At 45.3% G+C, this 117,986-nt stretch overlaps 1 protein-coding gene and 1 long non-coding RNA gene across 2 annotated transcripts; one reads left to right on the top strand and one right to left on the bottom strand.

The window, feature by feature from the left end:
* Positions 1-6,327: 6,327 nt before the first annotated feature.
* Positions 6,328-91,209, bottom strand: WIPF1 (WAS/WASL interacting protein family member 1). The gene is made up of 8 exons (XM_048485654.1): positions 91,028-91,209; positions 28,218-28,305; positions 21,775-21,904; positions 20,132-20,296; positions 15,393-16,172; positions 14,513-14,731; positions 13,359-13,472; positions 6,328-11,931 (listed from the first exon to the last, which is right to left on the bottom strand). Exons 2-8 carry the CDS (start codon positions 28,266-28,268, stop codon positions 11,876-11,878), a joined length of 1,515 nt encoding a protein of 504 aa, XP_048341611.1. The 5' UTR covers positions 28,269-28,305; positions 91,028-91,209; the 3' UTR covers positions 6,328-11,875.
* LOC125426850 lies at positions 14,527-20,406 on the top strand. Its single transcript, XR_007243583.1, has 3 exons — positions 14,527-14,653; positions 17,974-18,096; positions 20,153-20,406. It is a non-coding gene; the product is annotated as an uncharacterized LOC125426850 (long non-coding RNA).
* Positions 91,210-117,986: the final 26,777 nt, after the last annotated feature.

The raw sequence follows: 117,986 nt of genomic DNA, 5'->3' as shown, positions 1-117,986 counted from the left end.
CCATCAGCCCCTTCCAGCATGACCAATTGGCCATGCTGGCAGGGGCTGATGGGAATTGTAGTCCATAACATCTGGAGTGCCAAAGGTTCACCACCACTGCCTTAGGTAAAGGCCAAAATACGGACGAGTTCCCCGGTGTATGCCCATTTTGTTAGTCCGCTTCATCAGCAACGTGATTATGGCTGGGATCACCATCTTCCTATAATATCACATTCAAAAATACTACATTCAATTTTACAAATGTGTCCCTTCAATGTCAGGTTAAGTAACACAGCACTCATCTGCATTTTGGACTCTCTGGATGTTTTCCGTGCTGCTTATGATTGCATGAGACTAGTAGAACCTTATGGAGGATTTTTTCTTTTTTCACTATTGCTGATGACTGCACGCTTTGGTATTAAATTTGCACATTGTTAGCATTATATCTTCTGACGTTAACGGTGGGTGTTGTAGCCCGGGTATAGTGTCTCTTTGGTGACAGATTGGTCTAGGAAATGTTGGAAAAGTACAACTAAAGGTTCAGTACTGCAGAATGTACTTTAAAGAATGTCTGTGTGGTTAACAGGTGTATTTTTTTATTTGTTTTTCCCACTCCTTGTGGGTCCAGGAATACCGGTTGACTCAAAAACCTTTAGTAACTCAATATTGTTTAAAGAGAGTAATGATAAGGTATTGAATATTCTACTCTGATTTTTTAAGTTTAATCCTATTAGCTCCTGTCCCAATTTGAGCTGCCAGGCAGAGGCATCAGGTTACAGCAGGGGGCTGAGTCCAGTCCAGTCCGAGGGTCAGATTTCAGTGTCAGAAATCCAGTCCAAGCGTGAGAATGCATAGAATCCACAAAGCATAGGAAGCGTTGCAGCAGTCACCGGCTTTGTTGCATCCAGGCCGGTATACTCTGTGAACCTGCTTGATATAGGGCAGTGATGGCAAACCTTTTTGAGACCGAGTGCCCAAATTGCAACCCAAAACCCACTTATTTATCGCAAAGTGCCAACATGGCAATTTAACCTGAATACTGAAGTTTTAGTTTAGAAAAAACGGTTGGCTCCAAGGCGTGCGTTACTCGGGAGTAAGCTTGGTGGTAGTCAGTGGCTTTGCTTTGAAGCAGCTGTGCAACTCTTCCAACGGGTGAATCACGACCCTAGGAGGGTTTACTCAGAAGCGAGCCCCATTGCCAGCAACCAAGCTTTCTCCCAGGTAAAGGATCGTGCTTTAGTTCTTCGCATGAAAATCAGTGGGGTTTAACAGCGCTTGACAGGGTTAGCTACACTGCTTCCCCAAAACTAGGTCTTAGGTTTAATGCTAATAATCGAGCCCAGCGGCCCAGGCCAGCCTAGATGTGGGGGGGGGGGGACTCTGCGTGTGCCCACAGAGAGGGCTCTGAGTGCTACCTCTGGCACCCGTGCCATAGGTTCGCCACCACTGATATAGGGTCTTCCAGCATATTAGCCTTCATCCTATGAAGACTCTGCTTCCCCCTGCTGCAGAAGGTGCCTTCTCTGAGCTAGCAGGTGTGCATGTCTGTTTAACTTGCAACAAGTCCCTCCATCTCTGGCTTGTGGGCTCAGGTGAGCTAGGTTCTCGAGTCTCTGAAGCTGGAGCAGGGCTGAATGCACTTCTGGCTCTGAGTCTTGTCCTGCCTTTTGTTCACCCTATAAAGACTGCAGGGGCTCTGGCTACTCCAAGCCCAGCCCTTGTTGGTTCCCAGCCTGGCCTGGGCTTACTGGGCTCTGCTCATCCCCTGAGGACTCATCACACTCCAGGGGATGGCCCACAACAGCTCCTATGTTGTTTTAGCTGGAGCATGACAAACATACTAGCTGTGAAATTCTCTCTTCCACTGGCCAGTTTTGTGGTTCAGGACATTTCAGACAGCAGCAGCAGCAAGTGAGGCTCACCTGTTCAGTCTGCTGCATTGAAAGCATGCAGAGCAGGGGTTCCTAATTTTTTCAAGTCTCTGGGCACCTTTGCAATTCTAACACAGGGTATACTCTGTCTCAGAAAAAGATGTTACTATGGTCAGTTGAAGTGCAGCGGTTGAGAAAATTGTATGCTTCTGCATTAGAATATAGGCCCGAACAGATATGAGAATTATCATTCAATTTTATGTGCTGTCTTTGTCAAAATCATTATTTTATCGGTTACTGAACATGGTACAAGAGCATTTTTACTGAATGAGGGGGAGCAGGGCTTGATAGGCACTATGACCCAGGCGGAGCATTCTACAACAAAGAAGGTCTGACATGTTGAGTTCTATGGTCCTACTAACAGTCCTACTAACATCTTTTTCTAAGACAGGCTATAGTGGGACAGTGACAAATAGCTACCATGGGAGGCAGATCCAACCAGTTGCAGAAGCAACTGAAGTGCAGGGGATCAGAAGAGTAAATATTAAAGATACATTGGGAAAGAAGAATCAGAGGTAAAATAAAACCACTGCTGTAGAGACAGCTGACTGCACAGCCAATTCAATCTCCAGTGGGCAGTCAAAAGCCCTACTGGGTAAAGCCCTCCTGGCCCTGCATTTTCTGAAATTACTTAGTGGGCACCTGGAAAGGTGTTGGTGGGCACCAAAGTGCTCTTAGGCACCATGCTGGGGATCTCTGGTGTAGAGACATTTATTTACAAACAACTTTCTTGTCTGCACAGATGGGATTGTATCAAAAGAAGTTTGCTAGAGCACAGGTTTTATGCAGAAGTCTTCATTCCCACCACATTGGGGGGTGGAGATGGGGGGTGGTATAAAGTGGCTAGTTCTTTTGCATCCATTGTTTGGTATAAAGTGGCCAGTTCTTTTGCACGTAGTTTAATTCTCCAAAGGTGAGCTATTTGTGGAGAAAGCTACAATGAAGAAAAAAAATATATAGAAGAAGAAGAAGAGTTTGGGTTTAAGGAGATTCAAGGCAGTTTATAAACTCCTTTCCCTTCCTCTCCCCACGACCGAAACCTTGTTAAAGTCGGTGGGGCTGAGAAAGTTCTGAGAGAACTGACTAGCCCAAGATCACCCAGCAGGCTTTATGTATAGGAGCAGGGAAACAAGTCCAGTTCACCAGATAAGACTGTCATTCAGGTGGAGGAGTGGGGAATCAAACCTAGTTCTCCAGTTTAGAGTCCACCTGCTCTTAACCACTATACCATGCTGGCTCTCAGTACTGCCTCTCTAAAGATACTTTGCCTTCCACAAAGTAACCTTGAGAGGAAAGCCATGTAGGACAATAAGACCATTCAGCAGGCCTCCCACTAAAAGCAGAGCCTATTTATTTATTTACTTCATTTATTTCCTATTATATGCTACAGGAAGGAGCCCCATGGCCAGAGTGGTAAGTCACATTATTGCAGTCAAAGCTCTGCTCACGACCTGAGTTTGAGCCCAACGGAAGTCAATTTCAGGTAGCCGGCTCAAGGTTGATTCAGCCTTCCATCCTTCCGATGTCGGTAAAATGAGTACCCAGCTTGCTGGGAGTAAAGTGTAGATGACTGGGGAAGGCAATGGCAAACCACCCCATAAACATAGTCTTCCATACTCTTTCCCACCAAAAGATCTCAGTATAGTCATAGTTGTTTGGCTGAAGTGAAAGTGTGCTTCTGCAGGTGAAAATAGTCAAGCCGTGGTGCGACCGCACTTGGAGTCCTGTGTTCAGTTCTGGTCGCCACATCTCAAAAAGGATATCGAAGAGATAGAAAAAGTGCAGAGAAGGGCAACAAGGATGATTGAGGGACTGGAGCACCTTCCCTATGAGGAGAGGCTGCAGCATTTGGGACTCTTTAGTTTGGAGAGGAGACGTCTGAGGGGGGATATGATTGAAGTCTATAAAATTATGCATGGGGTAGAAAATGTTGACAGAGAGAAATTGTTCTCTCTTTCTCACAATACTAGAACCAGGGGGCATTCATTGAAAATGCTGGGGGGAAGAATTAGGACTAATCAAAGGAAACACTTCTTCACACAACATGTGATTGGTGTTTGGAATATGCTGCCACAGGAGGTGGTGATGGCCACTAACCTGGATAGCTTTAAAAAGGGCTTGGACAGATTTATGGAGGAGAAGTCGATCTATGGCTACCAATCTTGATCTGCCTTGATCTCAGATTGCAAATGCCTTAGCAGACCAGGTGCTCAGGAGCAGCAGCAGCAGCAGGCCATTGCTTTCACATCCTGCACGTGAGCTCCCAAAGGCACCTGGTGGGCCACTGCAAGTAGCAGAGAGCTGGACTAGATGGACTCTGGTCTGATCCAGCAGGCTAGTTCTTATATTCTTATGATCCTCCCGGGTGCAATCTGGCTGGGCTGGGGAAGCAAGGAGGGAGGGGGGCATCCTACATGTCGACCTCACCTTGACATACAAGATCGTGCCGCCTCCTAGAACAAGGCAGGCACTAGAAACCCTGAGGAGCACTGAACTAAACATAAGGTCCTGGAAGAAGTGGTGAATTATTTCACAAATCTCCTGAGATCTTTTGGTGGGAAAGAGTAGAGTAAAAGTTGTGATGTGACATCACCCCGTCTCCATCTTGATGCTATTCTGCTTATGAGTGACCAGAAAGAGAGACAGTATAGTGGTTTGAAATGCTGGGCTAGGACTGGAGAGATCCACATTGAGATCTTTCTTCACAACGAAATTCATGGAATGATCTTGGGCTACTTGACCTCTCTCTCAGCCTACATTACAAGGTTGTTATGTGTGTTGCCCTAAGCATCGTGGAAGAACAGTGGAATAAAAAAACGTAACAACGGAAGCAAAACGTAGTGATCCTTCTATTAGCATATATACATTAGGTCAGTCCCCAACCTTTTTAAGGTTGTGGACACTAAGACTGCCACAAAATAGTGCAGGAGCAGGGCCAGCCACAGCTTAACTTCAGTAATACAGTACACATTTTTGTGCTGTGGTGGCAGCTGCTGCCTAGGCAATATTTTTAAAAATCTGCACAGCTATTCAAATCATCAGTAGCCATGGTGGGTAAAAACCCCTATCTTGTCCCACTGACCTTAAAAAAATACTTGGCAGGCACCAGAAATGTTATCAGCTGGTCCCGTGGTGCTCATAGTCACTATGTCGAAAACCCCTGCATTAGGTGTTCAAAGGAGCCTGTATACTGGAGTAGTGGCATGCCAGTGGAGTGACTTTCCCATTGGCAGAAAATATGGGATATTTTTGAAAATCTTTCCCTTCTGTTGCAGACCCCCCCACACATGCACACTTTAATCACTGTATTGCTTGTGAAGATTCCATGATGGGCAGAATTTTGGGAGCTCATTGGACTCGCTGGAGGCAGGAAAGTCATATCCCATAAAGTCTGCTTTGCTCACAGCACTCTGGATCCTACTTCTTTATGGTATTGGTTGCAACATGTTCGAAATGTCATAATTAACTGAGACTTCTAGTGCTGTTGCTATCATGAGGCAGAGTGAGATGCCATTCTCAGGAGACAAATATTAGAGTTGCAGTGAAGGACAGCAAATTGTCAGCCATTAATTACATTTTTATCACTGATGAGCGTTCCTCTGGATTTGACACCTTCTTGGGTACCACAATGTCTCTAGGAGAATTTCAGTCAAGCAAGCTGGACGTTCTATTCTTAGGTTTAAGTAAAAAGCACCACCTAGTGGTGAACTGGAAAACTGCAACCATAATTCGCAATGACTGTTCAGCCAAATGTAGTATTCCTCACGATTAGGATACAGGGAGTTTTGATTCTTGAAAGCTTATGCCCCCAAAACCTCCTGGTCTCTTAAGATGCTACTGGGCTCTAATCTAGCTGTTCTCTTTGGCCCCTTCTGCACATGCAGAATAATGCATTTTCAATGCACTTTGCAGTAGAGGCATAGTTGGACCAAACTGCGCCTGGGGCAGACTGTGATTTCTGCCACTCCTTCATGGGGGCCGCCATGCGCCCCCCTCCCATTTACCTTAGTTCTGCCTGAAAAAGTTCAGGTTGAAAAGCGGCCTGTTCAGTTCAGAATGAAAAAGTGCCATGGTGGGAGCTACACTACACAATATTTGCATCCTTCTAAGACCATTGACTTCCATAGACTCCATAAACTTAGGAGTGCACTAAATTTATACAGAAAGAACTTGGACCACATTTTAAATTAAAACCAGTTTCTGAAATACAGAAAGAACAAACACTGGGTTTGATTGTATATCGTAAATTCCCGGTATATCTGTGGTCCCAGTTCAGCAGTTTGGCCCATAATAACTGACATTTGAGCTTGGGAAACGTGACAATCTGGAAGCAGATTTCCATGTGCGGATCATTCTGGCTGGATCAGGGTCAGTGATTCTAGCTCTTGTAGCTAAGACAGAAAAGTCATTCCCTTGCTGTAGGTGCTTCATGCATTCATTTTATTTTAAAAAATTCAAATACAGCTGATCTCTGACAAACATTTGTTCAAATTTTATTGTAAATTGTTGCTTTGGACAAATATTATTTTCATCTGTCATCTCTTTTGTCTCACAGGTGAGTCACAGTGATAAACACAGAGGCCCCTTCCGCACTTGCAGAATAATGCACTTTCAATCCATTTTCACAATTGTTTGCAAGTGGATTTTGCTATTCCACAGTAAAATCCAGCTGCAAAGTGCATTGAAAGTGGATTTAAAGTGCATTACTCTGCTTGTGCGGAAGGGGCCAGAGATTCTCTAAAATGGGCATATTCATAACCCAATGCAAAGTTAATAGACACCATCTTATTTACAGTGAGGGCATTCTGGACTAATATGTGTGTGCAATTTCACAAAAAAAGAGGTTTTATGCATTTCTCATTGGAAATGATTGCTTTCTAAACTCACAATCCATTTCATTCATACATATATATTTAAAAACATCTCATGGGTAGGGTTTAAACATTTTTTTTGCTTGGTTAAAGACCTTGAGTCTAAACCAGTGGTTCCCAACCTGGAGTATGTGTACCCCTAGGGGTATGCGCCAGAGCATTTGGGGGTACATGAAAAAATTACATTATGGGCTTGCTAATATGAGGTACAGTTTTCGGGAAATGGGATACCAGGGGGTATGTGAGTGAAAAAAGGTTGGGGACCTTTGATCTAAACTCAGTCATTTGGAAGTTCCATTGATCGAACCCAAACTTTCTTTGATATGACATGACCTAAGTTACAATCTGATATTCCTCCTGAAATCCATAACACTTCCATATAACAGTGTTTATACAGCAAAGGAATAGAAAGTGTTGTAACTGTGCCTCAAACACATACACATCATACAGTATTATCAGATTTCTGATATTGTCAAGGATGGCTGTGGAGAACGCATGTACAAGAACCATTTTTTAAAAAATAGCCATTTAGACATTTTAAAAGTGGGATTTAAAAAGTAGCAAGGCACCACTGGGAAGAAACCAGTTTGCTTTCTGCTGCTTGCAAGTTGTGCATAATGAATAAATACTTTAATCTAGATAGCAGTAATAAAATGATATTACTAACATAAAATGCTTTTTAAAAATGTATCTGGTGGAAAGAAAGAGAGAGATGCTTTACACTGCCCAACATAAACAGGTCCTATTTTCTTTTTCTCCTCTGAAATATTCTTTGACAATGTTTAACACGTACTTTGAGGAAGATTCCTATAGGAGAGAAAGTGCTCAAATGTCATCCTCTGAGGAAGAGAGAAGTGCTTGTCGCTTCATTCTCTGAAGGCCGCATGACATTCTAAAAACTAAGGCTTTGGTTAGAAATTCCGATAATATTGCACTGCAATTAAAGTCCCCAAACATACAGCCAGCTGACGGTGGAAAATAAAACCAAATTTGATTTTCAAAATGCTACAGGAATGGATGTCCCACCAGTAGGGTTCACCGGGCATCTTCTTTTTGTTCTACTTTTTCTCTGCCCTTCATGTTTGCCTTGTCTTCTCTATATCAAAGGTTCCGGCCTCCTGACTGAAGAACACAGCTTCATAACTTGATTTGCCCAAGAGATGATTCAGTGGCAGCAACAACAAAGACATAAACAGGGATAGGAATGGGCCCTTGACTGACATTTCCACTCGAGAATGCCCACCGTTTCTCAAAAGGTTCTCACGCATAATAGATGCCCCAACTGAAACAAGCTCTATACATGTTGGTCATATTCCAATATGGTGGAAGAGGCTGTACACACGTCAGATTGTAGGGGGGAAAGGAGGCATTTTAAATGCTTCCCCTTGTTTTGTTTTTTTTAAAAAACCTCCCAGCAATTAAAAAGAGACAAGAGAAAATGTGGCCCAGCTCTTCCCATGTGACAAAAAGTTTTCCGCTTACAGAGAATGAAGAATCTAGACCAGTGGTTCTCAACCTTCCTAATGTCGCAACCCTTTAATACAGTTCCTCATGTTGTGGTGACCCCCAACCAGAACATTTATCCGTTTTACAGATGGAGAACATTGATGCAGAGAGTCTTAGGTGACCCCTGTGAAAGGGTCGCTCGACCCCCAAAAGGGTCACAACCCACAGGTTGAGAACTACTGTTCTAGAACGTGGAAACATGCAGGGAGCAGTCTTAAGGTCTTCTCAAAAGTCAGTTCCATTTTATTCAGTGGGGCTTACTCCCAAGAAACTGTTCTTAGGATTGCCATCACAGCTTATCTGCAGTCTCCAACAGCAAAATAGTTCAATTTACCATTTACATTTCCAGTTTTTCTCCATTCTACTGTGCTTGAAGACTGGCCCTTAGAGGTCAGTTGAAGCATTACCCCCAGCAGTGAAAGGGACTCTGGATTCATTTGTATCGTCCTCACTGATGCATTCAAAAAGACATTTTTTCCCTTAAGCAACTTACAGAAAATGTACAACTGCTGGGGCATATTTTGAAATAAACATCTGCCCTCTAAATACTTGAGTTTTATTTGCTCTTCAGAAAACTTTTAAGTGCTCCTGTCTCAACAGACATTTAAGTAGTAATTTGTTGCTTTTTAAAAACGTCGTGTGCGTGTGTGTGTTTGTTTAAAACACAAATCTACCCACAAGGGTGACTGGACCAAAATATGGAAATATTAATACTGGATAAGTCATGCTTGTAAATGCACTGGGGAACAGCTGTAGTCTGCCCCCCCAAAATACAGGATTGTTATAAACTATGAAAGAATCCTGAATGCTGTCTCTGTTCGGACATTTGTGTAAGAACTGAAATAAACATAGATCAAATCTACAGTTGCTAGAAAATCTGAATGGGTAGAATCTTTGGATCCCTGGAAGTCATCTTTTATAAGGATTCCAACCTAGGAAAGAGACCATGGAACACAGTTCCACATTCAATTCTATAAATGGCTAACAGCAATGATACTTTTTTGTCAAAAAGATCACAAAAAGGTGTATGCGTGCATTTGTGTACCCATATACTGAACATGCTAAGCTACTCGTCTTTTCTACATACCAAGCTCCCAACTACTTTGTATTTATCAATGGGAACACACAAGGTCTAAAAGACAAGTCTCTGAGGTGTTGGCAATAACCTTGTGGCTCAGCCTATTCCCAGTATGTTTGGCCAAGTGCAACCCTCGTCTCTCTCCTTGCCAGCCTCAGACACTCCTAGTTTTTCTGGCACACCAACAACCTCCCAAGTAGACATCATGTTTTCTGTCATCGCTTGAGCCAATAAAGGCTGCATATCTCTGGCCTAAAGCAAAGCCATCAGTCATTCATACAAAACACCGCTGTGGTTATTTCTGAATTCTTTTCCTCCAAGATACACACATTTTTATGTGCCTCTCTAAATTTGCCAACTGTTCTTTCACAACTTAACTGTAACAATATATTTCACATCTGGATTCTTTTCTCTTTCAAGTTCCTTTTCTTCAGCAGAGAGGGCATCCTGTGGTCTCCAATATGCATGCTAAGAAGGAAGCAATACTGGAGAGATGTTCCTCAGGAATCTGTCTTGAGAACTTTGCGGTGGTGATGGTGGTGGAATATGCCAGCAAGTTGCAGCCAACTTATGGTGACCCCATGGAGTTTTCAAGGCAAGATATGTTTAGAGATGGTTTGCCACTGCCCCCCTCTGTGTCATGACCTTGGACTTCCTTGGTGGTCCCCATCCAAGTACTAACTGGGGCCAACCCTACTTAGCTTCCAAGATCTGGCAAGATTGAGATAGCCTGGGCTATCCAGGCCAGGGCATTACCTAAATAGCAATTTTGTTGGTCAGGAATATTCCCAACAACAACCCTAGGGATCCTCTTTCTCTTGCCGAATAAGCTGTATCAGTTGGACCTGAACTGAACACTGGTTGGAACATTTAACACACATGTTCTACCTGTCACAAATGCCAGGAATGTGTACCCAAGAAATACTTCCCTATAGCTTTTCAGGAGAGGAGAAAAAAACCAGTTATTTGATAGCAACTGAATGTTGCAGAAAAGCCAGTGCTCAAGACTAGCCAACTATTTTGCACTCTAAAAGAATCAAGTGGGACTTTGTACTAGTCAATGGAATGCATCAGGCCTTCAGACATGTCCTGCTTGTATGGGGAGGCTTGATGCTGTACAAAGACCAGAACAAACACAAACCCCCTCAAACTTCCATAGTTAAAATAGTTTCAACTTTATCAAGAGAGAGATAACAGGCAGAGAGACATGTAAGTAAAGAAAGATACCGATATGCATTAGCTGATTTAGAGGGGGAATCTTTTCTCTAGGGCTCCTCCAAGTAGACAACATTGCAATAATGCACTATATGCAAAACACGCAGAGCTGTGGGTAAGACGCACCCCAGAGAGAAAAGATAATTTAACTGCATTCCCATTAGCAAAACGAGGAATCAGCCTCCAAGAAATCACATTAGAACTATTCTAGCACCCAATCCGATGGAGGACATATAAAGCTATCTGGACTGTGTGAGAAAAGCTCTTGGTTGGAATCTAAAATCTCAGTTGTGCATTGGGAAAATAACAAATCCTGAGCAGCCAACTGTCCAGTTTTTAGTTTACCTTTTTTTTAAAAAAGCACTCCACGTGCAACCAAGGCCGCTGGATCAAACAGGATGGATTGTTCATCATTCTTCATCCAGGTGCTCAGAAACCTTGTTTCTTTTTCTCATAGCGCTTCAATCTGGAACAGGGCATTGGAATTTTCGGTGCGTTCACGAAAGCTGCTGCCAGAGTTCCTAGCAACCCTTTCCTTTGGTCTCTGAAAAGCTGGAATTCATTCCAGGTTTGGTAGGTCGTTGAGAGAATAAGGCAATTGAATTGTTCCCTTTTCTTTCCCTGAGATGGAATGCATCAACTTCCATGCCACCTGGTTTTACCATCATCAAACTGATGTGATCCAACTGATCAGCAAACTAACCCAGGATGCGTTGTGGGAGCACATGGGGAGCCACATTTAGCGTGCCTAAGAGAACCGAAGGTCTCAGTCTCTGGACAGCACACCCATTTCTGGCTGGATACAATACAGATTCAGATTCATGGTTACTGACCTTTGTGCTAAATAAAACTGTCTTGCTCTCATGGATGCTGCAAAGACTGTGAAAAAAGATTGGACTCTTTGAGTGCATAGTTGCAAATGCACCCCATTATGCCTTTGGGGACTTGGCAAGGGGAGTATAATCTATACCACCCTGATCATAAGTACCCTATTAGAGACAGATCCCATTGATTTGGATATAAAACTTCCAAGAAAATGGGGTTAAGGATCATAACCTGCGAATCTATAGTCAATAAACTAACGTGGAAATCCAAAGCAAGCACTTTTAGTCTCATTTAAATTGAGCAGGAATTTAAAAAGGAATAAGCTTGGACATGGATTCTGCCATTTTAAAATGTTAGGGACTTCTCTCCGAAGGGAAGGAAAATGCTGTTGGAGAGGCAGTCTTCTGACAAAACACTGAATGAAGGAGGTTCACCAGGTGTTGAAGATCAGTCAACTTGGAGGTCCCATTTCACCTTGGAATAGGTGGAAGTGGAGGAGCACCTCTTTCTCGGCGGCTCGATCCACCTAAAAGAAAAAGAGAAGAAAAACCACATTAATGTTATTGTTCTGCTGATGTCACGCCTCTTTGCTCTCTGAGGCATATGTCCAAGCTAGTCATTTACAGTGTCAGGAAAAACAGCTAATTTTAAAATGCTTCTACTATTCATTTTGGTGTTTATACTTTGCTTTTCATCCTCAATAAGACCCCCAAGTGGCGCAGTGGTTAAGAGCAGGTGCATTCTAATCTGGAGGAACCGGGTTTGATTCCCCGATCTGCCACTTAAGCTGTGGAGGCTTATCTGGGGAATTCTGTACATTCCAACACACTTATCTGTCCACTCCAACACATGCCAGCTGGGTGACCTTGGGCTAGTCACAGTTCTTCTGAGCTCTCTCAGCCCCACCCACCTCACAAGGTGTTTGTTGTGAGGGGGGAAGGAAAAGGAGATTGTCAGCCCCTTTGAGTCTCCTACAGGAGAGAAAGGGGGAATATAAACCCAAACTCTTCTTCTTCTTCCACCATTTTATCCATTCAATAACTACTATGTGAAGTTAGACTGAGAGAGTGTGAAGTTAGACTGAAAGACTCTGAGAGATCACCCAGTGACAGCCCATGGCAGAGTGGAAATTATGTGTTAGTTACAAGGAGCTGCGATATGTTTAATTAATTGCATGCTTAGGATATTTTTAGCACTGGTTAAAGGTAGTGTAATCCTAAAAAGAGTTATACCCTTCTATTGAAGTCAGTTGGTTATAACTTAAAGGTTTGCAAGCACCGGGTCATCACTGGCCCATGGGATGATGTCACAATCATGACATTTGCTAGGCAGTCTTCGATTAAAGGGTGGTTTGCCATTGCTTTCCCCAATCATCTACACCAGGGGTGTCCAACTCTGGCACTTCAGATGCTCATGGACTACAATTCCCATCAGCCCCCAATTGGCCATGCCAGCAGTGGCTGATGGGGTATTGTAGTCCATGAACATCTGAAGCGCCAGAGTTGGACACCTCTGATCTACACTTTACCCCCAGGCTGAGTATTCATTTTCCCGTCCTCAGAAGGATGGAAGGCTGAGTCAACCTTGAGCCAACTACCTCAAACTGACTTCCATCAAGATCAAACTCAGGTCGTGAACAGAGCTTTGCAGTACTGCCCCTTACCAATCTGTGCCACGTGGCTCTTGTTGGCTTTGGGTCTCTTGCCACTGGTGACTACCCCACAGCAGGGCCCAGGACTCCCCCCTTCCACAGTCTATGTCCATGGTGGCGAACCTTTGGCACTCCAGATGTTATGGACTACAATTCCCATCAGCCCCTGCCAGCACTGGTCTATGTTATCATTTTGGTTTCTGCATCACTTAACCATACAAAGCATTTATCCAGCCTTTCTTTGATGTGTTCTATCTCTTCAGTGACCCCAGACATTGCTATTGAATGTCTTCTTGACTTACTTCTGTTGTCATTTCTTGCCAGTTTACTGGGGTAGCTCTTTTTCATGGGCACATACGGTTCTGGAGGTGGTAAATCAGCCAAGGGATGGAAGGAAAACCGGTTCTCCCACTCATCTGGATAGAAACAAGAAGCTGTTTAAAAAGTTCTCTGTGACTTCCCATTGCAGATGTTTATTTATTTATTTCTATTTGTATGCCGCCCTTTCCGGAAGGGCTCAGAGCAGCTTACAATAATAAAACATAACATAATAATTAACTTGATTTAATAAACAATTATTGCCAATGGGAAAGTCTCATCCATGTTAATAAGCCCTGGGTTGCTTTTATCCTGCCAGAATAAGTATTAACTAGCAAACTCAGTGGTTAGTGTCTGTTACCATAACACATTTTAGGAACTTGTTCAATGTTGTAAAAAAAAAAAAATTCTAAAGAGTTCGTGAAGAAGGATTATGAAACACAATTTAGAGATCGTTGTAATCGCTGCGGTAATAGTACATAATAAAACCTCACAACATTCATTTCAAGGTTACAATTCATTTGCAGTCTCCAAGGGCAGTCTTGTTGGTCTACAACAGAACAACTCGATTCGAGTACAGTAGCACTTTAGAGACCAGCAAGAGTTTCAGGGTATTAGATTTCCAGAGTCAAAGCCCCCTTTGTGGCGTAGGAGGTTCAGAGCTCAGCAGTGGCGTAGGAGGTTAAGAGCTCATGTATCTAATCTGGAGGAACCGGGTTTGATTCCCAGCTCTGCCGCCTGAGCTGTGGAGGCTTATCTGGGGAATTCAGATTAGCCTGTACACTCCCACACACGCCAGCTGGGTGACCTTGGGCTAGTCACAGCTTCTCGGAGCTCTCTCAGCCCCACCTACCTCACAGGGTGTTTGTTGTGAGGGGGAAAGGGCAAGGAGATTGTCAGCCCCTTTGAGTCTCCTACAGGAGAGAAAGGGGGGATATAAATCCAAACTCTTCTTCTTCTTCTTCTTTATCAGATACCATATCTGATGAAGGGAGTTTTGTTTCTCAAATGTTTATCTTTTGAATATCTTGTTGGTCTCTAAGGTGCTACTGTGCAGTCTATTTTCTGGAAGCGGCTCTCCCCGGAAAGTTGATTATCAAAATTTGTTCTTCTGTTTTTCAGAGTAGCCATCGCTCACCATCACATGAAGAATCTTGGAACCCGTTTCGGAGAGCTGACGATGGAGGGGGAGGCGGAGGGGGAGCTCCACACCCAGGCCTGTCAGGAGGGGGTGGCGGCACCAGCCCGCTTCGAACTTTATCAAATGTCCCTCGGGAAGGTAGCTGTGGAGTAGCTGGCAATGCTCGTGAAGTGCTACCATTTCTGCTGATTGGTGGTGGAGGAGGAAGAAAGGGTCCTGAAACGTAAAGATGACAGAACAACAGCAAATCACGTTTTAGCACAGCACACCATTCTTATTTCCATCTTCTTATAACCCAGTGGGTTCTCAATCTGGGGGTCGCGACCCCTTTGGGGGGTCGAACGACCCTTTCACGGGGGTCGCCTAAGACCATCAGAAAACGGTCTTTTTATATTTTATATATACCAATTTTATGGTTGGGGGTCCCCACAATGTGAGGAAATGTATTAAAGGGTCGCGGCATTAGGAAGGTTGAGAACCACTGTTATAACCTGTCACATCCAGATTTCATTTTTGGATAAACCCCCTGACCATTATATAAATGTAACTTACGAGAGATATTTGACATCAAGCCCCACTTCATAGACTTTAAAATCCAACATGGAAAGTGACCCTCTCACTGAGGTTTCCTTTGTTTACATGTCAGGTATTTGCAGGCATGTACATAAAACCGCACAGGCAAGACTTACAAGACACGAGACACCAGTATAGATACTCCATCTTATATGTTCCTTCCCCTAAACAGCAATAATGTCATCTTACAAGGGACTTTTAAAAGTATGAGGCAAGGTCAAGTCTCCAAACCCTGACGCTATACCACCATATCAGTTCACTTAAATGGTTTTTTTACTGAATGATCGAATGCATGAAGCCTTACCTGATCTACTGGGTGGGTCCCTTACAGGAGGAGGTGGCCTCTCGTTTGGTGGAGGTGGAAGGGGTCCGGAACGAACAGAACTAGGCAAGCTTGGTGGCGAAGGAGATGATAGAGAGAGATTTCTTTGAGGAAGTCGTGGCATTTCGTCATTCCCACCGGCTGTCAGTGGAATCAGAGGTGGGCCTGGCCTACTTGGAGGTGGGGGAGGCGGAGCCTGTGAGGAGAAAGATGGCCGCGGTGTGGAAGGTACAGGAGGCCTGCTGTTTTGAGGTGGGGGAGGTGGCAGGGAAGGCTCTCTATTGAGAGGCGGCCTGTTTGCTGCTGGAGGTGGGGGTGGAGGTGGCTTGTCTTCAGCGGCTCTGCATGGTGCAGGAGGAAGAGGAGGTCGGTTGGAAAAGGGAGAAGAACTACCTGGTTGTGACTGGCGAAAATTTCCTCCAAATCCTACATTTCTGTTTCCTGGGAAAGGTGGTGGCGTAAGCCCTAAGCTGTTTTGTCTGGATGCTGATGGAACAGGAGGTGGTCCTCTATTGTACATATTTGAAAGAGTTGACTGGATAGGTCTTGGTGTATTTGGCACAGGAGGGGCACCTGTGTCATGCTTAAAATTGGCATCAGGTCTTGGGGGTGGCATTCGGCTTCTCTGTGGCTCTGGCATTGCAGTTCTTTGCCCAAAAGAAGGCCCTGGAAATCTCCCTACGCCACCTGAAGGTGAAAAGGGCTTGGCTGACGTGGCTCTTCCTCCCGGTGGAAAAACTGGAGCTCGGCCTCCTGGAGAGTCTAAAAGTGCGAAAAAGAGGGTTCATAATACAAAGAAAAAAATTAGCACTAAAAGGGATATTTGCAGTGAACTGGAACTATTGTAGATAGTTACCAAACAGTACAAATGTACATGTCACTCTGCATCTAAAGAAGGACTGTCATCTAGAGATCACTTTAGAAAACCCACAAAAAGGTGACAGGCTAGGAGTTTGTATTTGTACTTCAATTTATACCCCGCCCTATCCCCTCAGGGCTCAGGGCGGCTAACAACATCGCAAAACAAGATACATTATAACAAAATAATACTAATAAAATACATAAATCTAATAATAAAGATCATATTACAGGTGACGACTTAAAACATGCCAAACCTAACAATTTGCTTAACCAATAACAGCAGCACTAACAATGCACATGAAACTGTATCCATACTAAATCCATACAATAGCAATAAATCAACAATACATTAACAAAGCATTAACGTATCAAAATATCAATACATGGGCAATACCAACACATTAACAATAAATCAATATCAGTACATTTACAACAACACGTTAACAATGTATCAATACATAACACTATATCAGTGTACAACATTAAACTAAAACATCTCCAACCTAACTATACCTGCTGCAAGAAAACCTAGCAATATTATCTAATCACTCTAACAAGGGAACTGGCTACACTTGACCAACCTACTCACTCTAACAGTATACAGGAAAAAACTAACTGCATACCTTAACAGTATGCAAGAAAAAGCTAACTAACAGTACAGAAAACTACTACACCTACCAGCCCGCATTCCTAATAGTTAAATAAGAAGGGTATGCATACAATGCATGCTCCATTTTCTTCTATGCTAGTTGCTTTGCTAATTTTTTGTCATCACACAACTTTATACACTCTTATATACTCGCTAACCTGCGGCAAAAACAGGTAAGATTTACTCAGCAGGGAGGATATGGTGTCTATCACTAGCCTTTTTACAGAGAGACTTTCAGAGAAGCTCTAGCATGTTAAATGCTATGAGATTAAGAGGGGACCCACAAATAGCCTGTGACACAACAGATAATACCAGCTCCTAAAAACCTTTGTTGCATCAACACAGGCTGAAAGATCACCTTGCGTGTTTTAATCCCACCACTAAGTTCAAGTTCTTATAGTGGGAATCACCAGTCAGGAAGGCCCTGATCTTCTGTGAATGACAGGCCGATTACGCATAAGGCATCTGTTGTGCGATGGGGGCAAGTGTGTGTTGCAGCGAGATTTCTTGTACAGACGTATTTCCTCAAGCCCCACTTTCATTTTCTAGTCTCCCCGCAGCAAGCACGAATTTAATTTTGCTTTGCTGCCAAAGCAGGGAGATTTTCCAGTGAGCATAGACCTCTTCCCTCCATCCACAGACAGCCTGCTTAGCTCCAGGCTTCATGCTCTTCGCACTGCTGTCCATGCCTTCCCCCTTGCCCCCTCTTCCATGTTGTTGGCTCCTTCCTTCATCTCTAAATGCTCATATTGATATATCAGTGTGTCAATATAAGAGCTGGCTTTTGCAAGGAACAGCACAAGCAGGGTCTGTTTCTGGCTCCAGCCTATTTCCCCTGCTCTGCTTCTGCCTTCTCTGATGATTGGGAGGGCTTTTAAAAACTTTTTGAAAATACAGTCTCTTTTTAAAAACAAGCTTCTCTCCCGCAGCAGCAGGAAGAGAGAGACTAGGGGAGAGAGAGAGACAGTGTGAGTGTCTGTGGAAGGGAGGGGGAGAAAATATCAGCTCTATAGTATTGGGACTACTGAGTGTTATGAAATTTGTGCCTTTAAGAGAACCAGGAAACAGAGGCCTGTTGAGACTAGCTGCAGCAAGGACTCGTCTGCCTCCTCGCATATAAACAGAGAAACATGAGGAAACCACGCTTGAGCCCCACCGTGCAACTAAAAGGCCCGAGTAAGTGTTCCACAATTAATGGGCCACAGAGAAATCTTAAGCGGAATTACACCTCTCTTGATGTCAATGAGTTTAGAGTGGTATAGCTCTGTTTAGGATTGCACTGTTGGACTGTTTGGTCTAACACAGTGGTTCTCAACCTGGGGGTCGGGACCCCTTTGGGGGTCGAACGACCCTTTCACAGGGGTCGCCTAAGACTCTCTGCATCAGTGTTCTCCATCTGTAAAATGGATAAATGTTAGGGTTGGGGGTCACTACAACATGAGGAACTGTATTAAAGGGTCGCGGCATTAGGAAGGTTGAGAACCACTAGTCTAACACATGCTGGTTGCATGTTATAGCTCAGTAGGTACATCAGTACTTCGGATGAACATACTTGACAAAAAAAATGTTGCATGTAAAGAACATTTGTTACTGCTAACATCTCACAGTATTCACTGTGGGAATTCACACACATTTTCTGACCCTAAAAAACCAATGTGTATTAGAGTAGCAATTCATGAGTAGTCCATGAACATCTGGAGAGCTCAGGTTGCAAACCCCTGTATGCTATGAAAAGTAGGCGACAACTATGGTGCGATACTATGGAAAGCAAAAGGAGAACTGGTGGAGGGAAGGGGGATAGAACACAGCATTAAAACAAGATACAACTTGAAATGGCGACCTGCCAACTATGTTTTGATCCTGCTCCTCCTCCTAGGGTTTCAGGGTGATCCTCAACCCCTTTCCCCTCCAAGGAAGGGAAAGAGAGATTAAAGAAGAGAACACCTTCAAAGAAAAACAAAGCTCAGGTTTGAGATTTCTGAATCCCGCATAGGAAGGGCATAAACCAGTGTTGGCGAACCTTTTCGAATAAGTGCCCAAACTGCAACCCAAAACCCACTTATTTATCACAAAGTGCCAACACGGTAATTTAACCTGAATACTGAGGTTTTAGTTTAGAAAAACCGGTTGGCTCCAAGGCGTTACTCAGGAGTAAGCTTGGGGAAGCAACCGTGCAACACTTCAAATGGGTGAATCACGATCCTAGGAGGGTTTACTCAGAAGCAAGCCCCATTGCCAGCAATCGAGCTTACTCCCAGGTAAAGGATCATGCCCAGGCCAGCCTAGATGTGTGTGTGTGGGGGGGGGGGGGTGATTTTCCACCACTCTCCCACATGATGAACTCTGTGCACGAGTGCCCACCGAGAGGGCTCTGAGTGCCACCTCTGGCACCCGTGCCATAGGTTCACCACCACTGGCATAAACATTGAATTGCTGGTTATTTGTCTGTTGCGCGCACATGAGGAAACTTCCACAAATTTTACAGGCTCTGTAAAGCAGAGCTTTTTCCAATGAGTCTGAACGGAAACTGTGTTTTGCTTCCTGCTATTAGTATTCATATTGATTAGAGTTAGATTTTTTAAAAAATTTGATGTAAGCTAGTTCGAGTCCAGCTTACCAGGGAAAAGAAGGATATAAATATTTTCAGTAAGTTGCTTCCTAATGCTACCAAGACGCTTTCCTCCAAATAAACGTGGAAGTCAGAAGACTGTAAGGTACTAATGGCTAGATATGAGTCCTGTAGCATCGTAGGGGCCAACAAGATTTTGGGGGTATAAACTTTTGACAGTCAAAGTTAATTTGTGAAAGCTTACACCTGTGGCTTACACCCTGAAAATCTTCTTGGTCTCCCATGTGCTACTGGTCTTAAATCTAGCTGTTCTATTGCAGTCCAACACAGCTATCATCTGAAACTGGGGTACTAATGATGGTGAACAGAGAAACAGGCCTGGGGTTTCACCGCTAGTGGGCTTAGAGTGGGACCCACTTGGTGGGAGATAAAAGACTCATGAGCAAGATTGGCAGGACAGAGAGAAGCATAATGGAGCACATCTCCAGGCATGTTCACAGAATCAAGTAGTAATTATAACTCTACCACTAGTAAACAAAGACTATTTGCATGAGAGGCGGCATATTTTCCTATCTTAGTTTGTTGGTTACTGTATAATGTTCTTTTATGTCACGGAATATATTTTGAACACCATTTCCTTACCATTGTCCCTGCTTGACGTAGACCTGAGCTTTGGCATCCCTGATTGGAACAGGCCTCCTAAACCCGGTGGTCCACCTCCGCTGTAGCTGCTGCCACTACTGATGCTGCCGCCACTGCTGCTAAAGCCACTGCTGCCACCGCCACCGCCGCCTCCTCCTTTAGGCTCTGCAGCGATAGAAGAGAGGGAGGAGGAAGTGAATGTCAACCAACAACAAAATACAACTTGTCGGTTGCTCTTACACACTTTTAATTAGGTTATGACCATCTCTGTCCAAAAGAGCTGTCTGATTTACAATAAACAAGCAGTGTTGCACTCTTTTGCATGTGTGGATTCAGAACACTACAGACAACACTCCCAGCATCAAAGCTTCCCCGTTAGCAATGTAGGGATTGAGTATTGTGGGTTTTTCTGGGCTGTGAGGCCACTGTTGGGTAGTTTTTGCTCCTAACGTTTTGCCCGCATCTATGGCCGGCATCTTCAGAGGTGTGTCATGGTAAGATGTGTGGTCAGAAACACACCTTGCCATGACATGCCCCTGAAGATGCCAATCGCAGATGTAGATGAATCATTAACAGTCACACAGCTTGGAAAACCCACAACAGAGTCAAGCCCCGGATCTGTAACTCAAATCAGACTCTGCAACTTGAAGGTTTAGAAGTCTATATTGGCAGACATCAGTGGCTGGAGAGAAAAAAGCTAGTTCTGCTAGAACAATCAAGCTACCCCAATATATCAATCCCTGTTCACCTCCCTCCTCTTGTTTCCTTATTACTATCCTACACTACAGAAGGCATGAAAGACAGGAATGCAGGATGGCAGAGGCATACAAGGAGAAAATGGCGCCCGGAGACATCCATTCTATGGGCGCCCTCTGGCCCCACCCCCTCCTGGCTGCTGGCTCTCAGCCGGCAGCCCCTTCTGCCCTCCCCTCTGGAAGGCTCAGTGCTGAGGCCTTTCCTTTTATAAACTTGGGGGTGAGGCCACGCCCCTGAGGGGCAGGGCCACACCCCTCAAGTTTATAAAAGCAAAGGCCCAAGCACAGAGCCTTCTAGTTGCTTCTGTCCTCCCCAGAGGGGAGGGCAGAAGGGGCTGCTGGCTGCCGGCTCTGAGCCGGCAGCTGGGAGGGGGGCGGGGCTTGAGGGAGAGCCAGCAGCCAGGAGGAGGGCGAGGCTTGGGGGATCCTCTGGCTTCCTTGGTCCCGCCCATGTTGATGACAACATGGGCGGGGCTGAGGGCACCAGAAGACGACAAGGCAGCAAGACTTCCTGCTGCCTTGCCATCTTCCTGATCATGTGGGGGGGGGGATTTTGCACCACCCATGCGACCAGATCGGTGGTGCTCAGGGTCAGAGGGTACTCCCTGTCCCTTGGCAAATACGCCACTGCAGGATGGACTCAAGGTCAGAAGACTGAGATAAAGCCACCTGGCCCTGGGTGCTTTTATTGATTGCCTATGGAAAAGGAAAGCGCTTTACTATCAGTTTACTCATCCCCCATCCCCCCTGGTGCTTCTCTGCTAGATGCCGGGCTCCCACCTGACAAACATCCAGTTGATTCCAGCCGTGAAAACCTTTGACAAACCAATGCAGGGATTCTTCTGTGTTTCTAATTTAGCCCATTAAGCAATATTCAAGTATACTTACTCTCAATAACTGGGGCACTTCTGTCATTGGTAACAGCCTTTTTGAGCCTTTTTCCTCTGTTAATATCTTGCAGAAGAGCATTTCTCCCTGCTTGCTCTGACCGGTTTAAAGTAGGCTTCTCTGTGTTGGCCTGCAAAATAACCAAACCAAAAGATTATGTACAACCGGAATGGGACACTTAAATCTCAAAATATCTCTAAAATAATGACATAGGAATCAGTCTCTCTGTTATCTATTAGCAACAAGGTTAGCTACAATTCCCCCTTTCCCCTCCCCCCCACAATGGAGTGCTGAGAACTTTAATAAACACTCTGTGTGAATTTCCACATGAATGTACTTTTCTATTACAACTTGCCACCATGCCTGTTGTTTTAGGGGCTCTCCCTTGCATTTTGGAGGGAGTTTAGTTACTACCAAACTCACAAAAATCATTATAACATTATGCATCCAAAGTAATTCTAGCCTTAACAAGAGTATATCACAATTTTAGGGAGCACGAGATACTTGGTAGCTCTTTTACACAATTGCTGACATTTTATTTATTTGACATTCATCACTCATCTTAAACTGCAGTCCATTGAACAAGATGAATTTGTACCATGCACCCAGAGAAACCTCTGATATATTTTTTTCCTGAGCTACCTTCCATCTTGCATGCAAATTGATTTCCAAACATGATCCCTCCTTACGGCTGACATGGGCACAATCCCTGCAGGTTAAGCAAACCCTTGTTTCATATGCCTGAAGGAACTTCCTCAATTGTAGCCTTAAGACCCATTCCAAAATTCAATCACGTAATGTGCAATTATTGTTAACTGCTTGTGGACAGAGGCAGAGCTACCAGGGGGCTGGGGGTGCACGTGTTGCATCGGGCAAAAAATCACCCCCACCCCGCAGCGCTCCTCCCCCTTCTTCCCCGCCCCCCACACTTATCTTCGTCAAATAGCGCAGGCTGGGGAAGCGACTTGTTTCCTTCTGGCTGAAAACAGCCTGGTGGGAACTACACTTCCCAGGAGACCTTGTGAGCCCCAGGGTCTCATGGGAAGTGTAGTTCCCACAAGGTTGTTTTTCAGCTTCTCCAGCCTGCACTAAGGTAAGGGGTGGGGGCAGGGCACCACGGGGGTGGGGGAGCGGGCGGCAGGGGGCAGAAAACACAGAGTGTGCGCCGGGCGCACTCTGGCCCAGCTATGCCTCTGCTTGTGGAGAAACCAGATCTTTCTTTTCTACACATTTCCAAATGCCCTCACCAGGCATTACAGATTCTAATAGCTGTTTGTCATCGATACAACCAGAAATACAGGGGAACAATTGTTGAGCTTGACCAAAAAAGATTGTGGAAGATGTTCCAGTATGCCAGAAACAGCTGGCCTGGCCTCTCAGCTGAACATGCCAAAAAGGGAGTTGATAGACCCAAAATAGAACAACCTTCAAGAGGGTCAAGTAACAAAGGAGTAGCACAATATCATGGCCTTTTGTAGATTAGAAACCACTTAATCCCATATCCGTGGATACTTCAAGTTCAAAGCTGGGGTGAATTCGTTGAGGGGCATCAGATATTCACATGTATGAGAAACTTGTAATCACTATTTTCAAGTAGACTTTACTATGATAAAAAGTAGCAAAAAATGAACTAAGAATTCTTATATATTTTAAGAAGATGAATTCAAGTATGAATAACTTTGTATGATGCTTGAAGTTATAATAATTATCTATATAGAAATAATGGGTGCATAATTTTCTTTTGAACTAGAAGTGTTAAAGATTTATTTAGTTATATGGCAATAAAAGATAAAATGGAAGCAAAGGTTCTCTAATGGCAGTACTTGTATGCTATATTCATAATGAAAGAAAACATTTAAAAGGACTGATTTCTGTTAACAAGGAAGGAGGATAATTTTGGATTCATATACCACCTTTCTCTCCTGTAAGGAGAGCCAAAGTGGCTTACAAGCTCCTTTCCCCTCCTCTCCCCACAACACACACCTTGTGAGGTAGGTGGGGCTGAGAGAGTTCCAAAGAACTGTGACTAGCCCAGGGGTCTGCAACCTGCGGTTCTTCAGATGTTCATGGACTACAATTTGTAGTCCATGAACATCTAGAGAGCTGCAGGTTGCAGACCCCTGGGCTAGCCCATGGTCACCCAGAAGGAATATAGGAGTGTGGAAACACATCTGCCACTCAGGTGGAGGAGTGGGGAATCAAACCTGGTTCTCCAGATTAGAATACATCTGCTCTTAACCACTACACCACGCTGGATCTATATAACTTTCCCTCTTTCTTGGTTCCATCCATGATAGACATGCGCTGTGAACAGAAACTGTGTTCCTGTAGCTACCATTGTAACTATACTGCAGTTGGCCATAGTGACATTTAAAATGTGGAACAAAACAGACTTGAAGTGACTTCAGGTAGCAAATTCTGAGGGTAGCAACCTCATATCCCACTTGCCACTAGCAAGCTAGCTGCTCCCTTGCCTGAGAGTCAGAGAAAATAATCCTCCTTAATTCCTCACTCCCCTAAACCACACCAAGACAAGTCACATGTTAAGCTCCTAATGTTTCTGCCGCCATTTCTGGACAGGGAACTGAAAATATTGGCCAAACTCCCAGAAGGGGACTTAACCTTGTGAAAATTCAGGAAGCCCTGTAGGAGATGCTCAGGAGGATTATCTCCTCCTAGGATTGCCAACATAAAACTGGCAATTCCCAATAGATGGGTCAAAGCAGAATCATGCGAACAGTATCATGCCAATGCTGCAAAATCACTTCCAGCTTGTTCTTGGATGTGGTGTCAACAGATAAGCACAATACTCTAGGATTCATTCAAAACTGTATGGTAAAATCAGAGTTTTGAGTGAATCCTAGAGCATCATTCCACTGGAAATGGTGTCACAGTCTCAGTGCTAATTGTCTGTAGTGTCATTGCACTGGAAATTATGTCACAGTCTCAGTGCTAATTGTCTGTAGTGTCATTGCACTGGAAATGATGTCACAGTCTCAGTGCTAATTCCTATTATCTCCCCCAGAAAAATCTGCCTCCTGAATGGGATCAGCTGGGGTAAGCCTGTCTCCTCTATCATTTTGAGTAACAGCAACAGCAGCAGACAATCATGGGGGGGGGGGGGGGGTTGCAGCAATGGCAATTAGGGTTGCCACTTCAGGTGACAAAATGATTTGAGCTGCCACTGATGGGCAAGGTAGACAAACAGGACAGACAAGAACTCCCAAACAATTGCTTCTGAATTGCCTACTATTTTAGAAAATTTACAGAGTTTGCTTACATAGAGACTCTTTTTCTTGTATTTCTACTATCCAAAAACACAATTTCCAAGATATATTTGAAAGGGGATAAAATAGTTGATGAAATGTGGTTTTTGGTTTGCCTCTTCAAACAATACAGAGCCGTTCCAATTTCACACTGTCCTGCAGCCCACATTTAAAGTATATCATAGATTGCTTTTTAAAAAAAGTTTATAGTTCAATGATACTCTTAACAGAAAAAAAATAAAAGCAAACATGAAGCAGCTTAAAGTTTCCCAGATGTTCAAAATCTGACTCATGCTTGTTCAAGATTCCACTTAGTAAGCATATTTTTCCCCTCTTGAGCACAATCATTTAGGAGATTTCCGTTCTGGATTTTTTGTACTACTTTTCCATTAAAAATATTTATATATCACCCTCCATCCAAACAGCTCAGGGCAGCACACACAGTTTCCCTTCCCACATTTTATCTTCACAGCCACTGTTTGAGGTAGGTCAGACAGAGACGGATCAATTGTCCAAAGGTCAAAGCAAGCTTTGTTGAGTGTGGACTGGAATCGCAATCTCTCCAGTTCTGCTCCAGCACTGCAAGAATATACCACAATCATCACAACACTGACATGTTGAGGTGGAGAAACACGTGATGGTAGAAGTAGGGTGATCTGGGAGGGCAGACCAGGAAATGCCATGTCTATTAGGGGTGAACAATACCGAAAAGATTCGGCAAAATTTGGATTCGGCTTTATTCGGGTGTAAAATTATCTGTATACCTGAATAGGCAGAATTTCAGAGGGCAGCATTGTTGGCCTACATCTGAACAGCGACATTTGAATCCAGTAGTACCTTAGAGACTAACAGGATTTTGGGCAGCCAGAGCTCCTGGAAGGAATCTTGTTGTTCTCAGAGTTTCTATTGGACTATAGCAGTGATGGCGAACCTTTTCGAGACCGAGTGCCCAAATTGCAATCCAAAACTCACATTTATTGCAAAGTGCCAACATAGCAATTTAACCTGGATACTGTGGTTTTAGTTTAGAAAAAAACAGTTGGCTCCGCACGCGTTACTCGGGAGTAAGCTTGGTGAAGCAACCATGCAATGCTTCGAATGGGTGAATCACGACCCTAGGAGGGTTTACTTAGAAGCAAGCCCCATTGCCAGCAATCGAGCTTACTCCCAGGTAAAGGATCATGCCCAGGCCAGCCTAGATGTGTGTGTGTGGGGGGGTGATTTTCCAACCCCCCCATGATGAACTCTGTGCGTGCGTGCCCACAGAGAGGGCTCTGAGTGCCACCTCTGGCACCCGTGCCATAGGTTCGCCACCACTGGACTATAGCCTACCTTGTATCAGTCTCATTTGGAGGCATGCAGTTAGAAAGTTTCCTCCTAACAGCTCCATTTAGATTTTTGTAATGTGCTATCCTAGATCTGTTATTCAGAATCCTCTAGGACACAAGTGCCAAACTCGCGGCCCTCCAGATGTTATGGGCTACAATTCCCATCATCCCCTGCCAGCATGGTGCTGGCAGGGGCTGATGGGAACTGTAGTCCATAACATCTGGAGTGCCGCGGAAGTTTTAATAATTTATGTTTCAGGATAGGGTTCAGGTCCTGTGGCTTTCAGGATGTTCATAATTGCTACCTCCATCAGCCCTTGTCAGCATGGCCATGCTGGCAGGGGATGATGGGAATTGTAGTCCATGAACATCTGGAGAGCCGCAGGTTGCAGATCCCTGCTCTAGGAAGACTGCAGATCTCGACTGATTAAATACAACCTGCGGACTGATTGAATGAACCTGCGGATGTTATGTTACCTCTGGCTGGAAGGTCTTCCATGAATCCTCCCCTCACCATGGTAGTGCAGTCAGTCAGAAAAATATACAATTAAAGAACCAAACTTCACCAAAATTGAGGGCAAGAGACAACAAACAGCTAGTATTTAAAAAAGCGTATTTGCATAAGTATGCAACTTAACAGTACTGTTTAAATGACATAAAGTTTCCTTTACCCAAACGCTGGTTGCTGATTATGTGTGTGGTGTGTATTTTAGGAAAGTGGCACACACAAGGTCTCAAATGAGGAAAAAATATACCAGAGCACCTTGGATGGTTGTTTTAACATATTGGCACAACTCTGCACATGGTTGTCATCTGGCAACTATTAACTTCTGTTATTTCCTTAAATGCAAAGTGTCTCTAAGAAGCCCCTTAGTCCTATAAAACATATTTGCCTGCCATTTCCTTCACATACTTGTTCTTCTAACATCATCCCTTTAATACAACTTGACCAAAAGATTTCACTTTCTTTTTTGAACAGCCATATTTGGTTCTGGACAGAGGGTTTTTTTGGGGGGTAGATTTTTATACTTTACTTTTATCTACCTTAAGGAGTCTCAGAGCAGCTTACAACCACAATCCTTTTCTCCCCCTACAACAGGCATTTTGTGAGGCAGGTGGGGCTGAGACCTCTGCAAGAACTTTGACAAGAACTGTGTCATTGGGTTCCAGAGGCGTAGCTGAGCCAAACTGCGCCCGATGCGAGTGTGTGTTTTTTCCACTTCTACATGGCTCCTCATTTCTCGCCCCTTTACTTCCACTCACATTAATTTCCTACGTTCCTTTTCTATTTCTAGTACTTTTTGAGGCTGAAAAAAAGCAGCCTCTTCACAGTTTAGGGAAAAAACTGCCTGACGAACTATACTTCCCAGGTGACCTTGTGAGCCCCAAGGTCTCCTGGGAACTATAGTTCCTCAGGCAGTTTTTAGCCTGAACTGTAAATAGGCTGCTGTTTTCATCCTCAAAAAGTACTAAAAAAAGAAAAGGGACATAGGTAAGTGTGGGAAGGGAGGCGGTGTGTGTGTGTGCCGCACGGGGGAGACCCGGGGGCTGCGGGGAGTGCAGGGGAAAGGGGGAGGGCCCGGGGGCGATTTTTTTGCCCCCAGGAGTGTGCCCGGTGCACAATGCACTTCCCCCCCGTCCCTTTGGCGCTCCGCCACTGTTGGGTTCCAAGAATGTACTCATACTTTGGAAGAAGAAAAAGGTCATCATCTGCTCTACCCAACTGCAAATGCCTGTGTACCAGGCAACCACCTAAAATGTCTTTTATTTTCATGGGACAAACCAAACCCATCAACTATTTCATGCAGTTTTTCAGTGGAAAAATCTAAAATTAAAAGCTGGAACTTACCACAGCCAGTGTTGGAGGAGGCGGAGGAGCGGGAGGAGGAGGAACAGGCATGGTCTAAGTCTCAAACTCTCTTCCGCAGCAGAGAAACCTGTTGAGAAACATCACCACATATGCAAATCTCCAAAAATTCAAACCACAGGCAGCACTGAGAAGCGGGGCATACTCACAACTGTTCTGCAATGAAACATTAGTATTATGACAAGACAAAATGAAATCATGATCCATGCACTAACAAGGAGGGCTGGGCAATTCTTGGCAAAAAAGCAGGAGAATTTCAGTCAAAACACAACCATTTTCAGTCAAAACACAAGAAATTCTTCCCCCAAATCCTTCATAAGGCTGCTTTAAAATTTTTCATGTACCTTTGGAACTGAGTCGTTGTGGTATATTGGCTGTTCCTAATAAAGAGGTGTAGTATTACTCTTGAGATCCCGACCCCACCCAAAATAAGACATGGTAGTAAATCCAGGTTTATTCTTTGTACAGTGACAATATTTAATCAGTGCACTTCCATTCTGTACTAACTACATTTTCCAAAGGCAGAACGGAACTTTCCTCCGGTTCCCCGCCCTGTCTGACTACAGTTCATTGATCTCCACCAAACGCTATTCCTTGAGGGACAGAGAATTCTGAGGAATGACATGGTGTGCGGAGTCTGCAATAAGAAGAGGGAATAAGTGCCAATTTAATCTAGATTCAATCCTAAATCTTGATGCACTATTGCTAGAGAAGATTTGTTATTAAGATTATCTATAAACAGAATTTAGCTTTGTCTGCAGAGAGATGAGAATTACTTGCATTAAAATGGCCAGCACTTGCATTAAAATGGGAAAATACGATTTTAGGTTTCTGCAACAGTCTCTTCCGCCCCCCGCCCCCCACTGCCACACTAAAATTTGAAAGATCAACAACAATACAGCAAGTATTATTTAATAAAATATTACCTCTTGACCTATGAAACACTCTACAGTTGAATGTTTCTGATATTTACCAGATATACATAACCAGTCACCATTCTACCCTAAAGGAGTAGAATCTATAATATATTTAGTAGAATTTGTTCAACTTCCTGTTAAAAATGGTCAACAGGAAAAATTACTTCTCACAGAAAAACCACAACCATCCTGTTCAACAGGGCTTTTTTCCCCCGCAGCTGCAATGGTCTGTCGAGTTACTCTGTCGCACAGCAAATAAGTAGCCCTTCCTCACAGAAATCCTTAATAGGATCAGTGTGTTTAATTAAAGTGTCAGAAGGCCTAGTCTCTATTAAGTCAGTGTGCAAGGTATGATTTTAGTTTCTGTAAGGTTCCTTCTTTTAAAAAAGCAAGAATTATTTTAGCAGCAGCTTTTTGAGGCTATATGAGAACATCACCAGGATGATTATGGGTCGAATCTCCACTACCATCTTAGCCAGGTTTCAGAACACAAACTAACCAGGTTTGAGGTCGTTTGTGTTCTGAAACCTGGCTAAGACGGTAGTGGGGATTCGACCATGGTTAGGATCTTGACAAGAACATGAAATTTTGGAACAAGGTTTCAGTTCAGTAATGCCTTAAAGACGAACAAGATTTCCCACACGTAGGATTTTGAGAGTCAACGTTCCCTTTGTCAGAGAGCTTTGACTCTCGAAAGTTTTTAAACCCTGGAAATCTTGTTAGTCTTTAAGGTGTCACAAGACTCAGATCTTGTCTTCTACTGCAGACCAACATGGCAACCCACCTGAAACTATCTGGATAGAGAACAGGGATTGATAGCCCAATCCTGAGTGGACTGGCAGGCTGGGACAGTACAGCTCCAGCACCATCCTGCTGGAAGCCCAGAAAAAACAAAAGGAAAAAAACTGTGAAAATCCCCTACAGGGCATAATAGAGAAATGCCACAAAAAAAGAATCCCACACATGGGAAATCCTGCTCCACCAGCACACAGGGACCAGCTGAGCAGTGTATTTATTTATTTATTTATTGTTTCGATTTATAAACCGCCCCATCCCCTGGGGGCTCTGGGCGGTGAACAACATTCACATATACAATTAATTAAATCGATAACAACAATATAATACTAAAAACCATTAAAAACTACTTAAAAACAGCGGTTAGCATCATAATAGGTGCCCTATTATGGCCAATTCAATTTAGATCACCCCAGTAAAAGAAAAGGGAGGGGTCAGGTTCCTCTCTGGGAGGATAATAGGTGGTAAAGTGCAACAGATGGTATGTGCAAGAAGATGCAGGGGGGGAAGGAGAGGGGGAGGGGGAAGGGGGCGCCACTCAGCGACTGGACACTCCAAAGGCCCGGTGGAACAACTTGGTCTTACAGGCCCTGCGGAACTCATCAAGGTCCCGCAGGGCCCGGACAGCTGGAGGAAGAGTGTTCCACCAGGCTGGGGCCAGGGCCGTAAAGGTCCTGGCCCGTGTGGAGGCCAGCCGCATCATCGAGGGGCCAGGAACCGCCAGCAAATTGGCCTCTGCTGATCGCAGAGGCCGAGTAGGGGCATATGGGGTAATGCGGTCTCTCAGATACGAGGGTCCCAGGCCGCGTAAGGCCTTAAAGGTTAAAACCCACACCTTGAATGACTGACTAAGGTTGGCTCCACCCCCTGGCCCACCTCTGGCCATGTCAGTGTAGCATTTTGTGCCAGCGGGCCTAGGAGATGGTGGCAGTTTCTGGGTCAGACATCACGGAACCGTGCCATGCCCAGTCACCAGGGTTAGTACCCGCCCCCCCGCCAGCACATTTACCCTTGCGCTGTCAGGGTGGGTACCCACACCGGTGCTGGACTGCACCGGCTCCAGAGGAGGATTCACCACCACCTTCGGACTGAGTGCTAAGTTTATTCATGAGTGTTTGCCATTGGTCCTCCAAGGTTTGGTTCAGGGAGTCCAAAGTTATGGACTCCCAAGAGGGGTGCCCCCATCCCCCATTGTTTCCAATGGGAGCTAATAGGAGATGGGGGCTACACCTTTGAGGGTCCATAACTTTGGATCCCCTGAACCAAACTTCACCAAACCTGGGTGGTATCATCAGGAGAGTCTCCTAAAGATACCCTGAAATGTTGGTGCTGCTAGCTTAACAATTGCACCCCTGATAGCAGGCACACTCCAAATTTCCCCAGATTCTCCTTTTAAATCCACCCGCTTTGGCATGGACTTAAAGGGAGAATGTGAGGTCCACAGTTTAAACATTGAAAGTTATGCTGTTTCAGGGTGGGGGAGAATCCACCCCAAAACAGCATCATTTCCAATGTTGTTTTAACTGGGGAGCCCAGATTCTCCCTTTAAGGTGGATTTAAAAGAAGAATCTGGACTCCCTAGTTTAAACACCATTGAAAGTTGGTTCTGGTGGGTTTTCTGGGCTGTGTGGCCATGGTCTGGTAGATCTTGTTCCTAACATTTCGCTTGCATCTGTGACTGGCATCTTCAGAGTTGTATCACAGAGGGAAGTCTGTGTGTAACAGACTTCTCTCTGTGATACACCTCCGAAGATGCCAGCCACAGATGTAGAAGATCCACGGCCACAGAGCCCGGAAAACACACCAGAAGCAGTTGAATCCGGCCGTGAAAGCCTTCGACAATACCATTGAATGCGATGCTGTTTGGGGGTAGATTCCACTGGAGGTATTTTGGGAGAGATGATGCTGACATTTGTTTGGTAAATGTTTTGCTGGGGGTGATTTGTGAGAGATTTACATGCTTAATACCCATCTGTACTGGCTTGGAGCTGTTTCTCAGGCTAACAACCTACCTCATAGGGTTGGTGTGAGGACAAAATTAGGAAAGAGAGTTGGTGGGGAGAGAGCCATGTATGTTTTGCTGGGGGTGGGAGATGTTTTGTGAGCTGGTGCAAAAATCATTGTTTGGTCGTGGTGCGGGAGGGTGGCCGCCCACACCGGGGTGGGTGGGCGGGCGGGTGCCAAGCTCAGGTTTTGTCCCCGGTCTCCAGTTTGCCTAGATATGCCTCTGATGCTTCCTACAGACCCAACCCTCCCCGCCTCCCCAAAATTTGCAAGGACTCATCCCCTCCAGTCAAAACCTGCCCTTGGTCACCCACTAACCAGGCATTTAAAAATTTATGAGTTCTCAGTTCTCAAGGGCAGGTTCGGACTTTGTACTAAAACTGATCTAAGTATCACAACCCCAATCTTTGCTTAATAGCAGCAATGTGATTTTCTGGCCCCGAGAGACAGAACTGGAACAACGTGAGGCAACATGTAATGAAGCCATTGTTTAGTTATTTTTTATACAAGATTCACAGAAGCACCTCTGAGCCTCTTGTTCACTATTTGTGCCACATATGCAAACTGGTATTATTTAGTTTATTTTCAAGTTGCCCTTCCACATATTCAAGAGCCCAGGGCAATATGCAGATGTCTACAATGCATCAAGGTTAAAATATATTTCAGTTGTGCAAATATCAAAGGAATAAAATTGTGCCGTTAAAACACCAGAAACCTCGACAATGTTAATGACTACGATGATCAGACCCATCGAAGCGGCTGGCAATTTGGGACTCAGCCCTTCCACATTTTTTAAAAGATCAAATCAGAAGTGTGTCTGTGGAAATCAGGTTAATTAAGCAGTCCTGGGGACTTAAAATCATCTCTGCTGAAACTACTTGCTCCATCAAGCAAATCCCAGACATGTTTCCCCCTTCCTTAAGGCAAACAACAGTTTTGAAAGAAATAATTAAACACAATAAAATGGTGTCTTGGGGGCGGGAGGGTGGGATTAAATGGTACCTCTCGCATTGACAGCTACAAGACCTGGTTCACTTACCCATCTGGCATGCGGACTTTAAAAAATGCAAGAGACCTCAGACATGGTCTTCCTACAGTTTTGTCTCTCTCCATCTCAAGATATATCAAAAAGATAAAGGTCTGAGTTTTTTAAATAATTTAGGATGTCAGCCATTTCAAAATAAGAGCAGCCTCCATACTAAATTATTAAGGAACTCATAAATTTCTTTGTGTCAGTCCTCTACAACGCTGCCAGACTACAGACCAAACAGGCAATGTGCCCCTAATCAGCCATTTTAAAACAGCCGTTCTAGAGACAATTGGCAATAGACGGAACATGGAAGTCAGAAGCAGAAAGCTCACTGTGGTTACTCATTTCCTGCATGATTAATTTCCAAGCAAAGAAAGAGGAAGGCCAAAACAACACAGGGTAAGATTAACACACACGCCCCACTTGAAACTAATAGAACTTAGCAGGGGAACATATTAAGTCAACTGTACAAGGGATGCATTTTTCCTGGCCACCATTTTCGATCTCTAGCGTGAAAGTAGTTGAATACAACTTAGCGGGGACAAGTTAGAAGTGCAAGTTAGCCTACACGAATATAAGGCAAACAATATATTTAACTTTATCAAGTTCAGCACTTTTAGGTACAAAAGAGAAGTAGCAAAGAATTCCAAATGGAGAAGAAAGTTTAGCAAGTTGATTTTTTTTTCAAGTGGGCAACTTGGCAAAGTTCATACACAGCTCAGCGAGAGGCTCCTCAGGGGAGAATAGAAAGATGCATTGTACGTCTCAACTGATGTAGCACAAGCATAGCCCCCAGAAAGAAATGCACGCAGGAACACAGCCATGACCTCCGTTACCAACCCCACAAAAGTGCACATATTTGCTTCTCAGCAAGGCATGTTTCTTCATCTATATCCAGCAGGAGACAGAATATAGGATTATTTTCATTTGCCAAAAGACTCGTCGTACGATTACAAGAAAAGGAAAGCATATGTCTGGGACGCACTTTGCAGGATTCATATGGCTAGACCCTTCGGCACAAAGCGTATTGCACACCACACATGCACGCTCTAAATTATTCTTGTATCCATAAGAATGAAGTTAGATCTTGGCATGCTGGTGTGGTCTCCATATGTTAGAAAAGTAATGCCCAATACTGAGAAGATCAAGAGAATATATCAGTTAATATCACATCCTCCTTTCCTCTCCTTTGCCTCTGGAATATCTTCAGTGGTCCAAATAGTGAACCGAGATGTCAACCATGAAATTCAAAGGTCTTGTCCATCTAATATATCACTTTCTGTAGGCAAGAACCACCGAACACATGAAGAAAACCATTAGCCAGGTAATAAACCTGCCCATAATCATAGGCCTGCAGGATACCAGGATTGGACCAGAAAATACTTTTTTACATATCCCACAGAACACAAGTAAGTGAAAAATATTCTGGGAGAAAAGAGCCCCTTTTCTTTTAGGAGATGCTTACATTTGGTAGAGGAATAGCAAAGGCTGACGTGTCCTACACACTTGGCTGTTTATTGATTAGGAGAGCTAGAATATCATCTCCAGATATTCTAGGGACAAAGGAGAGCTAGCATGGGTGATTTATGCATGTACCACTTACCCAGCAGCTGTTTGATTCAAAGTGGGTTTTCCCTATGGGCTTTTGTTTACACAGAGATTTTCCCCCTGCAAAATGTCCCCAGCTCAACTGATCCACCATTTTGTCCACCTGATTTTTTCTGCTGTTCTTGATATGGTCTAGCAAACAAATGCTAGACCAATTTCTTGTCAATTTCAGGATGAAAATTTTTTAAAAGCTCTTCTGATCCTGCTGAAATGGTGGCCAGAAGAAAGGTAGAAACTGCTGTGGTATGGGCGGGGGAAGGTGGGAATAGTAAGAAAACCCAAAGGAAGCTAAACACATGCTGATCTCCTTTGCTTTCCCTGCAAAAGAAGAGGAAAAGTGGCATGTTCAGAGCTTTCAGAAACCATGAGGATTCTCCTATCTGAAGGCAGGATAACTGTGGTCATACTGAGAGTGTAACCCAGAATAAAATCTGAAGGGAATGTGCACTCAATGTGAAAACAACCAGGTGCATAAATGGCCATAGTGTAGTGGTAAAGAATGGTGGACTCTAATCTGGAAAATTGGGCTTGTTTTCCCTACTCCTTCAAAGAAGCCTGGTAGGTAACTTTGGGCTAGTCACAATTCTCTCAGAACTCTGGTGTCTGTTGTGGGAAGGGGAAGAGAAGGCAATTGTAAGATGCTTTGAGACTCCTTAAAGGTAGAGAAAAGCGGAGCAATAAAAACAAATCTCCTTCCTCTCATCTATGATGCCCATAATCGCAGCCATCCCAGTGTATCCTAAAGGCCAAGCTTACATAGCTGCATTGACAGTGCTAAGTTCTTCAAAACAGCAGCTGATCAGGTCCACCAAGTCTGGTAATAACTGAGCAACAACCTGGTAAGTGAGACTACAGGCTGATGGTTCACACACTGCCCCGGACCACTGTAGTAGACCCCAACAGTGGCATAGAACCAAGGGGACAGAGTGCGCCAATGGTCGCCGCCTCTTGAGGAGGCTATGAAAGGAGGCATGGCGCCCAGCATTCCAGCGGGGAGCATTCCGGGGCAGGGTGGGGGCGTGGCAGGGGCGCACACAGTTCCCTCTCGCTCCGCCCCTGCACCCCAAGCTCTAGTTGATGTACGACCCGGCTCTAGTTAGCTCTAGTTGATTCAGGTAGATTTTTTTCCCTCCAGTGAAATAAAGAAGCAATGTGTTCCTCTTTCCCATTTTCTCAAGGTCATTACCACAGGAATGCCACACCATGTACTTGCCCAAAACACACAGATTGGTACCCTCACTACTATGCAGAAATGCTTCGAATTAATTTCATTGTTTCTCAAATACATTTTTTTCACATACAGTTTCAGCAACAGGATATATGAGTAAGATCCCTCCTCTGACACAAGGATAAATAAATCATCAAAAATAACAAATTAAGTCAAGGGTACAGATGGTGGAAAGTAAATTACAAGAATGAAGGCAGTTCAGATGGATGGAAGAAAGAGGAGGGAGGCTGAAATGCCATGTCAGTATCAGGATAAGTGATTTTCCAGGTCTACTCAGATGGAAAATACACATTTCATTTTAACCATATTTCCATTCTACACGCTGATGACTGAATCTAAACGTTTACAGTTTTATTCTTGGAAATATATGAGACCTGGGGGCAAAAGTATCTTGGGCTGCAGACTGATAACTGTCACAATTGGCAAGAGAGATGACTTGTGTTGTCAACCATGATGTGCATTGGAGATTATAAACAATGGTAAGGCAATGGGGGAAAGAGGCTCTTTTTAAAGCAGCTTTGGGGAAAGCCAGCTTCTTTCAGAAGACAGCAGTTTTGAAAAGGGACTGTTTGAAAAAAACAGCAAAGAGGGGAACTGACAACCTTTGAGTGCACGGGAAACCTTTGCCATATTCTTTCAAGCAACCTGGAAGAAGGAGTTTATACACCTTCTCAGGCACCCATATTTGAATAAACTGAGCACCTTGCTACCTTAGAGGCACCAATCAGCCAATCAGTTCTGAAGCAGACAATTATGGCAGGGTCTTTAATGACTTTTAAGGGCTGCAGCTTAATTCCTCCATAGGGATAGAATAGGTATAACTATCCACAAGGATATCGTAACTATCAATCAATCAATCAATCTTTAGTACAAAGACCTGCATAAGGCCACAAAGTCCTAAGAACGGAAACCCACACTCTGCAATTTGATTGAAAAACACCTCCATCTTTGATTTCAAACACCAATGTTTTTCAATAAAATTACATATATTTAGCGACATATTTTTTTAAAAGAGCTGACGTATAAATATATGAAGCTGCCTTAGAGCAGAGGTCCCTAACATAGTGCCCATGGGCACCATGGCACCTGCTAACCCTTTTCTTGGTACCAGTCAAGTGTGTTTAGAAAGTGGGTTGGGCCATACAGGGATTTTCTCAGCAAGGAATCTGATTGACCACTGGGGATTTGATTGGCTGTGCAGATTTTTTAAAATGTTGCTTTGGCAGCAGCTGCCACCACAGCACAAGGGTCTCCCTCGTGTGACTGATGGTAACCTGTGGCAGCCATTTTGTGGCTGGCTCCACTTCCTGTAGCAGCTGTTCTGTGGCAGCCCAGAGCCCTTCGAGGATAGGGCGGGATATAAAACTAAACAATCAATCAATCAATCAATCAATCAATCAATCAATCAATCAATCAATCAATCAATCAATCATGCGTGTCAGAAGTGTCTGCAAGCTCCAAAAGGTTGGGGATCCAAGCCTTAGACCAAGAATGAGCATGGGTTCACTAATGCCCCTTCTGCACATGTAGAATAATGCACTTTCAATGCACTTTGCAGCTGTGTGGAAAGCAAAATCCACTTGCAAACAATTGTGAAGGTGCATTGAAAGTTGAGTTCCAGATCATCTTCAAGGTATGGGTGTTGACCTTTAAGGCCTTATGCCGTTTGGACCCTCGTACCTTCGGGACCGCATTACCCCGTATGTCCCTACTAGGCCTCTGTGTTCAGCAGAGGCCAATTTGCTGGTGGTTCCCGGCCCCTCAATGATGCGGCTGGACTCCACTCAGGCCAGGGCTTTTACGGCCCTGGCCGCTGCCTGGCGGAACACTCTTCCTCCAGCTGATCTTGCTGAGTTCCGCAGGGCCTGAAAGACGGAGTTGTTCCACCGAGCTTTTGGAGTGTCCGGCCACTAATGTCCGGCCACCCCCCCAACTTTAGTCTCCTGTGTTTGGGATCCCTTTACCATCTATGGGACCCTTCCCCCCTCCCTTTGGGAGGGTTTTAATGAGGATTTTATTGCTGACGCTGTTTTATTATGCTGACCGCTGTGTTTATTTTAATGGGTTTTTAATTGTATGTTGTATAATTATGTTGTTCACCGCCCAGAGCCCTTTGGGGGGTAGGGCGGTATAAAAAACTAACTAACTAACTAACTAACTAACTAACTAACTAACTAACTAACTAACTAACTAACTAACTAAGTAGTAGAGAGTAAAAATTAGAGTAGAAGTAGAGTAGAGTAAGAGTAGAAGTGAAGTGATGAGATAGAAATAGAAGTAGAGTAGAATGTAATGAAAGTAAGTGAAAGTAAAGTTGCATTATTCTGTAGGTGTGAAAGTGTCCTCTGTCTGGCACTGGATTTCCTAACCTAAGGTGCTTTTAACCAGAAATTGATCCCAGGCACTTCTATATGCAAAGCACGTGCTTGGCCACTGAGCTATTATTCTTCCCAGGTTATTTTTAAAGGTAAAGACTTGTTGCCCTTTGGCACGGGGAAGGGTAAAACTTGCACGCCTACACCCTCTCCAAGTTCACGATATACAAAGATTGAACCACTCCACCTGGAGAGGATATCACATAACAAAAAGCTTTCCTAATTTAAAAAAAGTTTCCTGTTTAGACATTTTAAAACATTGAAAAATTCCTGTGCTGATTCAGCAAAACAAAACAAAAAAATACAAAATCGAGGTTTGCTCCCTTTTACTGAAAACAGCTAGAGAGATTTTGTACAGAAATGGGGCTTGAGAGAAGTAACTTCTCCTTCAAAATGCAAAGCACACAGTGAGGAAACCACCATAATAACAGCAACTTTAAAGAGGTTGCGCTTTTTAAAAAAAAAAGAAAGAAAGAAAGAAAGAAAGAGGGGGATGTCTTTCCTGACAGCAAGAGGAAATCAAGATGAAATCATCATTTTAGAAATGAACAACAGGAATCTTTGACAGGGCAAGTCTTCCTTTCTGTAAACTATACAGAACTTTGCCCATATTAGGTTTGTAAATATATGCACAGTGGTACGCAGTGAGCCACCATTACGCTATTCACTAGTCACCTGTGAATGAAACACTGAGGTAAATCCCACGAGCATCTACTCAGAAAACGGAGCTTTCCCATTTCTTGTTTCTTCTACTTCCTACTTCATAAAAGCTGCTTCTGAGATGCGCAGGAATAGTGTGGAGAGGTGCAGTCAGGATGCCATGTAGGAACATGGACCTCCCGTCACGAAGGTGGAAATACTTTCTGCTCGTATTAGCAGCTCTTCATTTTCAGTTCCCTATAGCAATGTCTAAACCAGGGGTCGGCAACCTTTACCACCCAAAGAGCCATTTGGACCCGTTTTCCATGGCCCCAAAGATCTACTGAGCCAGAGAGGCGACTCCACACGGAGCTGCTTCCAGTTCGGCCCCTCCACTCACCTTTCCTTCCAGCGCTGGAAGGCAGAGGTGCCGGGCAGGGAAACCCCGCTTTGCCTGATGCCTGCTCTGTGGGGCAGAGCGGGGATGGTGGCTGTGGAGATGGCAGAGAAGGAATGACGGCTGCTCTGGAGGGACATACCCATGCTACCCTCCGACCTCCAGGCCACGCGGAGCCTCAGTATAAGGCTGAAAGAGCCGCATGCGGCTCCAGAGCCGCAGGTTGAAGACCCCTGGTCTAAACATTTTTCATTTTTACTTGGCTTGCATAGATATCATTTTTAAAAGCCGAGTTATAACTTGGAACTAGAAGCTTGCAGAGTGCCCTGTCAAAACATCATAATGTGTAATTATTGGATGCTGGGGATGTAAATATAAATCTTTTCAGGAGGCAGAATTATCTGACAAAGTGCCAGACCTATGGAAGGCGTTAAGGAGATTCAACTAATATTATTTTTAAGAAGCTGCCGTTGGACAATGCTTTATCATTATAACTAGTTGTTGCTGCTGCTGTTGTTTTAAAAAATCAGGGTCTATAGTGATGTGTTGCTGGTGTCCATGAAACGGCAGAAACTGGATTTTAGTTATGATAAAGAATTGAGATCCAGATGACACAAATAAGCTCTATTTTTGCTTATCATGGACCCTGGATGCAACATACATGGCTCCAGTAAAGTGTTTTTGGGGCCACGTCTAGAATCGGTATAAAGCTTTGCAAACACACAGAAGCAAAGGCACTGTGGGAGAATTCTGATAAAGTTCTTTAAGCTGCTGAAATAATATAGGCAAGGTTTGAATTGATGAACGGCTACTAAATATTCAAAAGACGTCAATCCGTTTTCATCTGGTGAATATGGTGGAATGGATTCGCAGTACATTTCGACTGTGTGGGGAAAGTGTATCACAAACAATCAGCTCAAAGAACCTACTGATGTTTAATGCAGTGCAAAATGAGCATTTGGCTGGGCTATTAAAATACAGACAGCACATGCGGAGCATTAGTAAAATAATGGGACTGCCTATCCGCATGCACAATTAAAACTCCTGCAGTTACAGTGGGTGTGGGAACATGTTTAAGACCAGGCCATGCTCTTCTCGATTATCACCAGGAGGGCACTTTGCTCTCCTGCAGACCTGACTCGTGCTGCTAGTGTAGTGAACCGAAACAGATCAAACAGCCTTCCCAGATATGTTCAAACTGTGACCTTGTATTGGGAAGACAGGATGTCAGAATGAAGTGGAAATGCCTATAGCATGTGCAAATGCAAGATAGGTACTTTTGCCTTTCTGCAAGTACCCCTACTGGCACTATGGCACAGGATAGGTACAAAAGCAACCTTCAATTAAACTCTCCAAAATTCTAAAAGAGGTTTGCAAGACAATGCGGAGCTAAAAAAAATTGCAAAGAGAATGCCCACAGCTCTCTTTGGAAATAGCTGTGTGTCAATGAGGAAGGACTCTTTTCTTGAGCAATGCCAAAGTTTGCACTGGGGGGGGGGGGCGCAGGAGGTGACAGGGACTGGACTGTGTGCAATACCCCCAAATTGCAAAAGGAAGACTCTGCCTTGCTTTTCTACTTTAAGGAAACATGCATCTTTATCCACACCATTCAGATACTATTTAGACAGAATTAGACACTGTAAGGATCCAATAGAGCAGTGGTGGCGAACCTTTGGCACTCCAGATGTTATGGACTACAGTTATGGAATTGTAGTCCATAGCATCTGGAGTGCCAAAGGTTCGCCACCACTGCAATAGAGGAAGGGGCAATGACGTTGTATACTGCCCTGAGGTTCTTGGAAGAAATATGGGTTACTAAATAAATAAATACACACACAAAATAAAGCTTCTCTGTTACCTCCAACTTAGTAAGATCCTTTTCTCGTTTATACAGAAGCAGCGCTTCTGACACATGCTGAGAACAAATGTGTACCTCAGCCCAACAGAAGGCCTATGTTGTAATCATCATCAATAGTTCCGTTCCATGCACCAGCAATATCTGAAATTCAATCGGTAATCAGAAAAGACAGGGATTTTTTGGGGAGTGCAATACCTCCTTGCAGTTATTTAGCTGGCATCGTGTGTGTTGTTTCTAGTACTACAAAAATTTGTTTACTTGGGGCTTTTTGTTGACTGTATTTTATTTAGTTTGTTAAACAACTGCTAGAGTCTGCCTTGCTAACATCTAACAAGAAATCGTCCCTCTTAAGAGAATCTACTGCTTTTAGCTAGTTGCTAGTTTGGTCAGGTAGAGGGTCTTTTTTGATAATTGCAAGAACATGCTCCCAGGCTAATTTGAATTGGAAACATTCAATGCAACTGAAATGCTTCTAGCTGGTAAGAACATAAGGAAGAGCCTGCTGGATCAGACCAGAGTCTGTCTAGTCCAGGGGTAGGGAACCTGCGGCTCTCCAGATGTTCAGGAACTACAATTCCCATCAGCCTCTGTCAGCATGGCCAATTGGCCATGCTGGTAAAGCTGATAAGGCGTTCCTGAGCTATCTGGAAACCCTCTAGTCTAGTCCAACACTCTGTTACTTGTAGTGACCCATCAGATGCTTTTGGGAGCTCACATGCAGGATGTGAAAACAATGGCCTTCGGCTGCTGCTCCTGCTGCTCCCGAGTACCTGGTCTACTAAGGCATTTGCAATCTCCAAACAAGGAGGATCAGGATTGGCAGCCATAGATCGACTTCTCCATAAATCTGTCCAAGCCCCTTTTAAAGCTATCTACCCTGTTTCCCCGAATATAAGACATCTCCTGAAAATAAGACGTAGTAGAGGTTTTGCGGAAGTGCGAAATATAAGGCATCCCCCGAAAGTAAGACGTAGCAAAGTTTTTGTTTGGAAGAATGCCCGACAAACAGAACACAGAAAAATAAGACATCCCCTGAAAATAAGACATAGTGCATCTTTGGGAGCAAAAATTAATATAAGACACTGTCTTATTTTCGTGGAAACACGGTAGGTTAGTGGCCATCACCACAACCTGTGGCAGCATGTTCCAAACACCAATCACGTGTTGTGTGAAGAAATGTTTCCTTTTATTAGTTCTAATTCTCCCAGTATTTTTGTATATGCCCTCCGGTTCTAGTATTGTGAGAAAGAGGGTGAGGCAAGCTAAAAGCAGCCAGCAAGGAAAAGGTTAAGCATCCATTCGCCCACTTTGCAGGGGACAATGGGTGGTCCGGAAAGATTTCCAACCTCCAAACAGGGCCTGAAGTTCTTCCAGAAATACAACTCACCTCAGGCAACAGAGATAATTCCCCCTGGAGAAAATAGCTGCTTTGAAGGGGAGTGAACGGAGGATGGTAAAATGTCACAGAGTCCACCATGCTCATTTCACTCCCCTCCCCAAACCCCGCCTTCCTTAAGCTCTGCCCCTAGATATCCAGGATTTTCCCAGCTGGCAACCCTAAGGATACCACAGGAGATACCACAGGAGATATACACAAGGAGATATACACAGGAAGTGTATTAAGCTGTCTGACCTTTACACATAGCCCAGAGCAAATGGTTAGAATGAAAAGCCTCTAAATAACCCAGCTCATATGTTCATGCTAGAACTGTTAAAATGTAGTATAACAACAACTCCACTTTAAAAAATAAAAACCCAGAGTTCAGCTAAACCAGAAGGGTTGCTGTTTCAATAAAAATGCATAGGAGAAATATCAACTCTGTGGTGAATTGCTTCTACCGGCTATGGAAGATTTTGAATGTGAAGCTGTGTCCTCAGTTGACCCTGGAGTTTTTGCAGACTTTTGGCCAGAAAAGCATTATCCAATAGTCACAGCTCAACTTTTTTTTAAAAAGTATAAATACAAAACGGGGAAAAAAAGGGCGTCAAATTTCACCTTCAGAATCCATCTCTCACCAGGAGTTCAGGATATACATATAATTGAAACAGATTTTTTTTCCAATTTGGATACGACACTGCAGCCAACATTTTTTTTCTACAACAGAAAATGAGACAGACTTTTGAATCGTATTTTCAGAAATGTTAAAAAGCTTTGCGGCAGCAACAAAAATTTTTTTTTGGTTACGTCTAAAAATTTTGGATTTGCCTCCTTTTCCCCCTCCCATACTTGTCAAAACTTCCACCCAAGAAACAGGTAAAGAAAAAAAATTCAAATAGTTTAAAAAGGGGGAAAAAAAGAAAACAGTGATCTAATTGGAATGCGGTCGCTGCTGTTTCCAAAACGAGGTAGATGTATCACACCCTTTAAAGCAAGTGTGTCCAACTCTGGCCCTCCAGATGTTCATGGACTACGATTGCTGGCAGGGGATAATGGCAATCATAGTCCATGAACATCTGGAGGGCCAGAATTGAATACCCCTGCTTTAAAGCAAACACCTGCTGAAATCATCCTCACAAATACCAGGAGAACACAATGGAGCCTACTCTCAGGTAAATATTATTAGAATTGTAGCTGTCAAAATCTTTTCTTTAAAGGGGAGGGGCAGAGGAAGTCTTCTAAGCAAAAGTTTGTATTTTTAAAAACAACAACAGAGTAACCATCATTTAACAGCAGCGAATCAGTGTAATATGCAATGTTCTCCTATGAAGAGCTCTGTGAATTAAGATACTGGGAGCAGCTTCTAGGACCAAAAGATCTTACCTCCCCCCCTTCTCCACCCAACATTGTGCTGAAGTGATGTGTGTTTTCCAAACTGTAAACATGGAAAGGTTTTAAGAAGCTACGGTGATCAGCAGACAAATTCCAAACACGCAAGTCAAGTTATGCTTTGGTTTGTTCCAATAAAGGGTATCACAAAACAACATACAGACTTTTAGATTCTCAGGAACTCTTCCTAAGGCTGCATCTGGTACTACCCAGCATTGTGTCTTCCAATTTATCCTGTAGTACATTCCGTTTTCCATTTCAGGACTACAATTTCACATCTGGGCTTTGCCACAAGCACTTGACACCTCAGCCAGCGTGGTATAGTGGTTAAGAGTAGGAGGACTGTAATCTGGAGAACCGGGTTTGATTCCCCACTCCTCCACATGAGCAGTGGACCCTTATCTGGTGAATCGGATTGTTTCCCCACTCCTACACATGAAGCCTGCTGGGTGATCTTGGTCACCGTTCTATCTGAACTCTTTCAGCATCACCTCCCTCACAAGGTGTCTGTTGTAGGAAGAGGAAGCAAAGGAGTCTGTAAGCTGCTTCAAGACTCCTGACAAGAGAGAAAGGCGGGGTATAAATCCAAAACTCTTCTCTTCTCTTATTTTTCCCCCGTCCTCCCCTTTTTTCCTTTCCTTGATTCTGGTTATTGCTAAGGCTGGTACACTGATGGGGATCTGTTCTCTCCTGGCCATTGGCACCGTGGGTATCAACGGGCATCACTTACTTGGACCTGTGCTTTTGCTGATATCCTGAAGCATTATCAGAAAGTGTCGGCTCCTGGCAGCATTGCAGGAGGCAGTGAGTTCACTTTGCTTCTCGCAATGGGGCTGAAAAGGCTGCTCCCTCCCAAAAATGTAGTCTCTCTATTATTATGGTGACAATCATCTCTTTCATAGTCAGGATCAAAACATCAATGCTAATAGTTTTTTTTAGACTGGCAAGTGTGTATGACTTCTGCAGGAACTTGCCCACCTCTTAAGGTCAACATAGCAAGCCCTGGTTAGGTATGCTGGGGTGGTCCACTCTAGTGGTGGGATCCAAAAATTTTAGTAACAGGTTCCCATGGTGGTGGGATTCAAACTGTGGCATAGCGCCAATGGGGCTGGGCGGGGCATGACAGGGATGTGGCCGGGCATTCCGGGGCGGGGCATTCCTGGGCAGAGCTGTGGCAAGGATGCAGCCGCTGCGCCGGTCCTTGGGCAGGAAACGAATGCATGCAGGCGCAGGCTGCCACGCACGCCGGTGCACCTCCTGCTAGACTGCTTCAAGTTCCTGCAGCTACTGCTGAAGAGGGAGTAAATAACTAAGGCAAAAATCACATGGCAAAATCACCAATTAGTAACCCCCTCTCAGCACACACAAATAATTAGTAACCTACTCTTGGGAACCTGTGAGAACCTGCCGGATCCCACCTCTGGTCCACTCCCTTTCTGTACTAAGGCCTGATTACTACCACAGAAATGCTTCAGTTTAGTTGAACTTTCTTGTAAACAGCAGAAAGATGTTTTAAAGGTAGGTGTTTTTTTAAAGACCATTAAGGGTTCCCTAGTTGCCTAGTTAGTGAGTATTGCCTGTTTATGGGATATTTTGAATTTTATAGGGCTTGACTAATTTTGTGTGACTTTTGGTAACTTGTTTTCTGCTTAGTTACTTAATGGCAAACTGTGTGAGGGAACCCTAGTGTATTGCAAGATGTTTGCAAAGGGCTCCTTTGAGTCCTAAAGTACCCACGCCACAGAGCTTTTCACTCTACGAGAGGTATCACTACAAGCTTTGCCTCTGTTTGGCCAACCTCCACTGGAGGTGATGCACACTATTACTCCACACACAACATTATGAGCACTGAAATCAACAGGTGTAAAGAGTAGTATGCAAGAGCATGCTTCCCCGCCCCAAAACTACACTCTGGCTCATGAGTATAGAGTTTATATGCTTGGGAAGTGTGTGGACAGAGGCTCTGGCCATTTATGCACTTGTAGTCTACCCCACAGTGAATGTCCATTCCCTTTGGGTCAGATTCTCAGTTACGCATTTGTTTTCCACCCTTCCAAACTCACTGCATCATGGATCAGAAAATACCCACGCTTTTTGAAACCTCTGAAACTATTACTTTTCCTCTTCCTGCATGGGGAAAATGAAGGGAATCAGCATGTGTTTTGCTTTCTTTGGGTTTTTTCCATTCCTCCCAGTCTTCCCCCGCCCACACCTCAACAGTTTGTCCCACTATTCCAAGATCAAAAAAGCTGTTCGTTTTGTTTATTTTCATGCAATAGCGGGAGTGATAGACCCTGAAATTGACATAATACTTGGATGGTCTAGAATTAATGCCATACTACAAACAGCACCCCCCACAAAAAGAGGCAGCAGGCAACCTCCCCAGACAAAAGTTGCACGGAGAGAACAAGGATGCAGTGGGCAGGCAAAATGGTAGATCTGGCCTTGGGACACTTCACAGCAGGGTGATGAGGACAGAAAACCGGAGGGAAATCCCACTAGGAAGCAAACAATCATAAAGTAAGTGGTGCAAGCATGAAGGGCCTCTGTGATCAGAAATGCTGCTATTTCAAACATCCCCAAGCATATGAAGGGCCATAGGGTTGCCCAGCTAAGCCTCGCAACTGGTAGGATACCGGGGGGAGGGGGGAAGGGCATGGGGTAACCATCAGAAACTGCATGACATCACTTCTTCTGGAGTTCTCTGGGACTTGCTGAAAATTCTGTGATAAAACCATACAGTATCCAGAAATTCCTGAGAAGACTGATGTCATTTCCAGGTTTTTCCTGGAAATTATGTTACCATAGGCCCGTGGTGGCGAGCCTTTGGCGCTCAGATGTTATGGACTACTGATTAGGCCCTTTATCGAAGCCCCTTCCAGCGATGTGCACAATTGGCCATGCCTGGCGAAGAGCTTGATAAGAAATTAACAGTCCATAACATCTGGAGATATATAGTTTAAGCCACCACTACTCATAAACAATGGTGCAGGAAACAAGAGGCCAAGGCAAGGAATCTCCCTGAGCTTGCTGGGAGACTGGCAATTCTAGGGATAGATCCGACATCTATAGCTTCTATGCTGATGAGCTGGCAATCGCATGGAGGTGGGAGTCAGCAATCCTGCTTCTGACTGTTCCTGCTCCCCATGTAATGTCATCTGTAGAGGGTCTACACTGATTCTGTCAATTGCCAGTGTAGAGAAGCAGTAGGACAACCTGTCCTTTGATGTGGCACACCCAGGGGCAGGCAAATTACCATTTACAGCATCCCTAATGATGATAAGAGTTAGATAAGCAGCATAAAAGAATGAGGAACATTTCGTTACCAACAATTACTTCCATTGTGAATTATCTTTGCATCTTCCTTATTATATTCATATTTTACATAACTACGTTTGACTTCCTGTATTTCGCAACTGCTTAGGACTTCTTGTTTCATTACCATCTCACCTTCCCACCCACCTCTTAGGGAAAAACCCATTACAAGCATCCCAAAAAGTGAGCAGATGCCAATCTGCAAAAGTTTATTCTAGAATCATAGCCAGTCAGACTTTAAAGCGCCACACCATTTCTGTTTACTTTTGCTGCAAAGAACTAACCTTCAGACGTTAACCTTCTGAAAGCTACTGAGTTATGTTAAGATATGTGATATCTGTAGTGATTAAGAAATATATCAGTTCTGTCAAAGCCCTGGTTAACTCTGGCCTCTTCTGCACATGCAGAATAATGCACTTTGAAGCTGGATTTTTTTACTGCAATGGCTTGAATAAAGCTGAGGAAAATCCCACTTTCAAACAATTGTGAGAAAGCCGGATTGGAATGGTGCCATTATTCTGCATTGCGTGTGCAGAAAGGGCCCTGGATATACTTATCACTGTTAAATTTCAAATTTCAGCACCTCTGCTCACCTGGAATCTCTCTATAACTGGAAGTGCAAGGTCATTTGAAGAATGATGTCCTTTCATGTCATCAACATGAAAACTATTCCAAAGAATCCCCTCTCTCTTTTTTGTTGTTGTTACAGACTAACCCAGTACCTTTGAGGATGTAACAGTCAACAGTGTCCCCAATTTTAATTCAGAAAATAGAGAGCCCCACCTTTGCTTTCTGAAGTTCTGGCAGCTCTGGCTTAATGTCTGACAAAATAAGTGATACAGAAATATTTTAATAAGAAGAACCGGTTAACCTGTTTCCTGTTCAACCTAAGTACCTGCTAAAACCACAAGCAAACTATAGCTAAAGTCCTCTCTTACTTACAGAGTTTTTAAGTTTTATTTAAAACGTCAGGGAATCTGTTTGCTCTTGTTATACAGTTGTGTAATGCTGCCAGTAGGGATAAATATTTTGCTTGTGCCAGGAAAGGAAGAAATGGTTTAGGTTTGTCTCTGCATACTTTTCTATTTATTTAGGTACAGCCGTTAATAAATGGAAAACTGCTTTTCCAAAGATCTTGGAAAAAGCCCTCTCCTGCCAGGATAAAACAAAGCCAATCGGAGTTCTTGATTCTCTGTAAGCCTTGTGCCCGTACATCTGTGAAAGGTTTATATATTCAGTTTCGGGTCCTATTATCTCTAGACAATACTTCATAACAGGGCAATCTTAAGGCTCTTGCCATGTATTATCCATCATTAGTTGTGCATTACTTAACAGATTTTTGAACTCCTACAGACTGACGGGGAGGGGCCCTACAAAAATTTGCTACACCAATAGAAACCATCTTGGTATAGTTTGCAGGCAGCTGAGGAAATGAATAAGTAATGAACCTACACAGAACAAGTCAAAATCTGAGCCAAGGATTTATGAGATTTCCATTATCTAACAAGATGCAGAAAAATTCTTTCAAAGAGACCACAATATTTTTGCAGTATAAGCCTCTCAGAGATCAACAAAAGCAAGCAAGTGAAGTCATAAAGGACACCAAAATTAATTAACAGTTCCTGGCCAGAAGGAGATAGATAAGTTTCAAATAAAGCAACTTAGAATTTTTTGTCAGTAAATGATGTTCACTAAGGATCAAACACACATAATTATTTGGTTGTGAAGGTTACCTTTGTAAAGTTACCTTTGTAAAGCCCTGTTGCCTGTTACGTACTGTTACCTTTGTAAAGAAACTTTTAATGCTTATTTAAGATTTACTGTTGTAAAGAAACCCTCTATGTTTATCTGGACATTATGTAATGCAAAGTTAAACATATAACAGATGAGTAACAACTTGTTTTATATATAGTTATATATATAGTTATAGATACATACATATGTATATGTGTGTGTGTATGTCATTCCAGGAAAACAAACAAACAAGCAAACAAGCAAACAAACAAACAAACAAACAAACAAACAAACACACACACACACACACACACACACACACACACACACACACACACACACACACACACAGGTCATTCCAAGAACATAAATGCATTTACATAGCTAGTTAAACAGTGGCAGGGAAGGACTCACTGGAAGCAAGGGATCTCCAACCTACCAGAGGGATGGCAAGTGTAATAAAAATGAGGCCTAAATACTGGATTGTTTTCCTTGGCTTCCTACAGACACATAACAAAAGTAGACCCTTCTTCCTCCTCCTGTAATGGACCAGGTCATTACAGACTTGCCATGAACCACTCTAACCTTCCAATAGTCAGGAGTCTTTTGTTATCATCATTACCAGTCCTTTCCAATTGAACTCCCAATTGAACTGCCATTTTGAGGCAGTTACTGCCTTCTGTGGAAGCCATTTTTGACAGCCATGTTATGGATACATCCACCACACTGTGTAAAAATTCCACAGGTAACCGCAGGCTCAAAAAGGTTTGGGATGGCTGTTCTGGAGCACGCGTACAAAACAGAGCGCCACCAACATTCCCTATCTCAGCTATTGCTCAGAACAGGAATATGGCACAAACCTATCTAGGAGCTATCCATTCTCAAAAGAGTTTCCTGTTATGCAACAATACATGTTATTATCATCACACCCTCTCAGGAGATGTGGATAAAATATTTTATCCTTCCAGATGCCACCATGTAGTTAGGCTAAGAGAAAGGAGGCAGCTTAATGTGCTGAGCAAATCCAGCAACTACAGCACAGTGGCCTTTTCAAAAGCCAATGAAAAACTTCCTAAGGCAAAAGCACCCAGTGAATATGAAATCATATGCCATTGCATTTAATAGCCAAGGGATGGGGGTAGGGATAGATTTCATCTCTCTCCTCTTGTGAGATTTCTACTTTGCTCTTGTATCATGTTGAAGAACAGAATACAGTTTGCTTGCTTGCTGGAGCGGCACCGTATTCTACTCCAGAGCCCAAGCACATACCTTCATAGCAAGGATTTAGGCTTTCTTACTTGCATTTGACTGATTATATTTCAAAAACTTCCCTGCTCTTTAGCAAACTGAAAAGCAGTTCCCTTCAGTACTCCCCACAGATTTTGCTGCATGACTCCATTTTCTTAATGAAAGGAATATAATCCAGTCAAGTTCCCAAAACTAACACAAATGCACACACAAATTTGACATCTAAGTACAGGACTGCCACTTTGTCCTCCAATGAATAATAATTTTCTCCCCCTCCCTGTCCAATTCAGTTTCTATTTCATTCAGTCTGCAAGATTTCTCCATTCTTGAATATTAACAAAGGCCGTTTCCGCACGGGCAATGAATGGCAACCTGGAGACGGTAAAAACGCCGTCTCCAGGCCGCCATTCGCACACGGGGAATGCAGCTTCGCAACCTGGAACAGCGCCTTCGACGCCCATTTCCACCCGCCTGAAGCCGGGCAAGTTTCAGAGCGCTTCCCAGCTCTTTTGGGAAAAAAATGCCGCGGTGGAAAAGCCGCTTTGCCGTTTAAGCGGCGGCAGCGGCTTCAGCGCCGCCTTCACCTGGCACTACCGCCTTGTCCCCAGGCCTCGGTGCGTCGCCGAGGCCTGGGGACCACTTCGCCCTGGCGCCGCTGGAGCATGGCGCTGCTAAGAACCAGGGGAAGCGTGGTCCCCAGACCCGGGCGCACTGGCTGGAGGCCGAGGGACATGCCAGATGCGACGGTAGCCGCTGTTCATCGATGGCGCCGGCTGCCACATTTGTTCCCAGGACCGGTCCATGCACCGGTTTAGTCCTTAGCGATCGTGAGGTTACGGCATCCGCCAAAGCAGCGCTTATTCGGCTGGTACCTCGCATGTCACTGTGCGTGAAACGGCCAAAATTATGTTGAGATATTTTCTTGCTCTTCTTCCTCCTCTTAGCTTAGTAGGAAAATTAATTTCCCCATTGCCTGTTCCCTCGCCGCACAAAAAACTGGCTTACCCAGTACACTGTTTGTACAATCCTCATATTGTTTCTTTTTTTTACTCTGCCATAGCGCTCTGACTCCCCCACTTCCTCTTATTCAGCTTCTCTCAGATTCTGTCATTGAGCAAAATGATTCACTTACAAAACAGAAGATAGCATTTGCTGCTCTATTTTTCTGCACACATTCAAGGTCTGATATGAAACATGGTAGAAGCCTGCACCCAAGAGAACTTCAAGCCAATACACATGAAATTCAGCCCTCTTTTACACAAAGCATGACTTTTTGGCTTTGCTTCTCATTTGGGGTGACAGCAGAAGCCACAGTTAAGTTCTTTGCGTGTGCAAATGTGAATACTTGACAGTCTTTCCACATATCACATAGCCCCTCCTGCTGTAAAATGGCTTCTGTGCCTCCTTGCTCTTTTCATTTCTGTTCTGTCCCTTCTGCTGCTTGCCACTCCATCTACATCACATGCCATCACATGCCAGCGTGGTGTAGTGGTTAAGAGCAGGTGCACTCTAATCTGGGGAACCGGGTTTGATTCCCTGCTCTGCCACTTGAGCAGTGGAGGCTTATCTGGGGAACTAGATTAGCTTGTGCCCTCCAACACATGCCAGCTGGGTGACCTTGGACTACTCACAGTCTGGGTGACCTTGGACTACTCACAGACTACTCTATGAGCCCCACCTACCTCACAGGGTGTTTGTTGTGAGGGGAGAAGGGAAAGGAGATTGTAAACCCCTTTGAGTCTCCTTACCGGAGAGAAAGGGGAGATATAAATCCAAACTCCTCTTCTTCTCTTCTACTTCTCCCGCACTCTCAGTCCACTAACAACTCTATGCTTTCCCTACAGCCAGATTTTCTCTGGACGTCCTGCTTCTTGACACTACTTCCCAGTCTTCAGTCTGCCTAATAAACTCTCATGAGGGTCATGAGGGCCTCGGGTTAGTTTTAAATTCAGCCAAGCCAACAGCTTTCTTTTCCCTCACAGAAGTTGGGCTGCATATATCTTAAGAGCGCTGTTCCCCATGAAGCTGGAATGTTTGTGAATGTTCTTGTGCCATTTCACTAACTCAGCCAATCTGCGTCAACATTTTATAGGTCTGCAAGTTTGGCGAAACAACTCATATAACTCTTACACTACAGCCATCTGGGTTGCTGCAATTTCATATTAGACCAGAAAACATTCAAATATGAATTCCGGTGTTTGGGGTTTTTTTTCACAAGCGAAAACTCAGATAGAGCACGCTGAGTTTTTAAAGGGTGGTGGCATTAGTTTCTTCCACCAGTTTGGATAAAGCTACGAAAGCAGTTGGGAGGGCTGTCAAGTTTAAATTCTAAAGTTTTCACATATGGTCTAGACCCCTAGATATTCCAGTTCTAAAAGCCCATCCAATTCTCAAAGTTTTGTTGGCGATTCGCCACTGACTGACTTATTACAGGCAGGGAACCTGTAGATCTCCCTGAAGTTAGTTCAGGCTACACCACTACATTTGCAGAACAGCATGTGGGTTATTTAGAGCCCAGAAACCAAAGAACCATGCGACTACCCTTCCAAGTTCAAGCAGGCTTTACACTTGCTCCCCTGAACTATCGGCAGTTCTCCCATCCACACACACATAGAATCATAGAGTTGGAAGAGACCCCAAGGGCCATCAAGTCCAACCCCCTGCAATGCAGGAACACCTAATCAAAGTATTCCTGATGGATGGCATCCAGACTCTGTTTAAAAACCTCCAAAGGAGGAGACTCCACCACATCATGACAGATAGTAGAGGTACTGGTGTGGGTACACATGCACTCTTGCACCGCTTCAAATAAAAAGAAATCATATTCCACTTGTCATACTCAACCTCTTTTGAAGACTAAGTTGTTGTAAGAAATCTGGTCAGGATTCACTTTCACACTTGGGAAACATTCTTTTGAATAAAAGGCAGCTCAGGAAAAGATGAAAGAGAAGGAGAAAGGGAAATATTCGACATGCAGTGGGGAATAAAGGACATCAGAGCAGGAAAAGAGAAAGAGCTGAGAATTGTGCAAAGAAATAACTGTGTTTTATTCTCTTAAGTTAGCCAGTCACTCTCAAGGTATAGGAGTTTACATCCAGCAGAGCACTGAGAATCATTGACAGCAATGCTTTCCTCATGAATTAGTAAAGTTCTTCATCTTTTACACCAGGGAAAAATAAAACATCCCACCAAACTGGGAAGTTAATTCTACCGTAAAAGAACTGCACGTATAATTTCTCGTAATGCATTTGTGGTATGACGCGCTAGACAAACCACTGCGGTACCAGAATGTATCTCAAGCAACCATCTTTCCTGCCCGATAGCAGCATCTCATAAATGGATCAAATTCATCCTCAGAAAGGGTAAAAAATAATTTCTGGAGAAATACAAACCTTCAGTGTCTTCACTGCCAGGGGCTCCGTCAGTTCTACAGTTCCTTTCACCTTAGAGTTTCATTTCCTGAGAAAGTACCATGTGACATCACACTTCCGTAACTTGGTAACCTTGACACACTACTTTGCTTCGCTGAGTTTTTGGGCATGGGGGAGTCTACACATTACAAAAAATCCCACTGCTCTGCAAAGTACCATCCACTGTGGTTTCTGGATTCTGCTCCTTCGAGTTCTCTAGATAATTGACTAAAAAAAAGGAATGGCGTGCACAACAATTTTTTGTGGGTCGTATCAGGGTCACACCAAGAAGCATGAAGAGCATATGAGAGACGCCAAACCTTTTCCAGTGTCCTACACTGCTGACTCATGTTACCGTGCTGTCTCCTTGGCCAACATTAAGCCACAAAGAGGACCACACAAACGTATCTGTTGCTCCTATTCCTTTTGAAGTTTCCCTACAGCAAAAAATGAGCTTCGTCTCCTTCTTGCTGATTAGGCTAACCAATTTCTCAATACTTGTCTAGCACAGTACAAATACAACCACTGCTCCCGTGTGATTTGGAAACATCGCTTGTGAAGTGAGTGACAGGAAGTCTGGGAAGGCCAACGCAATGGGCTCAGCAAGTTTTTCAAACTGGATCATTTCTACCACAAGAAGGTTTCTCGCCCATATCTGACTAAGCAGAACCATTAATCCACCTTTGCACATTTGAAAGGCAGAATTTAGGCAGAAATAAAATGTTGCAGCGAGTGACTCAGTATGCTTGAACATGAGGGGGGCGCTACGTCATTCTAAGTTTGGCTACCAATCCTGATCCTCTTTGATCTGAGATTGCAAATGCCTTAGCAGACCAGGTGCTCAGGAGAAGCAGCAGCAGGCCATTGCTTTCACATCCTGCATGTGAGCTCCCAAAGGCACCTGGTGCGCCACTGCGAGTAGCAGAGAGCTGGACTAGATGGACTCTGGTCTGATCCAGCAGGCTAGTTCTTATGTTCTTATGTTCTTAAGTGTATATATCCTTGAATGGGATATGTCTCTCTGGCCATTTATGCATGCAGTACTTACCATGTGGTTGTTTGCTTTGCAGTGGGGCTTCCCCAAATTTTTCTGTTTATTCTGCAAAGAGACAGCTGAACCGAGCCCTCACCATTTAGCCGCCCCCACCCCCACCCCCCGCCCCGCCAGGTTCCTCATTTCTGAAACCTTGATCTGGGGAGGTTGCCTACTGCCTTTTAAGAAAGAAAAAGCCAGGGGTTTATGTGATCTGTCCAAAGCTCTTCTACTAAAAATAAACACAAAGAGACAAGATGGAAGGAAGAAAAGGGATGCTCTGTCAATTAACGTCACTTCTTGGTTCTTTGGTTCTACAGGTATGCAAATGTTGCTTATTTTATTATATATTTGCATGCAACCAGCTGTGTCTTGGGAAATTCTGGGATATCTAGAAGTGGAGTTTGGGGAGGGTGGAGTTGATTCCACAGACTCTCCCTACTAAAGCTTCCATTTCCTGCAACAACATTTCTTGGAGGTAACACACTCCCTTTTCCTTTCTCTATCCCGCCTCACAGATTTTTGTCCCACAGGTGTCTGCTGCCTCTGTGCCAGCTTGCAGTGGCCAGCAAGTGGTCAGGAAATCTCTTCCCAAACCTAGCACCCTCAACATTGATTCAGAAGCCTGAGGAACCACACCATACTGCACCCTGGGAAATGTAGTCATAAAGATGTCCAATATTTTAACGAGCAACTGCCCAAAGTACAGTAAGTATAGCTAAAAAGGGCAAAGAGGTGATAGAAGGAGAAGTATTACTGTCCCACTGTGATCTCAGAGAGCTCTCTAAACCAGACCGCTAAGCTTGAAATGAATGAACGGCTTTAATTCATTCCTTGTTTTTTCCATTCATTTCTATTGCCCATGTGACCATTCCTTTAAAAAAAGAAAAGAAAATGAATTGAGCATCCCCAGTTGGTCCTTGCTTTAGATGGTCTACTCCACCTTCATAATTTTAAAAAAGGAAAAGAAGAAGAGTTTGGATCTATACCCCACCTTTCTCTCCTGTAAGGAGACTCTTGGGCAGATTCCACACAGGCAGGGGCAGCGGCATTCCACCGGCATATATGATGCATATATGATGTGGGTGGAGCCCCAGGTCCGTTCGTACACTGAGGTGCGAACGGCTTCAGAGCTGCCGTTGCCCACGGAGGTGCCTCCACAAGGAGGAACCTCCATTTGCTTTCCCCACACTCACCTTCTCTCCTTGCCAAGTTTTGCAGGGATGGGGAGCCATGCCCACACTGTCCTCCGACCCCCGGGGATCAAAGGGCAGTGTGGGTGTGCCTCCCCATGCCCGCGGAGCTCTGAAAGGAGAGAAGGTGAGTGTGGGAAAAATGGAGGTGTCGAAAAGTGGCACCAAAAAGCTGGTGTTGTTTGCACGGCACCACCAGAGAAACATCGTTTCCCGGGAAAAGCATGACACTGCCTTGATTTAGAGGTAGTAGCCGTGCAAACAGCGCCCATGGAATGGTGTTTTTACCATTCCAGGGGCGCTGTTTTTCGCCCATGCGGAATCTGCCAAGGTGGCTTACAAGCTCCTTTCCCTTCCGCTCCTTACATCAGATACCTTGTGAAGTAGGGGGGATGAGAGACTTCTGAATTAGAAACCCTGTGACTAGTCCAAGGCCACCCAGCAGGAATGTAGGAGAGCAGAAACACATCTGGTTTACCAGATTAGACTCTGCCACTCAGATGGAGGAGTGGGGAATCAAACTCGGTTCTCCAGATTAGAATCCACCTGCACCTAACCACTACACCATGGTCATTTCCCCACTTTTAAAATGATGTTGATACTCACCGGTTTTGTTTGCTCCAGGACCTTTTTAGCTCGGGGTCATGTTCCCCACTGGAGCTTCCGCCCCTTCGTCCAATGTGCGCAGCAGCTGCGCAGCAGCCAGGCAGGACTCCCCACGATCCGCTCAGGGGGTGTCCTGATTGGCTGCTTCGTTGTGCTGCGGTGGGAATTTTTTTAAATTGTCAACTGGACGAATCAACGTCCCTATGAACCCACGACTATTTGTGGACACATCTATGCTTATGTGCACTAAAAACGGCGTGCAGACGTGGATACCTTGTGTTAAAAATAAAAAAATTAAACCAGCTGTGCGTGCATCGTTCACGCCCCGCCATGCCCTGATTGGATGGGAGGGTCCACGTCACTAAGCAGCAGAAAAATGGAAACCCGGGGTAACCACCCGGGCTTCCCCACTGCCCCGTGCGTCCAAATAGCGCCAGAAATTACATGCGCTGAGGGGGTGCGAGAGCAGCAGAGTCGGGGCAGCTGCGTTGTCACCACCTCTGTAGTGGGGAGTGCCGCTGGACCCCGCATTACTTGGCGAGAGTAGCGCGCAACAAACGGCCCATGCTGGCTCTCTTAAAGCAATAAGGTAAGCGACGTCATTCATCTCCTCTCAATCACCATTTCCTTATTCCCGAAGTTACCTATTTTGCAACCCTTATTAGTATGGATTTAACCCTTGCTTAGGATCCAACAAATGCAACAGGAAGCACTACTCCATCTCCAAGAAACTCTGAGAATCAGATCTGGTCAGGAATGTAGAGAAAACTGCCACAGAAGCCAGGAGAGATTTATAACTGTCCATGTAATGGCACAAAAATTATAATTAACGAGTAAAATTAACAAGTAGAACAGAGGTCCCCAACCTTTTTCATCCTGTAGACACCTTTGGAATTCTGACACAGCATGGTGGGGGCAGCCACAAAATGGCTGCCACGAAACAGCTGCTGCAGGAGATGGAGCCAACCATAACATGCTGCCACAGCTTACCCTTCACTCACACAGTGAAGAACCTTGTGGTTTGAGGACAGTTGCTGCCAAAGCACAGCCAATCAAATCCCCAATGGCCAATTGGAAACCCTGCTGGGCAAAATGCCCACTTGGCCTTACGCAGTTTCTAAAAACATTTGATGGGCTCCAGGAAAGGTGTTGGCAGTTGCCATGGCAACTATAGGGGACCACTGGGGACCCCGGAGAGAGAGGATTTCTTTTCTTCCTTCCAGCTCCTGCCCATCTATGTTTATTTTTAGTCAGTGGCGTTCCTGCCTAGGGACAGGGGGTACCCTATGTCCCCGGGCGCCTCCCATTTAGTCACGTGGGGGGGCACCAACATTTCAGGGTCGTTTGTGTGTTTTTGAATTTTTAAGTGTTTTTTCACGTTCCGGCCTGCAAGGGGGCGCATTTTTAAGGCTAGTGGCACCAATTTTCAGGGAACCATCCAGGGGCTGTCCTGATGATACCACCCAAATTTGGTGATGTTTGGTTCAGGGGAAGCAAAGTTATGGACCCCCAAAGGGGGTGCCCCATCCCCATTGTTTTCAATGGGAGCTAACCTGAGATGGGGGCTACCCATTTGAGGGACCATAACTTTGGTCCCCCTGAACATAACTTCACCAAACTTGGGTGGCATCATAAGAATGGTTAACAGATGATACCCTGACAATTTGGTGTCAGTAGCTTTAAAAGTACACCCCTTCCAGGCACCCCAAGAAATTTGCCCAAGATTCTTTGTTTTGCAGTGACTTTGCTCCATTGTAGCCAATGGGGAATTTCTGAGTGTGTAGGCAGGCTGCACATTTTTGAAGATAGAAGCACCAGACTTTCAGGGTGGCTCCAGGAGGGCCTCCTGGTAATAGTATCCAGGTTTGGAGACCTTTGCTTTTGGGGGTTCAATTTTATGGGCCCCCAAAAGGCTTATTTTGTTTCCCCGCTCCTGTACATGAAAACCTGTGGGCTGAGTTCTCTCAGAACTCTCTCAACTCCCCCCCCCCCCCACTCCAGAAGCAAAGCTCACCAAGCTTGGATGCTATTAGTCAAGGCCTCTTGGAGCCACCTTGAAAGTCTGGTGCCTCTATGGTCAAAAATGTGCAGCCTGCCTCAGAAATTCCTCATTGGCTACAATGGAGCAAAATCACTGCAAAACAAAGAATCTTGGGCAAATTTCTTGGGGTGCCTGGAAGGGGTGTATTTTTAAAGCTACTGACACCAGAATTTCAGGGTATCATCTGTTAACTATTCTTATGATGCCAACCAAGTTTGGTGAAGTTATGTTCAGGGGGACCAAAGTTATGGTCCCTCAAATGGGTAGCCCCCATCTCAGGTTAGCTCCCATTGAAAACAATGGGGATGGGGGCACCTCCTTTGGGGGTCCATAACTTTGCTGCCCCTGAAACAAACATCACCAAACTTGGGTGGTATCATCAGGGCAGTCTCTGGATGATGCCCTGAAATCATGGTGCTGCTAGCTTTAAAAATGTGCTTCCTGCAGGCCGAAAAAACACCAAAAATACCCCCCCCCCAACCCAAATACCTAGCATTTGCATTTGTTCATATTTGGACAGGACATAATTGGACATTTTTTGTCCAAATGTGCCCAAAATCTGCCCAGATTCCAGCCAAATCTGCTATTTGTTTCATCTGAATCTCCAACTCTCAAAAGTGATGCTGTTTCAGGGTGGGGGAGAATCCACCCCCAAACAGCATCACTTTCAATTTTGTTTTAACTGGGGATCCCAGATTCTCCCTTTAATGTAGATTTAAAAGAAGAATCTGAGCTCCCTAGTTTAAACACCATTGAAAGTGATGCTGTTTGCGGGTGGATTCCACTGGAGGTGTTTTGTGAGAGATGATGCTGACATTTGTTTGGTAAATGTTTTGCTGGGGGTGATTTGTGAGAGATTTACATGCTTAATACCCACTTGCACTGGCTTGGAGTTGTTTCTCAGGCTAACAACCTACCTCATAGGGTTGTTGTGATTAGGAAATTAGGAAAAGAGTTGGTGGGGAGAGAGCCATGTATGTTTTGATGGGAGTGGGAAGTGTTTTGTGAGCTGGTACAAAAAATCATTGTTTAGTCATGGTGGGGGAGGGTGGCCGCCCATACGCCGGGCGGGGGGGGGGCACCAAACTCAGGTTTTGTCCCCGGGCGCCAGTTTGCCTAGGTACGCCCCTGTTTTTAGTCAAAATATATAGAGCAGTTACTTCCCGTAGCTGCAGTGAAGGGGGAAATCCTAGGCTGATGAGTTCCACATGGAAATTGTTAATGGTTAAACCTAGGACTTGGCCATCCAAATTTTGCACACTGGCATATACTTCCTTCCCTGTAACTGTTCCAGATGGACGCTACTTTATATTCTTCCTAGATGTGACATACAATCGCACGTATAAAAGTATGAGCGGATGTGGCTGTAGCAGCACACTTAAATGTCCAGACACATCTCCTTGGAAAGGTGCACCCAAATGCTGAGAAGGCAAATGGCAGCTGTTGACATTGGAAACCGTTTTTGCTCACGTTAAACGGGACCTCTTTTGGTCAGCAAGAAAAAGGCACTTTGCAGCAGACCCCCTAAGCATGAGAGAAGCCGAAGGGAAGTTGAAGAGTTCAAGAAGTTGCTGGATGTTTGCTCATAACACACTGCTTCATTGTCTTCACATTCAGCTCAAGCTTGATCTAATTTTAAAAGACTGAGGCAGAAAAAAAATACCAGTGGCCTTTGCCGACAATAGCAGGTCTCTTCAATCCAGGCAGCAATGGACCCATTTACAGAGGCACAAACGGACCAGCATTGTGACCCTACTTCACACCAAAAACAGTCCCCAAACGTTCCCCCACAGTGAAATGTATAAGTCCTATGTCAGCAGCATTACAGACAGGAATAGCTGAGAACGTCTATGTTAAAGGCAATGAGGACGAGGAAGCACAGAGCATTTGTTCTTCCTATCCCATCCCCACATTCTACAACACCCAAAACTTGTCCCAGTAAGCTAACATGAGATGCAGCATTACATTCTCTGATAAACTGTGCACTGGTTCCGTTAAGAAGAAGGTAACAAAAGAAGAGGTATGAACCTGGCCAGTAGAGATTGCCAATGAACTCAGAACATCCACCATTTTGAAAGGAGTGTGTGTTTGGGGGGCGGGGGATATAAAGGAAAGGTGTAATGTGTAAAAATTATCCTCCATGTTGACATTCAAGAAGAATGGATGTTATGCGCTCCTAAAGTTTCTTCTAGTGTGTTGTTGCTGCTGTTACCAGCATTTTGAGAGAGTGATGCATTACAAAGAAGTGGTTATTGATCCCAATTACCTCCTTTTGCTCTACCTGAAGCTAATTCCCCCATATTTAAGCTGGAACTGACTGCCCAGTTGACCTTTGGGATCCTACAAGAGAACATATAGACTCCTACTCTTTTGAACTTCCACATTAAACCACTGGGTGAGCTCATCTGGAAATTTGGGTTGGGTTGTCAACAATATGTGGATGATACTCAGCTCCATCTAACATTTCCAGCTGATCCTAGGCAGGCTGTAGAAACCCAGAACCAGTGCCTGGAGGCAATTTTGGAGTGGATGTGGGCTAATTAACTGAAGCTTAATCCAGACAAGATGAAGTCCTACTGGTAGGTGGAAGATCTGACACAGGAGTTAAGGTTTCAACCTTTCTTGGTGGGACTGTACTCTCTTTGAAGGAACAGGTCTGTAGTCTGAAGGTGGTCTTGGACCCAGGCCAACTGCTGGATAAGCAGGTGATAGCTATGGCCAAGATTGGCTTTTAAACTGGATAACCAGCTGCAGCCTTTCCTGGCCACTGTGGTGCATGCCCTGGTTAAGTCTAGTTTATTACAATGTGCTGCATGTAAGGCTGCCCTTTAAAACTGTTCGGAAACTTTAATTGGTATAGAACACTGCAGCCAGGATGTTAGCTGGAGTGGATCATAGAGACTAAAACATTCTACTCTTGGCCAACCTACACAGGCTTCCATTTTGTTTCCAGGCACAATTCAAGGTGCTGGGACCAACATAACTGAAAGACCACCTCATCACATATGAACCTTACCACAGTTTTCCAAGGCTGTGCTTTGGGTGCCTCCACCTCCAGAGAGGCCGGTGGCAACCCAGGAGACAGCCCCCTCAGATGTGGTACCAAAGTTCTGATCTCTCTCCCCTGGGAGATTCATCTGTCCCCTTCTGTTCCTGTCTTCTGCCAATGGCTGAAGACCTTCTTCCCTTATTTGGACTTATCTCAATAATTCCTCAATAAATAGCAAAATCCACTTGCAAACAATTGTGAAAGTGGACTGAAAAGTGCATTATTCTGCATGTGCAATAGTGCCCAATGACATACAGGTTATTTTTACTTCCTAAGAGAGCTCAAGGTACATTCTGGCAATTATGGCCAACTGCTCCTTATATATAATAGAGACCCAGTGTAAAATCTTTGGCTTTATTTACACAAGCCTCTCATCCCCTACCCCCCCCCCCCTCAAATTTGTGTACCTGGATAGTCAATTGATTCTCACGAAGCATGCTGTAGTGGTTAAGAGCAGTGAAGTCTGATCTAGAGAACCAGGTTAATTTCCTACTTCTCCACATGAGTAGTGGACTCTAATCTGGTGAACTGGATTTGTTTCCCCACTCCTACCCATCAAGCCTGCTGGGTGACCTAGGGATAATCACAGTTTTGTCAGCCCCACCTGCTTCACAAGGTGTCTGTTGTGGGGAGGAGGAGGAAAGGAGTTAGTAAGTCTCTTTGAGACTCCTTTCAGAACAGAAAGGCGGGGTATGAATCCAAAGTCTTCTTCCGGACCAAGACAGGAGAAAGCAACACCTTAAGTCTTTGGAACTGAAAGGTCTAATAAAAGCCTTTTTTCCCTTTATGTTTAAAAAATAGTAATTCCAGAGGCTGGTGGGATTTTGAGTAGACCAGTGATGGAGGAAGGTACACTCAGCTCTCTCCTCCGCATATATTTATCTATTATAAAAAGTAACCTGCATTTGTCTGGTTAAAGTCCCTCAAACAGCTTTTGTTGAAGAAACATATGCATCAAAATCAACACTACAGCTATATCATAGACGTTTGTACATAAAAATATAGCCCACTAGACTTCTGCCTTCACCAGTAGCATGGTGCTGACACTCCTCAACCATTCTGACTCATAAAAGGGATGAGAAAATTGAAATGGGGACTGAAGCAGCTGGAGAGTTTAAACACAAACATGTGTTATTCATTTAATTAAACATTCCCTTTAAAAAGCTCAGAACAATGCTAAAAAAGCACAAAATCAAAAGACTTCAAACAGTTTTTTGGTATTAAGTTATCTGCAGCAACTACCTAAAAAGAGCAAAAAGTGCTTTTGGTCATTTTCGCATAAAAACAATTTTTGGTCATTTTCGCTTAAAAACCATGCTTTTTAGTTCCAAATGATAATAAATCATAATATGCATGTATTTTTTTAAAACAAAACCCATAATGTTGTAGAACAGTTTTACACCATGAAATAAAATACATTAACCCATGCAACTTTTAAGATATCAGATAAATCTACAGAAACGTCAACAACACCGAAGTAAAGAACTTTTAAGATACAGTAGCAAGATGTATTCTGCCACAAAACCGCTGCTGCTACCCCAATGACACCTGCTGATCTTTCTATTTCCTTTTCTTAATTGTCAGCACCAAAGGCTGCTGCAAATTAGCAAACAGTGGGTGTCAGTTACTGGGGTGAACTAGAGCATGCAAGGCACAGGCCAAGTCCCCTGTTGGTATGAGCATTTAACACATACCTAAAACAAACAGCGTCACAAAAAAAACTTTTAAACAAGTCAATGTCACTAGGAAGCAGAACATTAGATTTCACTTCCCATCATGCAAAGCTGCCTTATGTCCAGGTACATCACTGGTGTATCAACCTCAGTCTTTTTCATTGTAGGGGTTCCCAACCTTTTTGCGCCAGCGTGCACATTTGGAATTTCGACACAGCACTGTAGATGCTGCCATAAAATGGCTGCCTCAGGAGGCAGAGCCAGCCACAACATGACTGCCACTGCTTAACTTCAGTGCAAATCCTTGCGCTGTGGTAGCAGCTGCTGCCAAAGTAACATTTTAAAAAATCAGCACAGCCAAATCAAATCTCCAGTAATTAATCCAAATCCACGTGTGACGGACTGCAGAGGAAATTCTGCTTTGCTTCCAGGATCTGACAAAATCAGGCTAGTCTAGGCCATCCAGATCAGGGTAATTCCACCATGGCCACTACCAAATGCCAGTGGCACATCCACTTTGCCATCAAACAATACCATTTCCTTTCGAAAGGTCCACAAAAATTATCACGGTGGATTTTGCGGTGTGTCCATGTGAATTTACGGGATTTTAGTTTTGCAAAGACAAAGTGGAAAAGATTAAAATTATTACCATGACTGATCACTTCCTCAGGATTAAGTAAATGTATTTTTAGAAAATCTGCTATGGAAGCTTGCTGAATGACCTTGGGCCAGTCATACCCTCTCAGCCTAAACTATCTTACTGAGTTATTGTGAGGATAAAATGAAGAAGGGCAAAATGTCGTAAGCCACTTTGGGTCTCCATTGGGAAGAAAAGTGGGGTATAAATGAAGTAAATCACTAAATAAATTTCAAAGGGCAGTTGGTGGACAGTTTTCTGTTTGTTTTTAAATCTCCAGGACGCACAGAACTGCTTTTCTGCACTGACAATTCATTGTTGTGTTTTAAGGTGGCTTATTCTACCTTTTTTCTGGTAGCTGATTTGTAACCTTGCTTGTGTGGCATTTGTGTTAAGATAGACAGGCTATAATTTTGAATTTGAATAAATGATTCTAGAGCAGAAAGCCATAGACCTGAGCCCCAGTGTCTCAATATTCCACAACATGTTCTCTCTGGCAGATTTTATAACACAAGAGGGACTTCATGGGAGGTGGGAGGTTATTCAGAGCATTCAAGCGTTCTGAATTGAGTCTGAAAACCATCAGTTCAGCACCTCAGTGAGAGGTCTTATGTAATAGGGCTAGAACCAACAAGCAGTCTAGCAATTAAGTTCTGGACTAGTTTTAGTTCCTGATAATTTTCCAGAGCTTATGACTGCAGATACAATTTCACAGACAGATGCAGTTTCTCATGACAACTGAAAAGAGCCAGCGGATATGGACCGAGGAAACTGTGGAAGTAACTCGCATTCAGATGAGAGTTACTTTCACTGAGAACTGGATGCCCATGTATTCTTAAATCAAATGGACTAACTACCATCAAAATCTTTGTTTTATTAGGATTCAGGAAATTAGTCCTCACTCATTCCATGACTACTTCTAGATAATGTCTTGAGGCCTTCTAGCACCTCACCAAGGTTGGAGGAAAAGGGAATTTTATCAACACTGGGTTTTAAAACTGGGTTTTATCACCACATTGAGGTCACCTTGACTTCACTTGTCTCTCAGCAGCTTCATATACATGAAAAAAAACTAGAAGAAAACTGTGAGAGTATTCCCATATAGAATGGAGAAGTAACTCCATCTTCCACTACCCTTTGTCAGATAGAAGCAAAACTACAGCCAAGCAGTACCACCTATGATAGGCAACACAAAAGACAAGTCAAGTCAAAAGAAATACACACTGGGAGACAAAAATTGCAGGTATACATATTATTTCTTTGAAAAACAACTGAAAACAAAATTGGAGAAATATATTTCTTATTTAAACAATACAAAATAATAAATGAGCTTTCAGCTTCTCCAGAACTCTTCTTTAGGCTGGATGTTAAGAATGCATTTATTTAGAGAATCTTGGAAGTCTCTACAGATTTTAAGAATTAAGAATTTACAACTATTACAAATTGCAGACTTTCTACTGTGTCCAGAATAGTTTTTCTCCCCCATTCCTCATTTTTAATATCCTGACAAAAGAGAACCCAAAGCTTGCTCAGGACTTTATGTTTTAACTGGTACTGTCAGAAGCTATTTCCCTTCAGCTACTTTGGACCAAGGACCGATTTTCCATACTCCTACCCACAATTCCTTCTCCCCTGCACATCCCCAACCCTTGCCTTCACAACTGAGGCAGTAGCATTCACTTACCTCAGAAAGACTTTAGAGCAGGGATGTCAAGCATGCAGCCAGGGGCAGTGGTGGGATCCAAAAATTTTAGTAACAGGTTCCCATGGTGGTGGGATTCAAACTGTGGCGTAGCGCCAATGGGGCTGGGCGGGGCACAACGCGGGCGTGGCTGGGCATTCCTGGGCAGGGCAGTGGCAAGGATGCAGCCACTGTGCAGGTCCTTGGGCGGGAAACGAATGCACGCAGGCGCAGGCTGCCACGCACGCCGGTGCACCTCCTGCTAGACTGCTTCAAGTTCTGTGCGCTTCTGCTGAGAGGAGGGGTGTAACTAAGGCAAAAATCACGTGGCAAAATCACCAATTAGTAACCCCCTCTCGGCACACACAAATAATTAGTAACCTACTCTCGGGAACCTAAGAGAACCTGCTGGATCCCACCTCTGGCCAGGGGGCTGGTTCTGGCTTATCAGGCCCACAAGCCAGCTGAGGCACACACAACCTCCTTTGCTGGGCTTGCCAGGCCAGATTGGGAGCTATTTGGGGAGGTTGCCTCAGCTGGCTCACAGATCTGAAAAGCCCTCTTAAGGCAGCCTCCCCACACCACTGTGAGTTCACAGACACCCCACCCCTCTGCTGTTCTGGGGCCTGGAGAGGCAGCCGCCCCCCCCGCCCCCCCATCCAGGCTCAGTCCAACTGAGTCACATTTATGTCATATCCAGCCCTCACACATACCCCTGCTTTAGAGGTTTGATTTTTATTCCACACATACTTTACAGGAGCCAGAAGTGAGTAAAATACCAACAGGAGAAGCAAATGAGGACAGGGGCAAGGCCTAGGCAAACAGTGATACACTGGAGGACTTGCCATTTTGGTTGGCATGCAAGCCGAACCTCTACCCAGGCAATGAAGGCAAACCTCTAAAGTACCATCAGCATTGCAGGATTTTGCCTTATACAATTCTAGTCTTCCTTCTGCTTACTAGTATATCTACAACATTGTAGGTGGATATACCGTGAGGTATACTCTCACAGATAAGCTCTAATTCAAGATATGTTTTAGGCAACTCTAATTTTACTCACAAAAAACTAAAAAAAACTTATTGACTCGTGTATAAGTCGAGGGTGGGAAATGCAGCAGCTGCTGGTAAATTTCAAAAATAAAAATAGATACCAATAAAATTACATCAATTGAGGCATCAGTAGGTTAAATGTTTTTGAATATTTATTTCAAAGAAAAACAGTAAACTGGCTCTGTAAGTGGAAAAGAGGGTCAATAAGAAATCATTATGGTAACAAATAACAATCCTTTAAAAGTACAAAACCTTTAGCTCAACCAGCAACCAAGCTAAACCCCACGAGTTAAAATCCTCCAAAACTGGATTCCTCATCATCATCTGTATGTCCAAATGTAACCCAACTTAGATTTTAAGAGGGATATTATCAGAAATGGAAAATCTACTATTAGCTTCCATTGTAAACAATGGGGGATGGGGCATCCCCTTTGGGGGTCAATAACTTTGGACCCCCTGAACCAAACTTTACCAAACTTGGCTGGTACCATCAGGAGTGTCTTCTGAAGGTACCCTGACATTTTGGTGCCGCTAGCATAAAAACTGCGCCCCCTGCTGGCCGGCAAAGTAAAAACACACAATTTTTTTTAATGACCTGCATATAAGTCGAGGGGAGCTTTTTCAGCATTAAAAATGTGCTGAAAAGTTCGACTTATACATGAGTATATACGGTAGCTTGTTTTTGTATTTGGGCCCAAAAGGTGAGGAAAAGATCAGAAGCTCCAAACTATTTCTAAAACGGTTTCAAGGACACCATATGCATGTCTGAACCTGGGATGTGAAAGAAAAAATAACAGAGCCCTACCCAGGACATTTGCACATCCGCAGGTATGAGAAGCAGAGAAATATAAGATGGAGCCAGAAAGTTCCTAGGCCAAATTTTGCCTCTACAATGAGCTCACAAAGTAGCCAGAGATAACCCTCATCCTTTCTCAGTCCCATACGGAGATAACACTTATCTACTCTACAGCTACATATTACACTGTACACATGTTGCCAACAGGAACTGGCAGCCATATTGAAGCTGGGAGTCCCCAGTGACAACTCCATATAGGGTTCCAATTCAGATAGGAACTGTGTCACATGGGAATAAGACCTCCTGTCTTCCCCTAGTACCAGTTTCCCAAGCTAAAACAGCCAGAGGGGCATAATTTGCTTCACAGGAGAGGCTGCACAGGCAAGATTCATGACAAATGGGAATTCAAATCTGAAAAGTTCTCAGGCTGACACTCCAACCAATATATCACATATACAGGAGATATGGGGAGGAGTGGGGCTGCCAACTCCAGGTCAGAAAATTCCCGGAGACGCAAGGATGGAGCATAGGGAGCAACCTCTGTGGGTTAAGATACCATAGAGTCCACTCTCTAAGCTGTCGTTTTCTCCTTGTCTTCCAAAGATCATCTCCATTTCAGGAAATCTCTAGATCCCATCTGGATGCTAACAACACGACGGGGTGGGGGGGGGGGGAAGGCTTTTCTCTGTGATGGATGGCAACAGAAAAGCTACCCAGTGACACTCCTGTGCTATTGATGGTATCAATTATAATTAATAAACCATCAAAGAAAAAAACATGAAAAGATGGCCAGGTTCCCCATCCGCAGGCCTTAGTTCCAACAACTTTTAAGACCTAAGGCCATAAGAACACACATCCAGTAGTTTCCTGTACTCCGAGAAAAGCCATTGGTGGATTTCACGGGGAACACATGGTGCAGACTTCTACAAATTAGGCACCACGCTGCACCAGATCTAAGAATGCAAACAGAATCCGATATGAATTCACTAGGAGGTCACAGGCAAACCACGCTCTTTCAGCCTCAACTTCCCTCCTGCAAAATGGGGATAGGGCAGTGGTGGGATCCAAAAATTTTAGTAACAGGTTCCCATGGTGGTGAGATTCAAACAATGGTGTAGCGCCAATGGGGCTCGGTGGGGCACAATGGGGGTGTGGCTGGGAATTCCAGGGGCGGGGCATTCCTGGGTGGGGCTGTGGCAAGGACGCAGCTGCTGCGCCGGTGCTTGGGCGGGAAACGAATGCACGCAGGCACAGGCTGCCACACACGCCGGTGCGCCTCCTGCTAGACTGCTTCAAGTTCTGTGCGCTACTGCTGAGAGGAGGGGCGTAAGGCAAAAATCACGTGGCAAAATCCCCAATTAGTAACCCCCTCTCGGCACACACAAATAATTAGTAACCTACTCTCAGGAACCTGTGAGAACCTGCTGGATCCCACCTCTGGGATAGGGGCTTTGAATATGCCAAAAACACAAACATAAAAGAGAAGCAGAGTAGGACTTTAATACAACCAGCCAAACTGAGGAAGTGGCTTCCGGCTGACCACCCCAAGAGACTGGCTTGCTCCTGGCTGTTAAGAAACCACTGAGAGCTTTCACAGCTAATTTAAAGGGCCAATCTGCTCCTGAACACTATATAAGGGCTAAGTAATCTTTATTTATTGTTATTATTCAGTTAGCTTCAACAAAGTAATAATGATCACAAGATTTCAAGTCAGTGTCTATTTTTGTAAATGAGTGAAGATTAAAAGCAGAAACCTGCAATATGGTTGGCTTCTATTTCAAACAAACAGGCATCCGGGAACTTGCGATCTGCGAGAGAACGTTCTGTGGAATACCAGCCAATAAGTATCCAAGAATTTGGATTCCGGGGGGGGGGGGGGGATCAAGATGCTCAATGGGGAATTTAAGATGGAAGTTAACATAAGACACAGAGCCATCTGGCTATGTTTGGACAGTGGAAATTCTCGTTCACGTATTATTTGAAGCTAAGCAGTCTTCGGAGCTCTTTTGAGAAGCTAACAAGCTGACATTCACATTAATCATATTTAACTCTTGTTACTTTTTAGACAGTGTCCAGGAGATTCCACAGCACAAATGAAGAGGATCGAAAACATTTTTTCCTCCATTAAGTTTTCCACAAAGCTGGTGCCTCATTTCAAGAGGTGATGTCTACCCCCACCCCACCCCCCTCCAACACTGGCTAACTTGTAAAGATTGTTGCATAAAAGACAGTGGATTTCTCAAAAAGGTTTCACTGCACTTGGTCCGAAAAGGGAAAGAAGCCATGCAAATCACACGCAGGCCCAACCTGGTTGTGGGACAAGCTCTACCTACTTTAAGAACTTCAAAACCAGAGCAAATCAGGCTACAGTCCAAGACACGCTTAGAAGCCACCCTGACCCTAACTGGACTTGCTTGACATTGCTGGTTTGAGGTCTGGGGGCTTCTCAGCAAAGACCTTTGAGCATGCAAGACGGCCTCTCCTGATATACCCTCCAGAGAGCATTGCACTCCACTGGTAAGAATCTGACGGTGGTCCCTGGCTCTATAAGCATCCGGCTGTCCTCAACTAGAGCCAGAGTTTTTCCAGCTCTGCCCCCGGCCTGATGGAACTCTCTGTCAACAAGACCCGGGTCCTGAGGGATTTGACTCAATTCCACAGGGCCCGCAAGACTGAGATTTTCCTCCAGGCCGATGGTTGAGGCAGCGACCATCTTGCTGACCTCCTTACCCCCATCAAGATTTTTTGTATCCTTACTCATTTGTATTTTTGTCCCCTTTTTCTTTTCTTTTGTCTTCATCCCCTCCTCTTTCACGTACTATTTAAAATGGTAACAGTTAACACAGGCTTAAGAACCACTTTCTTTAGCGTCTATTATCTGACTCTTCCACATGTTTGTTCCCTTTCCCCTCAGCCTTCTATTGCTAAATTGGTCCTTTAAAAAGATAAGCGGGGGGGGGGGGAGACACTGCTTGCGTTCTGTAAGGAGACTGCCTCTGTTAATTGCTACTACTTATTGAAATACTTTTGCTTCACGTATCATTCAAAATCACTCAACTTAATGCAGGCTCCGGTTAATGCATTTTGTTGAGTGATTTCTTCACCAGCCCTTCCACATGTCCGCTGATTGTCTGATCTGTAAACAGAGAATTGCCAATGACCACAGTTTTGGTGGAGAAGGAAATGTCTCTGGAGTTCTTGCCCAGCGGCACTATATTCCGTGCTAAATATTTTTTTAAGGAGGATGCCCAACACCCTTGCTGCGTATGTCTGATTTATTTTTTGGCCTTGTGTGGGAGAAATATGCCAACTCCACAGCAAAAGGGATTCAGAAGAAAGGGCATGTTTCATAAACTGATTTAAGTGAGTGCAGATCAACTACCAGGCAAAACAGGAGCAAGCTATACATGCAGAATAGCCCATTATCTAGCAAGCCCCTCCCCAGGCAAAACTCACATGAGGCCACACATAAAGCTGAGACAGATCATTTGTCCCTCAAGGTCAGTATTGTCTACTCAGACCAGCAGCCGGGTCTCCATGCTCTCTGGCAGAGGTCCTCCACATCATTTACTGCCTGACCAGCTTAACTGGCGATGCCAAGAGTGGAACCTGTGACCTTCTGAATGCAAAGCAGCAGCTCTTCCACTGAGCCACAGCCCCTCCCAATGTTGCACATACACTGTGACATGCTATAGCAGGCAAGCAAGGGAATGGTGGCACCTCACCCTAGCTGCTTTTTAGATTGCCCACACAGGTGTATGAGTAGCTGTCGCTGTTGCTAGGAGTCAGTGGTGCTGCTCACCAGAAGAAGAGTTGGTATTTATACTACCCCACTTTTTTCTACCATAAAAAGTCTCAAAGCAACTTACAATCTCCTTCCCTTTCCTTCCCCAGCAACAGGCACCTTGTGAGGTAGGTGGAGCTGAGAGAGTTCTGAGAGAACTGTGACTGGCCCAAGGTCACTCAGAAGGCTTTAGGTGGAGGAGTGGAGAATCAAACCCAGTTCTCCAGATTAGAGTCCAGATTAGGAAGAGGGAGATGGCATTTGTGAAAGGGGAAGGAAGAATAAATGGGCAGGCCCAGGGCTTCGGGGGCGGGGGGGCGTGTTCAGTGCCGGAGAGAAGAGCAAACTGCTACTACTACACTATGGTAGGTCTTTCCACAACTATTGGACTAGGCCCGTGGTGGCGAACCTTTGGAACTCCAGATGTTATGGACTACAATTCCAAATTGGCCATGCTGGCAGGGGCTGATGGGAATTGTAGTCCATAACATCTGGAGTGCCAAAGGCTCTCCACAACTGGCCTAGGCTCCAGAGGAAACAAACGTAGGGTCAGGCAGCAGAGGACTCAACATTGCTGATCTCCATCTTGTTTCTCGCATCTCGCAAGAGGTCATCACTAGATCCTTTCACGTGACAGGAGCCCAGCATGACACATTCATATACTGAAGGGCTCGGAAGTATTTCATTCAGGAAGATCACTGATTTTCAACAACACATGTCCTCAACAAGACGTTCCTCTGAGTTTAGGAGTTCTGTTCTTCAAAGATGGGCCAAAGCTAGAAGCTGATCCCTCACCCAGGTGAAATTTAAAACCTTTCTAATTGGATAAAGCACAGGCTTACTTTAATGACAGCAAGAATAAAGCACTATTTTTTATCTTGTAAGATTCTGCCGACTGTTTAATAAAGCTGCTACTGGCCCTACAGCAACACGGCTCGTCATAAATCCAAACAAAAATCAAGCATGAAAAGAACACTTTGAGGGGGGAAAATAAAAAACAAATATATTTTTATTTGGTGTTGGGTCACAGAGATTCTTTTAAGGCTGACACAAGTGCTGGGAATCTTGCTCTGATTCTATTTAGAGGCTTACTGGTGAGCAGAGCTCACATGATGTTGCCAAATAAAATGCAAGGCTCAACAGTATACACAGCAAAAGCCAGAGTTTCTTGGGAAATTCTGCTCACTCGAAGGGGGAAAAAACCCAGATCAGGGCTGCAGACCCAAGAACTTCACTGCAAAGAGAAGGGAGTCTGCAAACAGAATGGCATGACCTTATCAAAACCACATTCCAAACATTTGTCTTCAAATAAATATGCTTCTTTTAAAAAAAAAAAGCACATAGCTTTTATCTTGTGGGAATAGTAATACTAACAGTAATGAATAAGAGCTGGCATCACAAATACTGCGCACAGCAGAGGGGATAACATCTGCATAACATCTGCTTCGGGAGCCCAGGAATGATGGCAAATTCTTTGTCTCCTACTGTATTTTTCCAGCACTGTGCTTTACTATTTATTTAGAAATTTATTAGCAAGGAACCCCAAAATATTTGTGGGGGCATCTCATTTTCCTCTGTATTGCCCCCCCCCCCACTATTTCCGCTTTCCCTTCCTTGGAAGCCCCTGTATCTTCAACCCTTTTCCTGCATCCTTCTCTCCTTCCCACCCACCAGTCAACCCACCTTTACCTGCCTCCCTGCCTTTAGCTTTCTCTCTTTCCCTTTCCCTAGCAGCCTCTTCTCAGAAAAAGTTGGACCATGTTGTGCAGTGGGCAACAGTGCTTGGTCGAGTTGCATAGTCAGCACCAGGCCAAGTTGTGTGGGTAGCAAGTACATCAGCATCAGGTCTGTCCTTGGGGCATCCTTCTCCATTAGAGGATGTGACAAGGCAAGGGGACAGGACCGTTCACAATATTTTTGGCCTCCAAGTTCCTCCCCCCTCCCCCCAACAGAAATCAAAGCTTGGAAGGCTGGGCAAAATTGCTGTTGTTGCCCAGCAAACCCCAAAGTGGCCCGGAGATCTCAGAACATAGTCTCAGTAGGTATTCTTTTCTTAAAGGTACAGGTATTGTTTCTACTAATTTGGGGTGCTTTAATCCCCCAATCCTTTTTAATATTTAAGATTTTTCTGCAAACCAGGGGCTTCCTTCAGGTTTATAAAGAAATCTCTTGTCTGTTCCTGGCTTCCTTTATGGATTTTTTTTTGATCCATACACTACGGTTCAGTTCTGAGTTAGAACAGAATTTATATCCTACGTTTCTCCCCACTGAGAAGACCAAATTATTTCATTCTCCCCTCCTCCATTTTAACCTCACAACAGTGATGTGAGGTAGGTTGGCTGAGAGAGAGTGGAGTCACTCAAAGTCACTCAGGTAGCTTCCATGGAAGAACAGGGATTCAAATCCGGGTTCCCCAGATCCTAGTTGGACATTCTAACTACTACACCATACTCCAGAACAACGCCCCAAATAGTCTGTGCAACAGTTTTGCAGCACAGACAGTCAAGATAGCACAGCACTTTGAGGTGTAGCCAGTTGCTTTTTTTCATTGAAAGGACACAGGAGCGACTAGGCCCAAAAGATAACCATGCTAAAAATGTCTATTGCTAGTGCCACTGGTGGCAGCCATCCCATGATGTGTAGATCTTTGAGCCTCTAAAGTTATAAGAAAAATGCATTTGTATGTCTTCTAATCACTGATTGGTTTTAAAAGAATTTTTAAGTGCTCTGAATATCCAAAATGGTTGCAAGCATACAAATAATTATACTTGAGTCACCCTGTTTCAAACCTTGGTCTTCCAAGGTTCCACTGGAGGAAACAGTAAGTCAAGTGACCAGCCTATTCACTGTACTGTACGCAAATTTAAGAACAAGTCAAAATGGGAATCATGATACAAGCTTGATGGTTTTTTGCTAAATTTATGGTTGGGCTATTTAGAGGAGAGGAAGCTACATCTTCACAAGAACTTCCCATTTCACAAGCCACATAACTCTGGTTTTAAGTTTGAAAGTTGCTTTTCTCACGAGAATTACAACTCCGCAAATTCAGCCTAATTTAGAGACAACAAATGATATGCATGTATAACAAATTCTCTAGCCAGCTTCTTCAACAGTGGCAAGATTCCCGCAAACTCTGAGTAGCGTTCTGCTTTTCTAAAGCAGTAACCAGGACTACAATGTCTCCCCAATGACGAAGAGCAGTATTTATGGGACCAGGGGAGATTTTCCCAAACAAATCAACTTTGCAAACACTCCCACCTTGCTTTGCTGAGCAGTTTTTTAATCAATCATGTTAGTTGCAGGAGGTTTTTTTTAACATTTATTTAATCTTTTCTTGCTGTTTTTTTTTAATGAGGTGTTTCATTTTAACCTAGAAGAAATAAGGATAAAATCATTCAGAAACCAGGATTGGTACTCTGAGTGGTTCTGACCCTCTGGGAACTACTCTGGAAAGGAAATGCTTTTGTTTTAAGAGCGATATTTTGCTTTGAGAGATATTGGCACATACTAGTTTAAAGTAGCAAGGTCAGTAATTTTGTATAGACACAACCAGGAAATATACAGATAAAAGAGGGAGCACACAAAGGCTTGCTGGAAGCATCTCATTTTCCTATCTTCCTCTATTTCCTTTCCCTTCCCTGAAAGCCCCACTCCATTTTCCTGCTTCCTTCTCATTTTCCTACCGATCAGCCAACCTACCATTTCATGTGCCCACCTTTAGCTTTGCCTAATTCCACCCCCCTGGCAGCCTGAATCAGAAAAAAACAGTTGTGAAGTGCAAGCCACTGGGTCAGGCTCATGGGTGGTGCAGAATCTGCAAGAACTAATTTTCCCATGCATCTCCTTCTCCACTATTTCATCTTTCCCTCCTCCTGGCAGTCACCATATCCGGGACGGAATGAGGGGAAAGTGTGCCCAGGTGTGCGCGCGTCCTGTGCCCCTCCAAGCCCCCGGAATGCCCCACCACACCACGCCTCCGCAGGGGCACACGCCCGGTGCATCACGCTGCCCCCCTGGTGCATCATGCTGCCCCCCCTTGGTGCTACGCCTCTGCCATATTCTCACCTTTCCCTGCTTCCTTTTTCCTGCCCATTCACTAACCAACCTTTCCTCTGCATAACCCAACTTCAGTTATATTTATTATTAATTTACTTCATCTATCTCCCACCTTTTTCATAATGGGGACCCAAAGCACTTGCATCGTTCTTCTTTCTTCCATTGTATCCTCACGACAATCCCGTGGGGTAGGTTAAGCTGAGAGTGTCTGAATGGGCCAAGGTTACCCATAGCAAAGTGCGGATTTGAACCTCAGATCCTAGTCTGAAATGCTGACCACTGCACCACACAGACTTTTGTAGGGTGGCTGCTGCTGGACAATACCACACAGCCATGCCTGAGTGGGTCGTGGAAGTCAAATGGTAGCTAGTTGCCTGATGGTTGACACCAAAGTGTGTGTGTGTGTGTGTGTGTGGGTGTGTGGGTGCTGTCAAGTCACAGCTGACGTACGGCGATTCCATAGGGCATAGGTGTCAAACTCGCAGCCCTCCAGATGTTATGGACTACAGTTCCCATCATCCCCTGCCAGCATGATGCTGGCAGGGGGTGATGGGAACTGTAGTCCATAACTTCTGGAGGACTGAGTTTGACACCTGTGTCGTAGGGTTAACAAGGCAAGAGGCGTTCAGAGGTGGGTTGCCATTGCCTTCCTATGCATGGGCAGAGAGATTTCTGAGAGAAATGTAACTAACTCAAGGTCAACTAGCAGTTGACATATGGAGGACTGGGGAATCGAATCACTGCTCTTAACTACTAACCACACTTCCTCTCTGGCACCTCCATTAAAAGCGAAAACATCTTTGGAAAGTACCCTGCCTTCTCCACCTGCTTTTTATTTACAGAAAAGCTTGAAAACTAGCAATATTGTTGTGGTTGCCAGCAACAGTCACCAAGAGCATTAATTTCTTAAAGCTGCAGGTGCTGCTTCTATTATTCCAGGAAGTTAAACGCCCTCCTCCCCACCCCCAGATTTTTTTCTATTTTTTAGATTTTAGATTTTTTTTTTGCAAACCCGGGCTTTTTTCAGGTTGGTAGAAAGGTCTGTCTTGTCTGCTCATGGCCCTAGTCTGTGGATGTAAGCATCCTCAGATTTGTTCGCAATGAGAATTAGACATACTGATTTCTGCATGAATTTACATGCATCAAAAAACCATTTATTGAGGTTGGTTAACAGCTCGGGGCGAGGGAGATCTGTGTAGAACCACAGCACTGAAGACAGAAGGGGGATTAAATTTTACCTAAATCTAAGTTGCCTTCCCAAGCAGTTTGAGCTCTTGTAGGGAGTGGGAAGCCAAACAGTTTTTATACAGTAGCTGGTTTTTTAAATTCCCTGGCAGGCAAGCGGGGCAAATTGAATCCTTGCTCCCCCAGCATCATACTTGTCCCATATTGCTCTCTTACCCACAGCTTTTTTCTTTTGCAGATACATTACACATCTAGAGATCCGAACACAGACCCCTGTATGACATGATTTAAACACAGGGCTTTCTAGATGTGTGGATGATACTGGTACATGAACAGATGCAACCAATGAGTTTCAAAGGGTCTCCACTGTATTTTTTCCCAGCCCATCCTTATCAAGTATGTTTTGTGCAATATTGTGTCACTGGTCTGATCTAAGAGGAAGTATTTCAGAGAAGCAATGCTTTCCCCCTCTGTTACAAAAGACAGTAGTTGGCATGTGGTCTAGAGCTATCTCCCAAGCCAAGTTAACCAAACAATTGGGCCTTATGCAGGGTACACAGCTGTTGGTGAGCTTTATTCAGACTTACAACCCTCCTTACAGTCTAACACTACAATGTGTTTTCTGATGCTTACAACAATGAAAGCGCACAACTGTGGCATCTGGATTTCTAGGATTTGAACGATTCCACTGTTTCCCATGTGCAATTTCTGCCCACTTCCTGTTTTCCTCACCATATGAGCTCAGAGGGCTTAATTCCCCCCCCCCCTTTGAATCAACCTTTCAAGCACTAGCATATACTCAATGATAGAAGGGTTTAGAGCAAGGGTGATAAACATGTGGGCTAGGGGGCAAATCTGGCACTTTGTGAGGCCTTATCAGACCCTCAAGCCAGCTGAGGCAGCCCCCACCCCCCAGCTCCCAATCAGGCCTGGCCAGCCACACACACCCCTCATGCCAATCTGGGCTAGTGAGACTGCTGGAGTTCCCCTAGCTGAGGCTGCCTGCCCCCAGGCCTGGCCCAACCAAGTCGCATTTATGACATATCCAGCCCTCATAATAAATGTGTTCAACATGACTGGTTTGGAGACATTTTTCCTGTGCTTATGAGACCCGCCAGGCTGAATTCTACAGCTGTTAACTATTAGGAGACGACTTGCATAAGAAGACAACTCGTTTTCCAAATATTAGAAAAATAGTATGTCACATTCAAAAGATGCAGTTTAAATGTTCTATCAGTTATTATTGATTTGGAGTTTACAATGTCTATGGATCAGGAATCCGAGCCTCTGGATTTCAGCGGGCAAAAACCTAGCTAACAGACAAATGTCCCTTTTTCTGTTGTTTTCCTACTCAGAGATCTCAAATATTACCCGATTCCAATACAAACAGATGACATTTTTAAAAACTGTAGATTCACTTGGGGGGCACCCATCGCTATAGCTGTGGGTATTGCCTTGATGCACAGAGATGTTTTGAAGGGAACAAATATCAGGTTGGTAGCAATGCCGTGAGGACAGAATTGGAACCCTGTGTTTGTTGTCTATAGGGGGATAAGAGAATGTTGAGCATATGGACCCAAAAGTGTGCATGCTGCAAGATTATCACGCAAGCAGGTCCAAAACTCTGTCTTTGCAGTAGCGGTATAATGTCCAGGTACTTTGGCCAACGCATGCATTTCGGTGTCTGAATTCCTAGAAGAAGCATGCTACCATAAAGCAGCCAAGCATTTGACAGCAACAGCACACTGCCAAAACCGTCTATTCTAGTCCCCACACCATGTGCAAAACAAAAACCCTGCTGCAAATAGTACTTGCGCTATTTCATGTCCCAATATGTTCAACATTCTTCATGGAATTTTTTTCAAAGCTTGGCAGCTATACTTCGTAATCAGTTTAGCAGCTTTTATGGATGACGCTTCAGGAAAAGTTTAAGAAAGAGAATGCAGAAGCTGTTGAAAAACCATGCACGCATTCATAAAAAAAAAAAACAAGAACTGCTTAAATCCCGTTGATGTCCATGGGACACGGATGACCTGTCTTAAGTCTCTGCAGTTACTACAATCAACAGGACCTACAAGTACATCGGCTCTGAGCAGTTTGAGTCTTCTGCTTTATAAGAATGCTATCCTTTCCCTGTCAACCAACGTCTTGGGTTACGGGTCCCCCCTTTGGCTATTATTCCTAGATTTCCTAGAAACAGAATGATCTTTTCCTTTCTGTAGTCGACCCACGCGGTCAGCGTAAGAACGAGACGAGACGCGGAGATAACATCTGGTGGAGATCGCCAGCAGCGGGAGACCGGAGGTCCGTGTTCCTAGCGAGTCTCCCGTCTGCCGGTTCCTGGCACCTTTTATTGTTACTCTATCGGGGGCGTGTAGGAGGGAGGACGGGGGGGAGTTCCGGAGAACGGAGGGTATGGAGAGTTCTGGAGATCATCATGCGTGATGCATGATCTCTCAAATATCTGGCTCACGTCGCGGAGGAAGGAGCCGCACGCTGCCTGAGCCTAATCCCTCACCTGGGGGGCAGGATCGATCATTGTCCCTCGCTACCGGCGATTGAGCCAGACAGTTCATGACCATTGCGGATCTCATGGGGGGGCGATGAGAATTAGAAGTCGCGATCGCACGGCAAGGCGAAACGCAGAGTCCGCTGGCGTCCCAACGTCGCACACGGGCGCTTGCTGGAATTCGGGCAGTGCACTACTACATCTCCTCCTTTTTACATTTTAGAAAAGGGGGCCGAAATGCTATAGAGGCGATTTGAAAGGGGAATTTTGGTTTCCTCCGGCCGCTTATCAAAGCTGACCAAGAAGCTGCTTGTGTAACTGATTAGAACTTGGTTCTGCGGGGAGTAAAGGGAAATTCGAGGGGTTTCTTACACCGCGTTACAGGCAATAATAGACAATTTCATTGAACGTAAAACAAGATCCGGATAACGAGGCGTATCAATAATAAACTTCCAATGCAGAGCTGTACAATACCGTAGCACTTCAACCATTCCTCCCGGCAGCCAGCTCCAGAGGGCTGACCACCAATGGGGCTAAGAAAACATCATACTTCCAGGATTAGATACGACTTCTTGCAGCTCACGACTTTCATAGTGAGATCAACTGGGAGATTATCAGAAAGATTAAAAAACAACACATATTATGTACATTCTCGCCAACCTTGGTGATGCTTAATGAACAAATGCAATCGATAAGCGCATCTATTGTTCAGGGTCGCTTGACGGGGATTCCTGCTGCTCGGAGGCCAGGAGGGGCATCCAGAGCTGTGGAGGTAGAGTTGATGGACTTCGCATGGGGGGCACAGGCCAGCCCGGCCAATAGTCTTAGCATTGTAAAGAAGCGCGAGTCCGGGACTCCCACTAGGGAAGCTATGCAGGGAGACTTAACTCCGGCTGAGAGGGCGACGAAATCGCATCCTGGTTAAGGTGTGAGGGGTCGGCGCGAGCGATGGGCGGCGGCTGGGCGCCCGGAAGCTCCCCGTGGGTGGAGCCTGAGGTAGATCTGACGGTGAGGCTTACTGAGGCAACAAAGAGTTCCCGCAGAGAGTCGGGCTGGGATATAATTGAACGCTTCTCCGCGAGGGTCCAGGAACCAGCCCCTGGGGAGCATGCGTGCGGATGTTTCCAACATGGGGGAATGTCCTCCGCGGTTTGTGCAGTTCCAACTGGCCAGGCCGATGAATGGAGCCCGGAGTCGTTCCTCTTCGCCATTGCGCTCCGGTGATGCTGGGCGCAGGTGTTAGATCTCTGGTTAGCTTACAGTCTTGGTGACAAAGGGGAGAGAGCCAGCCGAGGGTTTGGACGATCGGTCCCCAGTCGGGACTCATAGAAATTCTACCTGAAGTGGATGAGGCATTCATGAAGGGCTTTAGCCCAGACTCCGCTAGAAGGAAGTCTCCGGAAAAACTTTGCAGACGGGAGAGGCAGGCAGGAGCTTAGCAGGCCCCGAATTCTAGGTACCTTTAAGCCCAGGCAGCAAGGATGAGACGCTATAGCTGCAGCAAACTGCCCCCAGATCGGTTGGTCTGGTGGGAATTTCTACCGTCAGGGGTGCGGGCCGATCGCCACCGGCAGGAGGCAACAGAGCAGAGCAAGGGATGGTGTCAGCCGAAAGTTGGCGGTGATGACGCAAAGAGAGCTGCACAGAGGGTTCTCGGGTGTCTCCGGGGTGAGTCTTGCTTAGGCGCCCAGCAGCTCTAGAGGCTTGGCTGGTGAATTCGCCTGGATGCGTCTCTCCCAGGTCATTCCTCGGGTCTTTGGGCATTGGCTAATTTTATGCCTTCCTGTTGAGATGCGCCTAAAAGGCGGGATCCTCTAGAGATATCACGCTCCATCTCCTCGATGGGGTTGGTTCCGCTTCCGGCTTCATTCCATGGGTTGGCCCTGTCATGGCTAATCGGAGTCCACAGGGACCTGTAGGAAGAGGGACTGGAAACACACCCCCCACTTTTCCCAGGTTACGGCGGTGGGTCCCGCCAGAGCTCAGTTCTAAAGCGATGGCGGGGAGATCCCGGGATCGGTTTTAAGCCGGTGTTTAGAATTTATGCCTATAAGAAAGGAAGAAGGCTTTGTTTGCAGCCTGTGAAGGTTTAGCTTTTAATGCAATCCTCTAGGGGCACGCCTACTCTCTCTCTTCTTTAAGTTGTTTGACAGGGAGGGCAGGAGGTAGAAGCTAATTCTGGTGGGGATTGGCTTCAGGAAGCGCCATCAGGGTGCTGCCAAGGCTAGGAGTCGATCCGACCTTACCCTCGAGGGGAGGGAACAGGGCGAAGTCCTGAGGGATTGTAGGTGGCTGCATGCTTCCAATCAGCAACACAGCAATTTCTGAAGTACGCTTTGTGATGGGTGCATCGAGGGAGAATGAAGCTTAATCAGGCAATGTAGCGGCAGATTCCTCGCGACATACAAAGAAAGGAAAAAAAAGAAGGGGGAAGTTCAACTTTTGCAAGGGAGTTTGTACTATCGCGGACCTTGGTGGCTAATGCCGGTAGCTGGATGAAAAGTAAAAAATTTTTTGACCTAATTATCTTGAGGGAATTGCTGCCCGCCGAAACCGCACTCTCACTTAAGGGCGGTTAGCCACTCGGCGCTTGCTATTGCCGCTAGGAGCGCCAAGGCAAACACCACCCACCCAAATCATGAGTGGATCTGCGTTTGCAGCAACCCTATGGTTTGGGGCCTGTCCTGGCAGGTGCTGGGCGGGGAACAGGACGGGCCTAGATTTTAATCCAGGGAGGGCTAGTCATCAATTGGCCTCCCCCCCCGCTTCTACTGGTCAAAACAGAAAGAGAAAAGGAGGAGAGGGAAACGAAGTTTCACTTCTGGAGATAGGAGAACAAACCCCTGAAGTCACAGCTGGGATCAATGATCTGCTGATGGCCTTACCCGTCCCAGACCAAAGTCGCTTTGACCTGACTCCATGAGAGGTCCCTTCCCCAGAGATTGACGTGGATGTCTAAGACGATGTGGGCTGGACTCAGAGCTGCCTTCGCCGAGCCCTGGGCTGTTGTTGACTGTGAGCGGGCGGATGTCCTGCCTCTAAGCTGGGTTTGTCTCCCCCACCCCCCCCCCAGGATGTCTAGCGGGTAAGCTCGGTCGAAGCTCACTGGTGCGGGCCACTCGCTCTGATGATCAGTGGCTAACATCAGCGCCTCGTGTCCACCAGGCCCCTTGAACTTCATATCCCCATGGCGAAGCCTGCATGGGCGGAGCTCCCGGATAAAGGCAGGCGCCTCCACCGGGCCGCGACGGGTGGGTGTAAGGCTCACGCCCATGTTGGCCGCTGGGGCTCGTGAGCCTCTATTGTGTCGGCAGCCGGGCTGGCGATGGGGCAAGAAGAATCAGCTTGAAACGCAGCTGGCTCCGCAGGCAACTCCCGGATAGTTTGTCCAGACTCTGGAGATGGATGGGTCCTTGAAGATGCGTGGAGTCGATCACTCAACGGCGAACAGTCCTGGCTGTTCAGCTGACAGAGGCCTTGCAGCAACCTGTAGCCCAATAGTCCCGGGTAGGGACAGACCCTCGTGCCTAGTACTGGAGTCGGGCCACCAAGAACCTCATTAAGTCGGTGAACCAGCGAGATGGGCTGCAAGGTGCATGCGGCGAAATAGATGCCACGATGAGAGGGGGGTGGCTCTGTGCAGGGGCCTTGGTGTCTGGAGTCTGCTCTAGTACTCTCCTCCTTGGTCTGGGCTGGGGAGAGCGCAGCTCGGGCGGGAGCTCTCGAGCGGGCAGTCGCTTCTCCAGTGGGAAGCCTTTGGCAGCGGGGCACGGGTTTTGGTGGCCTTCTCCTCCTGGGGAGGACCCTCACTCCCATCGGGGCCAGTTGTAAGAGCCCCCCCGCTGGCCTGCTCTACACTCCCTTCGGAGAGTGTCCGGTCTGCCGCAGGCTGGGAAGCAGTCATCCTGAGGACTGCCTCCCCACGAGTGGAGAGTGCTAGCGCTGCGTGAGAGGCCCTAGCTTCCGGTGGGCGGAGGATCCGATGTCCTGGCAGAAGCGCTTAAGCATGTCGGCCAGTTCAGGATTTTTTTGCCCAGGCCCGTGATTGCCCCCATGCGGCACTCCGTGGAAGCGTTCTCCCTATGCGAGAAGCATGAGGGAGTTCTTCGCTTTGGGCCTCCCCGCTATCTACCTCGCTCCTCCTTGAGCGCCTTCCTGGAGCCTGTTCACAAGCTTCGGCATAGGGCTGGCTCTTGGGGCTTTTGGCGGATGGAGGAAGAAAACTCTGGAGTTGGCTGGCCGTTGGCGCTGGGGACCTTAACAAAATGCCTTATAGAGAAGCTGCCCACTCTGTGAGGCTTTAATCGTATGGGTGGCCCTCAGGCAAGGACAATCTGATACGTTAGGGTTGGCGGTAAAAGCATGAAGCCATCAGAATACTGCGCTGCCTTGGTGCAGGCGCCGCCAGAGGTGATCCCAGCTTGCTCTGTTGAGAGAGCACTGCTGGCGAGACTCACTCTTCCCAGACCACAAATTGTGCAGGGGCTCCAGGAGCATGCTACGAAGGTGGTCTTCCAGTCGTCGTCTGGAACCATTAGGTGGTTCCTTGGCGATGGCTCCTCCAGCATGCCTCTCTCAGCCGAGAGGGCTGGGGTCACCCTCACGTCCGCGCATAGCTTTATGGAGACTCAGTGAGGATGTTATTGCAGCTTAAAGGGGCGTAACTTCGACAACCCTACCGAGATTGAGATAGCGCTACCCACCTCCCACTCAGTATCTGTGGTGAAGTGGGCCGGGGCACAATGCAAGAATCTCGGCATCGTCTTCCCGTCAGGGTTTCTTTCTCTCTTCTGCAGATGTCGTGGCTGGCTACGCGTTTCCTGCGAGAGTTTTAGAGGAAACCAGCACTTATTCCACGTTGGCGCTTGACGGAGGATGCAGTGGCTTCGGAAAATGAAGAGCGGAGCAGGGGAGGAGGGGCGGCTGAGCCGCTGAGAGTTTTAGAAATGGGTGAAAGGAGCAAAGGGAGGGCAGAAAGGGAGGACAGGCGTCCAAATTAGTGGATAGAAAATCTCGAGGGGCTGGAAATTGAAGGTGAAAGATCGAAGCGAGGGGCGGCTGACCTACAGCAAAGGGGCAGCCGCCGTAGGGTTCGCAGCGGGCTGATGGCTTACAAAACATTGTATCTCCACGCCAGTAGCAGCGACATCGGTAGCGTGATGAGGGCTCTACCAATGGTGCTAAGAAGTAAGCGCCGATGTTTTCTACCAGTCCTTAAGATTCAAATGTCCCCCCTCTGGGTACCACCATGGACACTGGAGCTTCAATCTCCTCCAACCAATTTGTGCCAGCTCCAGCCTTCTCTTCACGGGGACCACCAGTCGCGATTTCTCGGCTTAACGCTTTCAGTTCAGCCTTTCCGATTCGGACGGTGTTTTGCATTAGCGGCTCATAAGCCCTGCTTTGGGTACCAGCTCCCATACTCCACCGGGTGTTCCGGTATCCGGACGGTAGAGTGTCCCACTAGGGCCAGCGTGATGTCTCCTGGATCGCGCCCGATCCAGAAGGGACCAGGCGAGTACCGAAAGCGGTGTAGTCCCCTGGATCGCGCCGCATCCAGCGGACTTCCGGTATCGCGTACTGACCCTTCCCAGAAGGCGACGGTGGAGCAGGGTGGAGGATTCGAGGATTCCCGAGGTTCTCGGCAGCTAACCAACGCTTGTAAGTCGCACTCCACGCGGTCAGCGTAAGAACGCAGACGAGCCTTACGGAGATAACATCTGGTGGAGATCGCATCACGCTTAGCGGGAGACCGGAGGAGGTCCGTGTTCCTAAGCGAAGTCTCTCCCTGGTCTGGGCTGCAGTTCCTGGCACCTTTTATTGTTACTCTATGGCGAGCGTGTAGGGAGGGAGGACCGGGGGGAGTTCAGCGGGAAGAAACAGCGGAGGCCCGGGAGGTCGGGGAGATCATCATGCGTGATGCATGATCTCATCCTGGCTTCACGTCAATCTGCGAGGAGAGGAATGCCGCGTGACAACGTCTGAGCCTAATCCCTCACCTGGGGGGCAGGATCATTGTCCCTCGGCGCCCGGTGATTGAAACCAGACAGGATTCATGACTCCGTGTGACTCATGGGGGGATGAGGAGTGGGGGTGCGATGCGACCGGCAAGGCCGCAGGTCCGTTGGCGTCCCAACGTTCTACCACGGCGCTGCTGGGTCGGCAGTGCACTACTACACCTTTCCACCTTGCAAGTTTTATTATTTTCTTAAAAGCTTACCCAATTCTAACAAACAGAAAAAGAAGGTGAAGTACAAACAGCAGCTCTGTTCATTACAACCACAAAGGTTACAACTGGCGAGCGACAGGGCCTTTCACATCTGTTGCAACAGAAACACAAACAAAAGCTCGCTCTGACATTGGGGGAAATGGATGAGCAGTTTGAGGCTTGTGTGCATGCAGGCTTGAACCTGGGCACTAGCAAGAGGGAAATGGACAGCACGTAGCTGCTCTATGTAAAATGCCTACCCTTGCTTCCGAGGTGAGATTCAAATGCAGACTACCTCAAGGTTTGCAATGCAAAACATCCTTCCTTGGGTGGACTAAAGAAACAGTATTCCCTTTCACTGCACTGTTGCTACTCTTAATGCAACCTCTGTAATTCTGTGGAAACCAAGCAACGCGCTGCTCCATGTTGGTGCAAGACACTGAAGATACAAAAATCAAAGCTTGACTACATACAGTAGCCTCATTTTCAGACGAACCAGGCTGAAAAGCAGAACATGCCAATGCAGGGTGGGCAGGTCTTGCCTTGGAATGAGGACCTGCACTTCTGGATAAGAATTCCAAGTGAGCCCTGGAGATCTCCCAAAATTACAACGTATCTCCAGACTACAGAGGTTGATTCCCCTGGAGGAAACTGCTGCTTTGCATGGTAGACTCTAGAGCCGTGGTGGTGAACCTTTGGCACTCCAGATGTTATGGACCACAATTCCCATCAGCTGATGGGAATTGTAGTCCATAACATCTGGAGTGCCAAAGGTTCGCCACCACTGCTCTATAGTATCGCACGATGCTAAACTTCCTACCTTCCCTAAACCCCACCCTCTACAGCAGCCATTCTCAACCAGGGTTCCGTGGTACCCTGGGGTGCCGTGAGCATGTCCCAGGGGTACCGCGGCAACACTACCACCCCTCCCCCCTAATTTTTGTGGTGTCTCCCACCGGCGCAAGCAAGGACATGGAGCTGGCCCATGGGGCAGGGCCTGCCACAAGGTCAGCAGCCACCACCACCCCCAGTGCTTCCCTTCACCCTGGGAGGGGAAGGTGGTGGGTGTGGCAAGCAGGGGCAATGGGAGGGGAAGGTGGAGGGTGGCGGCAGGGGTACCGTGAGATATGAAGAGTGAGGTCAAGGGTACCCTGACCTCGAAAAGGTTGGGAAACACTGCTCTCTACAGGCTCCATGCTCAATTTTCAGGAACTTCACAACCTGGAACTAGCAACTCTGCACCCCATGTCTATAAACCACAGAGTAAGAGCCCCATCCAAAGGGTGGCGTCGAATCCGCCCGTGTGAGCGGCAGGGCAGCCACACTGGTGGATTCGCCCTCTTCAGGGCACTTACCCCAGCGGAGGGGGGAAACCACCACCATGCGGTCACTGCTGCCCTCCCCCAGGATGCTGCGCCAGCATCCCTGTGCCTCTGCTGCTGAGTAGCAGGGGCAGACCAGGGGAGGGGCCGGTAGAAGGGCCAACATTCGTTGGCTCCCTCCCAGACTTTGCTGGCATTGTGCCGGCAGGCCGCAATCTGGACTAAAGCCAGCCTGTTGGCTGGTGTAAGTCCATTGTGGCCCATTGAGGCTTCTCGGTGGTGGAGAAGCTGTTGCATTTTGTGAGCCTCCCCACACCAAAGGGAAGCCTCTTTGGGAACGGCGCTGTGGCCCACCTCCTCCTCTGTGGATGCCTTCATCCTGGAGGAAAGTGGGACTTAGTTTTAAGCAAACATGTACAGGATTTGGATGCAGGTGCAACAGGAGTTGCTCTGACTTCTTGCCCTCTTCTTTCCCCTGCCTTGCTCATTTTCCTAAATGCCAGGAGCTTTTTCCTATACAGTGGTGCCCAAAGAAAGGACACCTCCTCTCAGTCTGGAATCAGACAACAGAGCTGGTATAAAACAGTTGATTGGACCACGATCCTGGGAGACCAAGGTTCGAATCCCCACTTACATTCTGGAACTTATTTGCTTCATTTATGCCCTGCCAAAGCTAGTTGCATCATTCTTCTCTATTTTATCCTCACAACAATCTTGTAAGGTAGATTAGGCACGGAGTACGAAACTGGCTTGAGATTATTTAGCAAGCTTTCCTGACAGAATGTGATTCAAATCAGAGAATCCCAGATCCTATCTTATAACTTTAACCCACCACACCACACTGCACCCAGAGATTCTTTATACAGAAAAGGTGTAACAACCTTTCTGGATAATAATTCCAGACAGAAAGGGCTTTTTGCCGCTGCAACAGATATAAATAGAGGTTATGTAGCATTTTAATTACGAGCAAGTTCTTATTCCAACACAACCTTTTCTGGACTAGAGCGCTTGAAAACATGTTGGCACAAAACGTTTTCAGTCTTTTAGGTGTCACATGACCTCTGTTTATTTTTCCTCTAGAAAAGGAAGCTAAGAGATCTGAGGTCTGGGATGTTAAATTTCACAGATGAGTTAAATGGTTTTTCCGTATTACTGGGCATTTTGAAGTGGGCCTGTTTTAAAAACTGCTGACAAAATGCTACAGCCCCAGTTACTGCCTGACGATTCAACCAACCTAGATAAACGGAAACATTTGCTTTTGGACAGCTTACAGCCAAATCCTATTAAGCAGCCAATGCAGCATAACATGACACCTCACACACATAGTTCAGGCCTGAAACTTGTATGAGAGCGAGTAAAGGCTTCCACCAGCTTCTTTGTATGGCATTCTAAAAAGCAGCAATATTTCAGTTTGAGCAGTAATAAATTGTAACTAGGAGGTTTTAAAGAAACCATTCCAGGCTGCCATTATTTGGGGAGTTGTTTGTGATGTGAACTCATCAGCCACTAGATGGCACTGTGTAAGGAGGCTTTGAGCCTGACCAAGAAAATGTTTCCCCAGGCCCACATCTTCCAGACTGGCCTGCTCTTTTTTTAGCTGATGTCATTTATACATATATTAGTAGGTAATCAATATATGCACATTACTATTCCCTTTAGAGAAGCCAAACAGTCTTTAAATGTAGTGCTTCACCTGATAGAAGTAAATGACAGTCAGGCTGCAATTTAAACATGCGGTAATGCGTATCGTATTCCTACTTGTGGGAGAAGCTAGACTAGTGTTCTCCAACATACCGTGTTTCCCCGAAAATAAGACAGTGTCTTATATTAATTTTTGCTCCCAAAGATGCGCTATGTCTTATTTTCAGGGGATATCTTATTTTTTCCGCTCCACAGCTGCATGCTCTGGTGTTCTGTTTGACGGGCATGCTTCCAAACAAAAACTTTGCTACGTCTTACTTTCGGGGGATGCTTTATATTTAGCACTTCAGCAAAACCTCTACTATGTCTTATTTTCCGGGGATGTCTTATTTTCAGGGAAACAGGGTAGTACACGCAGGTGCCATGATATTCGCTGGTACCTCTTCCTCCTTCTTCAAAGCAACAAGCCAATCCCAAACTTCTTCTGACCCTTAAGCAAACTTATTTCAAAAGAGCTCAGGCAGTATTACCTTTGAACCTTCAGGGAACACACATTGAAAAACAGTTGCCTCTATTGCAGGAGAATACTTGGCATGGAAACTCCCAACAACTTGTGGCTGGCTCACCACAGGTGCCCATTAACTGTTTTGAACATTCCAAAAGTGTCCAGAAGTTCACCACGGTTGGGGACCCTTCAACTACAGGGTAAAGATCTATTTGTGAAAATTTGAAATAGAAGCAAAGACATAAAGGAGGCAGGTTCTGCAAAGACTACAGGAAAACAGAACAGACCAAGCAGAAATTGCACCAGTGCTTACTAAAGTAATTACATCATTTTCCTTTCTGGCGGCCTTTCCCCGCCCTCTTTTGCCTTCTTTCTTTAACCCTTTACCTTATTTACCTTATTAATGTACCACAAGCACAATTGTTCAGTATGCTTACTGATATCTCACTCTGGCACCTTCTGCACATGCAGAATAATGCACTTTCAATCCACTTTCAATGCACTCTGCATCTGTGCAGAATAGCAAAATCCACTTGCAAACAATCGTGAAAGTGGATTGAAAGTGTGTTATTTTGTGTGTGCGGAAGGGGCCTCTGCAACTCACTGCAAATGACAACAATTTCTGTGATTTAGCGCAAGTTGTAGGACTCCGCTTCTCTCTCAAGCACTGAGAAGCAGCTGTCAGTACCCTGCTTGGCCTTTTGCCTTTCACAGTCCTTCTCCATCTGTTTCAAATATGAAAATGCAGACATATAGTTGGAGATTTTACTATACAGAGCCAACGTGGAGTGGTGGTTAAGAGCAGTGGATTCCAATCTGGAGAACCAGGTTTGATTTCACACTCTTCCACATAAGTGGCAGACATTTAACTGGTAAACTGGATCTGTTTCCCCATTCCTACACATGAAGCCTGCTGAGTGACCTTGGGATAGTGACAGTTCTTCAGAACTCTCTCAGCTCCACATACCTCACAAGGTGTCTGTCATGGGGAGAACACAGGAAATGAGCTTGTAAGCCACCTTGACTCTCCTTACAGGAGAGAAAGACAGGGTATAAATCTAATCTCTCCTTCTTCGTCTACTCTAGTTCATCTACATAATCCAATATTTGTACACAAGCCCAAGCATTAAGAAAGTGCTTAGCTTATTATTTGTAAATAAAGACAATATGGTATAGTATAGTTAGAGAACACCTTGGGATGCTCAGATCCCCATTCACTGTGAAACATTATGGTATAAGATGGTCCAATCCCACAATCTAGAGCCTCTCTGTCCAAAAAGATGTTTACAATTTTTTAAAATACAATTCCAAACTCAGGAAGTTAAAAAAACAAATTTAGATCCCCAGGAGCGTGCGTTTAGCTAAACAACAAAAACAAAGCCAACCACACTGAAAAGTTCCAGCGGAGCCGTTTTATGACAACTTGGCCGGCTGATGGACGGGTTTGCCAAAGTTATCACTTCACATAGAGCGATTTACATCTCAACACACAGTATTTGCAACACTAATAGGATACTGAAGCTCTGTCTAGTGTCAAAACTTGGGGACTATTCACACACACACACACACACACACACACACGTCATCCTGTCCCAGAACAGCCACAAGTGAGGAACAATTCTGACAGGAACTCTTCTGCACTTCCTCTTCCCTTTTCATTTTTTAGGTACAGAAACCATCTTCCGCAGGATGGGGTGGAAAGACAGAATCTTTGCAAGCAGGGGAACAAAATCTGTTTAAATACTATTTCTAACACCACAATAATCCTAGGCACAACTAACTCCGATCTGCGCCCACTGACGTCAATGTGTTTAGACAATTCTGCAGGGCAAGAGGCAATTAGTGGACAAGCAGCATAACCCAACAGTTGTGACTAGCAAGTAAGCACCGCTATGTTCAATGGCGTTTACTCCCGGGTAACAGCGGCGCTAGAGGTAACAAGCGGAGTCGGACAGCACCGGGAGCACGGAGATTTAAACCGATTTAAGCGCTGCCAAGCGGATTCGCATTCCAGAAGCGCGCCACCCTCTTTCATTCCGCTATGCCCAGACTGTCACGCCCCGGGGGCGCTTCAATGTAAACGGACTAGGGAACTCTTCGACCCGGAGGGGGGGGGGGCGGGGTCAGAGTGCAAAACCAGGGACTTTTCACACTCTTTTGCACCGAGTTGCGATCACTTGCCCCCGGTGCATATTTGGCTTTCCAGAGCAGCCCAGCAGAAGCTAGGCAAAGGCGGTTAACGGGAATGGAACAAGAGCAAAGCGGGTCTGGATCAGCAAGGGGAGGGGAGGGGAGGGGAGGGGAGGGGAGGCAGTCCCCTCTCACCCTCAAAAGCAGACTTGATCTTAGGGGCGACTGAAGCCAGGGGGAAAGAGGAGGGGGCGAGGAGAAGCGCACGCTGGAGAAGCACTGACCACTCCAGCAAAACTAAGCGGATCATTCCTCCCGCAAGCTTTTCCGTTTCCTTGGTTCGGGTCAAGGGGAAGAAGCATACCAACCTAGCCGTCTACTTTTGCCTTGCGCCTTCCCGGAGCCATTCAGCGCTTGCCAATGCGCCAGATCCCCCCACTCTCTCTCTCTCTGCAAAGCCCCCTCCCCGCCTCCGCCTGCTCCAGATGTTGCGCGCTAAGCCAGCGCGGCTCAGCTGCCGACGTTGTCAGCGCTTAACCCCTTCGGCCCGGCGGGGGGGAGGGGGGCGGGAGGAGGGCAGGCCAGCCCCACCCAGCGGCGGCCCCTCCTCTTCCCTGAGTCGGGGTCAACCCAGGAAAGAGGGCGGGGAAAAGCAAAGGACCCGCTTGCGCGCCCCAGCCTCGGGGAAGAGGAAACAGTAGTTGCTGGGGCATTTCTGCAACTATTTATAGAGTCCGCCTGCAGCTCGCCCTTCTGTAAGTGCGACCAAAAGAGCCGGAGAAGGGGGGAAAAGTGCTGCGCTTGACTTGCAATGTGCAGCCCTGCTTCAACCCCCCCGCCCCATGCGTTTGCCTTTGCCCCCAGCGAGCATGCGCCCGTCGCAAGCATGCCCAATAGCAACAACAACAAGACGCTCTCCGCCCCTCTCCCCGGTGACTGTTGCCCTTTACACTGAACCTGCGGTCATTTGTGCTCAGATCTGCGAGAGAAATCTTCGTGTGTGTTTTTTCCCCAAATAATTTTTATTTTATCAGCAAAAAGTTATAGAAAAAGGAAAGAAAGTTAAAAGACAAAAAAAAATGAGCAAGTATCACAGTTAAGGGGGGAGGGAATAAAGTAACCTCAAAAAGGCCTTTGCTTTCACATCCTGCATGTGAGCTCCCAAAGGCACCTGGTGGGCCAGGGCGAGTAGCAGAGAGCTGGACTAGATGGACTCTGGTCTGATCCAGCTGGCTTGTTCTTATGTCCTTATGACCTTAGAAAAGAAATATATATTTTTTTAAAGGAGGGAAGGAAAGGAAGGCTACTTCTGGAACCTCACCGCTCACACAGACTTGTTGATCTTAGGTTTTCTCAGAACTGGTGGGTCTTTCTAGTTTACCTGTTGAATTTATGGTCCCCAGTATCTGAAGAGGCGAGAGCTGAGAAAAAAAAAGTCACTCTCAAGCCAGCAAAATTGCTCCATTTGCCAAGAATGACCACGAGCATTCAGAGGTTGAACTGAATTGAAGTGCCATTTCCCTGGAAATCAATAAATATTAGGGTTCGAAAGGGAAATGCAATAGGAGATAATTTGTACCCAGTTTTGGTTTGTTTTAGAAATGCAGGCCGCTCCTGATCACATTTCCACCGAGGCCCTGTTATTGTTCATTATAGATAATTACAGGTCTCAGCAACACCACACAGAATCAAGAGCAAATTTACTTTAAAATCTTGGCTGTGTTCTTGTCGCTTTATAAAGATCTACTAATTAATTAAATATACTTTGCCTCTCCTGATCTCCATTTTTTAAAAAAATCCAGATGTCAAATTAGCACTACATATAAAGAAAAACTATCCATTCTAATCTAACAAATTGAAATTAAATCCAAGTCCAACAAAATCTTCCAGCTTTTGTGAGTCAAAGTTCACTTGATCTCAGAAGTTTATAGTTGGGGAAAAAATTAAGGTGCTATACTCTTCTACTACAAGCTAGCATGGGTACTGGATCTAGTTAACAACAACAACAACAACCTTTATTTGGCATTTAAAAATAGGTTCTAGAGCATTGCCATACATTTTTGAAGTACAAATCAAGAGTACATTCAAAGCGCAGACAGGAAGACTATATAGCAGTATACATTAACTTTGTAAAAGAAATTTTGCTACTTTTTCCAAGAGCATGACATCTGTGTTGTTTAACAGAAGCTCCACAACAGAACAGTCAGAGTCACGTTCAGATTTGTCTAGGGCCAACCTGGGAGAGAAATTCCTAATGCCCACATATCTCGGACAGTCAAGAATAGTGTGAGCAAGAGTCTCCACTTGATTTTTACAGTGTGGACAAACCCGATCCTGAAGAGGTATGGATAAGTAGCGACCCTTTGTAATGGCTGATGGGAAGGTATTGGATCTGGCCCTTGTGATAATCCATCTCTGTTGGGGTTCAGTTAATAATTCAAGATATTTGGCTATGTGCCCCTGTTCCGGTATTATTCCGACAGAGAGGGGACTGTATCTAGTTCAGAAATAATATTTGTGTTAATCTATTGTTTTCTTTCAACGTTGTCGACACTGATGGTTTAACAGTTGAGTTGCCAGCTCATTTGAGTAGGCTTTTCAGTCTTGTAACAGCTGCATCCTATGCAGAAATTCAACAGCTGCAGCTTTTGTGGTCTGGTAGGGAGTGTCACCTGTGGAATTTTTTCCACTGACATACAGCTGTTAAATGGGGAGGGGGAGAGAAAGGGTGACCATGTCTCACAAGCTGCCTCCTCAAACTGACAAAGGCCTAGTCATTTACAAGGAAAGTCCAACCATATGATTTCAAACTGTGATCTTTTAAATGTCTGATGGAAGTATTACAGTTTGTGCTCCATATTCATTAACCTAGAGATCACTGTGTGCTTAGTGTTGATTCAGTTAGGGAAATTACCAGTCAGTTTTAAATTCAGAGTTATTAATGAAGCAGAATCCTAATGAGGTTGAGAAGAGAGATTTATTTCCCAGTGGTTACCAAAATTGTTGAAAGGCAGACATTGTAAGAGCTTGCTAACCTGTGTCTTGAACAGGTGGCCTACCAAAAATAGTATTATACTATGAGTAGGGTTGATTAACAAGATTAAATAGGGCTGATGGGAATTGCAGTCCATGAACATCTGGAGTGCCATAGGTTCACCACCACTGGTGTAGGATATGTGACTGGTACAAGATCACTGAACAAGTCCCATGGCAGGGTGGGGCTCGGAGCTAGGTTTCCCAAATCCTGGTCCAAACTCTAGCCACCATACCAATGCCTGTGAAGTGAGTCAGATACAGGAATTACACTATTGGACTACAATTGTGGACCCTCCGGTTTGAATTGCTGCTAGGCCTTGAAATTCACTGGGCGACTTTGGTCCTGTCACTCTCAGACTGATCTACCTCATAGGATTGTTGTGAGAATAAAATGAGGGGAGAGAACCTGCTCTCCTTGAAGGAAGTGTAAGATAAACAAAAATTACATTCAGAAATAAATATAATTAGGATGGGAAAGCAAGTTGAACTTAATGTAAAGAGACCTGAAACAGGTTAATTGGATGATGAAGAAGACGAGTTTGGATTTATATACCCCACCTTTTTCTCCTGTAAGGAGACTCAAGGTGGCTTAAAAACTCCTTTCCCATCCTCTCCCCTCAACAGACACCTTGTGAGGTAGGTGAGGCTAAGAGAGTTCCAGAGAACCGGGGGTGGGTGGGAATGAAGCCTGGGGCAATACCTGCTCCAGATGCCCCCAGAGGCTCCGCTGGCTGAAGGAGCAGCCTGACAGGGTGGGGCTGAGAGGAGGGGTGTGGGGGATGATTCTCTGCTCCCCACATGACCAGCTGTTGTGCACCTGGGGACATGTGACTCCACATGTCCCCGTAAGCAGTGGCGTACCTAGGCAAACTGGAGCCCTGGGCAAAACCTGAGTTTGATGCCCCCCCATGGGCGACCACCCTCCCCCCCACCATGACCAAACAATTATTTTTTCCACCAGGTCATTTCTAAATCATCATCACATGAGAGAATAAAAGAAAGAAAGAAAACAAGCATTGGCAGGAAGGGGGTGGTTTTAAAAGGGTGTGGATTTAAAATTTAGGGGGTGCCTGCTGTCAGGGGTGCAATTATTAAGATAGCAGCACCAAATTTTCAGAGTATCTTTGTGAGACCCTACTGATTATACCACCCAGGTTTGGTGAAGTTTGGTTCAGGGAGTCCAAAGTTATGGACCCTCAAAGGTGTAGCCCCCATCTCCTATTAGCTCCCATTGGAAACAATGGGGATGGGGGCACTCCCTTTGGGAGTCCATAACTTTGGACTCCCAGAACCAAACCTCACCAAACCTGGGTGATATCATCAGGAGAGTCTCCCGAAAAATCCCTGAAATTGTGGTGCTGCTAGCCTAAAAACTCTGCCCCCTGCAGGCCAAACCCCAAAAAAACACTAAAAATACCAGAAAAATGTCAAACGAAACTGCATTTTTGGCGCCCGCCACAAGGGGGTGCTCGTGGGCAGTTGCCCATCTTGTCCATAGGCAGGTATGCCACTGCCCATGAGCACTTCACCTCTGACCTTGACTAACCCAAGGTCATCCAGCAGGAATGTAGGAGTTGAGAAACAAATCCAGTTCACCAGGTAAGATTCTGTCGCTCATGTGGAGGAGTGGGGAATCAAATTTTGTTCTCCAGATTTTGTCCATCTGCTGACAGTATTTTTTAGCCTTTTTCTAGCCTTTTTGTTTGCAATCATCGATATATGTATCCCCGGAATATAATAGTTTTAATTTGTCCTGATAGTTTAGCCCAGACTTTTAAAAATATCACTGCTTATGCTGTTAGGATATGGATAGTTTGAAAGTAAGACAGTCCTTCGGATACTTACCCCACTGAATTCAGTAAGAATTTATTTCAGTTAATACTCAGAGGAACATGCTGCACATGACTAAATTCCTCCAATCTAGATTCTTTGGTAATTGGGGGGAGGCTGGATCGCTACCTCTTTCTCCTGTCCCATTTTTGTGATAGCACCTTTATCTATAGACTTTAGCATCATACTTCTCTTCAGTGTGGAATGGAGGTTTGAAATGGCATGTTCAAATTTGTCATCCTGTCGTGATGTAACGTCGTTTTAATCTGTCAGCTGTATTATGGGACTTTTGAATCTGCTGGCGTTTGAACTGTGTGGGTCTGTTGCCCTACCTACATTCATGAATCAGGATCTGAATTGTCAGAACATGTGTAAATGTTTAGATGAGCAAAATCTAAATGACAGCTGGACCCTCCTTAACAGGTGCCGTGTACAGATTAGTACCGAGTGCACAGCTTGTGCCGTGTGCAAACCTGATAAGGTGAGGGCACCTGATTGGTACCACTTGTGTATATAGTTAGCACAGACATCAGTGTGATGTGTGCCTACAAACACCTGTGGTCTGGCGAAGCACTTTGTTAGTAGATAGCAATAAATAGAACTGCACTGGTGACTGTGTGTCTATCAGTTCTTGTCTACACTTGCGTCCTACAAGGTGGTCTACTCTGAGTAAATCCGCTGCTTCAACATGATATGATAATATATAAAAGGGTGGAAGTTGCGCCTTCCAGCCTTAGGTTGGATTATATGGGTTGTTCTGTGCCGACTCACCGATTTGCTGGGTTCTGTCTTGAAACTCGCAAAGGCATTCCTTTCCATGGCTTATGGTTCCATGAATTTTATGAGCAATTAAACACACTGTATACCCTGCCTTTCTTTCTCCCTCTGGCACATTTCCTTGATCCTCCATTAAGGAATCTTAAACCTTTGCAGCTGGGGGGTGGGGGGGGTGGGGAAGTATCACATTTGTCACAATGAGACTTTAACTTCCACGAAAGCGCTTTGGAGCATGATGTTAGCATTAAAGTTTCCAGATGAGGTGCTGTGTGTCAGAGCTCCCACCGGCGTCCACTGACCTCCCAGGAGTTTATTGTCTTTAGGCTGCTTCCAATGGCCTTGATTTGAGTCGTCAGGGAGAGAACGGTGATGCTTTGGGAACACAGACACCGGAGGCATGGGGAAGGCAGCCAAACAAGAAGCCTATTAAACAGTAGGAAAGAGATACCATTGCTCACTCTGCTCTCTCAAGTTTTAGTCTGCATAGAGGAGTGGAAAAGTCAATTACTCCCCCAAATTATGCCTATAAGCATCCTATACTGATTCGAATAAAAATGATTTTAGTAGGCAAACCATGGACATTTCTGGGAAAATTTTTGCCTTCCACCTAAACTTTGGCTTTTTCAGTTTTGCTTCTTTTTTAAAAAAGTACTTTAGCAAGCAATTCTTGCTGTGTTGTTGAAGATAGGAAGTGGTACATGGCAGCTTTTTCAAGTACTGTTCCCCAATTTTAGTGACTTTTCTAAAAAAGGTTCCTTAATTTAGCATCAAGCCCACATTTCAAGAAAATAGGCCTGATAGGCATTGAGTTGGTTGGAAAGTGATTCCCAGTTTGAAACAGCTGCCCCTGCTAAAACTGGTAAGCTGCAAGCCTTCCTGAGCTGCAGATCTCCTACTGGGGATGGAGGTAAATGTGGCTGTTTGGTTGGATTGAAATTGAGAATGTGGCTCTCCATGACCCACCAACAAAATACCATTGGAATGGGGCATCTTTACTTCCTAATCAAGTATCCATAGCAGCGAACAATGCCTTTCCTGAAGCCTCTGCCGTTGCAATCTGGATAACAAAAAGCCACAGTGGAAAAGCCACACCTGTCCTTCTCCTAACAAAGAGTATGCAAGCGCTAATCAGCCTCAACACAATTAGCTTTCTTGAGTCCTTTCTTCCCTTGCTAATCCAATTACAACTTTTCCTGTCCTACTACTGGAGGATCATCAGATCTTACTTACTCAAGAACTGGACTCTCTCTGGCTCTGACTCATTTGAACCATTTTCCACTGTATTGTTCTCTCCTGAGAACAGCATTCGGTTTTGTCCAGGAAGATTGTTTCTCTTGAGCATAACCAGAGGGCCACATTTTCCTATATCTAGGTTTCCCAAATGAGGGCCTCTTGCCCTTTGGTCGCTGAACTGTCTTTAGTTTAGCTCCATTGTGCCCGACATTGCTCCTCTCTCTCTCTCTGCATCCAATGTGGGCATTGGCTCTCGTCTCCTCGGACCTTTCTTCTGGAGCTGGTAAATATCACCCTCCTTGCAAAGACTGCTACTTTTCCCATCTATCCTTCACCTCTATCTATATTTTAGGCTCCTTAAAACTCTGTATGTGCGTGTGTTTTGCCAGATTGTGTGTATACCTTTTATTATTTTTGTCTTTAAAATAAAATTGTTAAACTTTCCTTAAATTCTGGTTTCCTGTGGCTTTCTAAAGGGAAAAACCTCTGAAATAGGTGGAAAAGATTCCTGTTACATAGGTAGAAAAGATCTTCCCACAACTCAAGGTCTGTCCCCGCTAATTCCCCAACCTAAAACAGGACAGACCCCACTAATTTGGGAAACACTTATGGCAGTTCTACCCCAATGTCACAAAACAGGAAATTGTACCAGCACTGGAGGGAAGTTCTGTGCTCATTTCAACATATTATACATGAGATATATTCATTTCCTTCTTTCACAGTCTGCCTTTCTTGTTGAGACTCAGAGCACTTAGAAACAATGTGATGGGAACCATAACAGTGTAACCAGTCACAGTGGATAAAACTGGCTCACAAAATTACAGCAACACACCTCAAAGCAGTACAATACATGCAGTCTGCCAGGACAATTCAGTGCGATGGAGCCAGATGGCAAAACTGGAAAATAACACCATAAAACAGGGCAGTCTCGAAGCAACAAGAAATTGCTGAAAGGAATGTAAACAGCTGGGTCACAGGCTGCAGTCCTCAAACACAAAGAGAAGTCCTTGGTTATCTTTGTGGGACTATGATGAAGATGGTATGCACAGCAGCCTCTGGAGTTCCAACAGATGAATTAAGAGCTACCCAGAAGACAAGTGCTGGGATGAATTTTTTACTTGCAGCTCTGTCAAATAAAAATAGCTATTGGCTTTAAGGAAGGTCAGAAATATCCTTTAATCATGTGTATAAGTGATACCCAGATTTCTCTCTTTGCTTTTTAAGGGTTCAGATTTGTTTGTAAACTGCTTTTCAGTTATTTCCAAGTACTCAGGGCTGATGTCAGAACCACGCCTGGGACAGATCCAGATGCAGGAATGGACTTCTCATCTAAGAAGGACCAGGATAGATCTGCGAAAGAGCAGTGAGCTCAGAGAATATCTGGCGACTGGCACTACCAGACCTAAATCCTTCGGACCTTGATGCTTTGGTCAAAGGTCCAGACACCATGGCCTCAGCTCCAGAGAGAGGACCAATTTGCTAGATGCCAGGGTAGCTGTCCCCAGGGTCATTTTAACACATGGGCACACTGGGCAGTTGCCTGAAAACCCCATGAGCATAGGGATCTCATGCTAATCTATGTATGTTGTGACTTGCTTTCAATAAATAAATCAGTTATACCACACTAAACTTTTTTCCTGAACCTAGGTCAAACTCAGTTGGAAGCTAGACAGTGGGGAATCATCCGTGGTGACTCTCCCGTTCAGCCAATCAAGAGCTGTGTTTTGGGCAAGCACAGAGTCGCGGCGGGAAAAGTGCACCTTTTTAAAATTTTAACGTCTATTTTCGAAGCTACGATGATGCAACCATGATCTTAGTAGTTAAATCTACGTATCTACATTTTGGTGCCAATTCTACATAGCTGCGACATATAAAAACTAAAAAAAGAAGGACACACACTCACGTTTCCCACCGTAAAACAAGAGCCAATCGGGAACGAGGAGCGAAAGAAGTACTGAAGATGATTCCGCCCTCTGAGCTCGGTTCCAGTTGAACTCAGTTGCTGTGGGGAGTGACAAGAGTCGACCCTAGGTCAGTACCAGTTAAAGGAACCATGTCGAACCTAGGTTGACTCTGCAGTGGGGAATCACCCATAGAATCATAGTTGGAAGAGACCTCAAGGGCTATCAAGTTCCCCTGCAATGCAGGAACACACAGTCAAAACACTCCTGACAGATGGCCATCCAACCTCTCTTTAAAAACCTCCAAAGAAGGAGACTCCACCACACTCCAAAGTGCTGCAGCCCTTACTGTCAGGAAGAACAGCCCTATCATGCTAAGACAGCCCTGGCTGGTCCTCCTGCCTTCTGGAGCCAGATTGTGGATCACCAGTTCCTCAGTTTTTACTCCCCCGTCTGGCAGGAGCAGCAGAGAGAGCAAGTCTATGAGAAAGCAGCACATGGATGATTGGCAGTTCATGTTTTGGCCACTGAACCAGGGCAGAACTGGGGACCTCCTAGAAATACAGCTCTTCTTCAGACTACAGATATCGGTTGCCCTGGAGAAAACGTGTGCTCTGAATTTAACTGCATGAAAACAGAGGATAAGAACCAGAGGTGGGCTCCAGCAGGTTCTCACAGGTTCCCGAGAGTAGGTTACTAATTATTTGTGTGTGCCGAGAGGGGGTTACTAATTGGTGATTTTGCCGCGTGATTTTTGCCTTAGTTACACCCCTCCTCTCAGCAGTAGCGCGCAGAACTTGTAGCAGTCTAGCAGGAGGTGCGTGGCAGCCTGTGCCTGTGTGCATTCGTTTCCCGCCCAAGGACCGGCGCAGCGGCTGCGTCCTTGCCACAGCTCTGCCCAGCAATGCCCTGCCCCCAGAATGCCTGGCCCCGCCCCTGTCGTGCCCCGCCCCATTGGCGCTACGCCACAGTTTGAATCCCACCACCATGGGAACCTCCTACTAAAATTTTTGGATCCCACCACTGATAAGAACCTGACATACTGCGGGGAGTGAAGAATTCTGCAGCCTGGGGGGCGGGGCAGTTGCTGATAAGCTCCTGTCTTATCAGTCTACCTACTACTGTTGCCTGATCCCCCCTGGCCACCAGCAGGGGGTTGGGGGGGGTAGGGTTGCCTGATCCAGATTGGGAAACTCCTCAAGATTTGGGGATGAAGCCTGGGGCGGACAGGGACCTCAGTGGGGTACAATGCCAGAGAGACCACCAAGCATCTATTTTTTTCCAGGGGAAGTGGTCTGTGTAGTCTAGGGATGAGCTGCAACTCCACGGGGATCCCCAGGTCGTACCTGGAGGCTAGCATCCGTATCCTGCTATTTCCGACAAGGTGAGCTGACAAAGCAGGGAATCATCTGCTGATTTCACATCCTGGGCAAACTGGTATGAGGTGGAGATAGCCTTGCAGGTACCCTAGTCCCAGCTGTCAACATCAAGGCCGTAATTTAGCATCGGCCCCAGAAACAAACAGGAAGCTCGTGTAGTTAGAGGGTTTGATGAGGATCTGAGATTTGAAGACCCGGGTTAAAAACCCTGCCTCACCATGGGATTCTGCTAGGTGACCTTGGCCAGTCTTCCCCTCAGCCTGATCTGTCTCACAGGGGTTTTGTGAGGGCCAAATGAAGAGGGATAGATTGATGTTGTATGCTAACGGAGGTCTCCCATGGTCAGAAAAGCGTGTCTAAGCATCTAAACAAGTCACTGAAATATACACTGTGTGTATGGTAGTTTCAGAGGTAGTGACGCGTGATGGGAGACAGCCAAAAGAACGATAATGGGTCTTTCTGCACAAATCGCCTAAAACATTTGTAAAACGTTTCAGATTCCCCCACCGCTTTACCACGATGTATGTCCGCACTCACCTTCTTGAAATGATTCATAGCTGCCATTACATCTTTCCCACCCCCACTTTTTTAGTTAGTTGTGGAGTCGATGCTTCAGTGCTTCACAGCTTTGTGATGTGATTCTCTACACCTTGTATAACAGATGCTTAGAAGATTAAGCCCCCCCCCATTTTAAAAAAACCAAATAATGAAAATTATCAGGCAAGAGGTAAGTTCAGTGTTGTGAAAAATGGCACTGAGGAAAACATTCGGGGACAGCACAGAGGTGTGGGAAACATTGTAAATAGATCACACAGCAAATGAAGCTGTTTTGAAAACGTTCCAACCAAATAATTTATTTGGAGCAGCAGTGGCGTAGGAGGTTAAGAGCTCGTGGAGCTAATCTGGAGGAACCGGGTTTGATTCCCAGCTCTGCCGCCTGAGCTGTGGAGGCTTATCTGGGGAATTCAGATTAGCCTGTACACTCCCACACACGCCAGCTGGGTGACCTTGGGCTAGTCACAGCTTCCCGGAGCTCTCTCAGCCCCACCTACCTCACAGGGTGTTTGTTGTGAGGGGGGAAGGGCAAGGAGATTGTAAGCCCCTTTGAGTCTCCTGCAGGAGAGAAAGGGGGGACATAAATCCAAACTCCTCCTCCTCCTCCTCCTTCTAAAAAGGCAATTCACTGAAAAGTTTTCAGAACCAAAGGGGGGAGGAACAATGCAGAACTCCACGGAGGAAACATTTTATTTCCTGCCTCAAAATGCTTTAAAAGGTTTGTGCAGAGAAGGCTAATGTGTTGCAGTAGCAGTTAATTGAGGAGATGTGGAATAGGATAATAATCTTGGAAGCTAAACACAGTTGGTGCTTGGATGGGAGACCACCAAGGAAGGCTTTGCAAAGGAAGGCAATGGCAAACCACCTCTTCTTAATCATCTGCTTTGAAATCTCTATGGGGTTGCCATGAGTCAGCAGCAACTTGAGAGCACTTTACACACGCACACTGCTGCTAATGGTTAAGGGATAGTTAAATTGCTTATGACAGCTCAGAGAAGGTGAGTTCATCTGCTCTGGGAAGGGCTAAGGAGATTCGTATATAACGAAAGAGCAGGGTTGAGTTGTGAATGGGTGAGCGAAAGGGTAGGAAAAGGAGACAGTAAATTGGGTCAAAAAATCTCTCTCTTTTTCCAGGGTTCTATGGTTAATGCATCGCTTATATCCTGCCTTTCTCCACAATGGAGATGTGAAGCAGCTTACGTCTGTCTCCATTTTAGCCTCCTAACAGCTCCATGAGATGATTTATTCAGCAAGTATGTGACAACCCCAAGATTGCCCAATAGGCTTCCATGACAGAACAGGAATACAAACCTGGGCCACTCTTCCCACTGTACCACACTGAACCCAAAAAGAACCAAACTATTTAGAAAATTCACATATGGTCATAGGGTTCATCGTTTAGGGCTTATCTCCAGTTGTGCTGGAATCCACATCCTGATGAGACAGTTCCGTGCTCACACGTTATGAAAAATGTCTGCAGTCTAAGATCCAGAGCTACATAAAGACCGTTTGGACTGGAAATATGTGTAATAAACCACAAAGCCCCAATATTTACAGGAACAGGAAGCAAATTGTTTTAATGATGAAATCTGTCCTTACACAAGACCAGAGGTGTATGGGGGGTGGGGGAAATGGTGCCTGGAGACAGCCGTTCTCCAGTGCCCCCGTTACGTTTGAGCCCACCCCTAAGCCCCACCCCTGAGCCCTGCCCTTGTGCTTATAAAAGCAAAGGAGACGAGGATGGAGCCTTACAGTTGTGCCTGCTCTCCCCAGACTGCTGGCAGCCAGCTGGGAGTCGGGAGGGGGGTGAGGTTTGGGGGGGTGTCCTCGGGCTTCCTTGGCCCTGCCCACATCAATGATGACATTGAGGGCGTCCAAAGACAATGAGGAAGCAGGACTTCCTGCTGCCTTGCTGTCTTCTTGGTCACATGGGAGGGCGATTTTGCACCCCCACGTGACCAGATTAGTGGCGCCTGGGGACAGATGCAGATGCGCCACTGTCCCTAGGCAGATACGCCACTGTACAAGACTGCTTTGCTGGGGTAGTCCGTGCACAAAACCAAGACAATATTATTTCACAGGGTTTGTGCAGGGCAGCTCTGGCTCCAGGGTGGTTTTCAGCTTGTGGCAACATAAAAAAACAGAGTTCCTGAATGCCAGTGGGCTAAGAATTGAGTTGAAGGAACTATCAAACGGCATTATCCAAATTCAGTCTTTTTGCATCTGCTTGTTACGGCAACTTCTTGTAAATGTGGAAACAGGAACTGCTTCGTCAGCCTCATCGTGAGGATTCATGTTGCCTCCAGGAGAACGGAAACCACAGCAAAGAGGGCAAATATAAACCTCAGGTTTGTGGAACAGTAGAGAAGTGCTAACAACAGGACAAAGACCCGGGGGAGTTGTAAGATGTGCTTATTACTGTTCTAAAATTTTCTTTTAAACATTATTACCCCAAACTTGCAACTAAATAGTTTTCCGCAGTGGTTTACAGTGTGGAGTGATATTCAGTAAAACAAATAATGACATAAAATTTGGTAAGACAGCTTAAAAACATCAATTGTTTATATTCAGCTGGGGCAGATGTTAACAAAGTTCTTACAGGCACTGTTGCTCTTGGGGGATGTGAATCAGTATCACTTTGGTACTGACAACCAATACTGGCCTATTATCTTACTTTTCCCCTTGAGCAACAGACAGCGGTAAGATCAGTAAAACAGAACTAAACCATATAGCAGTAATAAGAGCAAAAGTTGACAAGAAGGTGCCAACAGCAGACATTGTACAGTACTTCCATTAAAAGCTTAATCAATTAAAAATGTCATCACTTGGTGCCTGAAATGCTTAAGAGCAGGGACAGCAGGAGCCAGCCGGAGGCCATGACTCAGTGGTGGGCAGTTCAGGCGCCGAGCAACGGCTTCCTGAACCTCCCGCTGAGGCGCTGCTCACCTGAGCACTGAGCTGCTTGGCACCAAGGCGTGCAGCCCCTCAGTACCTACCAAGCAGCTCAGCGCCGAGGTGAGACCTGGCCTCCTGAGCCACCCACTGGTGCCAAGTCCACCCCATGCCTCACTTACCTCTCCACTGAGCTGCTGAGGTAAGTGGGAAGGGGGGGCACCCACGGGTGTTGTTGCCCCGGTTGCCATTTTCCCCAGGAACACCTCTGATGGAAACCAAGTGGTTCCTGACTGCCCTGGGGGATTTTCTGGCTGGCATGGATGGCACTCCTGCCAAGGCTTTAGTGTCTTTCTGGAATGGTGAGATGAACAGGAACAAGGCATGATCACTCCCAAGTGCCCTCACCTTACCTGTAGAACCAGTAAAACTCCAAGGTATTCTATGAAGCTTTGAGCTATAAAACAGGAAGGTTGATAGCTAGAGAGCAGGTGGCTTAAATTCCACTGTGAGTCTGACCAAACCCAAGTTAGACCTGAAGTTAGACTATCAGGTAACTGATGGCCACCTGATAGGCATGGCACCACTGAGTCCTCAAGAAGTTGTCCAGCAGAACTTTTCCATATAGTGAATGGCCTTGTAATATGGAGCCCAAGGAGACAAGGGCAGTGTCCACATAATGTCTGCTGTGACAACTTTGAAAGACACTTTGAGGGCAAAGTTGCTCAGAACCGCAGGGAACTGGATACCACAATTGGGAATGGTCTAGAGGAAGCATCCAGATAACCATCTGGTCCAGTTATTTTGGATCAGTTTCAATTAATGAGGCCTGATGATGTGGACAAGTTGCTTGCAGGGGTTAGGGTTAGGGTCAGCAACACGTCTTTCAGATTGCGTAGTGGATAAGAGCAGGTGTACTCTAATCTGGAGGAACCGGGTTTGATTCCCCGCTCTGCCACTGGAGCTGTGGAGGCTTATCTGGGGAATTCAGATTAGCCTGTGCACTCCCACACACGCCAGCTGGGTGACCTTGGGCTAGTCACAGTTCTTCTGAGCTCTCTCAGCCCCACCCACTCACCCGGTGTTTGTTGGGTGTGGGGGAGAGAAGGAGATTGTCAGCCCCTTTGATTCTTCTTACAGGAGAGAAAGGGGGGGATATAAATCCAACTCTTCGTCGTCGTCATAAATGCTTGTGCATTAAATTAGATTCGCTGTAATTAGGTCGTCGTCGTCGTCTTCTTCTTGTCTTATAAAAGCTAACTGCCTGTGTATGACTGATTGGATACAGGATTTAGTGAATACCTGCTTGAGAGAGGCAGTCATTCCATTGGCTCTCAAGGAGGCAGTGAGAGATCTTCTTTAGACCCTGACGAACTAAACAACTATCACTCGGGGGCTAACCTACCTTTTAAAGCCAAGATATTAGAGATGGTTATGGCTGCAAGCCTGCTTGAAGGAAGCTGATTATCTAGACCCATTTCAATCTGGATTCATGCCCGGTCACAGACTGAAACCACTTTGGTTGCCTTGAATGATGACTTTTTGGGGGACAGAGATAAGGGCAGTGCAACCTGTTGGTCCTCCTGGATCTGTTGGCGGCTTTTGATACTATTGATCATGGTATCTTCCTGGAAAAACTACAAAGCTTAGGAGTTGGGGGTGCTGTTTTGCGATGGTTCTGCTCCTACCTCCAAGGCTGGTACCAGACCAGTGACGAAGAGAGGGGGAACTGCACCTGGGGTGTGAACTGCCCGCGCGTGCCCTGTCTTGGGCCCCCCAGGTACCTAAAGAAATGCCTTCCTGTGCCCTAAGATCAGCAGATGATCAGCAGAAGATCAGCTCTTCTGGTCATACTTCCATCTTCAGTGGTTAAAAAAGGTGGAGACCCGAGATTGGGCTTTTTCAGTGGTGGTCCCGAGACCATGGAATGACCTCCCTCCTGAGCTACTTCAAGCATCTTCTTTAAATGCATTTAGAAAAGTAGTAAAAACGCACCTATTGGTTTTCCCCTTCTGGTAATAGGAATTTTAAAATCAGTTTTATGGATATTTAAACAGGTTATATGAATTTTAATAAATTTTATGAATTTTGATATGTTTTGTGGATTTTAAATAAGTTATATTGTTATACAGTGCAGGTTTTTGTGTGTGTGTGTGTGTGTGTGTATGTTATTCTACTTTATAACTTTTATCTGTTGTTTTAACCAGCACGAGACTTTCAGGTATAAGGCCAGCAAAAAATACATATAAATAAATACGCATATATATCGCAAAGTTATTATAAGACCAAAATGGTGACGGAGGGCAATGTAAACTAACCTGCATTCCTTGAGGGGGAGGAGTAGGTAAAACTGTATAAGCAAAGGATGGAATCCCATGGAAGATTTCTACATGTGCAACATTCCTTGCACAAGCAGAAATGCTAAAATTAGTGCTTGTAATATTCCCACTGTCTTTTTGGCATGTGCTAGACACAGCTCAAGGCATTTCTTTTGACATAATACCAAAACAAAATTAAATGAAACCATGCAAGTCATCTGCTCTGCATTCCATTGTTCCACGTGCACACTGTTATTCTGTTTGAAATTATATTCATGCATAATGTGTGACAGTTGCACTATTGTTTGTTCAAATAGAACAGTGCAAAGCACATTTTCCATTCCTGATCACACACTGCTGGGTCCAACCCAGAGGATTTGCTTCGTAGCCTCGGTGTGTCCTGGTGGAGCTGGGCCCTGATTTTTTTAGTTAGTTAGATCCTCCCATGCTAAGTAGCATATCAGGCAACAAGTGCTCTCCAGCATTTCTGTTCTTGGGCGAGTGTTTCAGCCTCTTCCCAAGCAATATTCAGTGCCTTCAGGTCTTGCTCAAATGTTCTCCCCCAACTGTTTCGGGGGCGTCCTCGCTGTTGTTGGGTACCGTATATACTCGTGTATAAGTTGACCCTGTTGTTGGGTACCGTATATACTCGTGTATAAGTTGAGGCACCTAATTTTACCATAAAAACTGGGAAAACCTATTCACTCGTGTATAAGTCTAGGGTGGGAAATGCAGCAGCTACTGGTAAATTTCAAAAATAAAAATAGATACCAATAAAAAATTTTTTGAATATTTATTTCAAAGAAAAACAGTATGGTACCAACAATAACTTTAAAAGTTCTGAGGTGGAATATATAACTCTCACAGACAGTACCTCTTCAGAGTTTCATAGGGAAGATGCTCAACAAGATCCCCCTTTTAAAAAGTCCCAACAGGTTCTCCTTCAACACAGATAGCTTATCATTACACAGTGAAGATGCTTGTGTGGTGATGGTAGCCGCTGCCCCAAAGCAAGTCTTTTTTGCAGGTCTGCAAGCTCAGCTGGATAGAAGCCCCACTTGCTTTCCAAAAACACTGGGTGGGGGCCGAGAAAGGTGCTGGCAGTCGCTGCACCCCGGGCACCCTGTGTGTGTGTGTGGGATTCCTGCCACCATGGGCTCCAATGGTGTGGATTTTCCAATGAGTATGGCTCCCTAGCATTCATGGAGCTTCCTGGCCTGAACAAAAATTCTGTAACATATAAATTTAATATTTAATATTCACATCTATTCACTGAATATTCACTGTGAATGAAGCTACTGGCCACCTGTAGTGCAGCGAAGGAACAGCCCAAGACTTACCTGGGAGCTGCCTTTGTGTCCACATAGAGGGAGCAGGTACAGAAAAACACCCTCAGATCCCAACCTTTTTTTGCTCACCACCCATTCCCCCCATCCGCTCACCACTTGTTCACTCACATATAAGTTGAGGGGGGCTTTTTTTCAGCACAAAAAATGTGCTGAAAAAGTAGACTTATACGTGAGTATATAAGGTATCTGGAGATATCCACCTCATTGCTGTCTTTGGGATGCGTCCATTCACCATACGAAGGATGTGCCTAGCCAGTTGAAGTCTTCTGTGTGCAACAATGATATGGAGTTTGCATATGCATATTGTTATTCCGTTTAAAATTATATTAATGCACCTCTTTGTTAGTGATGTGGTCATAATATCGGATCTTCAGGAGTCGGCGTAGGCCCTTCTGTTGGAAGGCATCGAGACTGTTGTTGATATTTGTTGATGCCTTCCAAGTCTTGCTAGCATTAATGGCTGTCGGAATCACAGTGGAGGTGAATAGGCCGAGTTGGGTCTTTAGGGCAATGGTTGGTGAGAACCAGATCTTGTTCATTCTCCGAAAAACGGCTGCAGCCTTCATTTTATACTATAATCATAATGTAATTCTATCTTGAATGTTTTAGATTATTTAGATTATTAGTAAGGCAGAAAAGAAATAAACACCCCAGCGATAATTTTAAGCTAATTTTCTGTTTGCCTCCCACAGAGGATGCATGAGGGATTAGACCAGTGTTTTCCAACCTTTTTGACGTCATGGTACCCTTGACCTCACTCTTCATATCTCACGGTACCCCTGCCATCCTCCCACCACCTTCCCCTCCCAGTTCCACTGCTTGCCACCCCCACCTTCCCCTCCCAGGATGAAGGGAAGCACGGGGGTGGAGGGGTGGGAAGTTGCTGTTGACCTTGTGGCAGGCCCTGCCCCCTGGGCCAGCTCCATATCCTTACTGGTGCCAGAGGGAGACACTGCAAAAGTAAGGGGGGGCAGTAGCATTGCCGCGGTACCCTTGAGACATGCTCACGGCACCCCAGGGTACCACGGAACCCTGGTTGGGAATCGCTGGATTAGACCTTAATGTCATGGCCTGAAACATTGGCTTTTCACCGTTTCCCCCCCAAACTATAACATTCAGCCTGATGAAGAGTTCTGGTGAGCTCAAAAACTTGCACAATGTTTTGGTGTTCATTTGGTTGGTTCTAATAAAAGGCATTTCACAGATTTCATTCTTATATTCAGACACTGCCCCTGTCTGAACAATCAAGAATTAAATGGACTCAGGTTTCCATGCCAATGATGCAGATTCACATGATTAAAAGAAAATGCCCTTTTAAAGGTTTTTGTGAAAGATTTGTGTCCTTGCTGATATCTCCCCATTTACTGAAAATGGATTTCACAGAATTGTCTGCTGTAGTTTTTGTTCCAATTGCGCTGCTGTTTCTTGGATCTGAGATACACCCAGTGGTGGGATCCAAAAAGTTTAGTAACAGGTTCCCATGGTGGTGGGATTCAAACTGTGGCATAGCGCCAATGGGGCTGGGCGGGGCATGATGGGGGCATGGCCAGGCATTCCAGGGGCGGGGCATTCCTGGGCAGGGCTGTGACAAGGACGCAGCCACTGCACCGGTCCTTGGGCGGGAAACGAATGCACGCAGGCGCAGGCTGCCACGCACGCCGGTGCACCTCCTGCTAGACTGCTTCAAATTCTGCACGCTACTGCTGAGAGGAGGGGCGTAACTAAGGCAAAAATCACGTGGCAAAATCACCAATTAGTAACCCTCTCTCGGCACACGCAAATAATTAGTAACCTACTCTCGGGAACCTGTGAGAACCTGCTGGAGCCCACCTCTGGATACACCTGACCGAATATAACAAAGGAGGCCATCAAATTAAGCTCTTTCTGTTGCCATCCATAGGAACCTTGGCAAGCTGGCACTGAAGGCAGTTCTTTGACTCACGCAAAGAGGGAATCATCCCTCTGGAACTTTTTATAAGGATAATGGACCTTTTAAAATGCAGCCTTAATGTCTTTACCCCCTGGAGGTTAGCAGGTCAAGTCCCGCCGGGTGAACTAATTGCTCATGAGAGGTGAGGATGCAACCTAGTAGAGTGTTTCAGAGACTGGAATATTCAAAACCTGAGATTAAATGCTCAGACATTCTGCGGGGGGGGGGGGGGGGCGCGTAAAGAAAAAGGTCAATGTGGTTTAAAGAGCTTCGCAAATAGGCCTGGGCAAAGGGGAGGAAAGATACCATAAATGCTCAGGCATCTAAGGTGCAGACAGAGTCAGCGTTAGTAGCAATTAAAAACACATTCCAGGATGTTTTCGAATGATTGTAAAAGGAACCAAAAAAGAGAACTAAGGCCTGAGGAGGATTTCTCACTCCAAGTCCTGCTCGTGGTAAGACCAGCAGAGCCGCTTCCTGTGCAAAACCACAACCAGACGTAGCCACTGGAGGTACAATTACAACTCCTTGACTTTTATCACTGGAGCGGGACACAGAGGTTGCAATCCCAGGCACACTAACCGGGGTGTCCATTCCATTGAACTCAGCAGGGATTCATTGCTGTGGGTTGGTTGTCATGCGTGTGTGCGAGCGGAAAGCCGTTTCTCACTGAGGCACCAACATAAATGTTAAAAAAGCAGTCAGCAAGGCTATCGGTTGGAACTAAGCCATAGGGATGAATGCTGGAGGCAGATCTGAGGAGCAGCTCTCATCCTGCATAACTTGGAAGAACAAGTAAAGAACTGGTAACTAGTAAAGAAGCAGGAATGTAACTCTTGTTTGTAGGCAAAACTGAAGACCAACTTTGCCTCCCTGTTTCTGACCCTGTAAACGCAGATAAATCTTCAGCCATTCATAGGTACTGATGCTGATATTTACATATCACACTTATGTCCTTGGTGATGTCTGCAGGGTAGGCTGTGGTTACATAGAAGCAAGGTATTGTTTTTTTCCCTTGTCAATTGTTATTGTTAAAGCAGATCAGAATTAGGGCTGATGAGCTGACCATAATCCAGCAAATAAACTTTAAAGATAGTGGAATTGGGAGTCAAAATTTATTCAGGCCTTTTTTAAAAATATCAATTTTTGTGGTCAGGTGGGTGAAACAGCGAAATGTCTTTCTATTGTACAGTGTTATTGCCTTTATAAAATATTTCACAGATAGATGGCCAGTGTGGAGATTACAGAATATTTAAATGTGGTTTTGAGACAGTTCCTCTGATATTCTGCTGATAAACTTTCGAAGTCACATTACGGTGGCAATCTGCATGCATTGGACATGATCCACTAAATGCTCCAATTAATATGAATTCAGAAAGCTTCAGGAATCATGGCAAAAGAAGTTGAAATAAACTATGGCCTGGCAGTATGTTGAGCTGTGGATGGAACAAGATCTTTATGGGTTCCAACTCTGAACTGGGTGAAGCATGTCAGTGGAGGTGGAAGAAAAAGGGGAATTGTACGATTGCAACCTTAGTGCCAGATGACAAGTAGAACAAAGAGTGTATTGCAGCTATTGACAGGGAATGGTACAATACTATACTAGATGGTATATTCCTCCGCCATGAAACAAAGCATGATGGACCTTCTTTTTTGAAGACTGTACCACCTGGGTCCTAGTGTTCTACTTAGCCCTGGTCCCCCCGTACGTTTGAAAGTTTGAAAGTAAAAATACATTTTGGCATCAATGCTCTTGTAACAATGTACCATGTTCAATAATTCACAAAATAATAGTTTTGAGAAAGGCAATGCATAAAAATGAATGATAATTCTCATATTCCTTCAGGATTATATTCTAATGTGGAAGTATACAATTTTCTGAACCGCTGCACCTCAACTGACCGAACTAACATCTTTATGTGGAACAGAGCATAGAATGTTATATGAAAGGTTGTTCAGTTAAAATATATATCATAACAAATGGGCTGTCACCAAAATCACTCTGGAATAATGCGACGTTTTTGTGACTTTTAGAATGGCTATCCAGTACACAGATTTTCAAGAGTTGCATCTGAGGTCATATTTGCACTGTCACCATTTCGTCATGCCACAGTTCATAAAACACCTTTAAAAAAATTCCATTCTCTCTCTAGATGGCAGTCTGAACGATCACTCACATTGCTGTAGATCAGTACATTCCAGTACAACTGCATCAGTGTGAAGCAAAGCAAAATTGTACCCTGAATAAATTTTCTCCATACACTTGAAGACTTTTTGGAAGATTAACATTTCCAGCAATTAACCCTGGAGGTCCCCTTTGTAAGCTATAACTTTAATGTTGAATGTGTATTTAATTGGGGGGGGGGGGAATCTGGATTCTCCTGAGGCTCATATGGTGCAAAGGTCTCTCTGGGCTTTCCTATTTTATCAGGGCGGGGAATTGGCCCAGTTAGGCAAGGTCATAAGCTACCGGATCTTTATTATTCTTCCCCTGTTTTCCCTATACTGAACGCTTTTAATAGCTGCCACCACTAGAGGTCAGAAGAGAGACACTGATGAAATCTCTTTATTTTCAAGAAAAAAGGGGGTATCTCCAGATTTCTACCTTTACTTCCTACTTCATTTCTCTCTGCATGTAAAGTCAGGCAAGGCTTTGCAAATAAAAATCCCAAGGGTCTTTCTCTTTGTCCCTGGGCTAATGGGGTCCAAGTTAGTCTTTTATCATGGCAACACAGTGACCACAAGATGACACCAATTTCATTAAAAAGGACATTTAAATTGTTCTTATAATTAAAAGCCACTGATCACAATACAGAAAGAGAGAAACATTAGTTGAATACCCCTTAATAATTACTGAGCTAATTAAAAATGTACATTGCTTCCCTAAATCTACAAATGTATCTTTAATACTGGAAAATAAAAGCTAGTCAAGCAAACTCACTGTTAGCAGATTTCGGTTTTCTTTTCCTCATGTTCAGAAGATGGTTTCTTTAGTCGTATTTTCCCCAGCTGTTTGCTCCTCCTGCTTTTTTTCCAACTGACAATTTAAACCACTCCAAAGAAAGGAATCCATTCCTATCCTGACCATACCCTTCACCTGCTAATTGCAGTTTTCTACTTTTTTCTGGAATCTTCCCTCACCCACCAGCCATGTGGCAACCTATATTCTTGCTGGCCAGGAGTTCAGGTCCTAATTGAGTTTCTAGGTAAACTCAAATGAATAGAAATTTATTTCACAGCTGTCTTGCCTTGCCTCAGGAGGAAAGTTTAAGCAAACCTCTGATTATCCACAGAGTGCAAACTATACATTTCCCTCCAAACAGGGAACTCCGCCCAAATTACCTGTGAGGCATAATGCCAACACACCACAGCTTGCAGTCATATAAATGTTTCCTCTACAAGGAGATTCCATTTGAATAAACACATGTGGGCAGAATTATGTTTCTCACCTGCTATTCTTCTCCAGAGTCTATGTACTCTAATACTAAGTAATAAAAGACACAGAAGAATTGAAAGACTGGGCTACACCCCTCCGTGTAATGGGACACAGTACTCTGAGCTCAGATCCTCAAGAAGATAAAAGTAAAAATATAGCAAAAAGGATCTGACTGAAACTCATCAAGGGACTATACAAGAGGCTAATATATGTAATATGAATTCCCCTTGCTTAAAGGATTTACAGTGCCTTCATTACAGTTACATCTCAACTCTGTTGAGGATTGCAGGGCAAGACGATTCAAAGCCCTTTGCATGTTCATAGCACCCCCATGTGCAGGATTGGGGAGCATGATGCTCCATTTGCAAGCTTCATTGCCTACAGCCTCTGCCCACAGCATTGCTGGCTGGCATTTCTGCCATGCAAACATTGTATGCGCTATGGTCCGTGAATGCTGAAAGAAGCTGCCAGAGGTCTTGGCATGAATATTTCCCTCCTGGGCTGAATGCAGAATACAAAGCATCTCAGCTGACTCCATATGTATATCAACAACAATAAAGAGAGGTAACAATGACTGGTTGCTATTTAGAGCACAATTCTGAGCACTTGAGCGCCACCTAAAGGGGGAGTTTTAAGCCAATGGCTCCACTTTGTTGGGAGGAGGTGAGACTTAAGGGCAGTCTCTGTTTTGCATGCAGAAGATTCCTGGGTCAGCCCCTCGCATCTCCAGTTTAAAATGGCCAGGCGAAAGGTGATTTGAAAAAGCTGAACACGAGATGCTGGGGTGCAGCTGCCAGCCAGAGCAGATATTACTGACACTGAGTATCAAGCAGCTTCATGAGTGTTTGTGAGTGTAAGACTCAGGGCCAACCTACATGTTGTGTTGTCACTGAGTTTGCCAATTCATCCAGACGTCAGCTGCAAGTTCCCTGTGGAGAAGCCATGCAGATCTGCAGGTTCCGCGCAGACTCCCAGCATGGACTGGCATTCCTATAGAGAACTTGCAGCTAACGTCCCTGCAGTGAACTCATTGACAACAAGGTGTAGTTTGACTAACAGACAGAAATTTCCACTTAGCTGGCTCACCGAACACGAAATAACTTTGTGATGACAGGCGAAGGTGTTCCTTCTAGTGGGCAAATGAACTGACGTTCAGCAGCTATTTTGGCTGTGAACATCTTGAATAGGATGTCTTGTGCATTAGACACAAAGGACGGCAAAACCATGTGCTCAATTCCAGCTTAATTTTTGTCCCCTTGACCAATTTAATTCCAGTCTTTCACTCTTGAGCCTGCTTTTTGAGGTTTATTAGGGTGCTGGCCAATACAGCGTCATCCATAGCCTTTCAAAGTATACGCTAATGAATTTACAGTTGCTGCTTTCATCATGGCTATGTTAATTACAAAGAATTACATAGAACAGGGACCTCTGCAGAAATACTACATCTCAGACACTAGGGGGTGCTCATCACACATTTAATGATTTGCTTCGTGTGAAAACTTCTGGGTTTTTTTTAAGTGAACAGTTTCATTTTTTTAATTTTTGGAACTATTGAAGTCTCTTTTATACAGTACTTGAAAGCAAGTGTTTAGATGCTCCCTTTCAACACATGTTTCATAAGAATGCCAGCAAATAGATTAGCTTTTCGATAATACAGGTTTAGTGCGAAGGAAATACCTCACTTAGCCTTGGGATGACAATCAACTGGTATTTCTCTCTGATAAGAGGCAGAACTCGGTTCAGTTCCCCACTTCTCCACATGAAGCCTGCTGGGTGACCTCAGTTCAGTTCCAGTTCTCTCAGAACTCTCTCAGCCCATGTGGAGGCAGGAAATGACGAACCACCTCCAAATGTCTCTTGCCTTGAAAATCCTACGAGGTTGCCATAAGACTAAGTCAACTGTGACTTGACAGTACACACACAGAGAGACTGTAAAAAAAATGGCATGGGAGAAGGGCCCCACCCCTTAAAGACAGAGGGTGGGAGAAAGAGCCTATGGGTCCGCCCAACCAGCCCTGTGTATATCTTGGCCAGAGCAAGGCCGAAACCTCCTCACATTGTGTAGGACTCAGCCATTCTGGACACCACCTTCCTTATGCTGTGTACAGCTTGGCCAGGCTGGGTGCTCCATTCCCCAGATTATGCACTGCTCTGCCAGGCTGGGCACAGCTGTGCTTATCACTTGACTGGCCCAACCCAAGGAGGGGCAAGCCATCGGTCACTCGAGACAAGTTCAGCTGGAATGGTCGATCCCCTCCTCTTTGCTGGGTATGGGTAAGGAGATAATGTGGACTTCCTCACCAATCAATCTGTGAGACTGCTACCTCTTTTTACAAAATATCTCTTTTAGAAGGTATTGGGCTGACGATAGATGATACACTCACCAAGTTCTTTGCTGATGGCATGATGTTTGGCTAGGGTCTTTCCCACAAAGTCTTGATGGTTACAAATATTAATAGCATTGTAGGTATAAAGGATTAAAAAAAAACTTTCCCCAAAATTCTGGAAGACTCACCTGGTTTCAGTAGTTTCAGAAAGGAGAACTGGTTTCAGAAAGGAGAATGGTAAACACTAACTATACAGTCCCTTTTTCTTTAGATAGTTTCTTGGTTCTGTTGGAAATAGTGCTAAAAAGGTCGAGAGATGCATTACTAATCTTGCCTCTGAAAACGAATTCTAAAGCTGAACTGAGATTTTTAAAAAGTATATTCAGGAAGCAGTCCTAAGCACAGTTTAAGCGGTCCTAAGCACAGTAAGTAAGCTGTTACATTCAGTTGGTGGTTCTGAGTAAAGCTGTGTGATGCAATGATTATAAAACTCAGTCTGTGGAAACCTGGGTTTGAATTCCTACTTAGCTGTCATTCCATCTTTGGGCCTCAGGATTGTTGTAAGGGTAAAATAGGGGTGGAGATATCCGTGTTTACTACCACTCCAAGCTCCTTGAGATCAAAAATTATTTGGATGGGGAAAGCTTCAAAAAAGAGCAATCTTTGGGATGAAGGAGGTTTGACTTCAGGTCAAGTATAACTTGTGTCTTTTGTGCATGTGGGACTTGAGAGGATCCTGCTACACTACAGGAAGAGCCGGAGATACTTCTCTTCCAGATGCAAAGTGATAGCACTGAAGTCACCCAAAGTGCTATCTGAAACATGGAAGTGGCAGAGATGGAACGAACAGACGGGAAGCAGCCGGCTGGTGGGAGGAGGAAACCTGAGTGCTCCAAGAGACAAGATGAAGATCATATGTCCGGCTCGGTCCATCCAAATGCAAAGTGAAGTATCCTGACGTCTCAAATCAGCCCTTTTCAAATGCTATGGTTACATATAGCAGAGGCCTGACAACCACAAATATGTTATGCCTGATCCTTTCAATATCTGTGGTAGCCTGGTGGTCTAAAAGAGGCAACGTGTTGATTTAGCACTCAGGTACAGTATTTATAGGCATGTGTGTAAAGTGCCACCAAGTCGCAGACAGCTTATGACAACCCCAACAAGGGACTTTCAAGGCGAGTGAGAAGCAGAGGTTGTATGCCTTCCCCTACAGACCTTTCCTTGCAGAAGAAGAGTTTGGATTTATATCCCCCCTTTCTCTCCTGTAGGAGACTTTAAGGGGCTTACAATCTCCTTGCCCTTCCCCCCTCACAACAAACACCCTGTGAGGTGGGTGGGGCTGAGAGAGCTCTGAGAAGCTGTGACTAGCCCAAGGTCACCCAGCTGGCGTGTGTGGGAGTGCACAGGCTAATCTGAATTCCCCAGATAAGCCTCCACAGCTCAGGCAGCAGAGCTGGGAATCAAACCCGGTTCCTCCAGATCAGAGTGCACCTGCTCCTGCAGGTCTCCCTTCCAAGTATAGACCCCACAGAGCTTCTGATAAGACCAGGTTAAACAATGCTGTCTTTCCTCAAAGCTCTTTTCAGGCAACATAGAAACTGTACTCAGAGGTGTCCAACTCTGGTGCATGGGCTGATGGGAATTGTAGTCCATGAACATCTGAAGCGCCAAAGTTGGACACCCTTGCATAGTGGTTAGAATGTTGGACCTGGATCTGCGAGACGCAGGTTGAACTCCCATGGAAGTTTGCTGAGTGACCTTGGGCCAGTCTCACTCAAACTAATCTGAATCCTTGGGTTGTTGTGAGAATAAAATGGAGAAGAGGACAATTATGTGAGGCGCCTTGAGTCCCCACTGGGGAAAAAAGTGAGGCATAAATGAAGTAAACAAACATAATGGGAGGATCTATGTGCAGCTACCATCCACCTGGTATGCATGAAATGTGATGTCTGAAAAGTGCCTCTAGAGCTGGGGTCCCCAACCGTTTTGAGTCTGTGGGCACCTTTGGAATTCTGACATAGGATGTGTGGGAGGGCAACCTCACAAGGTCTACTGCAGGAGCCAAGACCACAAAGCGCAAGTTCAGGGGAGAAAGAGGGGTAATTAAAATACACCGGGAAAGAGGAATTAGAGAGAACTGAACAAACGCTATGGTGGCAGCTGCCACTGAAAAAAAGCTACTTTAATCTGCTGTACAGGATACAAGGAAGGGAAAGGGGTTTGATCCTACAGCCTCCACTCAGTTTTGCAATTCAGAACTGGGCTCCAGCCTTTTTCACTAGAATAAAAAATGTCCCCTTTAAAAGTAATTTTTAAACTGCTATAACCAAGCCAAATTAAAGAAAGGTCTGGTGGCACCTT

Source organism: Sphaerodactylus townsendi, linkage group LG02 (assembly GCF_021028975.2).
Source record: "Sphaerodactylus townsendi isolate TG3544 linkage group LG02, MPM_Stown_v2.3, whole genome shotgun sequence".
In the NCBI taxonomy this organism is placed as follows: Eukaryota; Metazoa; Chordata; class Lepidosauria; order Squamata; family Sphaerodactylidae; genus Sphaerodactylus; species Sphaerodactylus townsendi.
Note: the sequence above shows the minus strand (reverse complement) of the source record. Positions and strands in the feature narration are given on the sequence as shown.

Bases quoted from the DNA above. Each gene is read 5' to 3' on its own strand.
- WIPF1 (XM_048485654.1), bottom strand. From the start codon at position 28,268: ATGCCTGTTCCTCCTCCTCCCGCTCCTCCGCCTCCTCCAACACTGGCT. The intron at 14,732-15,392 runs GTAAGGCTTCAT...TTTACGTTTCAG, and splicing joins GGACCCACCCAGTAGATCAG to GACCCTTTCTTCCTCCTCCA. The intron at 11,932-13,358 runs GTAAGTCAAGAA...TTTTTCTTTTAG, and splicing joins GGCAAGAAATGACAACAGAA to GTGGATCGAGCCGCCGAGAA.